The sequence below is a fragment of the Larus michahellis genome, chromosome 4 (genome assembly GCF_964199755.1).
Source record: "Larus michahellis chromosome 4, bLarMic1.1, whole genome shotgun sequence".
NCBI lineage: Eukaryota > Metazoa > Chordata > Aves > Charadriiformes > Laridae > Larus > Larus michahellis.
In genome coordinates, this window is record NC_133899.1 from 86,426,840 (window position 1) to 86,571,018 (window position 144,179).

The following is a 144,179-nucleotide window of genomic DNA, read 5'->3' on the forward strand; positions in this document are numbered from 1 at the left end:
TCAATGAAAGGCAGGTCCCCTTTACTCATACCCTAGAGGACAGAACATGAGATTAGGTAGAAAAGTGGTTTTACACCTTCCTTCTCGGGCAGATTCAAACAAACCCACTCTGACCAGTGGCAACTTATACCATGCCATTTGCACGCATTTCTGAGAGGAGAGCTCCAACTGGTTTGGCTGGATCAACTTCATATACAGTCCTATAAGCCCTTACACATACACACACAGAGCTTCAGAAGAAGTAAAGAAGAAGTAAAGAAGAGCTTGGAAGAAGTGAAAACTACCTGATGAGGTTCAGGATCAGAATCAGCCTTGGACCATTTGGGGCACTGTGCAGATTAAAAATTAAATAAATTACAGGTCCAAAGTTAGTGGCTTAGGTTCTGCCATTCTGGAGGAAAAACATTAATTAAAACGAAGGAATCGGTATGTTTTCAGACAGTAGATGAGGAATACTGTGGCTCAGCATGGTACCCCAGTTTGGGATGGAGGTACCCGGTTGGGATGGGGGTGCGTGCATGTGGAGCTGGATGTTGCAGTTCTCTCACACCGGAGGAGGAGAAACTGCAGACGTCTTCTGCAGTGATGCCTATGATGGATGTCCTTTGTCAGTGGCCCTGCATTCTCATTTGCTCCAAACCAGATCCAGCCCAACGTTTTACTTCAAAGAGTCAGCAGTTCACAGACAAGAAATTAACACAGGGGAGTGATAAAGCAGAGGTAGTTGGCACAGACTATGCTGGATACATTGTGCCTTTTCTGTTCTTTTGATAAAAGCAAAAACAAACCCAAAACACAACAGTAGGAAGAAAACCTTCTCTGGAGAAAAAGTAAAATTCTGGGTTTGCCTAGAGATATAACCAACTTTCATTAGTGGAAGTTAATTACTCTGGGCTTTCTACCCAGCTAGTTCATTATGACCACATCCAACAGAAAGCATGGGAGAAGTTATCTATTCTACCTCTCCATGTTCGGCTGCCTTGTCCCCATCTCCAAGCCTGACTCTGAACTCCGACGGGAAGCCCAAATATTTAAGCCCAGATCCAGGCATTCGGCACTTATCGTTTTGTAGGGACTTCAGGCTTCTCCAGATCTGGTCTTTAGGGGACAGCCCTGTAAATCTTACCCAAAGATTTTGTTTTGGGGCCCCAGCAGCAGAATTTATTTGAGATGTACACTGATGGTTGCTCCGTAGCTGCCTTCCACTGGGGGGGCTCGGTGGCTTCTTAAGATCCTAAGTTCATAGGATCTGGGGCATAGTCTTTGCTCCTGTGTCAGTACCAAAGCACACATAACAGCTGAGGGTGAATGGTGTCTTCGTCCAAACAGTCCCATCCGCTTCAGCATTTCATCATGACACATAAGGTCTCCAGGGACACCTTATAGCAGCCTTCCAGGACCTGAAGGAGGCCTACAGGAGAGATGGGGAGGGACTCTTTATGAGGGACTGTAGTGATAGGACAAGGAGTAACGGTTTTAAACTGAAAGAGGGGACACTTAGATTGGATATTAGGAAGAAATTCTTTACTGTGAGGGTGGTGAAGACACTGGAACAGGTTGCCAGTTGTGGCTGCCCCATCCCTGGAGGTGTTCAAGGCCAGGCTGGGTGGGGCTTTGAGCAACCTGGTCTGGTGGGAGGTGTCCCTGCTTAGGGCAGGGGGGTTGGAACTAGATGATCTTCAAGGTCCCTTCCAACCCAAAACATTCTATGATTCTATGATTTCACTTGTGCAAAACCCATCTATTTGCTTGGCCTGCTTACCCCCCGAGCAATTTCACTGAAGTCCGTTAAGCTGAGTTCACTAATGAGACAGAAGAGCCTGCTATTGCCAATCAAACACATAGACAAACTGGTGTGATGGAACAGTGTAGCTGAGATTTGGGGCCCCTTTGGTGGTGACCTGAGGAGCCTGTGCAGTTTAGGGAGTCTGCCTGGAGGTTAGGCGTCCTATACAAGTGTATTCAACCGGGTAATAACACTGATTATCTCCTTTCTTAGAGCTTGAGCTAAAACTTCCAGGAAGCAGCACAAAGATAATAAATGAATAAGATAAGTCAAAATGTAATCTCTCTAATTAATACCTGTTAAGAAGAGCAGGTTGTCAGGGGAAGGGTTGCAGCAAGATTGAATTCAGCTGGCAGGACCCAGTCTGTCTGATTGGAAACTGCCAAGGCAGTCACCTGCCAGAGCACCGCGGTGTTATAAAACAGAAGGAAAAGAGCAGCTTGGAGCTTTGATAGGGGGGGATTTTTATGCTTGTTTCAGATTTTTTTTGTGTTACAAACGTGCAATAGAAAATGAAGTGAGGAGAAAACTCATTCTCCTGAATACATCTGGATTATCAGATACTCCTGGGAAGGATGAACTAGAATGAGAAACACTGAATTTAGGAAACTTTGCTACTGGAAGTTGGTAAAATTTTATTTTCTACCTTTAAGCAAAGTATTTGCATTAATGAAATTGCTCTGTAGTCTTTATATATATATATCAGATTATGATGCTTATTTCTTCTCGATCTGGAGAACATACTATAATCCTTAGTTCCAGTTTCTTAGATGACTTAAGAGGCCTTAAGAACTGTGAATTGAATAGGATCCCAGTGGTTTCTATCAGAGAAGTTTTTAAGTTCTGATGGTTCTGGTAAGTGGCTCAAATTGGGAAATTTAGTTGGTGCTTCCTGGGACTATTTTGGTTTGTGTTTTGTTTTTGTGTGTTGTTTTTTTTTTTTTAATGGAAATCAATGTTGTCTGCTTCATGGCATTAATTCAGTAGCTAAAATTAACAATTTAAAATAGGTAGAGTTATCAATTAAAATGCAAGAACAAATAGAAGAATAGCAAGGCGAAAATTGGAGGATGATGGAAGAGAATTGCTTTTGCATCTGGTTGTAGTCTGGGGCTGTGCATGGACACTAAGTCACTGGTTACTCTGGGGAGGTTATAGTACATAGTGCTGTCACCTGTGGGGGAGATGGAGAACTGAGGGTTTTTGCAGTCTAGTTGTTAACATTTTGCGAACTACAGCCTAGAAGGACAAGTCATTTAGTGTGCCATATAGATTGAATTTGCTGGTGAGTGCATGTGAAAGGCTGCCAAAGGAAGCTGGGGGAAGAAGAGAAGAATTAGGGCAATTTTCTCACCGCTTAGTAATAGTAGGAGACCCAAGGAAACTTTTCCCATCCCCAGCTGCCCCCCTTATCTTTCCCCACCCTGGCCTACCACAGCTTATGCTGGACTTCTTCTGGTTGCTATTGTAGCTACTGTGGTAAAATACTGCCACAGTATTTCTTCTGTTTGTCTGGCGAACAGGACACAGGCGGACCTCCAGCTGCATGTTGCACCCTGGCAGTAGCGCCAGTGTGGAAGTCAGAAAGTCTCCTGTTTTGCTAAGGAACGCAGGACCCTGCTGTGAGTGGCTTTCTCAGCTCTGCGACACTGAATTTCCAAGGGAATCCTCAGGTAGAAGCTTTAAACCAAGGTTTCCTAGTGAACACTGTAAATTGCAAATGTATCTATGAAGAATTGTGTTGCTCTCTACTTAAAGAACAAACAACTGGCAAAGTATTTGGGGGGAGGAGATAGGTGAGAAGCTTTTATAAAGACCAAAAAGAAAATCAGTTTCGCTTACTTTTAAATGCTAATCTTGTACTTGAGCCTGCTATATTTCAACCTCATAGATGTGGGTAATGCATCTCTTGTCTTGGGCTCGATTCCTGAACCTGTCCAATAACGAAACACCCTCTGCTCAGGGGACTGGGGATGCAGCTGGAAGAGGGGCACCAGGAGAAGTTCATGGTCAGGTTTGCAGTAAGCTGATGCCCTCTGCTGGCTATGAGGAACTTTTAAAATGTAAAAACCCTCTCTCAGAGCAGGACAACGAGTTTCCAACAAAACCCCTACAAAGAGTGAACGGGCAGTCTAATCGCAACCGTTCAAATCTCCCTACAATATTTTTTAACATGTGCTTGGAGGAGATATGTTCATTTGAAATCTAATAATGGTGAATGAATATGGGAGTAGTTCCATTTATGGCTTCCACGTTGGTAAATATTAGATGCAACTTGTAATTAACAACCTTTAAATAAAAATATAATCATTTTAATAAACTGTTCCTCTACTATTAGTAGGATTTAAAAGCATGTATAACTTAAAAATGGAGAGGACTGTTTAGCCTGCTTAAATAAAGTTGTCATTCATATGATATCAACTGGTTAGAAATCAGTATAAAGGTGAGTAAAACGTTAAAAATGTTTGCTGAAGAATTATTGGGAAAAATTATCTGGATCATGAGGGACAAGCTACTGCACATCTGTACATCCTACACTGAGAAATCAGTTTAAAAATGCTGAAACTCTGCATTTATTGAGACACAAATGTGACCAAAACCGTGAAATGTTAATTATAGAGGAAAACAAACTGAAACTGGAAATTGTATGTTTATGCTTTGTCATGAGACTGGGAGAACTCGAAGGCTTTCATGCTGATTCCAGCAAGTTGTAGCTGTTTGTCACATAGTGAGTGACGGGTGTCCACCTGACCAGTTAACCTCTGTGCAGCTGTGTCACTGCGGGAGCTCAGGGCGAGCTCTTGTGCGCTTGTCTATCGGCCCATTCTGGCTCATACGGGTAGCACCTGTACAAAAAGGCTAAATAGAACATTAAACCTGGTCTTAAATCAGGGGGAAAAAAAAAGTTAGTTACCTTAACTCAGTTTTCTGTTTTTCCTTTAGAGGCTTTAATTCTGACTTCTAGGTTTACAAAATCACTCTTTTTGTGTAGGTTTGTCCACTTTCTGCTGTCTCTGATGTCTTGAATGGTCAGGCAAGAGGTTAAAAAGTTTAGAGTCTCCTCATGCTAGTTTCTAAGAGTTATGAACTTAATGATCAAAAGAAAAACGGTTTTCTGCACAATATGCTATTAATTTCAGAGAGTTAGAAGCGGTTTAGCTAAAAGTAAAATTACAAAATAGAAAGTTGGTTCTTTTTTACCTCAAACCGGGACACCAGGGCATGCTTTATCAGTTTGAAACTTTCACCTCGACCCCAAGTTCTCTGGTAACCCTCAGAAGGTCTTCACAGGAGAGCTCTCACTGACTTTAGAAGATGTTAAACTTGACCATGTTCTAAACTTGATGTGAATTTTGCTGTGTGTGAGAAAGAAACCAAAACAATACGTAACACTGTACTTAACAGATCACAGATCGAACCTCAAATCGATCTATGGGATGTGTGTTATTCATAAACCAGGTTCTTTTATTGTCCTTGATTTTTGTCTTTTGAATCGGCCAGTGTAGAGGACAACATTCAGCATCTCCAGGACTTAATGCAGCAAATGGAACGACCTACTGGTGGTGCCTGGCTGGATGAGTGGTTTGATTCCCTGACGGGGTGAGTGGAACACCTGATTCAAAGCACTACTGTAGAGAGATGTTTGTTCCTCTGCATTGCATGCCTCTGTAAATGACCCTGCCCTACATTCCACAAGCCCAAATGGACATCTCCAGCTTTGCCAGCCCCAGTGGCAGTGGTCTCAGCTCTCTTGAGGGGTGGAATGTGAGAAAATAATGGAGGATTGTAAACATGCTCAAGTGACTTGCAGCTGAGGTGTTGAAAAAAATGCATATATCATACTAATTTTTGGCCTTGTGTGCTGGACAAGTAGAACATCTGTGTTTAGGTAACATAGACCTGCGATAGACTTAGAGGTGCCCTGTTGAACGTGCTTGAGATTCCTGCCCTGGGAAAGATCCAAGCACAGTGGTAAACTACACCTGCGTGAATCCTCGATAAACATGTGGAAACAGCAGGTTCACTGATCCTCTAGAATGGACAGAATTCCGTGGCGCCTGTGTCCCCACTTGTGTGCCTCTGCCCGGGTGCTGCTTTGGAGATCCCCTGGTTGGCAAGGTAAGAAAAAGAAACTTATTCTTTGCGTTTCATCCATGTTTTTGTGGTTCTTCCTGCATCCTGTCTGCGCAGGCTCACACAGCAATTAATATCAAAAGGTGAGTTTTAACATGGTAATGGGGGTATATCTGCAGCTGGCTTCTCTTTAACGCATGCAGAGTTTAAAGCGGTTATTATACCTGGTTTAGGAACTTTGGCTTTTATGGAAAATAGCTATTTCCTTTGGCTATATTAAAAGAACAGACCGTTTAACAGGCGTAGTTGTAGAGTAATTCTGAAAGATGGGGAACTGCATGTGCTCTTGGGAACAATATGCAATCGCTTTTAGATGATGATAAAATAGCTTGTATTATGCTGATAGCATAAGCTTGTGTGGTGTTTATAAAAACACACAGAAAAAAAATCAGACAAATTCATAGCTGTAAGCATTTTAAACCTAGTAAGATGGTAAAGTTTGACTTGCAACAATGTCTTTTAACAGAAAAATAGGTGAGGGAGACATGGAAGTGTATAAAAGCATACTATTGAACTTAATAATGCACTACAACCTAGGCATGTTAAGGAAATGCAGCTAAATGGAAATGCCCTAAATATGTAAGCAGGACATGTGAACAACCAACAAAGTCCCATTTTACTGAAAACCCCCCTAAGTCTCCTGTAGCTTCTATAGCAATCAGCAGTACCTGGTACTTGGTGCGGGTTTTTAGTCACACAGCAGCCCTATGCATTTTGTTAGGCAACAACTTGAGTGATTGATTTGGGAAAGTACTCAGGACTAGTGAATCTGTAAAATGAGAGACTGAATACACCAACTTTTCTGAGACTTAATGGAGAAATACAGTTCTAATAATGGGATGCTCTAAGCAATTTAAGCTACTGGTAGACTTCCCTTTCCCTTCAGTGAAATCATAGAACCATAGGGTTGGAGGGGACCTCTGGAGATCATCTAGTCCAACCCCCCTGCCGGAGCAGGGTCGCCCGGAGCAGGGTCGCCCGGAGCAGGGTCGCCCGGAGCAGGGTCGCCCGGAGCAGGTTGCACAAGAACACGTCCAGGTGGGTTTTGAATGTCTCCAGAGTTGGAGGCTCCACCATGTCTCCATGGTGGAGTTACAGCATGAAATGCTGTAACAGTTACTGAATCCAAAGTCTAACTGTGGACTTAAGTGGTAAACTATATTCACCAAACAGTTGGAAGCCTGTTAAGTTTATTGACAATGGGTACTGCTGACTCTGGTGTAACTTAAAATAAAAAATACATAAAAATTACAAGATTGGACCAGCTTTTCCCCCTGTCGCTTTCATGGAGGTATCATCTATTTATTTTTTTCATGTAATTCAAAAGGTTGGTTAAGAGATGAAACAGTTACAAACATGGATCAAGCACACAAGATTTGCTGTGTCAGGACAAGCACGCTCTATAGTCAACAAAGTAAAACATATTAAAAGCCACTTGCAGGTAGGGGAGCCATGGGTATTATTTAGTTGTGGTGTTGTTATCTGGAAAAGTGTAAAGAGTGTGCTGCTTTCCCTAAATAAACTCACATGATGGTTCTTGTCATAAACGTGGCTGGAATGAAAGGCCAATGAGAGAGACCTCCATTGGCAGAACAGCCGATGCTCTGACCAAAAAGAGAAAGCCTGTTTATTTTCATAGCAGATATAATAAGGATGTCGTTGATGCTTATACTTCACTAGGACCAGCAGATGTCAGTACAACTCAAAGTGTAACTTTGGATTTTAGCGATGCACGCTTGATGACGCTTACCAGAAAAGAAAACACTCTAAACAAATAGCAAGATTACAAAAATGTATCATAGAATCAAAGAATAGTTGGGACCCTTACAGGTCAGCTAGTGCAACCTCCCCTGCAATGAGCAGGGAGATCTGGTTGCTCAGAGCCCCGTACAACCTGACCTTGAATGTTTCCAAGGATGGGGCATCTACCACCTCTCTGGGCAACCTGTGCCAGTATTTCACCACCCTCATTGTGAAAAATTTCCTCCTTATATCTAGTGTAAATCTACCCTCTTTTAGCTTAAAACCTTTGCCCTGTGTCCTACTGCTACAGGCCCTGGTAAAACTTTATCCCCATCTTTCTTATAAGCCCCTTCTAAGTACTGAAAAGCTGCAATAAGGTCTCCCTGGAGCCTTCTCTTCTCCAAGCTGAACAACCCCAACTCTCCCAGCCTGTCCTCATAGCAGAGGTGTTCCACCCCTCTGATCATTTTTGTGGCCCTCCTCTGGACCTGCTCCAACAGGTCCATGTCTTTCCTGTGTTGCGGGCTCCAGAGCTGGATGCAGTACTCCGGGTGGGAGTAGAGTAGAGTAGAGGGGCAGAATTCTTTCCCTTGACCTGCTGGCCACACTTCTTCTGATGCAGCCCAGGATACAGTTGGCCTTCTGGGCTGCAAATACATGCTGCTGGCTCATGTCCAGCTTTTCATCCACCAGTACCCCCAAGCCCCTCTCAGCAGGGCTGCTCTCCATCCCTTCATCCCCCAGCCTGTATTGATACTGGGGGTTGCCCTGACCCAGGTACAGGAGCGTGCACTTGGCCTTATTGAACCCCCTGAGGTTCACATGGGTCCACCTACTTTACCAAGTGGGTCTTCAGCAATCAACAGTTAACAGTATTCTTTAATAAATGTGACCCAATAGACATGTAGATCTTCCAAGTCTATCACAGAAATAAGAAATTTATCCAAAACGCAACAAAAATACCAAGGGTTAACATTTAATGTTACCAAGATTTCAATTATAAAAGCTCTTCCATAAATCCTGTTATATTGTAAAATTTTAATGTTGTGAGGATAGGATAATGCATCGACCAAACATAATTTCAATTCAACTGTGGTTTTTTTTGTAGCACTGTAGATATTTTTAGTTTGGGAACAGACATTCATTTCAGCTGCATGTAAACCTTTACCTTAAGAACAAATAAATAGTAAAAAAGGGGAAAGGGCTGTTGAAGTACCAGTCCAATCCAATTACAGACTGATAACAAATACAGCAGAACTATTTCAATTGTGTTATACAGAAACCAACAAAACAGTACCGTATTTAAGTACTTTAACATATTTTTTCAATGCCTTGACAGTTTAATAACACTTTAACAGTGAGGCCTGAATTCATAAGAATAACATGATCTGAAATTCCAATAACTTGGATGGGATCTCAACTCCTAAATGCCTCTGAATCCATTTAAGTGAACAGGATTGAATTTATCAGATGTAGCTGGGATAATCTACAGAAGATACAGCATTGACTAGTAACACTGGAGAGAGCATTATTAATACTGCATGTAAATTCACTGAGAACTTTTAGAGCGTTTCACATAAAACAAATTCAAAACCATGAGATCCTGAAAGAGAGAAGGAAAAATGAGGGATACATGGAGATGGTACACTCTACAAAACAGTATATGAAACAATGGTGAATGGCTCAGGGTTTGTCACATGAAAATGTAGTACCTTATACTTAAATACAGTGTAAGACTGTTCAATGAGAACTTTCTTAGATGACTAACAATACAAGGCAGACTGAAGTATGAAAAAACAGTAGTATGATTATTTCCATGAATGTAAAAGTGACCACGTGAATCATGTGGATCTCGATAAATTCAATGGTTTTTATTAAACCACTGAATGATGAACGTGCTGAGTTTAATCAAAGCATGGAATACCTACTTAGGATAAACAATGTGCATATACACTAACCAACATGTTTATTTTTAATTACTTCTCCTCCCTCTATCTCAATTTGCTCATATAGCCACTTGCGGTCACAGCGACATTCTGCTCCACACTTGTTGGAGCCACACTTGGGACAAGCATAGAAACATCCCAGGCAATCTTCATCAAGACAATCACAGAGGTCCATCCCGCTGTAAAGCAGCAGTCCCTGGCTATCGTAGACTTTACTCTTGGCTGGTATAACTTGCCTGTATAATGAAAAACAACAGTTACTTCCGTATTAAAAATCCACCTGTTTTGATGCCAAGCTGACAATGGTTGTGGACAGAAGTTTGCTTTCTTCAGGTGTTCATTTTAAGACACTGTTAATTTTAAAGATGTATATATCTTACTGTATTTGACAACATTTCTCAGTCCTAGTTGTATCTCCACTACAGTGCTTTTGAAATAATTTCAAGAATGGGAATGTTTTATTTCTTCAATAGCATGGTTATTCAGGCACTTATGAATATTCTTTGTTATAGGATGTAAAGTTCAGATTACCTTTCAGATAATGTGAAACGCTCCCTTAATTTACTCTTCTTTTCTAATGTCTAGCTGTAATTCAAAGGCGGTCATATAGAATCATTTAGGGTGTGCACATCCCAATTTAAAATTTTTTTATGCTTTTATCATTACTCATCTCTGTTAACAGTTCTGTTAAACTGCAGAATCACAGAAAAACTCTGTTTGGAAGGGACCCTTGGAAGTCACCTTGCCTGACCTTCTGTTCAAAGCCAGGTCAACTGAAATTAGGTTGCTTAGGGCTGCATCTAGTTGAGTTCTGAATAGCTCTGCTGTCAGAGATGCCACGTCACTTTTGATCCAGCGTTTTACTACATACATCATAGAAAAAGTTTTCCTAACATCTCAACAAAATTTCCCTGGTTGCAACCTGTGCCCAAACTGAGTAGAAGAAACAAATGGAGGGGGAAAAGGATGTGTAGTTTGTGAGCAGCACACTAGTGTCTGTTTCTGTCTTGTAAGGTTAAACTTAGGTGGAGAGCAGGGGAAAGGCATTAATGTGATCTTTCTCGCATGTTTTAACAAATATTGTATGACTAGTTAAAGCTGGGATTTCTATCACTCTCCTATTAGGACAAGACTGAATTGGTACAAACTTTTAGTGGAAAATGACAGGCAAAATCCTACTGCATATACCTTTCCTCTGCAGAAAGAGTGACTTTACGATCAGTCACATTAGAAGGCTGTAATTTGTTATCCAGTATTGTCCAACTTGGACACTAACTTCCTGTTTTAAAAGGAAGGCAAGGTCCTAACTTGCACACTTTTGTTTAAAAAGTGGAAATACTGAGTTTATGGAAAGATGACAACTCCAATATTTTAAGTGTAGTCTACTTGATCTTAATATATTCAAATTTAGCCTAATATTGTAACTTTAGTTTATGCATAAATTAATACCTTCATCTATGATCTGTGTAGCATTATCATGCCTTACCAAATACTTGTTTGTATTCTAATTGCCTGAAATATGGATTATATGCTAACACTTTATCTTCTGTTTTATCTCAGTAATGAGAGTACCAAAAAAGCAATCCACAAACACACAAACATCCATATAAAAAGTGCTAGTGTTACAAGGACACTGACCAGGAAAGACACTTTATTTTGAAGTGAAAGTTAAAGATAATGTAAATACAGGGAACGCCTCACCTGTCTGAATTAAATGATGCATTTTTTGTTTGCAGCCTTCTTTTTTCCCTCTTACTGGTCTCAGGAGTGAATTCAGTCTGTCGTCCTGGATTAGCAAACTGTAGAGACTTTAAAGCCTTAGCTGTACGCCCCTGAACAAAGACAGGAAAATCACATTTAATTACAAATACAAACCTAAATTCATAGAAAATGTCCAGTCAAACCAGGATATTGTAATAACTTAGGTAAACTGTTGACCTCAACTCTAAGCACTGGATTTCTCAGGAGCAACAACTCAAGTCTTAAAACTTTTATACTGGAGAATTGTACCAGTCTCAAAACCAAACTATACAAGCTTTACAGTAGTAGTTTTAATCAATGCTTTCCAGTTCTGTCCCCTACCAGTCTCCTAATCATACTGACATGTAATTGAAAAGTACAGTGGAGCAAAAGTCCCTGGGCTGAAAGGGACAACAGTGTCTAGAATGCAATTCTGCTTTGCTACATCTTGAACAATGCATCCAACATGGTACAAGCTGTATTCCAAACTCAGTGCTTACAGCATTACCCTCCCACACCAGTTTATTACTGTCTGAACAAGCACCATGGCCTTCACAGCTCAGACAGCCACAACAAGAGTACACTTAGTTCACCTCAATGCAGATTCACTTGGTAATGAACTGATACAGAAAGTGGATTTTTTTTTCTTTTTTTCCAAACAGAAGAGACTAAACCAGAAGTTTCTCAACATCCTTAGGACCAACCTTTGCTGTGTTCAGTTTTAAGCACACAAGCTTGTTTTTGGCAAGGCTTGAGTAATAGCTTAAAATACCAGCAGCAGTCTGGTATTTACATAAACTTTTGAGTTTTAAGTCACCCTAACAGACAGGGTAATTTGAATTTAAAAGGCCACAATATTAAATTAGGGAAGAGGATTTTTTTAAGGTCCTCCAAATAAAGGTTTAAATACAGTAAACTCCCACACATCTAAAAGACTACGCTCTTTCATATTTCTATCAAAAAACTTAATTTCTATATGTAGGACTTGCATGAAGCCCAGTTCCAATAGCTTGCAGAACTTGGCGGCGGGGGAGGGAAGAAGGAAAACCTGATCCATATACATACATCTGAATCAAGTTTTCTTCTTTGGCGATCTTCAGATTCAACATCCACACTTCCATTTATTATCTGCATACATTTGGGACAAAGCTTCCAACCAGGTACAAACTGTCTTCCAAATTTGGCACTTAGAAAAGTTGCATCATCTAAGTCAATTGGTCGTAAGTTTTTCTTTGATAGTTTTCTGTGTATATTAAAGGGATCACAACATGATTTTTGTAAGTCTTCAAATCTTTCAATGTAAATTTTTGCGTGGTGGAAGCAGATTGTATTGCTCTCTGAAAGGGTTATTCCAGTCCTAAGCTGAAGTAACAGTAGATCAGACGAAGACAGATCTTGCTTAGTCTTGAAGCCAGTATGACGTGTATAAAAGATCCTGTGGCATTCGTTGGTAGCTTGAAGCTGAACTCCAACTGAACAAGGATCCATTTTACTTTATCAGAACAACTTATTTCACTTAGTCTCAAATGAATTCTTTGAAGTCTTCAGTAGTTTCTATGAAGATGACCCTAGAGAAAGCATTAAAATCCATCAGATTTGTGCTGCAAACCTTTATCTACCAGCTAGACAGACTAGGTTTAAGTAATTTTAAAAACATGTAAAGAAATTATAGCCTTCTAGTCTAGATAAGACTAAAAATGCACTAAATTTAATTCTGGAATTACCATCTTAGTGAACCAGCTATACTCAGAACTAATCTTTTTTTCATTAGGTGCACAAAGTTTGTCTTTCAAACCAAGGTAACTGGAACTGTGTACAGTCTAAGCTCACTACAGCTGAGTTAACATTTTAACAACTTAGCTAATTTCAAAGAGGTCTATTATGGGCTACGCACCAAGCTTGCTTCAAGTGCAAACGTGTATTTTTCACTGATTCCTGCTGTGGAAGGTGGGGGTTATGTGTGTGGATGAGGATGCACACTAGGTCAACAGAATAGTAATGATCTGAATTTTCAAAATTTGCAGATGTATTAGAAATCAGAACTCTTGCAAGATGTTCTAATTAAAAAAATAACTTGTTTTCTATAAAACAGAAAGTAATTATTACAATGCTATCCTTGGCAGGCATCTGTTTTGACAGTGGACTATACTACCTGAAATACCCCTATGTTAAACAGAAGGAAAGTGCACATCAAGTCTTTCGCCACACTTTGTTCAAGTAACAGTATGCTGGTGATATAAGTTCTGTATCTCATCCAGAATTTGTGAGAATTCTTGGTAGAAGCTTCAGAGGAATTTCTTCCCTTGGGGGAAGACACAGCTTTTTGCCTTTGATTTCTCTTTGAAAACCAAGTACTTAAATGAAGGTTTGTATTGACACCTGTGAAATCATCAGTTAGTGTTTACCACACCAAACACAATAAACTAAAGCAGAAGACAGCGATGAAAAAGACAGGCTTGTGCAGAAATAAGCCTGCTGTAATAGCACCGATTCAGCAACAGGTTTCTAGCTCCTTGCTGCAGGAAGAAACAAAGGACGGAGGAAAATGCAGTTTTGACAGGAAAGGGAAGGGAAAGATCAGTCCTGAAATTGCCGATGTGACCCCCTGTCCGAACACGTTGCGCTGGATGCACAGCGCTGCACCACAGCCCCTCATCCAAACGGTGAGGGAGCCTAGGCCAGGGCCGCGAGTTGAGAATCGCGCGTCAGCCCAGCGGACAGCCCGGCTGCTCCTCTGCCTTTGCGGGGGACACGAACCCTGCGAGACGCAGCCGGCTGGGCGGAAAGCAGGGCGGGAGGCGAGCAGCGGGCCTGCCCGCGGCCCAGGCTGAGCTGGCCACCACCGGGAAGGGCCCTCCGCGGCCTAGGCGCGGCCCGTCGCCTCGCACCGCCCATCCCGCCGCGGGCAGGAGGCTGCCCCGGTACCTTGCTGCGGACTTTCTTCCGCCGGGACGCCGGCACCGAACTCCTGCGTTCGCCCAGCAGCAGCGGGAGCAGCCATTAACCGCCCCTCCCTCTGCCTGCCCTCCGCCTCACCATAGAGCAGCGGAACCGCCGAGCGCGTCAGAGCGGCACTTCCGGCTGGAGGCGGGGGAGAGTGGCGGGAGGGGCCGCTACGGAGCCAAACGGCGGGAGGATGAGGAGGGTCACGTGGCCAAGCACGGGCTCGCGCGCGGCCGTTGAGTGCGCGACGTGACGCGCCGCCGGGCGGGGTTCGCGCTGCGCACGCGCTGCCCCTCGCTGTGGGGCGGTGTGAGGCGGAGGCGGGGCCGGGGTCGGGGTCGGGGCCGTGAGGGGAGGAGAAGGAGAAGGAGAAGGAGAAGGAGAAGGAGAAGGAGAAGGAGAAGGAGAAGGAGAAGGAGAAGGAGAAGGAGAAGGAGAAGGGAGGGGAAGAGGGGGAGGTGCCGGCGTCCGCCGCCACCGAGGGAGAAAATCTGGGGGGGAAAATCCGGCGGGGACACAGGGGTTTGTGGGGCTGTTCAGCTCGTCAGGTGTAAATGTCCTACAGAAAAACAGCGGCGAAACGGAGGTCCGCGCCCCCAGGGCCCTCCATCCCTCCCCGGCGGCTGCAGTGGGGCGGTGGGGGCCGCAGAGGGCGCAGCATGGCGGCTGTCGTTGGGTGCTTAATGAGGGAGCCTAGCTAATTAAAATGGGGAAAGCTTTCAGTGTTACTAGATTAGGGCAATATCAGGGAGTAAGTAATTATTTTGTTTTTTCCTCCAGGATCATCGCGACACTACTCCCCCTTCTCACGCCCCGAAGTCAGTGCTACTGAAGCCGTTATTTATTTGAAATAAAACAGAAATCTTGAATATCTGTTGCTTTGTTTAGGCAGGAAAAACAAAATCCCCAACAATTTCTCCGTCATTAGAATGTCCATCAAAAGTCCTTTATGTGTGTTATGTAGTTGGGGTTTCTTGTTTGTCTGTTTTTTAATTGTATAATGTTTTCAGGATAATGGATCTTTTCAGGGAGGAGGTATGAAATTGTGACTATTATTTGTTTTCTCTAAAGCTAGGTAGTGACACCACACCCTGCTTGGGAGTTTTTGGGACAATAAATGATAAAAAACAACATAGATGTACTAATAAGTACCTTAAATTTATAATACTGATGCTTTGTTAGTGATAGCTAAAAGTAAGCCTTAAATTACCATTTAATGCCTATGCAAAGTAGTTGTTGGTTATCTCTTTCAAGTTTTAGTGCTTGGAAGAAAGAAGTGCTGGACGAGAATATTTTTCTTCTATTTCAGTCAGCTTGCTCTCTTTCCAGATTAGGTGTAACCCAGAATTTTTTAGAGGAAGTGACTGTTCTTTCCAAACCTCTTCAAAGGCAGGATAGCCTTTTGAAAACGTTGCCCTTCTCATAAATAAGATGTGACATGCAGACTTGTTAGGCGCTGGGCTGCTCTACCTGTGTTGCTCCTGTCCTGCACAATAACTGCATATTGCTGAGTTATGACACGATGAGGCAGAAAAGATCTTTGAGATCATCTGATGTATGTTTCTGCCCACTCAGAGCTATTGCCAATAGTACATCAGCGTATCACAGCCCAAATAACATCAGTAGCAAATTAAGGCCACCCAGTTAGTCACGCTAGAGGCTTAAGTCTCCCTCCCCAGTCATTTATAACTAAATAATTACTATCTGGCTTTCCAGCAGGTTTTCAGTGGGTGGTAATAGTGAGAAAGCTGAATTATAGTCAGAGCAAATACAAAAAGGCATGGCATGAATTTAAAAAAATAATTTTAATGAGCCATAGAAAGTAATATATAGTAACAGAATAGCGAGTAATACTGTCCCCGTTACTTGGGGCTTGACACAGCTGGTGGGTAGTATAACAGCTGACAGTTCTAAACAAATAAACAATTTTGGGACTGGGCTAGGGTAGTAATTAGTGTAATAGAAGCCAGTCTTGATTCACCATAGATACTTGGGTGTAGGTCTAGGTGATTAAAGTTGTGATTCAAACAGCTTTGGGGCCTCATTGGAATCATTCTTAAGCTGAAGCTATGTCAGAATCTTGGATTTGGCAAATACTAGCCAAGCCTTAAAGAAACTAAATTTGCCTTAGAGGGCAAAACAACTGGCTTAAAATATGTAGGCAACTTAAGCTAAAAAAGTTTTAAATACACAACTTTCTTGAGGCCTAGTAGTAGTTTTTTATGGCTCTGCTATGTTTTGCTTTTAGAAAAAAAAATCTGAGCATAATGAAATACTGAACGCTAGGCACAACTGTTAGAAACAGCATGTGAGATCCAAAGCAGCAAAGTGGGGGATTTTCTCTTGCAGTCTGTTATTCACAGTAGCCTTTGTCAGTACTGGTAAAGAGATCAGTGAAAGGATATTTCCAGGTAGAAATACAATTTTGAAATGGCTTGTATCCCTTTAAAATGCAAGACTGTAAATCAGGATGTCTTTTTATATAGCTTTTTGCACCAGTGTTGAAGAATTGGTGGAATAGTTGTCTGAAAATAATTAAAAGCCTGTGGAGGTGAGAAATAATTTTAGACTTGCTTCAGGAGATACCCAGGAATCTAAAGGAGAGGAATATAAAGCTTTAATTGTAATGTGACAGTAACAGCATGTAGGCTGTGCCATTTTCCATTTCTCCATCTGACCATTAAAAAAAGCCGTTACAAATTCCACATATATTACTTAAGTCATATATTGGCTCAGTGATGACAGAGAGACTGCGAAGTGCTATCGTTCAAGGAGGCTTCAATGAGGCTTCCTCTGCTGACTTGTACTGCTTAGGATGAAATGTGTGGAATTAATGAAGGTGAATAATTCATGAGAGGAGATATTTGACATACAGGTTGTGACATCGATTTGTGTTAAATAAATATAGGAGGAGCAGTGAGGTGTGTGTGTATTCACTTTTTCAGTGTTAGTGTCAATTTGTGAGGCGGATTGTATAGGACTAGATAAGAGATTTTGGGTTATTCAGTTGTTAACTTGTAACATGTCTGCCATCCATGGATTTAGACTGATTTTGGTTGATCACAATAGCTTTTATCTATGTAAACAGAATTGTTCCTTAATGAGGGAGAAGTTGGGGTTTAGAGTAAAAGGATTCTGGATATGGAAGATGGAAGGTAACAGGATGATGAGCTAGACTAGATGTGGTAAAAATATTCTCATATATTTTTGGTAATGCTGGGCTGGAATTTAAATTTGTTTCTCTGCCAGTGCAGGTTGACTGCATGTGCCGTTTTCATTCATGAGTGCATCTGAAAACTGTCAGAGCTTGTGCTGCAAAGGAATATGTATGTCAAGGTAATTTTTAATGAATTTCATGTTAAAGAGTAGTAGATGTCATACTCTCTAAATCCAGTTTTGGTCTACTTGCTAAGATTCAGTGATTAGTGTGTGCCTTAATTCACTTACATGTAAGATTGAATAAAGTAGTATTGACAGATATAATCACATAAAAATTCCTACGTCTTTCTGTCGCCCTGATTTTTCCAGAATTTGAAGCAGTAGCAGATTTGTTACTGACCTGCAAAACACAGGGATAGACTCAGAAGAAAGATGATATTAGTACCGTATTCAGTACAGTACAAATTCCAGGTAGCTCAGCTCAATTTCAAAGATAATCAAGCAGAAGTTTTTACAGGAGAGGACTACCTGAGAAAACACAGAAAGTAAATCTTTTGGTAGTTTCTCCTTTGGAAGCACTACCTTACTACCCGGGGTTTAAGTTTTTCATAACTTTACCTTGCACATGAACAGCATTGTTTTAAAAGCCTACAGCTCATCCATTTAACTACCTAATATCCAGGCAGACTGGCCTAGAAACCAGCAAAATGCTGGTATAGGTCAGAGATTTGATTTAATTGCTTCTGTAAGCTAAGCAAATTTGAGGATGCCGTTAAATTGTTTTTTTTTATTAAAGTGAAACAGATTAAGATACTACATTAGTACAGAACCTTTGTATCTCATGAAGTGTCTCTTTTAAACAAGTGTTAAATGAAAACAAAATTTGCTTATTATTATATATGGCATATTTGATAAGAAAAAAGCATCTAATTTAGTTTATCTATTTTTGTTACAACCAGAGATCCTGTTTATTTCTTTCTCAGTTTTTAGGCAAGCATCTAAATGTGTGTAGCTCCTAGCAAATGTGCGGGAACACTAAGTAGGTATAGATGTTGTCTGCTTTGAGTTTTTCTGTGAGTTTCTTATGAAGTATTGTCATGTGCTTTTTTAAAAACATAAAGTCAGAGACAAGAGTGATTGTTGCAGGAAAAGAGAAAGAAAAAAGCTGACGGCTTTGGGAGGGAGCATTTAGTCAGAAATAGAAAAAAGAAAACCTTTACTATTAAGGAATACCCCAGTAAATTCAGTGTGAAGGGGCAAAATCCTGTGTGAGGTGCAGTTCACATCCTTTGAAGGTGCATAAGGAGTAGGAAGACCCAAGGGGGCTGTATCAGTTGAAAGGATTACTGGGCTCTTGATAATAAAAAATAAAGATATGATGGGAGAAAGCAGGTGACAAATTTGGAGTAAATCCTAAATTGTGTTTGGAAGCTGCCACTCTTACACCTTGTAGATACGCTTATGCTGTTGGGATCCCCAGCTCAGGAGGCTTCTTTCTTTTGTGACTGAACTTTACACTCTGGGAGTAAGTATTAACCTGTCTAAATATTGCATGTGGAACAAAACCACTAGTTTATGGAAGGGCGAAAGAAGAGGACCTTTTAGAATTTATTATATTGCTGTTGAATTTATGTTGTCTAACTGAAGATTAATATTTAATGACACGAAATTTTAAATCTTAATGAAGATTTTTTTTTTCTTTTGTGTTCCCATTTGTTAAGTTGCCTTGTCTTTACCCTGTAAAAGAAACTACAGTTTCATTTGAATGACACCTAAATAAATACATTTTGTTACAAATAAGGGTAAATGCCCTTCATGCCTTTGCCCACACAAACTCAAATACGAGCATAAAGACTAAACCCTAAACAGAGTTGTAAATAAGTAGCCCACATTTTTCCCTTGTAAAAAATGTGATGTCAAGTGCTGCATTTTATCAGTCGTGAGCTAATGACGTGTCACGAACAGAACTGTTTCTTTCATACCAAATCTTAAAGTTGTCAAAAAGTCTGTATATCACCATAAAGAAATCTTAAACAGTATCTGAGGATACTTTGTAACATGATAATAACTTTTATTTTGTAAGATATGGATATAAAAGCATGCATACACTGTCTTAAATCACTTTCTGGCCTGGTTGTGGTTTGGTTTTATTTTAATTTGGCAATATTATAAAAATTATGAATTGTTTTCAAAATTTGCATTTAAATTTTGACCCACAGATGATGTAGATTTGGATTCATATCATGCTGCATTTTTTGATTAATATATTTCTATTCTGTCAGGCTGGAAAAAATCCTGAAATCCCCTCAACGCTTTGATTCTCACCATGTCACAATGAGAATCTTCTGGTTTCCTGGCATCTGGCTTTGGGATGTCTCTTTGGGAATCTTTTGCCCTTTCCAGGCTGATTTCTTGGTAGTCTTTATAAATTTATTGCCCAGAATGTTCTGTCTGCCTCCTCAGTGAGATCTTTCTTTTTTTTTTTTTTTTTTTTTGTGTTGAGCAGGATTTTGGCTGCTACTTCCAATCTGCTCCTCTTGTTTCAGCAACTTCACAGATGATGTAGCATCACCCTGTTGCTATACTGTGTTCTTTGCTTCGGGGCTGAAGAGAACGTGCTTAGAAACATGGATATCTGCTGTCCTTTGGAATTGGTGCAGCATCTCTCTGCCAGGTTTGTATCTCATTAGAAAGCCCCAGTAGATAGCATTTTGTTCTAACATTTGTGTCTCAAATGGTGCTGATTTTCAGAAGTTTTCCTTACCCATCTGTAAAGTTATTGAATTTATTTCTGATTCAAAAAGCAGAGACATTAGTTTTTGCTGTTATTAAAAGCAATCTCATTCAGCCACTTCCTAGCCTCTTAGAGAGCAACAAATATTTGCACAGACCTAAGACCAGTTAATGCTTACTCACTGGTAACAGGTCAGGGTGTTCAAGGAATTTAGGATTTGTCCTTTGCTAAGAAAAATGTCCTCTCCATGCTTGGTTTGGTGGAAAATGGGGTTTGTTAATCTGACAGTTGGCGAATCAAAGAGGGAAAAATACTGTTTTCACATTGGTGTATGCTCAAGCGTTTGTCTATTTATCTGTTACTTCTTCCCGATGCACTCTTACATCCAAGGAAGCAAACAGCACAGATAATGAATACGTGCCTGTGAATGGGCATTATGTCAGAATGTACGTGTGCATTTATGGGTCATACATCATTTTAGGAAGCCTTGCATGATTGTTTCCAATTAAACACTAGGCCTTGATTCATGGTTATTCTGCATTTCTTTTGTCTGCCACAGAGAGCAAGCTCTAAGGCTGTCTTAATTGAACACTAAAGTTGAGGAGAAGAAATGGACAGATCAGTTTTCAGGTCTAGGAGTATTGGTTGTATAGCTGCCATCAGCTATTGACGAGGACTGTAGTTTAAAGTCCTAGTTTTGGAAAGCCTATTCAGCGCAAATGGCTAGTGATTATTAGCCATATCCTGGAAACTCTTGTGCATGATCGTGTATATGTATAAGAAAATTTCCTGTGATATTTTTATTCAAGGAAAAGATTTACTCTGTTGACATGGTTATACTGACATAAAAGTATTTCTGATACTATGGGTAGTTGACACATAATATATTTTAAAAGGGTGTTTTCAAGGGCAAATCATGTCTATCTTAACACTCATCAGTTTGTTACCTTATTGAGAAGGCCCTAAACAATATCACTTAGAGAAGTTGAATGATGCGCTGAAATCCTGAAGCAGTTCAGTAGCAAAGCAAGAATAGCACCGAGCAAGTCTCAGTGTAGACTTATGTCCCCAAAGGCACCTGTGCAAGGTTTTATTGGTGCAGTTGTACTGGTGTTATTCATAGGGGACACATACTTTAGTATAGCCTGTTGCTTTAGTGAGGCCCTGCTGCAAGAGTACCTTTACTTACTAAGCTTGCTGTTCCTAACGCATCCATTCTACCACACTTCCTCGGTTACGCTCATGGAACAGTGAGTGCTGAAATGCTTGTGACAAGGAATGTCAGAAACTGACTCTTATGTTTGACTATATCAAGTGTGTTGCAGAATATAAAGTCTTGGTATTAAAATGGTCGGTGCAGCTAGGTGTATACGCACACCAAAAAGAAACGTATCTGTGAGCTTAGATTTTCTTTCCAGGCCTCTTCTGTTACAGGAGTTAGACTCTACCCACAATTCTGTAACTGTATTCTACAGTTCTACAGCATTCTGCTCCATGACTTACTGTTCATCATCAACTGTAGCTATGGGAATTGCCATGGTTCCTTGAAATCCTTATAGAAATGAGACAGTTATCCCATTAAATCTTAACTGAAATCAAGTTTATTTATATACTTTCTATTGTTACATTAGAGAATGATTTTACTTTTTTTTTTTACTTTGAGACATGTTACATTGCCCAGTAGTTTTATAGCATGGGAGACAGTTACATTGTGCAGTAGTTCTATAGCCTTGTGACAAATCAGTGACCTAAAAACATGCTGTGTGTTCCCTTATTTCCTGCATCGTTATGTATTTGGAGAGAAAATGGTGCATTTGTCTGCAACTGATAGGTTTTTTAGTAGGTACCATCAAATACTGCAAATAATTGGAGTCTAAACATAGCGGTTTTTAACTTCCAAAAACCAATGAAAAACCATTACGTATTGTATTAGACTGTATTATTTTAAAATGTTCAAGGAATCAGATTTTGGATGTTTTATCCTCTGCCTTTGTCATTTTGAAATGGAAAACAGGAAAGCCTCTGATAAATTATGGGAGATAATCCAAGTGTCGTCCACCCCGCCTCAAAACACACCGTATAACATGTTCCAACATAAGACCACTTTGTTGATGTACTTTAGTGTCAAAACCAAACCAATACTATTACTTATTATGCTGGAACAAACCAATTTACAAGTCAGTCAATCTACAGTGAATCAAGAGTGTTGTACAGTAGTTTATAAGTTACAGCAGCAGTTTTCTTTATAGCTTTTATTGACTCCAGTAACATACTAAAAAGAGGACATCTCAGGTAATGAATATGAGTTAATACCAGCAGCTTTACTGACAAAAGAAAGCTATTACCAAACTGAAAAGATGTAACTATCCTAAAGACGACCTAGGAAAAGTTTCTTAGTTTTGACAGTAATTATAAGCTTGTATTTTTCACATGAGAAATTTTCCTCTTATGCCTTTATTGAAAGCTGTAGACCAAGAAAGATGGTGACACCATGGAACATGCAGTTAAAATTTCTTTATGGAGGGAGGAGGGAATGACATTGTATACTTCATTGAGACTTCTTGTTTCTCTAGGTTTTTTAGTGTCATTCCAGTGCCAACATTGTAGCTGAGGGGAAGAGGAAGGTCCTGGTCATTAGGGCCTCTCAGTGAGTCACCACATGCTGTCAAAGCACTGAGGTAAGGTCCTATGTGTGTATCTAACCCCTGGTTCCCTGGATCAGCTGGAGTTGCTTTAGGCCCAGGGTGCAGGCTCAGTAGTGAGTTGCTTTGAGATTCCAGGGTTCCAGAGTCTGTTTTTTTCACTATGTCTGAACAACTTCTAAAATATCCTCAAATGGCTTGTTAAGGCAGCTCATACCATGAGCCGAGTTTACTTATTCATGTCTTGATATTCTTCTTTTTTCATTACCAACTTCCAGTGCTCTTTTTTAGTTTTTTCCCCTGGGTAAGTTGCATACTAGTTTCACAATAATGACCTGCTGTCATTTTAGCTGTAATGGTTTTCTCCTGTCTGTCTTGGAGGCAGTCACAGCATGTAAGTCTGATGGTTGATTTCTGATAAAATTCTGCTTTTCCCCAATAATATTTCTGATATAGCATTCCTTGTTTTCTAAGAAATCTTTGTCACTATCATATCTCAGAGGTTTTGTTTCTTGTGTCATAATGTGAATTTACTATACCCTATAAACACAATTACTGTGGAAAAAAAATATTCACCATTTAAGTAAATTTATATTTGCAGAGTCCACAGTTTTTCCTGAACTTTAATAGTTAGTAAATTGTTTAGAACATTCTGTGATTCTGCGGATTTTCTTCAGTTTCTTACTTTGGAACAGCTTTGTGCCATTCTCAGACAATTGAATTGCTTTGCTCCTTCTTGTTTATTCATGCTTTGATTGTTAGTACCAATTTTTTATTGTCAGTATACTGTGTTAATGTTTTACTTCTGTAGGATCGTCAGTGTTTCTGTGCGACTGAGGATAGAATATGCTCTTCTCCTAGTCATCAGCAAGATATTTAATGTATTTTTTTTGGTGGTAGGGACTTCTTTTAAATTCACTGAGATGTTTTGTAATTACTGAGACATCGAACCTCCTCCAAATCTGGTTATGTTTGGAAGTGTACGTGCTTTTGCATAGTTGATAAAAACATGCTCAGTGGTGACTGAAATCCTAAGGAAATGATGATTTCATGATGTCATGGGTTTAATTCTGCTTCTGAAATTTGCTTCATGCAGCCCTGAAGTATAAAGAATGGTTCTGATATCAGGAGTAATACCATTGCATCAAGACTCCAGCTTCTCATTTTTTAGCGTGAACAAAATTCTCTTTATCTGCTTGTCTGGCTGGTATCTACTCAGCTATACATCATTGGAGGTTTTCCATTGTAACACAATTGCTAGTTGCTTTGAACAAATCTCCTGGTACTTTCCCAGTTTTTATTTTCAAAGGAGCAGGTGCCTTTTTCTCTTATGCAGTTAATATCTGATTCTTATCTTAAGTTCTCATGTATGGCATTTTGAATAGTTCTGATGAGGCAAATCTTTTGCTAATCTTTTATTTGTTACTTAATCACATCTTTACTGTTTGGGCAGAACTGCCATGTTGTTAGAGTGCCACTGTAGAATCAGATCTTTGTTGAACATTCACTCTCAAATTATACTTCAGAACTTTTTTTTATGGGTATTGGTTCAGGGTGTTTGTTTCTCCAAGACCTCTGAAGAGCAGACTTAAGAAAGGGCCATAAATCACCTTAAGAGTTTGGTAAGCAAGATACTCTTCCCATTCCCAACACTTACATCCTCTTTTATATGTACATGGTAAACTGAATACCTGAATACCAAAGTTCACACGTTGTATGCAGATAATAGAGGGTCTTGTCCGTACTGCAGAGCAAGAATGTTCTCCGGTGTGCTTGGTATAGTCTCGGATTGTCCAAACTGAGGGACCTGCTGGAATGTGTGACAGCTCTAACCGTGTCTGGGTTTGTTTGAAAGAGAAGGATGGGATGGTGGCCACTGATGTAGTCAGGATCTGGAAGCTGGGAAGTGCTTGCAGAGCCCACGGTTGTGCTTAAAGAAATGTGGGTAGGATTGAGTTACATACATTAATTTTAGTTACAAAATATTCATATTTTGTAGTGACACTGTGAAGTATGCTAATGAAAAGACTTCTCAGGCTTATGAAGGGGGGAGTTAAAAGGCTGATTTTTCAGACATTGGAAAGGAATGTTTTTTCATTCATTGGAAACGAAAGTTTTTTCCATGAATTCTTCACGGAAAGAGTGGTTAGACACTGGAATAGGCTGCCCAGGGAGGTGGTGGAGTCACCATCCCTGGATGTGTTTAAGAGTCATTTAGATGTGGTGTTAAGGGATATGGTGTAAGGGAGAACTTTGTAGAGTGGAGGTGATGGTTGGACTCGATGATCCCAAGGGTCTTTTCCAACCTAAATGATTCTGTGATTCTATGAATATTCTCCTTTCTGTACATGCTTTATTTTGTTTTGTTTTCCTGTCTTTATTATCCTCCAGCTATAGGAGACAAACATTTGGGCCATTTGTCACCTTGAATTCATGTCATTTTGCCTTATTTATGCACTTTAATAGACTGTGACTGAAATGTTATTTTCCTTTTGTGTAATTTCCTTTTCTTTTGTGTAATCTCTACATTTATGGTGTTTTATATTGCTTTCTTTTCCTTTATTTTGAAGTTTACATATATTATGTCCATACAGCCTCTTTACGGTTGTTTTTAATCTGAATCTTCTCAAAATGCAGAGAGACTTGAAAGACCCCACTGTGCAGGCTCATCGTTTCTCAGATTAGTGGCTCCTCAAGTAAGGGACATGCAATGGAATTACAGTTTTCTGTCTCAGGAGAATATCTTCTCATAAATTCATGTTTTTTATATTTATCAGATGTCTCTGAATGTGTTTTTTCTTTTAGTAGCCACAAACTCTTAGGAGTGGTATAATGCAGTGAAGTACACAAAAGCGTCTGCTTTGTTCTGTGTTTGTTCCCATGAGGTAACTCGTACTCAACACAGTGCTACATTCTTTTGGTGGCTCTTTGCTGAAGGAGGGGAAGCTAATTTTCTGAAGTGAAATATGGTCACTGTGTACTGTGCTTGGATCAGGGTGAGTATTCTGGAGTTAGGTCAGACTTGTATTTAACGGTTTGTTTTCAGTGTGGTTTTGTGTCTTAGCACTGATTTAGTATTTTTGTCTTTAATAGTGGAAACCGTCAGAAAATAATGGCAAACATAAAAAAGTAGAAGAAAGATTTTGCGTTTGCATGGGAATAGATTATTTATGCCACCAACTAGGATGGTTATTAATTATTTTTATGTTTCTTTACTCTCCAGATAGCACCATGACTAATAGAAAAGAGGTAATGTGCTATGTTATAGTCATTTGCATAGAAAAACTGTATATACTATCCAATCCTTTTCAGGCTCTTGTCTCCCCAAGCACCAAGTGGTGTCTGAAATATCTTTTTTTAAGCAGAAGCCCAAGTAGGCTGATGCCTGTACAGGGCAACCCTGTGGGAAAACTTTCTGGGCTTTGCAAAATGTTTAGCTCAGAGAAGCTAAAGCAGATGTTAGAGCAGAAAGAATTTATGCCAGAATTTAGTAAGATGAACAGAAGGGGAAAAGATAATGTAAGAAAACATGAGAGACTAGCTGGTCTGGGACAGAATAAATGGAGGAACATTGAGGACTGACCGAGAACCTAAGTTTGATATGAACTGAGAATGCAAGATAGTAAGACTCAAGGACTGGGGAAGAAAGGGTGGAAACAGAAAGATGTAAACAGCAAAAAAGGTAGAAGCAAAATAAATGGTGGTAACAGAAGAGACCAGACCTCTGAAGTTAGTGCAAATTTTTCCCCTCTAGTTAATTTCACTTGATAAAGTCATAATGTATAAGAAATCTGGCCTTGGTCCTTCTGGCAGTCAAGGTATACTGGTTTCATAAAACAGGGAAAATAGCAGGAAAGTAATATGTTTTCACCTTAGGAAGCGAGTATGAGAAAACTCAGTACAGTGATTGCTTTCCCTTTAGTTTACGAAGTAGTCGTCATTTGTTGAGTAGGTGGTACAGAATACTCTTCTGATCACCAACTGTGCACTTTTTTCTGTGTTTTTGTGCCGTTTTATGAATACTGAGAGCCCAGAATATAGGCATGTAAGAATTAAAACATTAGATAAGACCAGTGGTTGTATCAAACTCTACAAAGACTCTTGTTAGTCAAAACAACCGCTTCAAGAAAACACAAGGCAGCAAGTGGAAAACAGTTTGGAGATAACTAGCTGTGGATTTGAGAATAATAATAATGCATGCTCGGAACTGGGGGAAGAAAAGATAAATCACGCTGTTGTTGTATTAGAGAAAACAGAGGCTGAGGCTGTGTGGCCTTTATTGATCTTTTCACAGGACTTTATGAAATTTGCAAACAGAATTGTACAATACCTTATTCATATTGAAATGATACATAATCATAAGCTAAGAAATTAAATTTCAAGTGTCTTGATCCACACAATTTTTACCCCAAACATTTTGGCTATGAACAAACTGGGGTGAGAAAACTCAAGAAGAAGGTACGTGCTGCTAAAACACGGCAATTCAAACAGAAGCGAAAATTTTCTGACTGTTCTCTGAGTGTTCATTGTACTAACAGTCTACACCTCAAATGGTTTCAAAATGTTGTGCAAATCATGCTTTTAGTTAAGTCTCCCCACAAGGATCTGTTTGCCCTTGAGTAGAACGCTTTTGTAGCTTTTTGTAGCAGTGAAAAGCAATTGTTGGCAGCAGTTTGTATAGAAGAATGATTTCTCTTTGTGCAGGAATCTTTGATAGCACTGAATTATGGTTCAATATGCCAAGCTTTACTTTATTCCCTCTCTTATGGTCTTCAGAAATGTCACTAAAGTTCACAAATGGAGAGGGCCAAGAATACAAGAGAAGCCAGCTCAAATGCTCTTGAGATGCGTTATACAAGACCCATTACAGGGATGAAAGTGACGGAAGCAGTGACTTGATTTTTTTCTTGCAGGCCTTAATGAACAAATCAGAGGTGCGTCAGCAGTCACGTGTTGATACTCCATCAGTGTGTTACTTTGTGGTCTCCCAGAGCAACATGCTTAGTCTTGGCTATAAGCTGATAAATCACCGCAGTTACCTCTTTGCTGTGCACTTCTGGCAAATCTTTTCCCATTCAGTTCTTGCTGGTGATGCTCTAAAAGTCCATGTGTGTCACATTGCAAAATCAAGGCATCAGCAGTTACATATATAGTAGATTTCTGATTTGAAGTTGAATGTTTCATTTTATACCAGGTGATGCTAGATTTTAAACTGGGTATGTTTAAAACTTGTGAAACGGTATTCGGCATTATCAGAAAATTCTGACTATCATTGCATTTTAGATATAGTGATAAATTAATTGGGACTACTTAAATCTTTATGAAATAAGTTTATTTCAGTGTTCTGTAGTAAAAAAAGAAAAACAGAAATCATGGCGTTGAAGGGGGGCATAAAAAAGAAGGATCAGGTTAAAATTGTAATTTAAAAGTCCATTACATATATGCAGCAATCAAAGCAGATAGGGGTGGATATTTATTCAATAGACAAATTAATTTATTTCTAAATTCTGAGGAAACCAAGAAAAGCCTAAAGAGGGTTATTAGAGTGAATCTGCAATCAAATATTCAGTTCAAATTACTAAAATGGGTGGGTGGGGTTTTCAAATACCAGGAACCAGACAATTTGGATTGGCCTGCAGTACTTACATGAGATTTACCACTTTTACCCTACTAATTATGTGTTGCCATACCCATATAATTATATTTTCCATTATGTTCCCAGTCACTCATTTGAACATCAATTGCAGGAGAGAGATAATATCATATAATTTATGTTGTTAAAGGGAAAGAAATGTCAGCACATCATCTTGTTTTGCTAGAATGTAATAATTTGGGCCCAGTACTCCTACTTTCTTCTGTTGCAGTTATTTACAATTACTGAAAAAAGGTTTCAAGGAGGATAAAAGCCACTGCCTGCTATCTGAAGGGTTAAGCTTGGTGGCCACTGAAAAAAAAGGACTCGACGAGTATTAGGAGTGAATGAATAGGCGGTTTGAATTTGCTAGTGATTTTTTTATTGTCTTTCACAGATATAAATAGGCTCATAGAGTCAAAGATGATAAATTCAGAAGGGATCTTTAAGGTCATTCAATTTTATTTCCTATATTTATTAAAACATAAAAAAAAATAATTCCTGATCAAACACAAAACTTCTTGTTGAGCTGGAACATGTGTTTTATAAACATGAATGAGATTATACTGTACCTGGCTGTATTTTAGCTAGCTGTAGACTTTGCTTGCTCATATATAGAACACGTTTTATTTTCTGTCGCTTTGTTACTTTTGAAGAAGTTGCATATTCTTCGGTGTAATCAAAATTAGGTTTACTTACAACTTTCTTTAGAGACAATGAAATTTTAGCATAGATTTCATCTGTATCTTTAAAGCCTCTGTAAAATAAGTGGATTTATTCATTTGTGTTGATCATATGTATTAAACTAGAGTGAGTAACCATTACTCCTCTTTGTTCCCGATTCTGTTCTTAGTGCGAATTTATGTTGTATTCCAAGTGTGTTGTCAGAGTTCTTTCTGAGTTGCTAACTGGATGATCCATGCTGAGACAGCACAGACAACAGTTTCTTTGCAAGAAAGGCTCTTGTATGCACAGTAGTTAAATTAAGGGATGTTATTGTCCTGTCTTTCCTGGGGCAACAGACTTGACCCTTCGATGCATAATTTATGGAACAGTATCGGTTTCTTTCTCTATTGGTGGCGATATCAAATGTATGATGAAGCAGAAAGGAAAAAAAATGGTTTGTGAATGAAAAGTTTTCTGCGTGACAGGCAGCATGGATAACTTCAAAGGGAATAAGTAATATCAGCCCATTTACATTTCATCTTTAGAGGTACTTTTAATCACAACATTGTATCATTGTGAAAATCATCCTTTCTATTCTTTTAAGTATAACAGTATTCTGAGCAGTAATATTTGTAGTAGTAGTGTAATGGAGACAAAACAAAAATCCCAGTCAAGAGTCTACATCTAAAATATAAATTTTTTTCTGGTTGCCATGGCCCAATTTTAAAACTTAAGAATCAAGCTATAGTGTCACAAGTGGTAATTTACAGCATGTAAAACATTGAAGATTCAAGCTCAGCCTTCTGTTGGATATAACTCTCTGGCACAGACAGTGAAAGTGTGTTTTTTGTCAGACATAAAAAGATATGGAGTAAATAGCAGACTGATGCCAGACCTTATAAGTAGAAATACATGATTTGTACTTTTTTCCACGTGAACAGCACTTTGATAATGATGCTAGCCCTAAATCCTAACCCACAGTTCATTTTTTTGATCATTGGCACCTTTCATTGGTTCTTTACAATGCAAATAAAATTAAATTTAGATTAAATCTAAAGAGGCATTTATGACTTTCTGTGCTATCAAACACACACACACACAAATCCAAACTTTTTAGAGATACGTTTTCTTTAGTTTAAGCATCTTGTGATTCATCAATTTTTAATGTTAATTTCAGTTTCTGTATCAATTTTATTAAGGACTGCTTAAGCCACTGCAGCCAAGGGCAGAATTCCAGTAGTCAAATGTAATTTGAAAAGTTTTTCAAACTTAGTTATTCTAGATTTATAGCAACATAAATGTGATGTGAATATGGTCATGAGAATTTAAGCTTGGTCCTTTGCAAAATAATTCAGATCTTCTCGTGAGACATCTAATGCATAAAATCTAATAATTTATTATGAATTTACAGAAAACATACCATATTTTATTTGAAGTGTGACAAGTGACCCTTACAGTCGCAAAGAAGAAATATTCTGAGCAGTTTTCTTCTTTAGTCCTATGTTTATTCCTCAGAAAGCAAGACCCATTGCATTTGTCCAGCCTTTTGTATCAACTTTCATTTCATCATTTTCCACTACAGTTGGGAAGAAAGATGTTAACGCACATAGTTTTCTTGGAAGCATAGCATGAGATAAGGGCTAGACTGGCGTGAGCGACTCAGGCTGGTTGCTACGTTACTACCCAAAATGGCCTCAGACCATTCTTTCCGCCCTACACACTAATTGTAGTCTTCCTGGTGGGGAATATAGTGCTGCTGTATTTAGATGTAGTTTGTCCTTTTCACAAAATTCTAATTCTTCGTAACTGATATCCCCTTAACGCCCTTCTCAGTGTTTTTTAATCCAACAAATATCTTCTGAGCAGTGAGGTCGTATTGTATGTTGCAGCTCGCGGAAATTCTGCAATCTCTTTGTTAAGATTCCCTGACCTCTGTTCAGTTCAGAAAGTCTTCAGAACTATTACTTTTTCACACTGTTGGCTTCTGTGTTATTTTTTTTTTTAACCTCAGTATTTTTTTGGTACTTGGAGAAAGCCACACTCTAAAAGTTCAACCTTTCTGTTAGAATCACCATTTCAATTGCTACGATGATAGCTTGAACTGGAAATGATGATCTGCCCCCAGTGAAGTTACTGGATCTTCTGTAACAACTGAGCAATGTAATTACACTAGTGGATGCTGCTTTTTTTTTTTTTTAAGTTTTCTTGCTGATGATTGTACAAGCCTATCTGCTGCCCTGGGAAGCATAAAAATAAAAGCATTCCCATTAGAGTAACAGGCAGGAGGGCTGGTAATCAACCAAGTGCCTTGTTAAAGAGATAACTGAAAACTCTTCCTCAGCTAAGGCTTGATCCAGAGACCATTGAAGTCAGCAGGTGGCTTTGAATTACATCTGGCCTGCAGTGCTTCAGATGAAACAATAAAGCAGACGCTGCCATGGGTATTTGTTTTAATAGATTCTCCTATCACTTGATCTCTGGGAAAGAGGTAGATTACATTAGTTAGGTTTTTTTAGTGCTTTTTTTGTTGGGGGATATGAGACTTTCATGACACTGGGAGTTTAGTGCACACTGTACTGCTGATTCCATGACTCTACGTACCATTGAGCAGGACAATGTCTAAACAAGTGACAGCTCCGATCCAAATCTATTTTATCTGGAAATAGTGCAGGAAGAATTAGAGACCTGGAATAGTTCTAGCTGCCTAGATTATCTTGCTCAGTCTATGAGATATTATAGTTCATAGGATCTTTCTCCTGCTGTGGAATTATCTCTCAGCCTCTGCATGCATCCTTCAAGACTGCTTTCTGGCAAAGCCTCTGAGAAGATACTGTCTTAATCTTGGTGTGGTACTGGCTTATCTGGAATAGGCCCCTGAAATCTCATAATGCCATGTTGCTAATGCAGAGGTAGTATGCATCATCTGCACTGAGCATAATTTAAGAGGAATTTATTTGACTCTCAGGAGAACATCAAATTGCGCTGCATTTCTTGAGCTAGCTGGATACTTTTATTAACTGCACAGAGAGGCTGAGTTGCTATTTCAGTGCTACGCTAATTTTCACTATACTTAAATGTCAGCCTGCACCCCTCATGGGCCAGTCAGCTTGAGTGAAAAACATTGCTTCAGCTAGAGAATTGTAGGAACTGAGTGAGTATCAGTGCTCAGAATGTAATTGAACTGATTCTGCAGTGACAACAAGCCTATAGCATCCTATAGATTGCTCATGTGCAGTTTTTTCTGTATAAAATATCATCTATGAAGTGACTACTCTGTGTTTTCTAAAAGGAAAAAATGTAGTTTTTACTGTTCTGTGTTTTCATTTCCTTTATATGTTTTCTCATGTTACTTTCAAGAGTAGGGATTGGGATGTCAGCTTTCTGCATGCTGGCTATTTACAGATGATTTGATAAATACCGAATCTTTCCTGAAAATAAGCGGTCAAGAGAGTGAGTGTGTGCCAGTGCCTCGTATCGCTCCACCTGGGTGTAGTGTAATGCCATCTTGTGGAGTTGTTGTTATATTACTGTAGATTAAAACGAGTAACAAATTTTGTGTGTTTGGTGAGTGCTTTCCCTTTAGCCTAGAGGGAGACCTGCACATTTGCCTTGTCATAAGAGATAGACTAAACCACCAAGCTCTAAAGCATTATCAAGAGGAGTAAATAATTCATGGCTTTAAAATAACATAAAGGTTCTTATAGACAGGTTGTCAAGGAGACAATTTAATATTCTTGATCAACATGTTAGTGTCTATTTTCATACACCACAATATTCTTCTTATTGGCATCATAGCAAAGGAGAATTTTAAGGGAAGATACAAAGGAGAACCAGAAAGTGCCTTTTGGATATGTCAACTCTTAACTTGACAGAAAGTATAGAGGTGCTTGTCTGGAAAATTAACAGCTAGATGATGGAAGCTGTCACTATAGCTTGATTGGAGGCCTCTAAATACTTGATGAGAGATGATGGGTAGGAAGGATCAATCATAAAGAGTCTGAAAGTGATGGCAAATAGCTTATGGTTAATGCAATAGAGAAGGGACAGTCATTAGAAGGTTGCAAAGAGCAAAAATATAGTTAGATTGGCAAGCAAGGCAGCAGCATTCTTCATCAATCTATTATCTATAAAAAGTCCAGAAGATTATTACTTTTCCATGCCTTTTACTATTTGATGTTAACATAATCACTGACAAATAAACATTCTTTATCTTCATTTTTTCCTTCTGTCAAATGTGTCACTGTGGCACAGTGTCACTTGGGGTAAGGCATGTTCTTGGGAAGTTCTGCAGCTAAAACATACACAATGATACACTTATGTGACATAAATGTATGCAGAAGGTATTTATAGTATAGATCAAACAGCAATGCTTACTTCTCCACGGACTTTCTGTTGCATTCTTAGTACACAATAACTGCATCACTCACTTCAGTGAAAGTAGGTAAACAGGTAAATATTGTTTCTATGAATATGAAATGCCCTCTCAGCTGAGGTGGTATGGTGTGCCTGGTATCTCTATTGTTCTGTGTATGCTTCTCTGCCCTTATTTGATGGTATCTTTATGTGGAAATTATCATACATGGGGAACTTCCTATTTATACCCATACTTAGTGGTGCCCAAAAGATTCTTTGTAAGATTCAACATTCTTCAGCGGAAAAAGAATTATGCTACTTAATTTCGGTGATCCATCACAATGGCTAAGACTGATAGGATTTCAAATATTGAGTCTTTACCACTTCCCTTGGAAATATTCTGAAACAGTCTGTGGGGTAAAATCACCAGATAAATCAGTCTAGTTTGCTTGTTAGCATTCTGTGAGCTGAGAAAGAGGTTTTTCAGTTATTAATATCCTAGCTATTCATACTGTTTGAGACACTTCTATAAGGTTATTTTCTGAATACTGTAAGGGTTGATTCAGAGAGCAGTAGGACTCCTAAAAAAGACCTGTGGGAATTAAAAGGAAAATTCCCTTCCCTCCAGAATCATGTCAACTTGCAGTCTTTCTGAGCCTTCGACAGGATGAGAAAGATCAGTGGAAGATTCCGAGGGTAAGATCCCTATCCATTGAAATAAAAAGGATCTAACTTCTTATGACTAATGCTGGGGTGCATTTTAAAGTCAGAGAATACTGTCATAGTATCCTATTCAAGGAGAATCTTGCCATCCCCACTTAAAGAGTATTTCCCTGGAAACTGAAGGGTAGTTTGCTTATAGACAGGATTTGGGTTTTTTTTGGAAATCAGACTATCAGGTACTACAGCTGTTTCAGAATGTTATAGCTATTGAAACTTTTCTTTTTGGTGGGAGTGAAAAAGGATTATGGCCAAATTTTTAAAAACAACCTTAGGCTTTGCTCTGCTCCTTGTTTTACTTGTTCAGGAAAATGGACTGTTTCAGCTTCCGTACTGTTTCTGCTTTCAAAGAGTCTTTTATAGATATTATATTTCACTTTAAAATAATTATTAAGTTAATAATTAATAAATAATCACACTACTAAAATATGATGAGATTGCTGTCTGATTGTTCAGGTTAGGCCTGTGCCTGGACCTATGTTTCCATTTTTGAAGTTTGAGATACACTTGATTTAAAAAAAAAAAAAATCAGAAATCAGAGATAGTCCTCAAAATATAATTTGGGTTTAATCCAGTATAAGAACTATGTAGAAAAGCACCATTTAAAATGTTTTTCTTCTACATTCTTTACCCCCACTTTTTTGAGTATGCTCTTTCTTGATGTTAAATAAGTGAAGAGTATGCAGTGGATTGTCACAGCTCGTGTACATGCATTGTGTTTAGGGATTTGCAGCTGAATATATGCTTTACTTTGCTCTGTTGAATGTAAAGTCAATCTTTGTTAAGTTTTTAATTATGTAGCCTTAGTTTCTGAGAAACCTTGTAATTGAAGAGGGAAACTCTCAGATTGGGCATGCTGTTTAAGTTGAAAACTTACCAGTGTTGATGGAATGAGAAAAAAAACCCTCTTCCTCTGTTTTATAGCTTGTTTTAGTCCCCTATTAATAGATCTTAGGATGAGATTTTACGTGTCTGCAACAATATATGGTTGAGTCATAATTTCATTGTCAATCACTAGAACTCAGAGATTCCCTTTCTGATGTACTGCTGCTTGGTCAGTTTTTCTAATCTTAAAATTTATCTACTTTATCTTTCTTAAGGGTTACACTTAACAGATGTATGTTTTGTGTGTCTATGTTTTGTGTTTTCCAGAAAGGACATACAATATCGCTTTTGTGGGAAGCTAGGACAACTAAAACATCTAAATAGATGCCTGTGATTGATAGAAATTTGACAGCATTTATATGACCTCGGAAAACATATACAGTCCTGCAGATGGTGCTTCAGGGTTAAATCCTCACTTATAAGTCTTGTGCTTCGTTTTCAAACATTTGAAGATATTTGGTTTTAAGGCATTCCCACATATGTGGGAATTTCATTTCTTGTCAACTTCCCTGAAAGGGACGTAGCCCAGAAATGTTTTTAAATTACACTGGAGTTGAATAGACTTCAGGATACCTGTATCATAAAGATAATGGGAAGCCACAAGACCTTTGATTTGCATGAATTCATTGCTGCTGTTAATGCTATGTAGGCAAATGAGAATGGTTCTTATGTTGAAACGCCCGTTTGTCATTTAGAGTTTGTCTCTTTCATAAAAGAACTATGTATTTAGAAAGGACTGTTCAAATGCAGGAAGTCTTACAAGCTAGGTGGAATTTCAGAACCTCACTTCAGACAACTGTTACACAGACTCATAGCTTATTCTGTTGAGCTATCTGAGGACACTCTAGTGTACTAAAGAGTAAATTAGATGTAGAAAACCTGACTTGTGGAGATTTTAATTTAGATAACTAAAGCTGCATTCCTGAAAGTATTGGCTACAATGAATTACAACATGATTTGTTTTGGAAACTTGAAGTGTTCACCGGGAAAATCTGTCTGGCCTTGGTTTCCCAATGAATTTTACTTTAGTGCAGGTGCCACATAAAGGTCATTCTCATCCAGGCAAAGAAAAACATTACTTGAAATCAAAACATTGAGCTCAATAAATGCCAGAGGCTGTCTGAGCTGAAGAGGTGAAAGGGGAAATTATCTTTTGTTCTACATTGAAAACAGACTTCGTGAGTTTCGTTACTCATGTGTGCATTTCTTCTTGTCACAATATCAATTTCATTTTTATATTTTTTATTCTTGCTCAAAGAGCAGTAGAATAGACTCAGCGTTGTGCTCAGCAGAGGTGGAAAGCCAGCTAAAGAAGCATTTAAAAATATCAGTGATAGCTTATTTATAAACTTTATGGTACCTTTTTCTGATCTGGAGGGACTTACTCATATAACATAGTTTTTTCCAAAGAGAACCAGAGTTGTAAGTCCTTCAGAAGGTTTTTATGCTGTCTTCTTCACTGCAGAATTTGAGCATTTCATAGTCATGCCGTGCACTAACTAGCTTTTGCCATATGTCCTTCAGCTGGGGACTTTTAAAAAAGACACATGCTGTTGTGCATTTGAGTCAAAGGCAGTATCGAGAACATCCGCTTAGCATCTTAAGCAGAAGATGACTAATGATGGTTCTTGGTACCTAACATCACTGACCTTTATCAGTTACTGAAAATTTGACTTTCAAACTTGTGTGTGCCATTATGTGTGCCCAAAAGTGAGAATGCATCCAGTTTGTATTAGAGCAAAACTACTGAGTAACTGGATATATGCATACTGAAACATTGAATCTGCAAACTTGAATAAGGTGAGTGTAACACTATGCACACAATTTGGAAAAGTAGTTGTGATTTTAGGTGCTTATCATGTGAAGAGTTACATCATGAGAACAAAGTTACTGACATGAAGAAGTGACTAGAATTCCTCTTCAAAAGTCTTTCTTTGGAGTAGATAAGAGTTAGCAACGTCACGATCGAAAATGTGCAAGAATGCCTCTCTGCGCTACTGTCAGTAGCCAGAAAATGTGGTAAGGAAAAGAAGAGGAAAGCAGCTGTTTCATTAAAACAAATGTAAAATACTCAAGTAGGTTTTTTTTTAATTTTATTTTTACGTAAAAGCCTTACACATCCTGAAATCCTGAGCATCAATTAAGAGACTGAAAGGGCAGTAAGATTTGTCTGTCTGGCAATCCCTGATGCATTAAATTGACGCCAAAGAAAGGCTATTCTTCTCTTGGACTTTTGCTAAACAATTAAAGCATCATGGGGTTCAAGCCTAGTGAGACCTAGAGGGAAATGACAGTTGGCTTCATGAGAGAGACTGTATACATCCCTGTGTTTAACAAACAGACGATGTCTAGCATTTTTAATTTGACTTCTGAGTAAGTGTGAACAGCATGAACTGATGTTTCATAAATACTCAGCTGTATTACTGGCTCACGTTACATGAGAGAAGCCTGTCTGCACACCCAGAAAGGAGCACAGAGAGACGATGGTGGGTGGGCGTGCCGAAGTAATGCTCTGCTCAACTACCACCAGGCCCATCACAGGAGAGCTGTCACCCCATCAAAGGCTCATCTCTGTAAGCCCAGAGGAGCACAGAAACACAAAGAGACAGCAGGAACCCAAATTAAGGACTCAGAGGAAGCAATGCCCCTGTCTGGGCCCTCCTCAGGACTGCCCCCCTCAGCCCCAGTTTCCAGGTGTGAAACACCATCAAGATGAGTCAATACTGGAGCACCTTTCAGACCGGGAGAGGTCGCCACTTAGGGATATGTGACACATTATGGGATGCAGGGGAAGAGTATTTAGGGATTGCACAGGTCTTATTATGGAATGTTTAGGGGAAGAATCAAAGGTGGGGAAAGAGATAGATTTAGGTGATTTGGGGAGCAACAAGTATGGGAAAAGGTAAGGGGATAAAAAGATCTGGTCTGGTGTAGACAGCTCACTGGTTGGTATGCTTGTCTGGCCATGCCTTGCACCTGATCAGCATGGTCTGTCCTGTCTTCCAGAGGGGCCATGTTCCTGCGTACCAGTGACTGGAGGTCCTGGAGTGAATGAAATCAAGTACCAGCCACTGGCAGGGAGCGGGGGGCTGATCTGTGTCGCCAGCCATGTATATATGTAATATAATGTATATATGTGTTCTCTATGCATATGCCTACTGGGCGTATGTTTTCAGCCTTGCTGCTGGTTGGACCTGGGGGTATGGAGCTGCAGAAGCCTTGTCTCTCTTGGGCTGTTGGATTCAGCATGATATATTTTTCAATGTCCATACCTGTTGAGTCAGAGATGCAGTAATTGTCATTGGAACCAGTCATTAAACTGCGTAACAGTTGATAAACAATGAAAAGTCTCTGTGTGAGGATATGGTCCATTTCTGTTTAATTCATCAAATTTATAGTTTCCTTTATCCCTTGTTTTCTTTTGGGAAGAAGCTTGTGCTGTACGTTGCTCTCCATCTGTATAAATCTACTGATGTGAAATTTAAGATGAGTTTGAAATACCTGTTTCTTGAATACCCCTCTTTCAGACATCTTAGGCTTTCCCTGTCGCAGGAAACCTGACAAACCAGGTTGCAAGGGAGGGAATGCTTGACTAGAGAGTATTATGCAACTAATTCCTGCTGGTAACATTTTTGATTCTGTGATTGATTTCTTGCCTCATTGTTTTGCAATGTCTGAGGGTCTTTTGTTTTGTGCCACAGTGATACTACTAAATTTGTTTTACCTGTGAAATCTCTAGTGTTTTTAGTTTCTTTATTTTCACTGACATAAATTTAGGTTGTCAAATGTTCTGCAGCGTGTCCAGGTTCACAGTAATAAGTCCTAGTCACAAACAGGCTAGCAATATTTATTGCCATGTCATTACTCACACAATAGTTGGAATGTATTGGGAAAATAGGTCCCTTACTGTCCCCCCTCACTGATATGAGGAAGAAATGTGACTAAGTCATCTTGCTTTGTAGTGTTGTTGGGTGGCATTATCCATTGCAAACAAAACAGTTATCAACATCTACTTGGAAATAATTCACAAATTGAAAGAAGAGCTAAATTGCATGGATTTCTCATTAAAAATCAGCTGATGTAAGCAGGAAATCCTTTACCTAGCACAGACATGTTCACTGCGAGAATGTAACATATTTCAAGCAGGAGAATCCAATTATGACACAAAGTTCCTGATGTGTGAAAGATCTTGTTTCAGTGCTTTTGAACAGCTGTTTGCGTAATGTTTTTGGAGCCATATAACATAACAAGGATTTATGTAGTGATGTCATACCAAGACTGAAAGGATTTCCCAGTTCAGTTCTCTGTTTTTGAAACCTGGCAGGTCTACGTGAGGCTCTTTTCATCTAGAAGTAGGGTTACGGTTTGGCACTTAGGCCTTTTTTCTTCCTTTTGTCATGGCCAGAAAGCTTTTATTTTATTTTGAGCTCAAGTATGAGGATACATTTTTAATAAACTGGTGTAGTATAGTAATATTACCAATTCTATAATGCCTCAAACTGTGTTTTTATGTAGTTTTGCTGGAGTGAGAAGTCAGGAGGTCCTGAAGTCTCCCTTATGGATTGCCATATCCTTGGGCACATCACTTTTCCTATTTTGAAGTCAAGGGGGTTGTGTATGTCAAAAGCAGAATTGCTTGTTTCTTTCAAGAAAGAGAAGATCCTTTTTTGTGCTATTAATATTACCTAGTTTGACATGTGGCAAATAACCTGAAATAATATGACAGAAATTAACGCAAGAGTGACATGAAAAGGAAATTTTCTAATTTGAGATCTGACACTATTCCAGTCTTCAAAGTGTTAGTGAATATTTAATGGATCAGACATCTACTGAAAGGACGTAGACTGAATTATTTAAGGGCATCACAAACACTTGAGTATTTAACCCCTGAAGCATTGAAATTCATAACTGAGGCTTAGTTATTCTGCTGTAATGTTGTTCATTCCCAGGCTTGTGCTCGTGCTATTTTATTTTTGATTATTAAAGCGATATTGGTTTACACAGTACAAGCAAAAATAAACAGATCTTCAGATGCTATGTCAGAATACTCTGTAATCCCACTAGCTATCCTAATAGTCTTAAAATAAATGTTCTAAAATATTATGGTGTTAAATAGGTGAAAATAAATATTCTTGGAGTGGTTCTCATGAATCTAGAAGACCACTGCAGACAATACACTTTCTATTAACTACAGTGCTTGTTCTTAGAGGTGGTGTCTGGGGCTTGTATTGAGGTAAACTGAGTCTTTGTCAAACTGCTGCACCTTCATTGTCTCCAGTGAATTTATTATCTGGATATTGGAATTTGACAAGGTAGTCTCTAAAATCTGCTTAGAGAAATGCTTAATACAGTGACAGTCTCCCATGTGTTGTACAAGCTGAATAATGAATACTAAGTAACTACAGTGTGCATAGACAGGAATAGATTTGGTTATTGTCCCTGAACAGTGTAAAGTGGTTTCAAGTTCCAGACATAATAATCCAAGTATATGAACACATCCAGATACTTGTAGATCAGGATCTACTTGTCTTGAGGCTAGCTTGCATAAACAAAGCCAGTTTGGTAAAGTTTCTATCCATTCACACTGATGGTATAAATCAGTCTCCCATCTAAAGCATTAGCTCAAATGTGATTTAGAATTGTCATGAAGATTCTAATATTTATTTGAAAGGAGAAATCATATAGGAAAGAAATTTAACTGATTATTCCAGATCCATTGCTTGGCAGAGCTGTCTTTGGTACTATTTGGAAGTGGGAGCAGAATTAATTTTAAGCTGCCTTATTATTTCTCAGTCACTGGTCTAGTTGAAGTGTGTGCGCTGCTTTTGTGTTACAGAGCTGTTGATGATTCTAAGCACCTGTTTGAAAAGGCAGGTATTACCAGGGCATAAATCTGATCCATAACCCTTTGCCTGACTGTGACATAAATTTTGACAGTGTTGTAAAAAAAAGTTTTCTTACTGACTTCTTAACGTTTTTCTTCCTTATCACATTATTTTAACTGGGAATTCCCACGGCACTCACAAAAACATTCTGACTTGCCGGTACTGTATAATGAGAGGAGGAGATAACGAAAGACAGCGTAATTTTTGAATGAAACTATAAATGTAAGCATGTGAAGCGAGAGGAAAATTGTATTCCTTAAGTTGTTCAAAGGTTTGTCTACAAGCCATTGGATAATGCTAGATTACCTTATATGTCTTGAATGTTGGTATCTTAAGAAGGACATATTTTAGGGGTTAAACTCATATTTGGACTGAATATCTCTGTCAATAGTATTATTCAATGTATATAACTAGAGCCAGATGTAATCTAAAGATACTAGATCCAGAATTTACCTTCCTTTTTCATACAGAATAATGTCATACTATACAAGTATTACATGTGACAAAACCTCCCCCCAGTATTTTTTCAGTGAATTAAGGGGTCATCAGCGTAAAGTAAGAAGACTTTGCCTCTTGCCTCTCAGAGTTGCTACATGAAAGAAAACTAATGGTTAATGACTGTGGAGCACAGCTAGTTAATTCTTTCTCTTCCCCACCTACACATAATGAAACACTGACATTTGATTTCTTGAAAGTATGTCCTTTCTGTAACCCTGCTCCTGTCTTGTTTTCTATATTTCCCAGAGACCGCAGCCTTGTGAGCTGCTGTAATGTCTATCAGTATAAGTCATGTTGAAAGACCAAGGCTTTGATAGCTAATGTTAATAACATAAATTGAAGAGAAACATGAGATGATACACAGAAAAATTTTATAGATCCCATTGCCCGAGTGGAGGGGAACCACTAATCTCAAGGCTGCCATCTCCAAATGAATTTTTCAGGTTAGCTGCTTAGCTCTCTTTTTTTGTAGGGTTTTCTTTTCGTTTGTTTGTTTGGGTTTTTTTGTTTTTGTTTTTCTTTTAGTTTCAACTAAGATGCTAGTTGTATTTTTTAATGAAAATTAAGTGTGTGGCTAAATATTGCATATTGACAAAGCAAAATGCACTTGCTGAGGTGGGAGGGTGAAGGGGAAGCATAGCATATTAATGCCACGCTCCACTGACTGTCTTCTTCCCATTCAAATAGCCCAAGTGCAGCCTCAACTTGACATGGACAAGCCAGAGTCCTGTCATACCTGTTTTCCACCTATTATTTGTAAGTACCTGTCTCAGGCTACATTTATCTGAGGATTTGTGGATGACTAATAAATTCTTATTCATTAATGGGGTTAATAGAAGGAGAGGACATTTATATTTCTTGCTTATGGTAAAAAAAATATTGTGAACCCAGTTATATGCTAAAATTACAACAGCAAGTGTAAACCTGTTTTAAGCTAGAAGGAATGGTTTACAGAACTTAGGCAGGGAATAATAGCTGAGCATTGACAACAGTGGGGTGATGCTAATATGTTGATACTTTATTAATGGCTTCAAGGTGAGGAATTTGTATTTCTTCACCTGTCTGTAAAATCAGGGTGTGCTTTCTACCTAAAAAGGCAGATGGGATTAAACGGTCATTTCAATTAGTAGGACTATGAATACTACTCCTGCACTTCGTGTTCCCATCTTGATGTCTGAACAGCTTCCAGTACTACTGGCACAGACACTCATAAGATCAAGGTCAAACTGTCTGCATAATAAATGACAGAAAGTATTAGTTCACCCACAGATGTGGCAGCAGAGATGAATAATCTTCATGCAGTTTATCTATACATCTGAGTATTTGAAAAACTTAATTACGACACGGTGAATCTGCATTAAGTGTCCCTCTCAAAGGTCTTTAAGGGACAGTTCAACACTGTGTATTGTGTTCATGCTGTATGCCTTCACCAGGGGATTATAAATTAATTTTCCAGGTTTGCTGCTTTCAGGATAATGCAAGACGAGAAAATTTTACTTAACTGGGAGTAAATAAATAGACAGTTCAGTCCATTTTAGTTTTTACTGCCTCTAAAGTTAGTCTGTAGGCTGGTGGGTAAAGTCTGGCATCATGTAAGGTCTTTTTGCAGACTCTGCCTTTAAAAATAGAATTAATACGCGGTTTTGGAAAAGTTCACTGTTGGCAGAATAGTTCTATTGAAGTTGAAAAGCATTTTACCTATTGATTTCAATGGAAAGAGTTAGGCCCATGGTAGGAATTTTTGAAAATCTACTTCTGACCCTATTAGGAATGTTTCTAAAAGCTTACCCGCCAATTCAGTATTTAGAGTAGCATGTCATACTGAGACTTTCACCTTTTGACAGAGTTCCCATTCATTCATCATGATAGAGCTAGGCAAAGCGCATACATATTACTACTTCACTATTTTTCTTCAGTAATAATTCGAAGCAGATTTGGACCTCAGACCACACTCGTGGCCTGCATGTACCTTCACTAAGCTTTTGAAAGAATGTTGATGTAAAAGTAAGTTTAATGACATGATTATTTGGCATTGAAGGGAAAGTGAACTTTGAGAAGATAAAGTCAAAGTCTGTCTTACAAAATCACAGAATCACAGAAACTTCAGAGTTGGAAGGGACCTCTAGAGATCATCTAGTCCAACTCCCCTGCTAAAGCAGGATTGCCCAGAGCACATCACTCAGGACTGCATCCAGGCGGGTCTTGAAAGTCTCCAGAGAAGGGGACTCTACCACCTCCCTGGGCAGCCTGTTCCAGTGCTCTGTCACCCTCACTGTAAAGAAGTTTTTCCGTGTATTTGAATGGAACTTCCTATGTTCTAACTTGTGCCCCTTGCCCCTCGTCCTGTCACTGGGAACCAATGAAAAGAGTCTGGCAAAATATCAAAGGTATTCCAAGATATCTTCAAGAGAGGCCAGCTATCTGTAAGAATTTCTGAATTTCTGTCAGTGAAACTACTGACACTGAAATATTTGCCATCAGTCTGTAGAACAAGTAATTGTTGTCATGATTTGGAACAGATTTCTACTTCAGAACAGAATACCAGCGCTAGTTTCATATAAATGGAGGCATGCATTCAAAACTCACTGATTTTAACAGCAAGACTTCATGTGGGACTTAGATGTTTCCTGAGCCTTTTATGTGATCACTTATGATTAGAAAAAGAAGATAAATTTGATAAATTATTTGTTTGCTGTTCCCCATTGATCTTTGGAAAAGCAGAAAGCTTTTGATGTATGATATACCCATTTTTCAAAAGGCCAGCTTTAGGGAAGAGATTTGGGTAGAACTCATATCTAGGTGCTGGACAGGGGTTAAGACGGTGTTCGAAAGAGGTATTCCCAAAGGCTACAATTTCCTTGGCAGGGGTTAGTGCTTGTATGGAGGGCACGTTTTTCTTTGCATCTTTGGTATTTGTCACAGGGTTTGTACCTAAGATGTGTGAAAGTCTGGAAGCTTGTAGTGATGCGTGATCAGTACTTTTTTTGCTAGCATTCTGATATTAACTTCAACAATCTTTTGACTACATTAGTTACTTGTTTAGATTTGAGATTCTGAAGAGATTTGTTTGCAAAATGAAAACGAGTGATGCATTTGTCTGACGGATGAAATGAGAGCTGTATGATTTTTGTTTTCACATGCAAGCTAATTTGTGACAGAGATGTGGACGCAGCTCTGGAGAGGTTCTAATCCCTACAGTTTAAATAAAATATTAATGATAAACTTTCTTCTCATCCACGGTTCTTTTGTGTTACAACTATGTTTAATCATCGCGTTACTGGATCAAGCTGAAATATACCAGTCTTTTGTTTGATGTGATTTGGCCATATAATGCAAATATGGCTCAGGTGGGTGTATTAGTTACATGAAAAAGATTATGGGGGGGAAGAAAACATTTGATGTGAAGTGGGCAGGTGGACTCTCAAGTTTTTTAGTCGGCATGTCAAGACATACATAACAGAAGTGCAACAAAGTTATTTTTATTATTCCAAAATGCACAAGAAACAATACAGGTGTTTACAGATCTATTTTGAAAACGTAACTTTTCCCATACTTTTTTACCGCAAGGTACTCTGTTTTGCAATTTTAATTCAAAATTCTCTCATCCAGAATGGAACAATTCCTTATACGAATAATATCCTTAGTTTTAACAGAAGGCAACTTGTGTTTAAAACAGAAATGTGTGAGAGGCAATTTGATTTACTTATTACTTTACCACTTTCGAAACTCCACTAGATGAAAGAAAATGTCCGTGTGGACTAATCTTATAAATAAAATTAAGTTAAGAGAACTAATATCTTTCAGTACAAAAGCTAAAAATAAAATAAGTTAAAATATCTATTGTCTATTATAAGAGAGATCCAGAGTAACAGACAAATTCCCTTCAAATAAACATATCTGTAAGTGTCTCCAAAGCAGACATGCCACACAACCTCAAGAGGTCACCCACTTCAGTCCCTTGACTCATGGCAAATTAACTTTCTCTCTCCCTTTTCTAACAGGTTCAATGTGTTCTTGAAGACCTGTAGCGGTCTCTGCTCCACAGAACCCACTCCCTCCCTCCCTTCCTTCCTTCCTTCCTTCCCTAACCCCTTGACAATTTGTTTCAGTGTCTAGCTGTCTCTACCTTTCAGAAGATTTAGACTACTCTGAATCTTTCATTAATTGTTCTGTTCATTATGAACATGGAGAACTGACTGTTCCTTTTCTCTTTGTAACAGTCTTCAAGCATGTAAAAGGTTCCACTAATTTCCCTCCCTAAGTGTTACCTCCCATGAGCAAAACAACCGCATTTATTTAAATCTTTTTCTCCTAGGATGTTTTTTAGGCATCACTCCATTCTTATTACTCTTCTGTTGATTTTCTCCAGTTTTTCAACACCTTGAAGTTCTGTGTCCAAAGCTGGAAATAACAACTCAACTGAGGCCCTCATCGTGTTGAACTGAGTGGTGGAAGTAGGTTGTGTCTTGTAGGCTCTACTCCTTACATTCCCACTTTTCTGCAGCAGTGACAGCATTGAGTCATACCTAGCTTGTGTAACCTCCAAGTCTTTGGTGCCGAACTGCTGCTGAACCAGTTGCTCTCCGTTCTGTGTTTGTGTAGGTGATATTGTTTCTGATGAAGAATAGTATCTTTTCATTTTCCTGATAGGAGTTCATTCTGTAGGTTTCAGATCATTTTCCCCATAATGTGAAATAATTTTCCATTCTGATTCGGTCAGTCCTCCAGCTTGCTCCCAGACCATCCCAACTTCATATTGGCCATTGCAGAATTAGGTTGCTGCAGAACTTTATGAACTTCCATTCTCAGAAATGACTACTTTCAAGGCATGTTTGCACTACTGAGATCAGGTGCCTCTGGACTCATCCCTAAATAATTTTTGAGACTCCTGTGTTAAATAGTGTTAAAAAAATTCTCATTCTGTTGCATAATGAGAGGAAATCCAGTGTTGCTGATAGGTGGCAACATTTTCAGAATTGTTTAACTTAGGATATGTTTACTCAGGTGAAAGTAGACAGCTGATGATTCATTTTTCAAGTTATCCAGGTATGAGCTAGAGTTCATGTTATTTGTGTTACTGTGGCACAGAGCCTGATCTAACAAGCCTTACTGAAAAAGCATAAGGGTTCGGGTGACATTCAACATTTGAACAAAGATTTTGGCTCTTAATTAAACATGCTGTTATTATTTACAGAGCATAATGGCTATATGAAGTATTTCGCCAAAAAGAAGTCAGGGTCTCATCTGAGAGAGATTTACAGCCCAACTAATAGTAAGTGAGGGCACAGATTTTCATTGTAAGAAGACCAGTGCGGCAAGGCTTTTTAAATAAGTGCATTCTGAGGAGAGATGGAAAGCAAGGGATAATAAAGACTTGGAACTTGGGAACTTTTTGAAAGCATAGGATAGCATAGAATAAGCTAAATGAACTAGGCAGTGGAAATACAGGAATATAAAGAATGAAGGTATAATAGAGAAGAGGAGGAGGCAAGGGCAGAAAGAATTGGAAGCAGCGTTCTATAGACCTATGAAAATGATTTTAAGGAAACTGATGGGATAAGTAGGGAAGGCCCGAAGAGAAGTTAAGTCGGTAGCTCTCCATTTTGGCCTTAAAAAAAAAAAAATCTTTGTTTCAATCTTGTCAGTTTATAAATAGCCTTGCCTGTTATCTTCCACTTAAGCCCGATCAGTACCTTTATTTAGAAGTGAACATTTAAAGCTGAACTGCCATCTCAAGTAGCCCTCATTGGTTACTTCCATTCTGACTGAAGGAACAGTAGGATGGCCCCAGTCCCCTCACAGTGCAGTCAGTGCTGTCAGTGTCGCAGGTCTCACAATGGCACTCCGTAGCTACCGGGTATGAATAAAAAGATTCGGGATGATTACCACAGCCAGGGAGCTTCACCGTTTCATACACAACCTCCTTGAAGGTACATGTTTGCTGAACGGATGATACTGGTGGATATTTATATACTGGATCCTGAAAATTACAAGAAAGAAATACCTATTTTGAAATTTGTTATGGGGTAGAATTCCAAATTTTTATGAAATAAAGGACCTGCTGTGAGAATTAATTAAACCAGTGGGAAAATCCCACTGAGATCAAAAGAATTTGGATCAGACTCTTCTGATTTCACCTAGAGCTTTAGATTTCTCATTTCAGGAGGACCAATATGGCAAATTTGTGTCATATCATCACCAATCTTGCAGGTCAATTGCTTGATTCTTCAAATCAGTTGGAAAAGTAGAGGAGTCTACATAGTAATGACTGCTTTATTGTATCTGTTTGCAACCACAAATTGAACACAAGGCAGAAATCCAGATTGTAATACTTTCAAGTCTGTTTATACATTATAAACATAATGCGTGCAGCCAGTTAAAGATCTGAATTTTACTAGCATCTTTTCACTCTTCCCTTTGTGGTTCAGATTGGCTGTGTATCTACTTTCCTGTCAAATAGCCCAGCAGTTACTCAGCCTGTTCTTTCACAAGCCTCATCCTGCTTAGGTGTTCGTTATGGACTGGAGAAATGGGTTATTTATACATCACTTGGAATATTTAATTCCGGTGCCTGAAATTAAATTTAAGATTCTCACCCTTGTGAAGCAGTATCCTGAGCACCACGTGGCGTTCACTGTAATACAGAATTCACATTCTTCTCTTTCCACTGCTATAGTAATATTGGTGAGCTGACAGCTATTGCAACAAATTGCTTTCCAGCAAAATAAAAGCACGTAACAATTAACTGTCTTCATCCTGTGTATAAAGCAAAAAAAATACATCTATCCTGAAGAAACGGGTATAGTTATTTTCAACAGGAAATAATTACAGAAACAGGGAGAAACTGAGTCTTCACATTATCCTCAAGTGGTTCTATAATAGCAAGCTTTCAGAAACATCAGTGAGAACACAGGATAAAGCCATTACATAGATCTATCCATATGTTTATTGTTAAAGGAGTTTGATTTTCCTAAGTGGCTGAAATGGCATGTCAGCAATCTTTGCAGAATAATGATAGTGGAGCACAATACTGCTTTCAATGAAATATTTTTATCTAAGTTTCTGTACAAAAAATTTGTCCTGTCTTTAAGGAGAAAGAAAAAGAAGCAAGAGAGAGAAGCAAAGGATAATCTATTTTTCAGAATCAAGTCATTACATACAGTGTTTGCAATTTGAAAAAAGATTTCTAGATCAGGATCTGATGAAAACTTACCTGTATTCTACTTGCCTTCCTGGTAACAGCTGCAGTGAAAAGAAAGCCCTATGCTTACCTTTTATACTAAATCGTGTGTAATTTATACCTTGAGGATTTACAGTGTATTAATGCAGCAAGCATTAGTTTGGTACTTGGTGAAAGCGGATTAATTTTCAGCCAGACAGTGAGATCAAGCCTTGTTAAGAGGAAAAAAGAAAACCAAAACACACTTAGGAAGTGATGGTGAAGGTTACTGTCACAATGTTTTTTTAGAAGTTTCACTGGATTTGATTCAGTGGCATTTAGAAATAGCTGAGCCATTCCACAATTCAAAAGAAGGTTGAGAAGCCTATTTTTTGAAAAAGAAAAGTTCAGGTGTTTTAATTGTGTTTTATGTCAGCCCTCAAACCTGATAGGCTTGGGATGCAAGCTGGTCCTCTGGTAATTCATAGCAGAGACATTGCTAGAATGTTTCTTGGCTAATGAACACGTTCCTGAGTTTTTCGGGGTATCAATCTTAATTGCTTTTCTCTGAATTGGGTCTTATCCAGTGAGCAGTATATGTACTTGTTTATTGATCTGTGGGCCAAGAAAGCTAGTAGTGTGACTTTTGTTAAACTGTGAGTAACTCCACTTTTCTTTACCATTTAAAATACCACTGTGGTTATTAAAAATTCAGATTTCTATCCCAGTATATGCAGTCCTGGTTCCTGTCTGTCACATGGTCATGGTTTTTTTAACTTATGTAAGGGATGTCTGTATTCTGGCACGGGACTATAAAGATGTCATAATGAAGCTCCAGATCTGTGTTTTCAGTAATCTCAGATCAAGTATTGTCATGTTACAGGGAAAATGCTAATATTTTTAACAGGCAACCATGCAAACTCAACTTGAATGCATTCCTTAGTTTGTCACGATAATAAAAGATTCTACGAATAGTGTTCCCCTGCTCACTGCTCACTTCCCGAGTTCCCAAGTTAGTTATTTGTGCCTCTTCACCAGAATAATGACAGAGAAATAACTTTGTTGAGCTTCACATATCACTTCTGGGGAAAATGACTCACACTAGCACTGTATTTACGAGCATCTGCCCAGAACAGCCAGTCTTGCTTTGTTATGACTGTTCTATTATGGTCAGTCTGACTTTTACGGAAATCTATCCACAAAAGAAAACTAGGCAAGGACATAGAGTTAAAAGCATTTTATCATGAAAAGAAATTCTCACTGGCTTATTAGTTGTCCTGCAGACGGGATACTTTTCAAAATGGCTTTTACAAATGAGCCCCTTAAGTGTCTCATACCTTCCTGTGGTCCTGCAGACTGGCCATCTGTTCCAGTTTCCATCCAGTCCACAATACCTTAATTTGTTAATGAATTTGCTATCACACCAAAGTTAGAAAGTGATCCACAAATTTTTCCTGGACATCCCCTGAATAATAACTTTGATTGATTGAATGACAATGCAGCTCAATTAGATTTATAAAGAAGCCAAGAAAGCAGACATCCTCATTACTCATATAAACTCTGATTGTTTGATAATGGTCTTTTGTGTCACTTAGTGTCAACAGAGTCTGCCTACTCAGAGAAGAGTCTTACTTGCTGTAAATCACTAATTCCAAAGATGCCAGACAAAAGCTGATTACAATTTATTATATCCCTACTGAGGATCTGTCCTTTTCTAAGTACTAATTTATGCAAATTAAAGAAAACTAAATTAACTTCATTGGCAAAGGGCGATACAGAAAAAATCTAATCTTTCAGTTGCAATGATCTGTTTCATGGTTTGAGGAAGTCATATACACTCACTAAACCCATTGTTTCACAAGCAGAGAGTGCAAATTTAGCACCCGCCATGCTGTTTCTTCCCTCCCCTAGTTCCTTGTTCTGGCCCACTCAGCTCCCTCACCACATTCTGATTAAAAGGAAAAAAAAACAACCCAATTGTTGTTAATCTATGTCAATTTTTTCCACAATGAAATGAACACCTGTAGCAGGGTAATCGATGGGATTGATTGGGGAGCGGGAATGAGGGGAGAGGTTAACAGGGAATGCATCACATAGTGTTCTCACTGAAGAGTTCATGAAGCCACATTGTAAACACAATACAACCTTTTTAACAGGAAGATTTCCTCCTGCACTGACTTCAAGGGCAGTTGTTTCTGTAATCATCAGTTCTAGGTTGGTTCTCCAGCTACCAGCTCTGCTAAATTCATTGTGTGGATACATGAATATGCATTTGCATGGTAACAGAAAGCTACAAATTGAAATCAATTAATCACCAGTCTATCATCTGAGGAGTGGTAATTTGATGAGTTGTTACTTGGTTGACTTTAATTCTGTTGTAACCTTTCATCAGAAAGATACGCTGAAGGAATTATTTCTCATGATGGGCAAGAAGCTGTGTAAGTATGTGGTTTTTTGAAGATTATCAGTTCATACCTCTGGGAAATGTTTATATGCTAACTATGTCATACGTTCAAGTTTATATTCCGTTAGATTAAAAAAAAAAGGTTATGGTAGTTGTGAAGGGAATAACAAATGTTATTTATCCAGAAAGCTGTAATTTTCACATATATGTGAATGTTATATGTAGGTGTTACTGTGTTTGGTATCTATTTGAGAAATAGAAATGCTTTCCATTTTAAATAGTTTACATTTCAATTTAGAGAATAATGTAATTGCATTATGACTGGGAAGAGCTGGATTGGAATAGCTAGCCCTTAATTGCCAAGACCTCTGTCAATGGAGATTGCTGTATTCCTATTGAAGTGAGTGGGGGAATCTGGCAAATGCTATAACGGAAGATCTGGTCTTCAACGTGAACAGGGAGTTGGTTCATGAGGGTATAGGTAGTCTGTAGATGAAGACTCTCCAACCTTTGAGCGTCAGATTCACGTGGCTGTGTTAATGCCTTAGTGGCATCTTGGGGAACAAAAGGCTTCTCTATATTGTTATTTTTTTGTATTCTATGGCTATTTCCCTTGGACTGTTTACTGTTGTAACCTAGCAAGCCATTGTTACCACTGCTGCCACAAGAGAGCACTTGCTTTGCCCTTTCTAATCCCTTGGACTAGAACTGCTGTGACACATTCTGTTGTTGTTTCCCTTCTAAACAGTAAATGTTTTTTTTCTTCTGTGGTTTAGTGAGTTTTTTGTTGGTGGTTTGTTTTTTTCTTTTTTTTTTTTTCCTTTTTCAATAGCATCTAATACAGGACTGAAAGCTATGGTTTCTTATATGTCCTAAAGTAATGAAATGTCTTTCTTCAAGAGGAGTGGTGGTAAGACTAGCAATTGTGTTACTGCAAGTTGTAAATCTGCCTTGCTTAAAAGGAAGTACTTTAGATTTTTCAGAGAAATTCAGCATCTGTCAAAGCGCGTATGGAAAACTTGGTTATATGTGTGCAACATACACCATGAGTAATAAATCTGACTCTGTCCTAATAGAAGATGTATTGAACCTTTTAATGGAAAAAACACGGCTGATATAAAAGACAGGTTTTATCTGTAAATTATTCCAGTTGCGGACTATCTTTAGCTTCTGATATATTCTTTTTAAAGTGTCAAGGGATGTGGTTTTAGGTTTGTTAGATTCATGGTTGTGGTTACATGTTTAAGGCCGTGTTATATGTTTCTAAGGATAATAGTTTCTGCATCTGAAAGCTGTTTTTCATTGAAAGTATGTCTCAAGGCACATTTAAGGTGCTTAAATCTATGGCTTAATTAAATTTCTGTGGATTAGAACAGAATGAAGAGTTTTTGGTCCAAAGTTTGGAGTTGTTCACTTCATTGCCATCATACTGAATGTAACACGTGCTTGTGTCAAGTTTCTTCTGCACAGAGCCTGTCTTGACTGAGTACCCTTCCTCTCCTCTTTTTTGTGTTTTCCCAAATGTTTTTCTGCACAGGTCCAAATTTAACCTGAGGTATTTAAAGCAAAATACCTTATTGCTGCTACCCAGTGACTGACTAAATTGATATCCTTGAAGTATACAGATTGCAAATTGCTTCTGCGCTTCAGGACTCCCTATGCGAGGTTGCTATTTCACAGCACCGCAGCACAGGCCTGTGTTAAGTAAATTGACTGGAATGTTGTTTTTCTCTTTTGTTGTTTTTGTTTCTTACTATTGGTGGGAGATTATTTCTGTCATTGCATTAGCCGTCTATATGCCTTTGGGGTCATTGGAGAGACCCTCATTGGCTCTAGTGGTAACTGCATTGGGTAGTTGGTCACTGTCGTTCAATACAATTTTTACTGATACTGTTTTAATTTCCTAGCACTGTTGATGCAGAATTGTGAAGGAGCTTGGGCCTGTCGAGTGCATAGCTGGATAGTTGAAACTAATTAGTGCTGGCTAAAGAGTTAATCATTACTGAAGAATTCATATATCCACTCATATGCGAGCAGACTACTTCACCCTCAGGAGAATAAAGAAAACACCAGAATGCATTGACTGTGTATTTAGTAGCATAGAATTTTAGAAAGCTTCTGAGATACGAGGTTCCATTACTTGGAGCAAAGGTTATACATCCCATGTTTCCAAAAACCTACACAAGCTGTTAGTCTTTCTAAGTCTTGTGAAAATCTTGCTTGCAGTCAACAGCAGCAGAAACTAATCCTTCTGAAAAGTGTTTACTAAACACAGAACAGTGCAAAGAACAATACAGATGCTTATGTTACTGTCATCCCGTTATTTTTCCTGTAGTTTTTGTCTCACATGATATAAATTCATTCATGGCTGATTTTTATACCATGTTTCTGAATATACAAGCCAGCTGCATTTTCTTACCCTTTTTAGTGATGGGATTTTTACAGCCTCCAGCTGTTTGCTCTTGTAAAACCACGGTGTGATCTTGGCTTCTTATGTAAGATCACTTGATAACTCCAGTGGTATCTGTTAGGAAGTGTATGTTAAGATTCTGCTCAAGACCAAATGAAGTTTAAAAATTATATGTTTGTTTGGATTTTTTTTTCCTTTCTTCTTTATCATTCTTTCATTTTACCACCTCACTTTGTTCCTAAGTATTTTATTCTTCCAATGAAAATTTTTTTTCTAGGAATAGGTTCTCTGTGTATGAATAGGTAGCAGTTTTGATCCTGTGACTGTCCTGAAGCGCTACGGTTTTATTTAGGTTTTCTGGGTACAACTGGTGTTTTTCAACAAGGACAAGAAAGCATCTTAATGGTCTTAACAAAATAGATTAGTCATATTAGAAAAGAGTTGACAAAGCACGGGAGAGACCTGATGGACAATATATTTATAATATATAACCAGCAGCTGGGTTTTCCTTTTTCTTATGTGGGCAGTTCTTGGGTCTGTATAGGACTGCCATTATGTTGTTGATAGCAAAAGTGCAGAAATACTTTTATGAGGATATGAGTTAAAGAAACTAGAAACAGGGGCATGAGGCTGCATCTGATATGATTCATTATGGTTTGGTTTTGCTGGTCTTGCACAGAGTACAGAGACATGCCCAGATCTGTTCCACTCTAATTCAAGCGGTGCCTGTGTGTGCCTGTAAAGAAGGAACCATACTAAGTGTTGTCATCTTCCTCACTGAGCCGTGTGTGTGCCTGTAAAGAAGGAACCATACTAAGTGTTGTCATCTTCCTCACTGAGCCATGTGTGTGCCTGTAAAGAAGGAACCATACTAAGTGTTGTCATCTTCCTCACTGAGCCATAGCGGAGAGCTCTCTGGATTTGCTTGTGACTCGCGGGTTGTTAAGTAGCAGAAGAATTCAGTGTGAATGGAAGCAAAACTATCCATGAGAGGAAGACCAGTTTGTTTTTTAAAATTTCATTTCATTCTTAAAAAAGAAACCCCAAAAGTTTGAAATTCCCTGTAGAAGGAAAGCCTTTTTATTGTTGAGTTGCTTAAGGTTGCTGTCTTTCTGTCTCAAGTTATGTCTGTTGAAGCCAGAGCATGCACGTGGACTGCCTAGGCAGCTGCAAATACTGGAAGCACTGGATTCCCCAGCCTTGGAAATGTAGTATGGATCAGCATACTACATATCCTCAGCAACCCAGCTTGATAGGCTTCTGAGCAGTCACATGAGAAAGCTGGCAGGAAACCCGGGTTTTGGTGAACTTCATTGAAATCATCTTAGGAGAGGGAGAGCAAGTTTTCAACAAATTTGAAATTTGTCATTTGCCATTACCATAGAAATGGTAAATTTTTGGAAAAAATCTGTCGGGTTTTTTTTAGACTTATGTTTTGGAGGACAGTGATCTTAGATTCCTAAAGACCCTTATCACCACATTACTCTCTTAAGCCATATTAATCAGGAGATGACTGAATTTTGAAATCCAAACCGAAATGAAAAACAAATAAACATATCTGAGTATTCATTTGAAAAGCCGAATCAAATTTGACTGCATTTGAGTGCTTTGGTACTGCATATGCTTCCTAAAAGTAAGTGCTTGAGAGAAAGATGAGATACTTAGCTTCATTGACACAACTTGCTAGTGGCAAACCTGGCAATTTCTGAGCTAGGAGGCCTTCTGGTTTTCTTTCATGTCAATGTTTACAACAAATTTACACAGATTTTTATCAATAACAACTTTTTTTTTTAATTTTATGTAAATAGTACTTCAAGACAGAAATATTAAAGAATGACTTGAGTCCAAAGGACAAAGGCTGCCATTAGTAGTTTGTGTATGCAATAATTGCATTATTTTCTAGGTAGCTTGTTTCACTGATCTGTCACATTCATATTTTCTTTACCATAGAAATAAAAAAGACAATGTTTCAGACCCTTTAAAAATTCATCAGTTCTATTATGTTCTGTAACCATGCAAAGAAGCAGGGCAAACATGTCTATGGTGGATTTTATGAATGGCTTCTGAAAAAATGTGCATTTCTTCTAAAATAGTAAGTTTGGCAGGACTGTGCCTTATTCACACATAGGCAACAGCACCTGCTAATTATTTTCAAACTACTGCTATCATAGGTAACATAAGGCTTGTTTGAATCTTGCTGACAGTGTGCATTGATAACATGATGAAGTTGATGCAGAGCAGTTCAGCGCACTTGGATAATGGATGAAAAGCCCATCTTATTTGGGTTACTAAATAAAGTCTTAGGCTGGAGATGTCTGACCCATATTCTTTTTGCAAGTGCAGTAATTTTTAGGTCAAATTGCTTAAGAAAAAGTAGGTTGAAAAGAATGCGTACAGCCATAGCCACCTCCAGCTGTGATTTTAACGTTTTTCTGAGCAGCTGTATCTACAATATTCGCTGCTTTTAGGGATTCTAAATATTTTTTTTTTAAGGATTTTTTCTCAGCGGTCCTATGGAATCTTTATTTTAGGGCATGGAGCTGTTATTACACAGAATATAGGGTATTGGAGTTGCTCTGTGAGCTGTAGGAGTTTGATTGTGATCAGATTGCAAATTTGCAAAGAAACTTCATGAAACTACTGCAGGAATCAGTATTGCAGAGCTTTAATGAGGAAACAGAGCTGAAGTTTAAAGAAAAAGCTTTACAGGTATCGGCCCAGTATAGCTCAGTAAGAAAACCAAACCTTATTTGTTAGGTTATATTAACAGAATGATGAAATAAAAAAACCCCAACTATTGTATTTGGCTAAATTTCTGATGAAAGTGTATTTTTCCAGACAATTATAATAAAACCCAGAGGCTTTATTTTAAATAAAGTAGGTATGAATTTGGTAGGTTCAGGCTTGAGCTGAAGTCTTAACTTGTGGTTACTTTGTATAGAATTATACGCTGTTCAACTAAATCAGTGGTTAGTAGGATCTATGGTTACTATTCTCAATGAAGGGCGTAGCTTTTTCCTTTCCCTCCCTTTCTGCCTTTTTTGTTCATATGATACTCTCTCCTCATTAACCGTGCTGTAGGAATGCCACTGTTCTCAGGCAGAATGAGTCCCAGGCACAAGTAAAGCAGGCTGTGGCAGAGAAGCAGACTTCCAGGGAGGGGAGAAGAACCATGGCCTTGTTGCCCCTTTTGCCTGCGGCAGAGCTTGAAGTGTGTGTGAGACCAAGAGCTTAGGGTTATTCCTCTTGTGGAAGAAACAATTGTTTATCTCATCCCTCCAGATGTTTTCCTGGCATTAGCCAGACTGAGACACTGAGATTTCTCTGTTTTTTCTGGTAGCAGCTCTTGGACTCCAGCATCCCGGTTCTGAGTACCAACAATTCAGTTTTGCTCATGTTTCTAGAGGATTTGACCTGACACTGCCATGTGGTCATTTTACTACAGAAAAAAATCCATAATTGATAAGAGATATTGAAAAATAAATATCTGAGCATCTTAATGTCACTGACTTTTAAAAAAACTACAATGTGACAGCAGTCAGAAAATCACTTTCATTTAATTTAGGGTATTGAGAGTCTTTTGTCTGCTGAGGGCTGAGCACATTTTGGGAACACGTTTTGCGCAGGTAGCATATTTATTCAGACAAATAGAGGTTTAGAAAGCTTATTTGGAGGTGTGTTATTTTAGGTATTGTGTTAATGGCTTCTGTATTTGATGATGTTTCCTTGGTGATCGTTGGAGGTAGAGAAGTGCACAAAGCAGTTTATGATGCCATGACATAATATCATCCTTTCATGCCCTCTCCAATCCACAGGGAAAACCTAGAAATCTTGTTCTTGATAGGAAGCGGGAAGGTGAAACACCATTATAGCTCAGTGAATTATAGTGATCAGAAGCACTCTATTATTTAAGGGCATTAAAAAAATAGCTGGGAGGGCCTAATAGACAGGAGGAGCCTTCCATGTCGTGTGACTGAGAGCGTGCACTGCACCAGACTGTGCTATGGTGGGATGCATTGGCTGCTTAGCCTTTGGGGTAAATACTCCTGTATCTGCCATGATGTCAGAAGATGGAAAGCCTTCTTATGGCAGAAAAGTAAAACTACTTGATGGCTGGAACCTCCAGCCAGAGTCTTGGCCTGACTGACATCAGAAAATACTGCTCATTGTTCCCTTGAGGATCCTGGAGTCCTTCTTATCTTGCCAAGGTCCCTAGAAACTAATTTTCTCTCTCTCTCATTAGGGGCTTGGGATCCTCCTCTCCTACCTCCATGCAGGTGAAGGCAGTGAAGGTCCACCTGGCTGGCAGCTCTGTGCAGGAATGGGGAGTGTGGGATGCCAGGCAGGGAACTGGGGTAGGCAGGGGAGTTGAATGGTGCTGTGGGAGGAAAGAACAGGGCAGGCGTCACGCAAGACAAGTGGAATGAGCCAGCCTGTGAAATAAGAGTTTCTAAATGTGATTAAAATTACCTTGGAATTGGATACCTGTGGTCACTGATCACCTTTTAAAATATTGATCTATGTTGTGTCTGTTTCAGCATGGTATGAAACAGCTGTTTGAAATGGATCAGTCTAAACACTGGCTGCTCAGCTTTATAGGAATAGAAAAGTCACTGAGCAGAAATCCATTTGTAATCTCTGTATTACTGCCTGAAAAAGAAACAATCCTGCTCAATTGCTTTATTAATTATATAAATGAGCAAGATCATAGTTGCTGATAATGGAACAGGTGTTGTGACTTCTTGTGGTGCCATCTCGTGGTTCCTGAGTAAAAGTTCACGTGTTGAAAGTTACTTCACAGCTAAAGCAGATTTTACAGCATTGCGGCAGGCAAAACTAAATGCTAGAGTTTAGAACTGAAACAGCACTTTAAGCCTCCTGGCTATTGGCCAGATTCCTGCCGTGCTCAGTCCCTTCTAGATCTAGTAAAGCCTTTGGGGCAAAAAGAAGTTTCAGAATTCTTACTGTAAGAGTGGTGATAATACAGCAGTGATTAAATGCAGTGACATTAATTACTTCAGGCCATTTTGCTTGTCCCTGTGTATGAGAGGCATGGAGAATTGTGCTCAAGAAAACATGCCTTCTCTTTTCTTTCTCTTGAAACTGTGAAGCATTAAGCATAATCATTCCTGCTGGTGTCTTAAGCGTAGAATTGCTCTGAAAGTGGATAGGAGGAGTGCAGTCCTGCTTCTAATGCACTTTGTTTGGGATAAGGAAAGAAGATTTATAGAAAAATGTATATATAGCGGTCCTTTCCATCTCATTTCCACCTACTCATTGCAGAGCTTGCAGGCTGAGGGGCATTCCTCCTAACATCAGGCGGTCTTTCTATGTCCTGTTCAGGGAACCTCACTCATCTTACTAGTCTCTAAACCTTGGAAAAGAGTAACGTTTACTTGAAGTTGTACTGCATGTGTCCCGATGTAATGTTGTCAAGCAGATTGTTAATGAAAGTCTGATTTTTATTAGACTTTAATTTTGCTTTCAATCCTTAAAATCTAGGAAACTTTCAATAGCATTAAAATGGTTTGCAGCCTCCTATTTTGTTGGTGTTGTCCACTGTTATCCGTTCTGTTTTGCTATCACATTTTATCACTTTTTATTGCATCCTGAAGATTAATGGGCAATTTCAGAAAAATGTTCGTCATATGTGTCTCGTCTTGAATTCTGATTTCTCTTTGAATGACTTTTACATAACGATACTTCTGAAAGAAACTGTCAATATATTCATTGATCTGATAAAAATTTCTGCGTGCCTGTAAATACTACAAATCCCACAGTTGCCAGCCACATATGATTTAGTAGCTCCAAACAGAGGTTTTTGCTTCACATCTCAGTTTCCATAGGTAGTGGACATAAAATCTTCACAAGAGAGCTGAGCAGGTGGGGCACTGAAAGAGAAAATTACTTCTGCTATAGAATATGCCCTTTCCTAAATAGCCTGGAAATGTATCATGTGGTAGTGCCGTAGATGCAGTCTTTGAAGAAGACATGAGAACTGGTGTCTTCATTGCAGCCCATGGAATCCTGATGGGTAATTTAATAGGCTGTGGTTTTGGTAGACTTGTGTCGTGGTTTAGGCTGGGCTGGCTGCTAAACAAATGACAGATGCTCTCTTTTAATCTCTCTCTCCCTTTCCGGAAAAGAAGGGAGAGAAAATAAGGGACTTACAGGTTGAAATGTAAACTAAAACTACTTTAATGAAATACTATTAATAAAAAGAAAAGAAATTAATATTAATAAGAAAATATTGAGATATATACAAACATATATGAAACCAGTATCGAACTCCCAGGGTGATGATCCCATCACCGGCAGGCACTGGGAAAGTCCCAGATTGGACTCAGCGATGGACAGGAACTGGATTCCAGAACTGGATTCAGGAATGCACAGATTAGGCTCAAAGGCAGAGGAACAGACAGAGTCCTCCTCGGATGGTGGCCATTGAAGAAAGAGGCTGATCCCTTTGATCCCTCAGCTTTTATACTGAGTATGACGCAGATGGGATGGAATACCCCACTGCTCGGTTCTGGGTCACCTGTCCTGTCTCCTTCTCCCTGCAGGTGTGATCCTTCTATGCCTTTCCGCTTCTGACCCTCCAACGGGGCAAACAACGAAGTTAGCTGACCTTGGTTGTTATAGGAGAGCCTCTCTGCATACCATTCCTTGGTATTCACTGTAAACATCAGACATTATCTTCTAGAAGCAGACACTGTCTGAAAAATATGCCATTAATTTCAGTGAGTTAGAAGAGGCTTAACTGAAAAGTAAAATTACTGAAAAGAAAATTGGCTCTGTTTTATCTCAAACCAGGACAACTGGTAAAATGCTTAAGGCAGGTCTCTTGCTGGCTGAGAACCCTAAGATCTGTGCTGATGTCTGAGGGTACAGGAAAGGTGAGGAGGTGGGCTTCAGGCCTCAGTTAGGTTTGAACACTTTACAAAAAACTAGAAGGCTCAGTAGGTACTTTTGGGATCAGCAAAGGAAAGTTTTATCGTATGTCCACACCATACTCCCATTATAGACAACTTTTTATGGCTTCAGATATGATCACAGGGACTGTGCTACCATACTTCTGTAAGTAGAGCAAAGTTGCTAATGAAATCAACTGATTAGTTACCTTCTGCAGAACATAAGAGAGGAAGCTGTCTAACTGAAGTGACCGTGATTCATTAGCCAATACTGGCTAATGCAGAAGTGAGATCAGAGAACTGGTTGTTGCCACAGTGAGAGGACTAGTCTACCTTCAGTACTATTTAAGGGATTCTAAGCAGTATTTAAGTGAAATGCAGGTATTTTAAGGATATGGAGCTGTTCTGCATATTCTTATACATATTTTTGCCTTCATACATTTGATAATGTATTTAAGGTTTACCCCATAGAGCATCACGTGGGCCAGAGACAATCCAGTGTTCATGACACCTATAAACTCTGCAAAAAATGTCAGCATTCTCTATTCTTAATTTCTGTTCCCGACTACCAATGTCATCACCTGCTCCTGGATACTGGAGAGTGTTGTAAGACTTGAATGACCTATTTAGCTGTTCTGAATTTTGAATGATGTTTTTTTTCCTCCCTTATCTGCTGAATTTCTTCCCTCCCACACCTTTTTAGAATAAAACAGAAATTCTGGAGGATTATGACATAGTTTTGTAAGACACTGATCCCTATATAATCTAGGAACCCTTTATAAGGAGACTGAAGAAAAATTTATCATGGGTACTATAAGATTGGGGAAAGGAGGAATCGTTGCTTTTAAGCCTTATAAACAATAATGTCTACCAGATATTCTCAAGTCTCAATCCACTATCCCATGGGGACGGAAACAACTTTTAGAAGGAAATTATACATTCCCAACAAGCAGCAGTTAAGACTCACAAAATTTCAAAAGCATACCCACACTTTTACATGCAAATGACATAGTATACCTGTTTTCCAGTGTGCATGCTCAGGTCAGAATTTTGTTTAACTGGAAGGGATCCAGACTCAAATAGTTGAATGTTCTTTTTTGTCACCATTAACAAAAAAGAATTCTTGATGTTTTCAGGAAATAGCATCAATTATTTCTTCCACATTTAATTCCTGGAAGATGACTCTTATCTCAGACCTGGGTAGACTGAGTGTCAGGGAAAGTTTTACAGCATTGTACTAGACTCAAAGTACGTCTCAAAGTATGTATGTTGAGTATAACCACTTTCAAGGTACGTTACAAAGTTCTTTCATAAAACTTTTTTCCCCAAAGGCAGTCATAGTAAAGTTGTCATTTATGGAAATGGGAGATCTTTTTGGTCAATTGTTGAGATATTGCTTTGTTAGCTGAGAGATTATCCTTAATTTTGTATTGCACAGCAACATGGTAAGTTTATGGGAGAAGTTTCTGAAGCACAGGAAAGATTTCCATTTTTTTCTCATACATATCAGATATTCAGATATCAGATATGCAGTTCATTGCAGAGCAAAGGCTATAATAAACTTTTTCACCTAAAACTTGCAGTCATTTTTCTCACATAATTTATTTCCTTATGATATAAAGCTGTAATTTGTTTGAAAAGCAAAATCCAATTATTCCCTAATTAAGACAATCCATGTCCTTTGCTTAAATCTCAACAATTGACCAAAAAGATCTCCCATTCACATAAATTACAATTTTACTATGACTGCCTTTGGGGAAAAAAAGTTTTATGAAAGAACTTTGTAACGTACCTTGAAAGTCGTTATACTCAACATACTTAGACTTCAGTCTGAAACAGTGGAAAAACTGGCATGTGAAATTACTACTAGCAAGGATCTTGTACTTAGTCTGTTAAAACTGGAGTGGTATACAAAAATACTGTACATCTATATTTAAAAAAACCCCACGAACAACCCAGCCTAAAAACATGTGGACAACTGTAATACCCATGAGTCTGAATTAACAGTATGCAAGGATTGTGAACTTATCAACCAAAAAAGTAAGCAAAAACATAAAGGAAAATAATAACGAAACAACAACAAGCTAATTAAGATGGAACCTTGTTCATTTTGACTCTTTTATAAGCAAGGAGACTACAGCAGATATTACTTATAAGGTCTCCAGGAACGTATTTGGTATTTTGCCATATAAAGTGTTGTTTAGCTGGAAAAGGTGGCATGTAGCAGATGAATTGTGAAGTGATGAAAAATTCAATGCAATAATGAAAATTTTAATGAGATAAGAATTAGTGGTCTGAAAGAGAGAGTCCAGAATAGTGGAAGCATCAATCTTACGCATTTTTTTTTTTTTCATTTTTACCCTGTTCTAAATATTAGGCAAATTCATTGATGTCTTAAAACTGGAAAACATAATTTGATTCAAAGATGAGATGAAACTGGCTGAGTGAATTTGAAGTGAACTAATAGAAACAGGATGAAATACCGTATTAAATTGCAAGGTCATGCAGTTAGGGACTAATTGCAAGAATTTCTGCTATCAGCCAGAGCTTCATCAGCGTGTAATGACTGACAAGAAGCAACACATGAGTATACTGATCAGCTGCAAGATAATTATGTTTCAGCAGTGATAGGGCAGGGAAAATGGCAAACACGATGCTCAGGTTTATAGAACAGGAGACATTAGTGATGCTGTTGTACTGGTAAGACCTCCTCAGGTACACTGTGTGTATGGTACAGGTCAGCTAAATCAGATGAAGTTAAGCTGGAGCATGTGCATTGCTTGGATGAGTATGGGAAATGGAGAACTTTGCCTGTAATTCATTAGCATGGGCAGTGTAGGATGCTCACAGAGATTATGGTTGTAGGACTAGAGCTGGCTTGTGCATTGCTAGCCTGGAACAGGGCCATATAATGTGACAGTGTAGACATTGGCCAAGAAACCTGCTTTGGTAAGCCAAGCAAAATAAAGCTGAAAGAGATGTGTCTTCTCTCTATAAATGCAGTGGGAGGCATGTGAAAGGATGGCTAAATGCTTGAACTAAGGCACTGTCGGCTGAGGGATAAATGATTCTGAACCTGCTAATGAATAAATTTAGCCTGGAAATAACATTGGGCTTTAGGAGGCAGCATGACATATTTATTAGTAGGAACATATTGTAGCAGACTCTTGTCTGCTTGTTTCTAGTCTTTGAGTTAGGTTTTTACAGGTGGCTTTCAGACAGAAGGAAGAATAATTTCTGTAGCTGGGAGACTTTCACAGCAGTGCTCACAGTCCCTTCAGTTTCATACCATTGATTGCAGCTGTAAAGTGGCAGAAGAAGAGTGGCAGTCTCCCAATCAGACTAATTTTACTATTCTGTAGTTTGTTTTTACTATAATTCTAACAGTGAAGTAATTTTTTTTTGCCTTAAGAAGGAAGGGTTTGGGCAGATTGTTTTTCTAATGGGATATTTCCTCTGCGATATTCCTCTGACTAAAGAACAAGTAACTTGTGAATATCCATCACTTTTCTTTATCATGTGGGAAGACCAATATTTAAGGAATGTTATAAATTTGGTGTTTGCATTTCTTGCTATAGTTCTATTACCTTCCATTCTGTAATGTAGTTTATGCATTACAGTGTTTAGGTCAGAAATGTTTCTTGTGTAAGAAATTTCAGTGAAGACCCTTTCACTGTGGCTGCATCCATGAGAATATAAAGACATAGGTCTTTCAGTTGTTACTTGTATCTTATGCTTCTAATGTATTTCTAATGATCTTCCTGCACAGATTTACTGTTTCTGATTTCCAACAGTACCATCTTGTGCTATTCCCTGAATTCCTCTGTGCTAAGTCTGCAGACCACCACTCGTCACTTTCATTTATTTTTTTCCATTGTCTTCAGCTTCCTCTCCTCGTCCTTTCATCATTATGTCACCTAAACTTAGTTCTATTTTGAGATTTTTGGTGCGGGATCTGCCTTTGCTGTCACAGTTTTCCTCTGAAGAAATTTTGATCAGCCCTTTAGTGATGAACATAGCTATAAACCATGCAATAGCTACATTTTTTCTTTCCTTCTAAAGGAAGGTATTTGGTTCATGTTACCTCATTTTTAGGAGAAAAAAAAAATTGAGACAAGGAAAGGGAAGGGAACATATGTCTTTGATATCAGAAAAGCATTTTCCCTGATACAGATATATTGGATTCCTGTATTAAAGCTTGTTTTGAGCATATAGTGGGCATGGATATGAAGTTAGCTCAAACCTGTCTTATTAGGAATGACTTGCTTCTCTTTCAATTAGAGTTAAATACTGCACTTGTTATTTTCTACAATTACTGTCCTGATCTATGTGCAACTTTGATACCCCATGAAACCTGCCTTAGCTCAGAGGAAAAATTAGTAATTTATTTTCTAGAAATTCTTCAAGGTAAGTTGTGCATGTTTAGATGTCATTGCAGCAGTATTTTTGTTTAGCACAAGAACATTTTGCTTTTGTGGGTAGTGTACCACTTGCACTCTTACAGTAATTAATAGTAATCCACTAGGGTTTCTTTTCAATTTAGAAGGTTGAATTCAAAGGACTGCAAGTGCACAATATGATTTAGCAAGCTTGGAGACAACAATATTAGTTTCTCCCTTTTCTAATGCTTGAGCCGAGTGTTTCTCAGCCTCCATATTTTCTAAGCTGTGGAGTGGTATCATCAACTGGGGTAGCCAGCATACCAGTGTTGAGGTTGCGAATTGTTGACTGACAGTAGCTGAACGTTTGCCCCTGAGAGTTTAACCTTGATTTCCATGCTTGCTTAAAGGGAAAAAGAAGAATGGGCAGTTACTTTATGCTTGTGGTGGCTTATAGCAATCTACTTCAGTTTCCAGAGTTTGTATGCTCCTACTTGAATTCTGCCTGAACTGAGGCGTCACTGTCCTTTGCCAAGGTATCTTTAACCATGTTCTTAGTGAGAAGCAAACAAATAAAAAAGCTAAAAAGGCCTTGCTCTATTATGATTCTTTCTTTATGGCATTATTTAAGATTACTACAACAATTGTTTGAGTCTCTCTACCGGAAAAGACTGAAAAAGTGGAGTTACTTCATAGCTATATTTGGTTTTCATTACAAACAAATCTGATGAAAATTTGAATGGATTTTGGGTCTAGTTTTCACATTTTAAAAAATCAAACATGGCCTAAGAATGAAAACACTTGAATTTGTTCCTCCTCTAGTTTTGGTTTAGTTGTAAAAGAAGTTATTGGAAGTGGTCAACATGGATTTACCAAGGGTAAATCATGCTTGACCAATCTCATAGCCTTCTATGGTGCTATAACTGGTTGGTTAGATGAGGGCAGAGCAGCAGATGTCATCTACCTTGACTTCAGCAAGGCTTTTGAACTGTCTCTCATAACATCCTCCTTAGAAAACTGAGGAAGTGTGGACTAGACAAGGGGACAGTGAGGTGGATTGAGAGCTGGCTGTGTGACAGGACTCTGAGGGTTGTGATTAATGGAGCAGGGTCGAGTTGGAGGCCTGTAACCAGTGGTGCCCTCCAGGGTTCAATACTTGGACCAGTATTGTTTAACGTATTCATCAATGACCTGGACGAGGGGACAGAGCGTGTGCTCAGCAAGTTCGCTGATGATACCAAACTGGGTGGGGTGGCTGACACCCCAGAGGGCCGTGCTGCCATCCAGCGTGACCTAGACAGGCTGGAGAGCGGGGCAGAGAAGAACCTAATGAGGTTCAACAAGGACAAGTGCACCCCTAACCTCTACTGGTGCCTGACATTCTTCCTCCCCAGGTGCAGGGGAGGAAGAATGTCAGGCACCAGTAGAGGTTAGGGGTGGACCTGCTGGAAAGCTGCTCTGAAGAAAAGGGTCTGGGGGTCTTGGTAGACAGTAAATTATCCATGATCCGGCAATGTGCCCTTGTTGACAAGAAGGCCAATGGAATTCTGGGCTGCACAGGGAAGAGTGTGGCCAGTAGGTCAAAGGAGGTCATTCTCCCCCTCTACTCTGCACTGGTGAGGCCACAACTGGAATACTGTGTCCAGCTCTGGGCTCCCCAGTTCAAGAGGGACAGGGAACTACTGGAGAGAGTCCAGCATAGGGCAACAAAGATGATTGAGGGATTGGAGCATCTCCCTTATGAGGAAAGGCTGAGAGAGCTGGGGCTCTTTAGCCTGGAGAAGAGAAGGCTGAGTGGAGACCTTATTAATGTTTACAAGTATCTAAAGGGTGGGTTGAAGGAGGATGGTGCCAGACTCTTTTCAGTGGTTCCCAGTAACAGGACGAGGGGTAATGGACACAAGCTGGAACACAGGAAGTTCCGATCAAATATGAGAAAAAACTTCATGGTGACAGAGCACTGGAACAGGCTGCCCAGGGAGGTTGTGAAGTCCCCTTCTCTGGAGACCTTCAAGACCCGCCTGGATGGAGTCCTGAGTAATGTGCTCTGGGCAATCCTGCTTTAGCAGGGGAGTTGGACTAGATGATCTCTAGGGGTCCCTTTCAACTCTGAGAAATTCTATGATTCCATAACGTTCATGGAAAGCTGGACACTTTAATTCAAAATTCTCAAAAGCTGAAGGAAAATCTTGTTTTATGAATAGAAAAAAAGGAGCTTTTGATAGGTCTTTCCCATTCCTGATGCCATAAAGTAACTAATATAAACTAGGCGACATAATTAGGCTTTCTTTTGTTTCTTTAAAATTGCTATTGGGTCTGTAGGAGCCACAGTGTATTGTTTTGAATTCCAATGTACTCCTAAAAGGGAAGGCTGTCTGTATTGCCCTGAATTGGTGAACAATGGCAGAGGAGCATTGGGTGGAGCCATCTGCCATGAGAAGGATCCCCTGCTGATGCCTGTGACCTCTGTGGAGATTTCCTGACTTCCTGCAGAACTGGCACCTTACAAATATGCAAGCCATTACATGCAGAATTCTATGGCTAATTGAATGTGCAGTTATCTCGATGACACGCACAAATAAAGTCAATGGTTTATACCCAGGGAGAAGCTGTCCTCAGTCAGTGACTTGAGAAAACACCAGAACATTGAGAATTTTTACAGGGACCAGAATGGAAAAGGATTAATTCCCCCAAAGAGCTTTGCAGTTCCCGTTATCTTGAAGATTCATGTGTTCTTGCATTTGTCAACCCTGTGCTTGCTCCTCTGCTGGCTCACATCTTATTATCTCACAGAGCCTACAGAGACGTATCAAAATGATCCATTGTCCTTCCCTTATCAAGGATAGAAATTCACCAGTTTCACAGGGGTTGGGCTGCAGTAACTAGGAAAAGAGTGGAAAGGGTATGGGGTGATAAACCAAGACATGCTGTTTCTTCATTCTCAGTCTGTTCATGTTTGATGAGAACAAAGTAGATTCATTTTCATTATAGTAAAATGTAACGGAAAATGCATGAAATGGAAATGAACTTTAGCTGTAGAATCTAATTTTAAACTAGAAAACTTTTCTTTTACTTCTTTATTAATGCAGTGTATTTTCTTTGTCTTTTCCTCAAAACAGCATTAGAACTTTACAGTATGTCCTCAAATGACACTAGAAATGCGGGTTGCCCATGGTTTATGGTTTTGAAATTAAAATAAATTACCAAGCATTGACAAGGGCCATTTCAAAGTGCTGCTGCAACCTCTTAATTATTTAATAGTTGCTAAAGAACCAGGCTTTTATCACAGCTCTGACACTTTAAAACTTTGATTCAATTTTACCTGCAGGCTCAAGGATGCTTTTCTGTCACTAAAACAAGTACAAAATATTAATGGAGAAAGAATTCATAAACTCTAACAATTTGGCCAGGGGAATGTAAGTGCATTGAATTTCTAAGCATGTAAATAGTAAAACAGCAGCACAGTATCCAATGATGGCAAAGCTTACATCTGCCTCCGAGATGCTCTGCTGCTCCAGAAGTAACTGTGCTTGTGAGATGTTCTTTACAATGTAATGGAAAAAGGAATGTACCCAGAATGGATGCTTTGAGATAATCCCTCTCTGATAACGAATTGAAAATGTTTGTGAAAGTTCCCTTCAGAAGACCATCTGTTTACTATTTGTCGAACAGTTTCTGTCTTTTTGTCTTGTTAATTACTGGGGCATTATTTAAGCCAAGGCTCTGCCAGGGTCCTGCCTTTGGTTCCAAAAGATATATTTAAAGATATATTTTCTTTCTTCCCAGCTACTGGTGTTGTCGTATGAGTAGGAATAGCAATACTAGGTTGGGGAATGTGTAATGGGAAAACTGAAAGTAGTTTAACTACTTTAAGTTAAGGTAGTTAAAGACTACCTAGTCTTTAGTTGTGATCTGTCACTCAAACTAAATCATAAGTTGCTGTCCCCCTTTTCTTTTTTATTTTTTAAAAAGCCCATAACTTTAAAAATTATTCATAAAATATAAACATGATTGTGCAAAATATTTAGAAATATCAGTAGGTAAGAATGTAAAATTGAATGCAACGTAATCTTTCCCATTTATAGGCATTGCCACTTATTGTGTTTGCAGTCTGAGCAAGTACAAATTTTGCATTTATCAACAGACAAACAAGAATTTCAATACCTAAGAAGTTACTACGAAAATGGAACAAGGTTCTGAACTGAGGCCTGTAGTGGTGGAAGAATGAGACGGTGCTTATAGGTGGAAACAGGGAGTGGCTTGGATTAGGTATATGGAAAAAAAATCATTATGGGATAATTAATCATTGGAACAGGTTTCCCAGATGGGTTGTGGAGTCTGTGTTCTTGGAGATTTTCAAGACCCATCTGGACGAAGCCCCAGGCAATCTGGCCTGGTCTTACTTAGCTTTGGGCAGGAGGCTGGACTACATGAACTCTTTAGATTCCTTCCAATCTAATGATTCTATGATTAATAAAACCTCCTGTGTAACAGGAAATGCACAAAACAACACTGCACTTAATCACTTCTTGTATTAGTATATTTTGCAAGAACTACATTAAATATTGAGAAACCAAAATGAGCGATCAAATTAATTGTAAGGTAGGAATGCAATTTTCACTGTAATGGTTTACCCTAATTCTTCTTCGAGTTACAGAATATAAAATCAGACCAAAGCTTGTAAGTGCAGAACATGGTTCTATATATGGGTGTAAAATATTTCGTTTAAGAAAAAAATCAAATTTTTCATTTTTAAGGTTTTCAGCCTGCCTGTCTGATTTGATAGTTTTGAAGAATGAAATAATTTTTTTCCGTCAGTAGGACAAAGAATAAAAACAATCTTCTTTCTGTGAGTCCGCTTTTTCTAGTGAATTTTCCAGGGAACATGAGGATGAATACCTTACTGAATTTCATTGTGGGAAACAAAACGGTAGAGTTGCTTTTCAAAAGTGCTTTCTTTAGTCAAAGTTCCCCAAAAGACTGTTTCTGATTGACTTTCTGAGACAGTTTATTCTGGTGAAGTGCATCTTTTGTTTCCATTAGTTCAAATTACGCTGTGAGTTAAAGAGGAGGCCTTCTAGACAGCTCAGTGTAAAGTCTCCAGTAGTGATCTAGAAGACTGTTGCCTTTGATGGGTGTTATACTCATGGTATGTCCCTCCATAATAGGGTCATATTTGACTGCTGCTGTACAGTATCTATGGGTAATTCTGTGTAATTCACTGTAATGAGTATTTCCTTTCCTTTCCTTGCTATGAGAGGAGTAACTCTACTTGGGTTATTTAATTATTATTTGAGCCAAGAATCACTCCAAAACTTCAGTCTTCACTGTTACACTAGATACCTATCTAGATACTGCCATAACTTGTCCAAGAGTCTTGGTTAGCTATTAACTTTGATTGCATTCTCTTTGAGGAAAAAGTTAACTTTGGGATTTGCCATTTCCAAATTATGCCAAGGAAAATTAAACAGGTTATCTTTTACATAATAGAATCTATATACTTAAAATATTTTGGCATTCTGAGTCTGAGGTTTGCATCCAGAATTATATTCACAGAATTCTTCATAAACATCCAAAAATAGCAATAAATATCAAAAGAATGCTGAGATGTGTTTTGTTATTAGTGGTCAGAAAGAGCTGGATTTTTTTTTTCTCTCTGAATAAAATTATGTATTATATCTGAAAAGTGGTCCATTCTTGTGTTTTACATAGCCTCCCACAGTTAATGAAATTGTGTCTAGCGTGATTGCTGAATCTAGGATCCATTACAGCATAATCTTTGATTATCTGATTTCATATTTTGCATTGTTTAATAGTCCACTGATTGTGTATCTTCCATACCACTTGTGAAGCTTTAGACCATAATTTTACACAGTGTGAAACTGTGTTATTTTTTTATATTCATAGCAAGAAGAAATGATTAGACCTGACCCATATATCTCTCCAATATTGGGTACAGATTATTATTGGGGAACTTTCAACACCAAAGGCCAGTTTTCCAGTGCTTATTCTTTAGGAAAAAACAAAAAATTAGTTCTATTTGGTATTGCTTTCTGCATTGTGTTCTCTTTCTAGAGGTATTTTGGCCATGAGTTCTAATATTGCCAGATATTAGGGATTTCTATTGAAGCATCTGCTGTCAGCAGCATCAGAATTTGGCTCTGTAAACACGCAATTCCAGAGCACTCTTAACTTGACGTTGTTGGACTGTAGCTAAAATGACTACATCAATTAGCACATAATCCTAAATACCCATGTATTTGACAGAGTTTAATGGAACACCAAGAAACAGATTTACTTTTCCTGCATCAGAGGTCATTACATGGGAGATATGCTGCATTGTAATGGGGATGTAGATTGTTTTTTCAAGGCTTTCTTGCTTAAAAATTGTGAGAAAATAGGCTCTTTTGACAGGTTTTCCAATTAATCAGTATAAGCAAGCCTAGGTATGCAAATGTTGAAGACTGGTATGAGCCTTTATTCAGATCAGGAATACAAAATACACGGTTTTCTGTGTTTAAGTAAACATTTAATGGTGTATTTAAAAAATTCAAGATTATATAGTAAAATATGAATGTAAACGAATAAATTTTGAGTCAGACGATATGAGTAAGATTCTAGATTCTAGCACACCCATCTGCTTTCATGATGAATATTCATTAAAACTGGACAAAAATGGACACATAAAAAAGTGTCAGTTTTGGAAAACTATCACAGTAATTAAAAATATTTTTTATCACTAAATTGTCCACTATTTCTTTAAAAAAAAAAAAACACTTTAGTCCAAAGATCTGGGAAAGAAAATGATATGATGATGAACTGCAAGGTCAAGAGTAAGTTAAACACAAAAATGCCTGTGGTCTATGTACTTCCCATTCATGTTAACTGACCAAGTGTGCTGGTTTCAACTGGGATAGATGCAGGTCAGGTGTAGATCATCCTCACAGTGCGTAGGAAGAGTTTTGATTGGAGTATCTGCTTATGTGTAAGCCTGTAACATTTTTATTGGTGTTCAGTCCATGTAAACATGAAAGTATGTAAACAAAAAGAGTCCGAACCTGAGAAAAGCCTTGGACCTTTACTTCTTTGCAAAGTAGACACACCTGCTATGTGAAGTATGTCTGCAAGTAAGCAAGTATGGGGGGGGAAAGTAAGCATCTGGCTTGCTGCAAGAATGACATAATTTGTTAAAAATATAGTCTGCTTTAAACCTATGGCTCTGCCAGAAAGTGGAAAAGAGGGAAAGACTTCTATCTAAGTCATGCCCGATCCCTCCCTGAGCTCCTCCTAGGGCAGTGCACATCACACGCAGCACGCTTCACTTGTGTCTGTATGCGTAAAGACACAGCCAGCCCTGCGGTTACGTACGGAATGTTGTGTAAGATAAAAGGCTTAGGACTGTTACAAAAAGATGGCAGGCTGGAGGCCTGAAGCACAGAATGAATATGGTACAGCCAGACAAATCTTCATTTCATTTAATATAATTCAATTCTGACTATATTGGCAAGCTTTTTGAGCTTGACGTTGCAAAAAACCCTCACTTTTGGTTAACTTTTCGGTATAGTTGAAGGAAAAGATATTGTTAAAAAATGTTTGCGTGATTTTTTTTTCCAATTTTCTTAAAAAGAAATTTTGTTTACTTAACACTAATATATACGATGGGACTACTCACATGAGTGAATTTATTTGGAAGTATCAGTTTTCACAGTGTGCGGTCTTCTGAAATCAACTGACTATCTGAATTGAAGGTCATTGGGAGGTGTATTGTTTTCTTCTCTGATTTATGCATTGATTCTATTCTGGCTTTTCTGTGAAGACACTGAACAAAATGAAACTAGAGCTTTCAGACTTAAGCTTTATGTGTCCTTTTTGAAGGTAGCTGTGGAAATTTAAAACCTTCACTCTTTCTTCCTTACTTTTTTCCTCTTCATTTTGATTAGCAGTCTGAACACGCAATCATAAATTATCAATTTAATCTGAAGTTCAACTCATCTCTTTACATGAAGTAAATGATTCTCCAAAGACAATGGTTCCATTATCTTCCAAGAAATTAATTCTCATTAGTAAAAAAAAAAGTTCTTTTTTTTGTTGTTGTTGTTAGACAGATGGGATCTACAGTTGCAAAACCACTGTTCCAGAGTGCTAGAAACTTTTTAAAAATTATTTTTGTGCACAGTTAAGACCCATTCTTAGATAAGCCCTTTAAATTATATTTTTATGCACAAACTAAATATCATAACTAACATGCCTGTTTAACTCTCTGAACCCATGAATCATCTATCAGGACTTATTTCTGATGGCAATTAGTAATTTTGATAAACTATTACTGAAAGCAAACCAGCTCACTGTAGCATGGGAGGAGAAAAGAACATTAATGGCTCCTTATGGCTTTCCAATATTGGTGTTGTATTTGCATCATTTTTGTGAACTCTTTTCCTCATTGTGGTGCTTTTTATTTTTTCCACTGTCATACCACACAACAATTATTAGTGACATCTTAGTGATATCCTCTGCACCTTTTCAAAATGTACAACAAATTCCAAGCCAGGTAATACTTTGGCATCGGTCAGAAATGATCGGTCAGTGTGTTGATGATCTCAGTCCTACAACAAGGAGCGATCATTCCCCTTTCACAAAACCGCAATTCTGATGCATTTTGCACATGGTCTCATAAAGTTTGAAGAGTAAGCAGGAATGAAGACTCTTTAATAGGTTAGATAGCTGAGGCTGTTGCTTAAAACGTGTCCTGTCATCACCTGCCATGTGTAACGTATCTCTAATTGCAACAATATGTATAAGAGGAACACAATCAATTATATTTACAACTATAATCTGTGGAACTCAGTACCAAACTGGAATATTTGAGTTAGTAATGATACTATGAAACCTCCCCACATAATTAACTTAAATTTTCAGCAGGCATTGACTCATTTTGGAACCCCCCTACAAATAAATACGTGTAATCGGTTGAACAATATTTTTTAACATTTTCATCAGCTTCAAAGTAATAGAGGAGAACAAAATGGAGTTTGATTACAAGTAGCAGAAAAATATTTCGAAGTGGTAATATATGTGAGTCTGAAGTTTGATTACAGAATGTATTTATATCTTTCTGACAATGATCAAAATTTTCCTAGATGGTTTTCTTTAAATGGATATACTCTTAATCTTTATAAATGATGATAACCTCTGTAAGATGCATCATTCTGAAAAATGCAGGAATTCTGAAGAAGTTGTCTAATTACCAGAACATATAGGATCAAAACACTTAATTAAAAAATAATGCCATCATCTTTTCCTCTGAAGGAAAACTTTCCATTACTTCTGATAGGCACTAGGTACGCCTGTGTCTCTGAAGATTAAAACTTGGTTTCAAAACTCCAAGCATCAAATCTTGATTTATAAATAAAAAATGACAAAGTGGGAACATTAGATGTATTTACTAATACTTCTTGGTTTACCACAAAAAAAGAATAGGGATGGGAGGGTAGAGGAAGCTTTTATTAATGGCATGAACCCATGAGATGAATTTATTATGCTGTTACTGAGTGGTACTATTCAATTGCTACGTGTTCCACATAGTGGTGTATAATTTGGGTACGAGAAAACAGTACTGCAAAACTTAAGTGGGAGAAGAAAAAGATGCACATCTCAAAAAGATCCATTGTATTACATAATTTCAGAAGTTCCAGTAAGTAACCAGAGGAGTAAATCACGAATTTTGCCAATCCAGTAGCTATTGAGGCAAAGCAATTATGGGGGAAGTAGTATGGTTTTCCTTTCCAAGAGCCACAAGATTTCCTAGTTTTTTAAACTCAAAGTTTTTTGTCTGTCATTGCATATATATCAGAGAAAAGGAAGTGTAAGTCAAGTGAATGGATAAAGGTGGAACTAAAAAAGACCTGTAAATACTTTGGAATTCCAAATCCGCATCATGGCCATTCAGCACAAATGGAATTTGAAAATCCTGAGAGGTTAGCGTTCACAGTGGCTGTTTCAGAATCCATCAAATCAGCAGGATTATAATAAACTCTCAGTGCAGCACTTGTTACTTCTTTTCTACATTTAGTTCAGGAACAATCTAAGAATAAATCAGATGAGTATAAAATGCTTTGTTGTGTGGTTAGAGTTCAAAGAGAAAGTAGCCCGAGCATAAATGATCAAACTGAATATAAACAGACACCCCAAAATCTTGTTGAATTTTTTTTGTTTAGAATATCTACGTTAAAGGTACTATTACTGAAATCCATGCAAGTTTTACCACTGAAGTAGAAAAGGGCTTGATAGACAGAACCTAGCTTAAAAATTGATCACTTCACACACAGCCTGAAGAATTCAGTCCATTTTGAGGATAGATTAGGAATGTTTTAATTTTTAGATGCTACTGGTTTTTTATATATTGTTTACTTCCAAGATTTGGAGTCCTTTATCTTTAAGATTTTTTTTTTCTTTTTTTTTTCAGTTTCATCTTCAGTTATCTTTTAGGTGGTCCTTCACCTAAAAATGAAATGTAGGACAAAAATAGTATTACCTTACATAAGAGATTGTCCTTACATGGGCAATAGCAGACTTTAGGAGCTATGTAGGCCTTGTGCTGACATTGATTTTTGGGGTAAATTTCATAATATGCAAGTGATCTTCTAACTCTGATTAGTTTACAGTTGCTCAACTAAGTATAGGAGATACAATTTCTATTGTAATGTATTTATGTGAACAAATGCAAAATTCAATACCTGCAATTACACGCCCACATGATTTTGAAATTCAGTCTTCTTGAAGATTCGTGTCAGTAAAACTTAACTGCATGAATCTTTGTAGAGAGAAAATCAAAAATGAATTTGTGTATGTGTCTCCAGAAAACTTCAGTGGAAATCAAGAGTGGATATACATGGTTCTCTCTTAGCATTTCCTTATAACTTCTTGTGGTTTTTTCCCAACTTTAAAAACACTCAACCACTGTGATGAAAAAAAAAAAAGCATACTTGTGGGGCTCTACAGTCATGTGATATATATATTCTGACCATATATACATTCTGGCTATCTATCAAAACATAAAAACCCCCAGACAGTAGTTTTCTGAGCTTAAAGAATATATGCGACATCTGGCAGGCTGACTTTAAAGGATTAAGGTGTAGAGAAACAAAGGTAGCATGAGAGAGACATCTTTGATTTATTCATTGCTTTGTAATGCAACAATACAAGCAAAGTAAGCAAGCAATTTTTATATAAGTAATAAGTAAACATTTTCTATTTAAAAAGAAGATTAAATGCTGTTTTTTACTAAGGATTTGTGCCTGCTACCTACCTCTCCACTGAAATTTTTAATCTTTTTTACATTGGCTTTCCTGTGGAAACTAATCAATCTTAAGTTCATCTCAGGAGACAGATTCAAAAGCTTGAATTCTGTGCCTGTTTTTGATGTGGTGAGTGGTAATCCAGTTAGATTTCTGTTTCTACTTGCTGAATTTAAGCCTTATCAATGTTATGACTGCTGAATAAACATCTTGACATCTTTACCAGTTAGTCTGACGATTTTTACCTGTTAGTTCTCAAATAGTTCTGTTTATATGAGGGAGTTCAAATAGAACATTTCAGTCAATCCTTTGGAAAAAGCCTTGACTCACCGCAGCTCACTTTGTTATTGGTTTTCAGGTTTATTGAAATGGTCCTACGTTTTCCTGAGCATACCATGCTGTTATCTGTGTCGTTACAGGGTCACATCTTCAGCTTCATTCATTGGCAACGTAGACAACATTACTTTCCAATTTCTGAAGATGATGGAGTTCCTGCATGTTATAAAAAGCTTCTCAAGTTTGTGTCACAAACCTTCTGAAAAAGGGACTGGAGCTCGATAGTAAGCTGTAATTGTAAACATAAATAAGTAGTTTCTGTAATATTTAACCTTGTGGTACCCTTATTAATGTGATATATAAATCAGGTTTTACCTTGATTGAATTGCTGGGGATACATAATGATCCCACCTTGAAAATAATCTAAATTGGTATTCTGCTCATGGAATAAAGTAGTATACTTTTTAATTATAATCTAAACCTGTATCTCTCACATTTAATTCCTTTTGTACCTTTTAATGAAGCATGCTCTATCACAAAAAATACTATCTAACACTGATGAAAGAGTAATTAATCTATAGCTAGAAAACACAACAAAATTAACTTGTAAACACTAGGTAAATTGTATTTCTTTCATGATATGGATATGAAAGTGAATTCAGCATCACTGTAATGATAACGTGTAATGAAGTCAATTTTTTAACAAAATAATATATTACTTAGACGTCAGCATTAGAAATGCGGATTTATGGAACTCCATTCAATATGTCAGCTTTAACAAATATTTTGGCACACCTGCAGCCACTGTACAGTTTTCCAAATTAATCTGTAATATATGGCTTTTCGGCAGTGGCTACAACAAAAGGGCCTGTTGCTGCCTTTTGTAACATGCTAAAAAGGTCAACAACTACATAAACAGCTGAAAGAAAATAGCATTTAATATACTTTATTAAAACTTACTATTCTCAGGCTAACAGGGAAAATCTGATAATGACTGGGCAGCTTGTATACTCTAATGTTTCTTAATTAATTGCTGGCTTATTGTTATCTGGTATGTCCCTTTTCTCTTCCAGATCTGTTCCATCCACACGGCATTGTTTTTGCAATTATATTGCCCTTGTGAGCCCTTTGTGGCATGATCCATCATTTTTCATTTCACTTTCAGTGCCTGATGGTTAGAGCTGGCTTTGAGATGCTCCTGTAATAGAAAATACTTTCTTATTGTTCTTATTGCATGAAAAATTCTGAAAACTCCTTATTTGTATAAAACTCACGTGTTCTATCACGTCAATTCATGTATGTTGCAGTGGGCCTGGAGGGGGATTCAGTTGGACACTGGGGTTAACCTAGAAACAAATATATCGTAAAAAACCCAGTCCTACCTGAGATTTACAGGGTCTGCTGGGCTATATGGAAACTGGACTATCACAAGATGGAAGGAAAAGTGGGGAAATATACATGAGAGGGAGAGAGTGAGTTGTTTTATTGGAGAAGGTAACACTTTCCCACAGCAGAAAAGTTCACGTAAAGTTTATGTATGTATGGAAACGTTTCTTTCTCAAAGAACAATCTAGCATATTTTTACTCTCTTAGGACCCATATCTAGAGTGTTAGGGAATATGTGAGCACATGTTCCTCTTTCATGTGAGGGTAGAGTTCCCTCTGAATCCAAAAGGTTTCTTTGTTTCTTTTACTCTGAATGCAGTGAAGAGTCATGGGAATTTTGCTATGAATCTGTTTTACAGCTATTGACGGACAAACAGTTCTTTTGTTATCTTTCCACTGAGGGTCTGATTCTTTGTTGCACCAGCAGAAATTAGGGCTGATGCATTATTCTTGCATGCACGCTTTCCTCCTCACTGTAACTGGTTAAATCACATACCATCTGCTTGCCTGCCAGGTCTGATCCGTGTGGTACACATGGAGGACTGGGATTCAGACCACCAGCCTTCACATCCTCTTCTCAGAGAGAGAGAGAGAAAATATGGCTCCTTATATGTTTTTAGTACAGATTCTGTTCTTCCATTCCTGTCTGTAAGGGACTGATTAGAAGACCAGAGAAAGTAATTTTGAAAGGCTGCCAGCTTCTCTTCAGAGGTGAATAAACGTTTGAGTGGTGCAATGGTCTCAGAAAATCACTGCAGTCTGCTCACTCTGTACCACAGGTGGTTTCTCCATGTTTTTTTCTTTGGGGGGAAAAAGGGAGGATATTATCTTTTAAATAGTTTGTGCTACATTGGATTCTGCTGTATGGGGCACATTATAGATACACAAAAATGGCTAGACCTACAGTCCTTGAAAGCCAAAACCCAGAGGCTGGAGAGGCTGAAGTAATTTCCTGGATTTGTCATTTTATTTAAGCTGTAAACACCTTCACAGCTCTGCTTTTTATTTCACAGAAACTTTTCAGTGTATTCAGAATTTAGCAGCTTGGTTTTCCAAGGTTAGAAACTAAGGAGAATTGTTAATCTCAGTTTGCTCTATGTCCTCACAGTCATAAACTAGGACTGGGTTGGAGTCTGAGTCCTGGTCATGTTCCCATTGTACTTCATGTTTTATGCTCCCCGTGATCAGTAACTAAACCAGGTGAGTGGCTGCATGGCTGGGGTACTGCCATACTACGTGAAAGATAAACTTTCTGACTGAGACATAGGTCTGTGTTGTTACAGCTTCCTATGACTGCAGAAAGCCACTTAGCTTCCCTGTAAGTGAATTCCCTCACTATAAGATGAGGTTCAATAGGACATCTTAACCTCAGAGGAATATTGTAAAGACAACTACTTGCAGATTTTTGAGGTGATATTACAGCAACAAATGCCATGTAAGTAACTAAGAATCACCCTATGAATGCTGTACCATCAAAGTCTTTTGATGCCTACAGTTTTTCTTGTATTCAAAGTAATGATCTTTTCATTCTGGGAAACCCATTAAGCTTCATTATCTCAAGTCATAGAATCATAGAAAATGTTGTGTTAGAAGGGACCTTTAAAGGTCATCTAGTCCAACCCCCCTGCAGTAAGCAGGGACATCTTTAAGTAGATCAGGTTGCTCAGAGCCTCATCCAGCCTGGCCTTGAATGCCTCCAGGGATGGGGCCTCCACCACCTCTCTGGCCAACGTGTGCCAGTGTCTCACCACCCTCATTGTAAAGAACTTCATCCTAATGTCTAATCTAAACCTGCCCTGCTCTAGTTTAAAACCATTGCCCCTCGTCCTATCGCTACATGCCCTCGCAAACAGCCCCTCCCCAGCTTTCTTATAGGCCCCCTTTAGGTACTGGAAGGGGCTATAAGGTCTCCCTGGAGCCTTCTCTTCTCCAGGCTGAACAATCCCAGCTCTCTCAGCCTGTCTTCATAGGATAGGTGCTCCAGCCCTCGGATCATCTTCATGGCCCTCCTCTGGACCCGCTCCAACAGGTCCATGTCCTTCTTGTGCTGAGGGCTCCAGAGCCGGACACAGCACTCCAGGTGGGGTCTCACGAGAGCAGAGTAGAGGGGCAGAATCCCCTCTCTGGATCTGCTGGCCATGCTTCTTTTGATGCAGCCCAGGATGTGATTGGCCTTCTGGGCTGCAAGCCCACATTGTTGGCTCATGTCCAGCTTTTCACCCACGAGTACCCCAAGTCCTTTTCCACAGGGCTGCTCTCTATCACATCATCCCCCAGCCTGTATTAATAACAAGGATTGTCCCAACAGGTGTCCTACTGTAGGTGCTTGCCTTGTGAGTGTCCTGTGAGAGGTAATGAATGGTTTTGTATTTTGTGAGCAAAACTACACGCCCACTTATATACAAAGTTTGAATGTCCTCCAGAACTTCAGTTCAGCTGCGAGGAGTGGCTTCATCAAGCAAACCATGCAAATTGAGGAGGAAGAAAGTGGATAAGAGAAATAAGAATGAGGGGCTATATATGTAGCACAAGAACACAACTGAAAGCCCACAATGAATACAGTTTCATTAAGATGCTAAAGCAAACTTCCAGCCAAATCAACTAAAATAAACAGGTATCAGTATGATACATGACTATGTTTTGAAAAATGAGCTCTTAACAAAAATCAGTAGGAAGCCTTTACGGTGAAAAGATAATTTGATCATGAAAAATGCCTCTAGTAACTGTTTCATGGAAAGGCCGTTTTGTTAGTCTGACTTCTTGTCTAGCAGCTGAGGATACTTAAGTAAACCACTTTAATTTGTCAAAGTTATGTTCTTCCAAACTTTGTGGGTTTATATGCTGCTCTGCCAAATATCTGGATGGACTTAAATTTTTTTTTTTTTTTTTTGCATTATAGCACAGTATTCTAGGTAATCAGAAAAAGTAGTGAAGGAGGATTTCTATATTAATCACTTTACAGAACACTTTTCTTTTTAAAACTACTTAGTCTGTTTTGGTCTGAGCATTTGTGATTTGCTAAAAATCCTTCAACCACAGTGGGAGTTTTGGTGATGCAAAGACTGCAGAACTGGAATGTCATTTTTTTCAGTGGCTTTGTAAAATGTAAAATTGGAATGAGAGTCTGGATGAAAATAATATCCCTGGTCCTTCTGTCATTACATGAGGAAGCTACAGTCTTTCAAATGTGTTTCTGTCCATAGTATGCTGCCTAAGGTCTTGTCTTTTAAAGACTAAAATAAACAAGAATTTTGGAGATACCACTATTAATATTGCTGCAACAGTTATCCTTGAATGGGTTGGTTTGAAGTAAGATGTGCTTCTTGTAGCCCTAGCGAACTCATAAGGCAACAGCCTTATGATTGTGCTTATGTTGATTATAATTGGATTGCCAATTGCTGCCAGGTCATACTAACTGCATCACTAAAAACCAGATTTCTGTTAGTTTACTCTTGTACTTGGATCAGACTCAAAGTTTCTGAGGATTTCTTCTTTTCTCCAATCATACTTAGCCCACACAGGGTTTCTCATGTAATGCATACGGAGTTGTCCATAATGACTTCCTTCCTCTCTGTTGAATTTCTGAATACATCATCTTTGGAGTCACTGCTCTCTCTCCTTTTTGTACCAGTTCATTCTCCACAGTCAATCTGTATTTTCATTCCTTGCGTTCATGACCACAGCCGGAATTTATTTCTGTGACATCTTGATCCACGATTTCTTTTAAAAGGTTCACCACATCATTGCTCTGCTTCTCTCTGCTTGCTTCTGTACATCAGTAAATGCTGTGGGATCATGTGACGTTTCCTTCAAGACTTTCTATTATACGGCATCTTGTTCTTCTAAAACTGTACAAGAAATGGTCTCCCAGGGAACCTTTTTTTTTGGCCCTTATTTTACTCTCTGGGTTGTATCTCGGCACATATGTCTTTTTATGATCTCTGTGTATCTGTGAATTAGACAGTGTCATAAATAGGAAGTGAACTAGAAGAGGATAACATAGCCACAAGCTAGAAGAGGAAAACAAAACACCAAAGCAATGAAGTATCATTGTGGATACTCTGTGATAGGGGATGAAATGGAAAAACATCAACTCCAATGCACAAAAATGCTTTTTGTACATTAAAGTTTGCAGGCACAATTAGTGTATTTTATTAGACTGGGAAATGGTTGGGAAAATAGACAGAGGCACATAAACTCTTTCACAGGCATATTTTTTAAAAAAAAACTTCCCATTTTCTTTTAGATATGGTACAATTATTTTATCTAATACTACCTCACCATTCTAAATCTTGCTTTACTGAGATCCTTAGGCTACCATACAAATGCTGTAGCAGGCAACACTATAACAGAATACTGTTGGCGTGTGAGAAATCTTTAATATTTTGAATCATAAATCAATTTCAGCCAAGAGATATGGAGAGAGAATCAAATCCTGGGTTAAAAAAAGAGGTGGTAGACTGTAGGCACTTGACAGACTGGACTGGGGAGGAGTCACCCTTTGTACATTTTGCCAACAAAATTGGCACTTGTGTCTTCACTAGGAAAAGAGCTGTGCCCTCAGTTTGTGTAAATTTGCAAGTTAATGTAACACAAAAGCCAACTGTGCTGTGCCCTAGAAGTTCTGCCACCTGCTCTGTATCAGATGCAATACAGGTCCTATAAATGCTGTGTGGTTTTATGGTTGGCAGTTTCTGTCGAGGGCAGAATAAGCACGTGGGAGCTTCTGTGAATGAACTGTGCTATGAAGCTAAGGCAGTTTATTTTTAAGGGAGTCAGCAAGTCAAACATACTAAAACCTATCTGTCGAAAGCGCTATCTTTGAGCAACTTTGTAGCCAAGGAGGACAAATCTGTGAGTCCTTTCAGAAATGAAGCCCTAGGAATGCCAGTCTTCAAATATTTGTAAGAGTGCTAGTAGCTGTGATACCCGAGTCGTTCATTGCTCAAGGCGAAGCCAAAAAGTGAATCACAGAGGACAGGCTCACAATGTTGAATGCAAGAGCAAAACAAAATATTTCTTTAATACAGGAATTATGCTGATGCTTACTATGAATACTTAAAAGTATTCCTTTTATTTCTTCTTGTTTTTTTGTTTTTTTTTTTTTTGTTCTGAAAATCCTAATCCCAAGCACAACTGCAGACAGAAACTGCCTTGCTACAGGTAGGCCAGACTTCTGTTTCTGCGTTTTTTTCATGCAGGAGTGACTTCCACTGGTCCAGTCAGAGTTTATAATAAAGCAGCCCTGGTGCAGCTTAATGTGCCTCACTTAAAGTGTATCTGTTCCTTAACTGCGTGAAAATAATATCCGTCCTGTAAAAAAGAATATGCAGTTGTCATTCCTAGTAGTCCTCCTTACTGCGCATTAGGACCCATCCACTTCTTACAAATCTATTGTGAATGTGGTAACTTATAGTACGTCCACAGGGTCTCTTAGCCTTGGGTTGTTTCTAATTTTGATACCACTTCTCTTTTTCATGAGTGGGTTTCAAAGACAGCTGATATTGTCACTAATACTCTCGCTTCCCATGTAAGCAATATATGTTGTATTTTAAAATACGTTCACACCAAGAGGAGAAATCTACAGTTTCATGAAGGTAGCTTCTCATTTTCTGTTTTCATAGCCTATTTTCTGGATAGCTGTATTGCCAGTTCTGTTACCCTGCTGTGCTGGTTTCAAAGAGCTATAGCACAATTTCTTGGGAAAAGTCTTGAAGCCTTGCTATATTTTCACTGTGGCATTTCAGTCTTTTTGGTTTAGTCTGTACAGCTGTATTTTTCTTCTCATGATTTGCTGTTTGGTGCAGTAAAAGTATTCTTTTGCAGATATAACGGATCTCAAGAGTATCCTTTGGGTGAGGATGAACTTTATCAGATAAAGGTTTCAACTGTCTTCATCTGCTTTTGTTAGTATGGAGATAGCTATTTGTAGTTATTTTTTGTTGAGGTCCATTGAAATGTCAAAGGTGTGTAAAACATCCTCTTATGACTTATAAGCTCACCATGAACAGTTGAAAAAAATTGAAAATTGAATCGGTATTATTCTTTGCTTGAATGTGATACTTGACTATTGTACTGCTGAGTTAAGCTACTTAAAAACAGAGAGTAATAGCATCCTTGATGACTAAATAAAACAGTTAAATGTTATCTGTCCTTGTCATGATGTGTCAATTCCCTTCAAAAATAATGCTATCGAAGAGGCTGTAGAAGTAAAACTTGAGATTTCCAGTGTCGCCAACGCATTAAATGAAGCATTAGTAGAACTGTGGCTGTGGGTAATACGAAATGAAGATTTAGCATTAAAAAAAGTTTTATTAGGAGGCTAACCTAAAGGGAAGAAGACTTGCTGTAACCGAGGAAGAATCTGAGGATAAGAGGTAAGGGTGGAAAGAGCCCAATCATTACATGATTTATATCCCTAGGGAATTACATTTTGCCAGAGAGATGAAAAGGGAGTTTAATTATGGAAAACAAGCAGTAGACAGAATAGGTTTAAGTGCTGGTCATTTTAGGAAAGCAGAAAAAAAAGTGCTTACTAAAAGAACTGTATACTTTTGCAAAACAGGAACTTCTTTGATTACTGGCAAGGAGAAAAGTTTGGCACACATATTATGTTTTTCTAAGGTAGGGTTTCTTCCCAGGATTTTCTGATACGTGCTGTCAGAAAAACAGGGCACTTTTGTTCATATTTGGAAGATGTTGTTTCTAAATCCTGCCTTTCAGACTGTGTTTGGCATTGTTTTACCATGAGGTTCACAGAAATAATGAATGTATTTTTACAGACTTTTCAGTGAGTAGGCTCCAGCCTGGTAAATACCTCTCAGTTCTGCCAGAATAGTCAGGGGCAGAGAATTGCACGTGAGAATTGTTTGGAATTTTTGCTAATGTAAAGCCTGAGAATCAGTTTGTATCTTTTACTAATTTTTTTTCTGTTAATGTAGGATATATTATGTTTTATGTATTTTTTTTCATTATGCTGCCCCAGAAAAACATGGAAAGAAAGGTGGCAAAGATCCAATGAGTAATTCCTTGAAAATGAGGAAAATTGCTGAAAGTCAGGAAAATGTCTTTTCAAAAGAAGTGACAAAGTTTGTAGTTTAATGACAATGGCAAAGATTTAATAAATATTAGTTTCTTAGCAAAAGCTGCAGAAGACAGAAAATTGCAGGTGACTGATGACATATTTTGATGCTAAATATAAAATAGAAAGTAGGTATCTTTGTCCTGTCATCCTTCTGATTTTTTCAAAGCAAGTAATCTTTTATTTTTTTAAAGGATTAACATTTTTCTCATCATCATTAAAACATAGCAAGGTGAAGTAAGAGGCAGAACTTTGGATTTAATACAAGACTGGAACAAACAATCCTGCTGGAACAAAAACCTACCGAATGCCAGTTTGTATATCAGGGCCCAGTGGAAACTGGACTGCTTTGGCTATGCCTGGGCAAATAACCTAACTGTGAGAGGAAGTGGAAATGCATGGTAAGAATGATTTAAGTTACACAGAGTCGCATAAAAACAGCTATAGCCAAATTCCCATTATGTGAGAGAGAACGGAAAAAAGATACTAAGATCCATATATGTTAAGAGTTAGTTACAGCACAGTTCAGCAAGGAGCATCAGGATCTGCTGGTCCACAAAAGGCAATGGAAGTCATCACTTCCTTTCAGTAAGAGACACGTTTATTTACCTTGTTGAACCAGAGTCTCAGTGCACTGTGTAGAAAGTACTGAAACGCCACAAACAAATTGTGTAAATCTCAGCAGAGTGAATTAAGGGATGGCACAAAAATCTTTTAAAGGTGCACTTTCTTGCCACCTGTAAACAAAAATCAGCCTATTTATGTGTATAGAGGGTCTTTAGTTTGTCAGCATCTTGATTGCTATAGTCAGAATATAACTGCTACTCTGTGAACTTTGCAATTATCTACTTTGTTCATTTGGGTATTTTAAGAAGGAAAGCTGATATGAAAACCAATTATGATTTCCCTAGATAACGGACCATTTTATACCAGTGTGTTTTTTTTTTTTTCTAATAGTTTTGACAGATTGTGTTGTTAATATAAAGAAAGTTCCAGAATTGCATAAAAAACCTGATCTGTCAGGCATTTACTCAAATGTAAAATAACATTAATTTAGAACTCCCACTCTGCTGAACCAAGACTTTATAAATTACCCCATGAAGCTGGTAGTTACTCATTTATCTGTCTTCCTAGCTAAAGATAGGTAATGGACTCTTACATATGCAAGCAGTGAGAAAAGCTCTTTATTTGTGGATAAAACAGGGGATTTGTTTTGACTGTATTCAGAGAAAGCTATTATCAGGATCTACTCGCTTTTTGATCATTAAAATGGTAATTTTTACCTTTAGATATTCCAGATTTATACTGGGCTTTATACTTTAGCTACCTTTCGATTGATTTTTCAGCTAACCCTTGTTTTTCCCTTTGCCACTGCCAACAAGATCAATATGCAAATTAAGAATTTAAGATATGTTTCACAGAAAGGATTTGTATTGTTGTTTAAATCAATGTTGGAATTCGTGCCATATGTGTAAAGGAAAGTGAAGATTATTTAAGGCACGATGCTGTATTTTCCTGAGTAATGTTTTTCTTCCCACAGGTGATTCACACACCATGCTCTGTCATTTAATAACTCCACGGATGCACAAAAGAAACCCTCAGAGAACAGTGAGTTGGGTGCCATATGCAGGGGCATATGGGTGTCCACATACCTGTACATACACACGCACTGCAAATGGATCACTTCCACTTTGCAGAAAAGAGGGAGGAGTACTAGACGCTTCTTGAAACAGTTAAACTTTTTGTATGTAAATAACTGTACTAAAGAGGTCCGAGTACAGAATTCAGCTCCGGGTATAATGCACACACACTTATGTCACTCAGATGCCTTTTCTTAGGCTGCATTGTTTAATGCAATCCAACCACTTTGTCAGGACAACCACTGTAGGGCTTTCTTAACACCTTCCATTTGAAAATTCTTGGTGGGGGTTAAATTGGTAAGTTTCATTGTTTTGACAAATACTTGTATTGATAAATAAAGCGTATCTGTACATTTGAATTATGAAGAATTATGAAGAGACCCCGAAGATAAAGCCAAACTTTATGTTAGTGAGATTTATCAGATTAGGACAATGGCATGACAACACAGCCAACAGACCATGATTTTTTTTTTGTTTGTTTCGGGAATAGCTTTGGTCTGGCTTGAAGTTACTATTTTTACTTGTGCATAGAAACTGCTATATTGTTAGTCTGGTGGCTGTGTACAATATTCGTCAACTAATCCATTTCAGAGTATGTTGAGAGGGTGGTGCAGAGGCATAGGGTGAATGTTCACAGCACTGTTAGTGCAGAGGATGTCTTCACAACTGACACATCAACAATCCCTTGTGTGAAGCACTACTGTGTTCCTATGGGGAGTGTTGTTAAACACTGAGAGTCAAGTAAGGGGATCTAAGAGCCTAGGTAGATTAAGCCTTTTCAGTTAGTACAGAGGGCTAGTTAGCTCACCTTCAGCTCAGAAACCTCACCAAATTCTTCAGCGTTAGACCTTTCTAGTCAATGGGTTCGGAGAATTACGGTGACAATTTGATTCCTAGTGGATTCAGATGGGAGCTGGATGTTTAATAGCTTTATGTGCTGTTTATACAGATCCACATGGGGAATATGATAAGCTGTTCCTAAATAAATTATACACTTAGCTTTGTATCCCACAGAGCAAGTTATCCGCTAGTTACTAAAGGTTCCAGTTCCAACTAATTAGCTATGCAGGTCTAATCCTGAACAATGTGGTGAAGCTTTTGACTTCAATATAGAAAAGAAATTAATCTGTGCTGGACTGAAAAGTTCTGAAGTCCCTGGACCCTGAGATCCACATACTTAACGCTGAGTTTAGCAACGCATTCAGTCAGAGTTTCAACCCAAGGTTTCCATGCTGAGGTTAACATTTGGGCTGGGATTTCTGCATTCTATTTCTGACACAGAATTTTGACACAGGTATAGTGCCAAATTTTTAAAAGAGCTAAGTTTAATTCAGTTTTCAGGATCTCATATGAATGGTAATTGTGTTCATAAACAACTAGTTTAGTTTTTGTTCTCCGTATGAAAACTGCTCCTGTTTTTGTTCAACAACAGTGAAGCAATGCCCAGAGACACTTAATAACACAATGAGAGTTCCCAAACTTATACACAGGTATGAGGAAATTTGCTATAGTAAACTGCAGCTGAGAACCACAAGATTTCTCTAAAATTAAGGGTTGATAAGGAGGGTTTTTGACTGTCCTGGGATAGGAGTAGGGTAGAAATGAGCTAATTTTAACTAGGGATTTTTCAGGAATTAACTCTGTCCCCAGTGTACAAAAGAATATCAAGTCTCTAGAGGTTATATCTGATCTCTGTGTGGAAACTATTTAGTTGGGCTGCAGGGATGAGGTGCCACTTTTGGGAACTCTGTGTTGGGCTGTACTAACGAGGCTATGCCAGTTACATCTTACAGCTTTACCTGCCCAGATGCATAAACACAGAAAGGGTGCTTCTGGCTGCAGCTCCTTCCCTCACCTGCTTGTGACAGCTCTGCCCGAACATGAGGAGAAACACTGGTAGGGCAGCATGTGATTTCCAGGATACTATTTCCTGTTTTCTCTGAAGAAAAGACAACAGGCTGGATGATTCATTCAACAGGTTAGATCTGACATAAGGAGTATATTATTTTATTGTGTTAATTGTACCTCAGCTTTCCCAAACATCACTGTAAATGATCCTTAATGTCCTGAAATGCAGGTCTCTTCAAGGGAGTAATTTCCAAACTACTTCTAGTATCTCCATATATACAACAGTATTAGAGCAATTTTTATATTGCCTTTCCGATACCTATTTTAATTTCTCAATTCCTAGCTAGTCTCTGGTCCCCAAACTAATTTCTTTTTCAGTGGCAACCCTCGAAAAAGGGCATTTCCATTCTGGAAAAGTTTTCCTCAGTAAATACACTGACAACAACAAAACTATATGTTTACCTCACACCAAAGTAAAGGCTACCATAAGATTCTTTCTAAACTGCTTGCTAGTTCAAAATTAGCCTCAAGAATATTTATTTCATCTGATAATCTCAAGAATTTATTTTTCTCCAAACTTGTATAGTAATAACTGTTGTTACACTCTGCCAAGGTTGGTTAATTCTCTGTGTTTATTCAAGCTGTGAACATTTTTTTTCTATGTTAACTTCATGCTTAGTACACCCCTGAGATCATACAACAATATCTCTGAAATAAAGAGGTTTAATGAACTTTTATGAGGATATAATTTATTTAGGAACAGTTTGTTTTATAATCTTTCCCATGTGGATCAGTACATGTGGCATGTAAAACTTCTAGGCATCTAGAACCCATGTGAATCTCATCTTGAAGCCACTAGGAATAAGGCTGAACAGATTCTCATTTTTGTCAACATAGTCATCATTGTTAAAGTTGCTTACATTTTCTCTGATATGCAAGGCTATCAACGTTGGTTAAAAAAAACCCCATACATTCTTCCAGGGTTTGTGTTTGTGTGCATGTGGAAAAGAGTGGAATCAAAATTTTTGCGTCATATCTGAATACTCTGACATACTTCTGATACGTCATGAACTTGGATCTGTCAGAATCAGTCTCCTCTTAAAAGATGGAGCAATTTTCTGTATCTTTATCATGGCAGGAGGAAAATGATCCTCTAGTGCAATGGTGGCATGAAAGCATTCCCTCGCACACACCTCTAAAGGCCAAAAGAAAATGGCTGTGCTCTTTGCCCTGTTGACCTACCTAATGGGAAGGGTATGAAGTCTGATTGCTGCTTCTCTCTTCACCAGTCTCATCTGGTGTCTGTCCTGGTTCTTCTCTATTTGTCAGTAGGGTGACAAGATGATGCCAGAGCTGATTTTGACCCAAAGGTTCCTCTGGAGGCCATATATGATTACTGTCAAATTATGGACCAAGACAGTTAGCTGTGAAACATGTAACTCTTATAGATAAGAATCTTTAGTAGGAATTGTTCTAGTCTAGTAAATTTAGGTTTCTCACCTAATTTAAGCGTAATAATAAGTGTAAGTGGAGCCTTCTAGTGCGATTTGGAGCTTTACAGATACAATGGTGTATCCACTATTTTTAGTTTGATCCTGCAGTTCCTTCATGCACATGTCCCTTCGTGCTACTTTCATAAATAAGAGTTATAAAAATATATTTGCTAGAACTTGAGCAACATCTATCTACTAAAAATCTTGAGTTCATAGAAATACCCTTTTTTTTTTTTTACCTAAAAAGCTGTATGTGAGGTATGTTTGATGCCATACTTGAACATCTAAAATTCCTTTCTTTACATGCTTCTTCATGCTACTGCATGTTCCTGAAGCAGAAGATACTTGAATTTCTAGCTAATAAGTCTTCATGATTTTAACAGTAATTTGAGCTGTTGTCCTACAGATGTTCCTTCCAGTTGTTCTGCAAGGCCTGGTTAACTTAATAGTGCAAAGCTATGTTAAATATTAGCCCACTACCTAATTTTCCTCCAGAGTATTCCTGGTAACCTCCCAGTGAGAAATTAACCTGCCATGCCCTCATAATGTTATGTGACCTAGACAAAAACATATGCAAGCCAGAATTTAGCACCTGATATTTCCAGGTTTTATAATTATTGCATTTACTGTTAGCATAGTTTGAAAATGGCATATTCAGAATAATACACTGATTCTTGAATACATAAATGGAACAAATCCAGTGACACAGTAATTTTAGTAATTCTGTGAATCTAACTCATTTCCTTCATGAGTTAATTACAGTAACAGTATCCGAACTGGAAATCCACACTGCTCACTACTACTTGGCGTATCTGTAAGAAGGGGCATTGACTGATCCAAGTTCTTATGTTCTAAATAAAAACAAGTTGTTAGGGGAAGGAAAGAAAAAGGTGGAAGATTATCCTTAATATGCTGGAAAAGGGAGCTCAGCATTACGAGTAATGTGGCCATGGGTATCTTGGAAACCTGGAGTAGGACCAAGAATATAAGTAAGGTCTCTCCATTCTCAAGCAGTTCCTTATTTAGATGCTTGCTCTCCATACTATCCTTTTTTTTTTTTTTTTTTTTTTTTTTGCTATTGTTGATTTCCAGAATATCCCTGATATGAGTCTGCCCAGAATGCATGGAGAAATACTCAAGCCGCAAAGTAAACCATACATGGTATTTTTATCCTAGTTTCTGAGTGGGTCCATACTCTGGTACAAGAACTTAGTCTTCAAACATAAATATCATCAGTATTTTTACTGCTATTCATCCTAAATTCAGTGGTAAATGGCAGTGGTTTTGCGTACTTTCCTAAGAAAGTACAAAAGGCCTGCTGTTCTCTGGAGTGTCAACTTCCTTGGATTAGCCTGTTGCAGTACCAGTAATGAACAGATGTGCTATTCATATATGTTGTGTATAAGAACAAACTGAGAATAGGCTCTATTTTATTCTGCTAAGTACCTCGTTAAGTAGTGCCAGTCATATTCAAAAGAACAGTACTCGAGCCAGATTCTTTGACAGGGGCGTCTTACTGAGCCTGGTTAGTAAAATATGAATAAAATATGAACTCCCTAAAGCGATATAAAGCCTGGGAGAGAAAACCTAGTTGTGGAGACAAGAATTCATTGCTACTTTGGTACCTAAGGATCTCCAGCACTGTAATCAACTAAGAACAGTGGGGAAAAATAATAAAAAAACCAAACCATGTTTTGAACCATATTTCGTCACATCTGAAATGATATAGCAACCGTAGACTTTTCACTTGATTATCCTGAGCGCCCACTGCTGCAACATTTTACTTGTTTTGAAAGGAGTTCCTGATCTTCTGGGAAGTTGGCTGAGTTGCGTTGAGAGGCTAATAGAAATTATAGTGAAGCAAGCATAGGAAGGAACAGAAGAGTAAAAAAAGACGACTAAAAGAGAAATACAATAATTCATAGTTTAGAAGAGCAGTTAAGTACTGAGCTGTAGTGCAGCCTTATTTGCTGCCCAGAGCTCTTGATTACAGCGGGAAGATTAGTGTTGGACTGAGGCCAGACTCTGCCGGTGTGAATTGCAGCAATTGGGGGGTAGCAGAAATTAATATTGGGCATAGCAACATAAATTAGGCTTTTTACATCTCATGTTCCCTTTGCATGAAAATGCGTTAAATTGTTGTGTATTTTTTCTGGCACTGTATGCAAAGAGAAGCAATAGCAATGCTTATTTCTCCTCCACATTACTGTAAAACGGAACAAATCTATGTGATAGCATACCTTACAGAACCTTTGCTATGCTATAATATTCTTAATACAGTACTAGCAAAGATAATGACATGTACGTATTCTCTTTGTTCTACCAATAATAGTATCCCATATAAATATGAAGGAGCAGAGGGAATGTAATATCTTTTAAAAAAAAATTGCTCTTTGAATACTATGAAAATACAAATCTGAATGAAATGAGTCACGGTATTCATCTGTAAATACTTAAAGCTTGTTTTTTGCTTTTAAATCAGTTAAAAATTGGATCAAATAAGACCTCTGATTTAGATTGAATTGCATGTAGTTACGTGATCCCTATCACATTAGAATGGATTTAAAAAAAGGTACAAAAAAGCTATTTGGCTTCTCCCGTTAACAGTGTTATGTGTGTATCCCATCATACATCACAGTTTATTTATCCTTCCTCAAGAATATGCTTTAGCTATTAAACTGAAAATAATAATGATGATCAAAAAAGGCATACTAACATGATTGGTCTGTTTCAACTTGTCTTTCTTTATACTCAGATATCCACTGAATTTTCAGTTTAGTGGTCACATGAGACAATGACCAGAAAATGCATCTGAAACTTTGGAAGAAAGGTAAAAGCAAGATAAGCAATTTTTTTTGGTCTTAAGCCCTTGAAACATCTCAAAAAGGAATAAAAAAGTGTTCAGGTCCTACTGATAAAAAGCAACACAACACTTCATAGAGAACGAAGTGACTGAATGCTGGAAAATGCCGCTCGAATTAATTTTTACCGAAGGAGCAATAAGTCTAGGTGTTTCTAATAATTTAAAAAGCATACCTATGATATCTCTTCTGTTTTTATGGCATCGTACATGTCCTTGTGACTGAACGATAATAGGGTTTGATCTCTGTCTTTGGTATGTTCTTGTGCCAAGTTGCAGAAGAATCTGGGTTTTGGTACGGGAAGTGAATTTCTAGAATGTTTTTAAATTCCATCCAGGAGCATCAAAATTTTGGACTGCTCTTGTGATGACACCACTTTGTATTTTAATGGAGTTTGGGGTGACATTAGGAATTTCGATATGTCTTTCACTTTATATTGACTATAGAACTTGAAGGATTGTGATTGTTGAAAAATTGGTTAGATCCAGCTGCCGTTTTGTACATTTCACAGTACTTTTGACAAGATGTTTATGAACTGATTTGATGCCTGACATTTTGTATGTTTATTTGGTTGGTCCTTTGCTCTCGCTTATATAGTCATATGTCACCTACTGAAATGAATGGGATTAAGAGTAGGAGCAGGTCGGCAGTAGAGACAGAGAGGTAACATGGATAACCTGGGTTGTGCTGCTAGGGATCTGAAGGGAAATGGTCTTCAGGCTCTCTCTGTTATGCTGGACTGGAGAGAACGACTTGACCTAAGCAATGAAAAAATGCCTAACTCGCTGCATGTGTTGAATTTGCCTCCGTTTGCAAACACCTTGAGGCAAACTGTCTGGAGCGAGTGCGCTCTTGATTTATCTTGATTTATCTTGATTTATCCTATCCTATCTTGATTTATCCTATCCTTGATATATCCTTGCTATAGGGCTCTAAAGCACCAAAATCCTTTTTGTTTTCCACGTTAAGTAGGAATGCCTACACTTAGTTTTATTGAGATGGTAGAATTGTGGCTGTGATGTTAAATGTAGCCAAGCTGCATTTTCATGGTGCTCGCTTACAGAGAGTGGAATCAGTCACAGTTTGGATTTTCTAGGCGCAGAAGGAATAGCCAGTTTATACACTGCTTGTGTTACAGACAGCGGGAACAAAGATGTCACATTTTTGGCAGAGGTGTTAGAACCCTAGCAAATCCACAACGGTACCCTATTCATGAACCAGGACCTACTTTTCTGTGTAGGAACAGAATTAGGAGTAAAAGTTAATTTGGCTCCATTGCATGATGGGCGCAGCTGGCCCGGGTGTGTTGGGCAGGAGCAGAAGGAATCGTTTTCTGCTTTGCTTGTACCATTGGAGGGTTTGGGGCGAGCGAAGCAGCAGGGCGGAGGTGAGGGGGGCAGCTTTTTCCTCTTTCCGGGAAGCTTGGTCTGCACTTAGTTTTGAAATTCCCTCACCCACCTCAACAATGTCATTTTCTTCTTTAAAAGAACCCCCACCACCCCCCCCAAAACCAGAAGCCAGGGCTTTGTAAGCGTTGCTTTGAGCACAAGGTTACCCAGCCTGGGCGTTATCCGGCATTGGAATACTGCTTTCAGTCGTTCACAGGAGACGCGGGGGGCGGCGGGAGCGGCGGCGGGGCGCAGTGCGGGGCGGCGGCCGGCAGGGGCCGCCGGTGAGCCGGAGCCGGTGGCGGGGCGGTGCGGCGGGGCGGCCGCGGCCCCGGCGGCGCGGAGGGCGGGGAGGGCGGGCGGCGGCTCCGCCGAGCAACAGGGCGGGCTGCGGGAGCACCCCCGCCGCTCCGGCACGCAGCGACTGCGGCCGCCGGCCACAGCTTTAAAAAAAACAAACCAAAACAACAGGCAAGAAAAGCTTTCTAGTAGAGAGCTGCTTTCTCCTCTTGGTGGTTTTTTTTTAATTAATTTGTTTTTGATTTTTTTTTTTTTTTTAATTTTTTGGTAAGCATTACCAAAACCCGGCACAACAAGTGGATGATGCGGGCGGGTGCTGGCTGAGCCCCTGCCGTCTGGACGTGTTTGGGGGAGAAACTGCAAGAAGCGGCACCCTGTGCTCCCATCAGTGGAAACAGGCTTAGTACGCGGATTATTTAGCGTTGATTTACAAATCTACTGCAAAAGCTGGCCTTGGAGAGACCAGTGGTCGCGCTTATCCATTCATTCTGTCTCACACACACACAAACACGCCGCCTTTGTTTTTGGTTTGTTTTTTTTTTTTTTTTTTTTTTTTTTTTCCTTTTGGAGCAAGACTCTTGCTTGTTGCCTTTCTGCAAATGCCTGGGCGAGAGGCAGCGTCTGTGGCTGTGCAGAGTGCCCCCAGCTTAAGCTGCCTCACTGGCTCGCTCTTGGCGCTCTTGATGCATCCAGCAAGAAGGGAGAAAAATAACTCGTCAACCTGTGGTGCTGACTGACCATACACACCTGCAAATGTGCATCAGTTGGCATAGCCCCCTCCTCAGGACTGCTCTCACCAGGTCCTTACACTAGCAAGGACAGCATTGCTATTTCTCTGCCTAGGAACAGTAAGTATAATAGCGTTTTTAAGATCCTTTTCTGCATGACACATAGGTCGATTTTAAAAATAGCGTCACTTAATAGTTCATATTCACCTTCTATCACGTATTAATAGATATAGCTATAAATGAGGCTTCTGTTTCAAGGGGAGGGGTGTGTGTATTTTGGTGTGTGCTTGCATGTAGATGTTGCTTCAGTGCACCTGCAGTTGTGTTTTCTTGACATATCATATCACAGTATTTTCACTTGAGTGAGCATTGTATGTGCCTGTTTCCGAATTAAATTCAGTGAGATGTTCATTACGATTGAAACACAAATCAGTTATAGGTGAAAATGTAGCATTCGTGCATCCTGTGTGTTTCTACAAATATAACAAAAGCTCTTTATGTAGATACATTTATTCTGTAATATTTCATAGAGATATATGTAGGTGTATCTATTACGTATGTACTCAAAGACCTGAATGCACTGTGTATTGCAGCATTTTTATTAGTGTTTATATGTGTTGGTGAAGCATGCATGTGTTTGTGTATGGATGCAAGTGCTTATATGGGTGGGGATTTTGTATCTCTGTCTATATATATATGACATACCCACCCACATCCTTACCCACGGAGTCGTTCAAAATCTCTGTGCATGTGATGTGGGTGTGTGTGTAATGTAGAAGTGTGAATAGTGTGGGTAGGGGAAGATTTGAATAGCGTGGTAATAGATGACACAGTTTCATTTGATCAGTGTGACCTTTTAGGAAAACAATCCAATCTTTTCCCTTTTTGTTTTGTTTATTTTTGTGTGTTTGTGCATGTGCCTCAGGTTAAGTGCTGCTTCTGCATGACCATAACCAAAGGGTGACCCATCCACTCCCTTATGTCCTATGGGGACCTCAGAGCCAGTTTCTCAGTCTTCATCTCCTCCTCCTCCTCCTCCTCCTCCTCTTACCACTGCTGCTGACGCCCTGGGTGCTGCTCCCAGGTTTGAGACATTGTTGACAGGCTGAAGAAAGGATTTGCAAAGACCTCCTCACTGTGTAGATGAAGTGATGGCTGGAATTAACTTCAACTCCCCGAGTAATGATTTTAAACAATAAGATTGCTAGGCCAAAGCGTTACCAGGAACAAATTATGAGGAATTTGTTTGCATTTGCATTTGGTTGCAATGATGAACTAAAACCATTTGTGGAGAGCAGGTACCCTTTGATTTGCATATTTTTTTCCTCCTGAATGCAGTGTTTGTAGCCTGCAAGGTAGTCATGATTCTGATCAGATCTGCGTCAGCCACGGGAGATAAATGAAAATAAAGGGGCTTGGTGGATGAAAGAACGAGGCCTCAGCTGTTCCTTGGTTAAGTTTCATCTTTTCTTATTGGCAAAACAGTATTTTGTGTCAGATGTTCTGGACAATAAGAAAATGCAGATCTGTGGTTGTCCAAAACATAGATTCCGTGTAACAAGTATGTTGCTCTGCTCTATGTCTAAGGGACTGTCCTCCAAATGCAAATGGCTTTGAACTTTCTCTAGTGAAAGTAAAGGTTATACTATATATAAAAGAAAACCTTTTTGCATTAAGCTATCAAAAAAAAAAAAACCAGTTGCAAAATGGAGGTTGCAATGGTGAGTGCGGATAGCTCTGGGTGCAACAGCCACATGCCCTATGGATACGCAGTCCAAGCTCGGGCCCGAGAGAGAGAGCGGCTGGCACAGTCGAGAGCCGCAGCCGCCGCAGCCGTAGCAGCAGCAACAGCAGCAGTAGAAGGTGGGGCGACAGGTGGAGGTGGACCATATCACCACTACCATCAGGAACAGAGTCGAGGTGCATCCTCCTCTTATGGTGGGAACGCGTCACGCAGCAGCATGCCCCACCGCCAGAGTGGTAAGAGGCGGAAGAAAGGGAAAAAGAGGAGCCACCGCCTGGGCAGCAGGGACTGTGGGGCCTCCTTCCCCTGTTCTGAGCTGCTGCCCCTCAGTGGTTCTGAAGAGAGAATACTGAAGGACTTGAGTGAGGAGGAAGAGGAGGATGAAGACGAGGATGAAGACGATGAGGAAGAAGGAAAGCTCTACTACAGTGATGACTATGGGGAGGATGAGTTTTCATACTCGGACCAGCCACCTGATGATGGTGGAGGCCCTGGGGGTTACAGCTCTGTTCGCTACAGTGAGTACGAGTGTTGTGAGCGTGTGGTAATCAACGTGTCGGGACTGCGGTTTGAGACCCAACTGAAGACATTAGCTCAGTTCCCGGAGACATTGTTGGGTGATCCAGCGAAGCGAGGGAGATACTTTGACCCTCTCAGGAATGAATACTTCTTTGATAGGAACCGGCCCAGCTTTGATGCCATCCTGTACTACTACCAGAGTGGTGGTCGGCTGAAGAGGCCAGTCAATGTACCCTTTGACATCTTCACTGAGGAGGTGAAATTCTACCAACTTGGGGAGGAGGCCATGCTCAAGTTTAGGGAGGACGAAGGGTTTGTCAAAGAGGAAGAGGACAAAGCTTTGCCGGAGAATGAGTTTAAGAGGCAGGTTTGGCTGCTGTTTGAGTACCCAGAGAGCTCCAGTCCAGCCAGAGGCATTGCCATTGTCTCTGTCTTGGTCATCTTGATCTCCATCGTCATCTTTTGTCTGGAGACTTTGCCAGAGTTCAGAGATGACAAAGAATTCATCATGTCCCTGAGCTCAGGGAAGGGGCTTTCCAATGAGTCACTTCACCTGGATGCTGGGGAGCACACCATCTTCAATGACCCTTTTTTCATTGTAGAGACAGTATGCATCATTTGGTTCTCCTTTGAGTTTACAGTGCGCTGCTTTGCATGTCCAAGCAAAGCACACTTCTTCAAGAACATCATGAACATCATAGACATTGTCTCCATCTTGCCTTACTTCATTACTCTGGGCACAGACTTGGCGCAGGAGCAGGGCAGTAACGGTCAACAGGCCATGTCTTTTGCCATCCTGAGGATCATCCGTCTGGTCAGGGTGTTTCGCATCTTCAAGCTCTCCAGGCACTCCAAGGGTTTGCAGATCCTGGGTCACACGCTCAGGGCCAGCATGAGGGAACTGGGCCTCCTCATCTTTTTTCTTTTTATTGGAGTCATTTTGTTTTCCAGTGCTGTTTACTTCGCAGAAGCTGATGAGCCTGCCACCCATTTTCAAAGCATCCCAGATGCCTTTTGGTGGGCTGTAGTGACCATGACTACAGTTGGTTATGGGGATATGAAACCCATAACTGTGGGTGGGAAAATAGTTGGGTCCCTGTGTGCCATTGCGGGAGTGTTAACCATTGCTTTACCAGTGCCAGTGATTGTCTCCAATTTTAACTATTTCTACCACAGAGAGACTGAGAATGAAGAACAAACGCAGCTGATGCAAAATGCAGTCAGTTGCCCTTACCTCCCAGCAAATTTACTGAAGAAATTTAGAAGCTCGTCATCTTCATCCACAGAGGATAAATCAGAATATTTGGAGATGGAAGAAGGAGTTAAAGAATCTCTTTGTGTAAAGGAGAAAAAAAGTCAGGACACGGGGAATAGCAGTGAGTCAGAGAAGAAAAACTGTGTAAATTCAAATTCTGTGGAAACTGATGTGTAATGTTGAACGTTTCCAAATACATTTATGCATTAAAGAGTGCAGTGAAAATAATGAAATATGCAAACAAGAGTCCACAGCATACAGTAGTATGCCATTTAATGGTTAAATACAAATAAAAAGCATTGCTAAACTTGGATTACATATCAAGTAAGTGGTATAACTTGAGGAAGGGATTGCTAGATCTGATATAATTTCAGACTTTATATTTTTATTAGAATGCAAGTGTTTTGCACATGAGGCTGAAAAATTTATTAAAACCAAGTCAGTTTTACAGTGGGTGCATGAACTGTCGACATCACTAGTAACAGCTCTGTGGTAAAAGTTGGCATTCAGAGGTATTTACTATGTAAGAAGCAATGAAGTTTGGTAGTCATTTATCTATTTATCAGTGCTTTAATAGCAGCTACCATAAATCATTGGATACCATAGTCATTGTTTTTCAAATGGTAAATTTATTGTAAAAAGATATTCTACAGAAGATAGATCTAAATTTTTTTTCTTGAAATCTATTATGCTTGTTTTTAACTGGAAACTTACTTTGAAAAGGCTGCTGACCCTCCAGAAATTGTTTATTTTTATAACTCTCTTTGGAGGCATTTGCAGCATTTGTTGTCTAATAATGAAAGAAATGAGGTAAGAGAATCATTCAACCTGGTCTGACTGCAAAGGCAAAAGGACTGGAATGCTTTTTTGCACTACTTTATATGCTGGAGATATATCGAAAGAGACTTCATACTGTGAATGTTTACTAATGTAATAGTTCAATGACAATCATTGGAAGAGTGAATTCTGCATCATATTTTATTGTTTCTTTTTTCTTTATGTGATGCTGATGGCGAAACATTACATCGACTCCATACTCTTTTTAATTATGAACATCTGTGATCTGGAAAAGGATTGTGAAGTAAAATTTTATAATCAAAATTATTTGAAATCAGTGTTTTCTACTGATGCCCTCCAGAAATACCATCCCGATTCATATCTTTTTCCTGGTTAATTTAACATTCGTAGTCTATGATTAGTACGTGCACTTTGTCAGTATTGAAGAAATTCAATGTATGGGAGGAGAAGGTAGAAGTAATAAGATATTCAGTTGTTACAGTACTGACAATTGAGAATTGCTAACTTTTAACATGCAATTATTGGTACTGGATTTTCCCTTAATTACAGCTTTCACCCATGTGTATTTGAAGCAACATTTAAGATCCAAAATAGGCTTTCTGGGATTCAAAATGAACATGCTGGGTCCCATGCAGTCCTTGAGAAAACATTCTGTAATTTCTTTTCACTGATTCTTAGACCAGCTGTATTTTACTCTGTGTCAAAAACTTCCATTGCCCTTCCTAGGACATTAAGGTAGGTAAAGATGGTCTGGCCTGCAGTACATTCCAGACTCCAGATTGAAGTAGGTAAGATGTTGCTGCGTACAACATAAATAATAGAGTCAGAACAGGCATTTTTTTCAGACTTATAATTACCTAGGGAAGGCACAATTAAACTGGAACTGTTTTTGAAGAGGCACTGTGGAACATTCCAGATTATGAAACTTGAACCAAATTGGCATATGCACTTTAAGGGCTGGGACAGGCCATTATGAGAGAAAAAGGGGCTTACCAACACTACGGAATTACAGTAGTTTTGCAATATTAATTTGAAGCCGGGTAGAGGATTTTTGCAGGGGGAGAACTAGTTAGTGACTGACTAGTCAGTGAGCTGAAAAGCAACAATAAAAGCAGTCCAAATCGGGCGCCTACAACATGATGCATAATCTATCAGATAAGCATTGTTTGCTGCGTGCCGCAGCCCGTGGTACCGAACAGAGCCATAGACATGGGGTTTTCTGTAATGGTTGATTTTTGCCTTCGTGGATTTTCTGTGAATTTCCTCTTCGAAGTTTCTCTGCTTGTCCTCTTTTGCATTGCAGAAGAACTAATAAAACCCAAGACACACACAAAAGACTGCGTTGTGCTGAGCCCCGGTTCAAAACTTATGTGTAAATGTCTTGATTCCTAATTTAAAATCATAGGGCAGGCTTCACTGTATTTTTGATGTGAAGCGTTAAACAAAGCTGCTTTTTAGTGTGATGATATTAATTCCAACTATGTTTTGAATGAAACAACTCAGTAATTTTATACATAGGTATTTGCCAAAATTGAACATTGCATTTTGTTCTAGCTCGTATGAGTTAAACATACTAAATACTTTTTTCCACAGGGGCAGTATCAACAGTGAGGATGAGCGTGCTGTAAAATCTGGCAAAAATCCATAATTGAAAGTGTTTCTTTAACAGCTAGTAGTTTATGATGTAAGGAGCACAAGGGTTCTGTTGTAAGCTAGCTTGCTAGTAGTTCTGTGTAATACCAGAGACCATTTAATACCAGGGCTCATGGCAAGAATGTAGGCGTAGAAGAAATACTAACTAGGTAAATAAAGAACTGAGCGAAAAGAAGTAGTAGGTCTTTGCAGTATTGCCTGGTTGAAAGGGAAGGTGTTTTATAAAAGGTGTCATTTTAGATGTCTAATGGAAAGAAGGAAGAAAACTTTGAGTAACTCTTAGAATATGTTCACACTGTGGATGCGGAGCTCAGCACGAAGTAACTGCTTAAGTAGTAGCTTCTCCAGCAAGTCGTTCAGCTGTTCTGCTATCAGAACGCAACTTCTTAGTTTCAAACAAGCGCGATGATGTCTATGTTATGCTGTGGTCATATAGCGGTACCTTACTCTCTGAAGGAAAAGGTCTCACTGTAGGGCCTCGTAGCAGCTGGCAGAGCAGCATTCTGGGCGTGTTGGCACTACGTACTGCAGCACTGGGGAGACCTGTCCCACGGTAACAGCGGAGCCTGCCCTGCCTCCTGCAACGTGTAAACCTACGTAATGTGTTGTTATAAATAACAACTGCTGCAGCTTAACGATGGATTGTGCGATCACTTTGGCAGACCATTCTGAACCACAGAAAGAATTGTGCATTCCAGAATGGACGCAAATACCTTTACTTGGGCTGGTTTATAACCTGATTATTCGACTACCCGTCAGTCCAGTCAGTTACAACACAGCTTGAAAATGCCAGAGTCCTGCCCCTAACATGCTGAAACCCAAAGATCCCAAGTGCTTAACAAGAAACAGAAATTTCCATTAAGTATTACTTCGGTTGAAATTGTGTGCCAGGGAAACGCTGTATTTGAGCTGTTATGGCTCCAAATTACTACTGCTGCTTCTGTCAGAGCTTTCCCAGTGTTACTGGATACTGACAACTCTCAGAAAAATACTTTCATCGTCACTTGAGCATTTTACATTTTAAATTATGGTGGTGAAATGCATTCTTAATGTAACTGACGTGAATGGAGTTACACTAGGGATCATTTTAGTTCTACTAATGTAGTTCAAATGATTTCACATTGACATACATTTCAGCTAAAAATAATGCAAAATGAGATATTTTGATACTTCAGGTTCACTTGCAGTGGTGAAAAAATTTGGAGGAGTTCCATTAGAATTCATGGGATCACAGCAGCATCAAATCAGATTTTGAATATAGGCTGATACTTAACTGCGTGCTGGCACTTATTTAAAGAAATTCGTAAGTCTTTTTATAGTAATCTTAAGTGCCAAGGCCAGACTCAGAAGGAGAGAGTTTTGCCAGCTGAAGTATTGGAGTTAATGCCTGACTTCAGAGATCTATATATTTTTTTTTTCTTTATTAAAGTCATGGAGTTCTATGATGTTCCATTGATTCCTTGAAAATTTCAGCCTGGATGCTGAAACTTATATAAAGGAAGTGTTGTGTCTCGCTGTCAAGGGAGTTCTTGGTGAAGTTTTTTAGTGTTCAGTTCAGCTTTCTCAGAATGATACTACAAGAGGCCAATTCCACTTGATGGAAAGTGTAATTTTTTTATTTGTATTTGAAGGAAGTTTTTTTTGTTGCGGGGTCTATTTCTGTGATGACCGTGTAATGCGGAATAAATTTGGAAGCTCAAGGGAGTTAAAAAACCCCACTGCTATCATGGTTACGTCTAAGTCATGACAACAGCGTTCTTGGTGTTTGGGGATGCTAATAGGCATTATGGATTTCTTGTGGTCAATAAAAATGGGGTTTGAATGTGTTTTAAGTCAGCAAAACTATTCAAATAGCTTTGGAATGCAAAAATGATTTTGCATCATACTGGTGTGCAAAGAGTTTGGGATCAGGCCATAACCTTGAATAAAGGATCATTATCGTGTAACTCCTGACATGGAAAATTCCTGTCAAGTATGCTTTCAGGTGTTGACAGTCATTTGACTTGGGATATGAAAAATCAGTGCTAAGCTACCCAAGAATACGAAATACTTCCTGTTCATATTAGGATAAATGCGCTATGGAAAACCAGCAAAGTATCAGAAAGTCTATTCCATGTGTAACTAGTTTGTGGAAAGTCTTTCCTGCACAGCATTGAAGAATGAACTGTGTTTTTCTGGTGATCCCAGACTTGCAAAACTAATTCCGAGTATAAATGAGTTTTTAGCATAAGCTTTACACTTTATTGGTAGTCCTCAAATGAAATATGAACTATTCATGGTGCTTTAGACTATGTCATTAGCTTCCTCTATTTCTTACTGGTTCCTTATTACTTTTACTGTCATTGTGTCCAGTTATAAATACAGGCCTAGATTTTTTTTAAAAAATATTAATTGACATGAGACAGTAACAAATAAAAGCACAGATTTAAAAAAAAAAAAAATTTACAATATCCAGTATATAAGTTACATATTTTTCTTCTTATTAAATAAACCTAAATAACAGTCTGTAACATCTGGAGACATGGGACAGGGTACGCATTTTCCTGTTGTTATGACTGAATGATTAAATGCTTCTGATTTTGCAGTGAGTAAGATCTAGTTTATAGATTTACTGTACTTGTGCACCTCTGAAACAAATGCTTGTAGAAAAATTGGCAATTTTTAGAAAAAATGAACATTCCTTCATTTCCACAGAGATTATCTAATGTGGAAAAAACGATTGACAAATTAATTCTGGGTTAAAGTGCATAAATGTTTTTTACCTGGCAACCAGGTACAAACATGAAACTTTATATATTGCTTCCATGCTTTCTGTGTATTCAGAACTCCGATGGCATTAATTCTGAAGGAAAAACTCATTAAAGCATTATCTACTGAGATGGTTGAATTAATTGTTATTTTTAATCCTTTTCTGTATAATTATAATGTACCTCGAGACCTTTTTCTGCAACAGGTCCTTTGGAAAATAAATACATAAGTATATAAGAAGGGAAGAAGAGAAATCTTAAATTACATGTCAAAATTTGATAAAAGATTCCAATTGAGGGAAAGTAGGTAAGTAAAAACTTTTTTCCTTCACTTGTGCGTTTGTGGTACTGCCACTGAAAGCAAATTGGGGGCAAATGGGTTGAAAAGATCTACAAGTGCAAGAGAGGTACGTCATGCCTGTGTCTGTTCCAGATACTCTGGGGTCTCAGGAGCAGCAGGAGCTGCGTCTTGGGTCAGCTGCTGCTCCTGCATGGTGCGACTGGGGAGATACTCGTTACGCCAGGCGGCAGCAAGAGGGGTGGGAGAGGGTACGGTGACATTTTTAGCTTGTCTGGTAAATCCATGCTCCTACCGCAACTATCCTATCTGAGTGCAAACCAGTTTTTAAATTATTTGCTCTGAAATACCATGGAACCCTTTTAGACGGGGAGGAGCCTGCTAGTTCCTAAGCTACAGAGGGGCTCAGGTCCACACTCACAAAATGTACTTTTAGACACCTGACTTCCATTCATTTCATTAGGAATTAGGCTGCAAAATGCTTCCTGAATCTGGGACCAAGTGTTAGGGTCAAAAGGAGGACCGTCGTGGAGCGGGTTTCCCAAGTGGTACAGTATTCCCAAAGGAGCGTAGGAAGTCGACAGCACATATTCAAGATAGATTTAGGTCTCTCTGTTTTCAATCTCTTGTTCGAATGTTCCTGGGGCATTTGTGTTCAGAGTAGGGAGGATGATAGAGAGATTCACTGAGGTATGTCAAAGGTGTCTTTAATTTTGGATAGATACTTTTTTCTGTTCTTAGCAGTCAGGATAAGATAAGGGGTTTTTTTTAAATTTATTTAGTCCTAATGCTTCTTATACAAGCCATTTCAGTGAGAGAACATACACTGATGCTGAAATTATCATCTTGGACATGAACGGTAGCTTTCAATCAGAAAATCAAATGAGACTTGTTCATTATTACTCTTGTACTTTTAATTTATTTTAAGTATGCTGGCTTTGAGTCCAATGCTCTTGCATGGAAGTAAGCTAAAATTTCTTGTGTCACTAGTGGCCTGTGCTCTACCTAGCATTGCAGTATATGACAACCGAGACGACAATTGCTTTTCCATGTTCCTTGTTTATATGGATATGATTATGACGCAGACTTGCGATGTGGAGGAGGGATGCTCCAGAGTGCTTCGCTAAATGTTTATCTGCATTGCTAGGTGAGCAACGCCCCACGATATGCTTTGGAAAGAAATGCAACCACATGCACAGAGAGGTGACGTTCCCTTTTCGCCTCTGCCTTGTCCAAGCGAAGGACAAAGCCTGTTGGATGCACTGTGGTATACGCTTCCCCCGCACTGTAGATTCAGCCGCGTTTCTCACTTCTGTTCTGTTTAGATCAGTGAAGGTGTGTTTTCAGTCAGAGCCCATGATCCCTGTCCTTGATGCGGTTCATCCGCTATGTGAATGAACTTTAATTTCTGCCTTTGTTGTCTCCCTGTCGGTACAGCTTTGTAATGAATTCAGGGTGTCATTCAGTGACAGTTTCTTCTTGCACAGTGGAGCCTGAGTAGCACAGGGAGCCTGCACACAGAAAACTGCAAAGGACTGTTGATATGAAAGTAAGGTAACTTTTGCTTTTCTGTCCAAATACAATAAGATATATTTGTATTACAACAAATTATACCTTCCACAGACCGTACGTTTTGGGGTAAACAAGTTCTGTTTCATTAATGCGCTTATACTTTCAAGGTGCCCTCAATTTGCCCTGAATTACTCAGGAATTTAAGACACTGAATATTTTTAATGTCTCAAGTGTGAAGGAAGATGATCCCTCTTTGCATTCAAAATGGCAAGGCATTATTATAAAGCAGAAATCTTGCATATTTTTAGGTTAAAGGAGGCTAAGGAATAGTAGCTTTTCTGTTAAAGTCTTCCTTAAATATTAGCGGCAGATACACGTACTGAGAAAAATGTGGTTTCATCACAGGAAAAGAGTAGAAAAGATTTTTGATTGCATGTTTAAAGGGAATCTTCATATTTAACTGTGTGCCAAATGACAAACTCAGATAAATTCTAGCAAGAAGCAAGAAGAGAGTAGAGTAGAGGTATCGTATAGCAATTTATACTTCAGGATTTACTTATGTATTCATTTATTTCTATTAGTTACTTATAAGCACTGTTATTATTCAGGACTTATGGATCACAAAAATAAGGACAAAAATGCTATAAGGATTTTGGTAAGAGAGAGGAACAGCAAGATTTAACGCGTCTGAGTATCTTGTAGAAGAAGTTATTTTGGTGCTATTTAATTTGCGAACACCTGATCTAATAAGTAATATGATAGGTTGGAAGGCAAAAATGTTTTCTCTAGCTAGTAAAATATTTTTTGTTACTCATAGCTTAATGGAGGATTAGAATTTTTCCTAGCTTTAAAATACGTAGAAAATGTGAAAAGACACTAGTGAAAAGGAATAGTACTAATTTGTTGCTCTTCAACCTGTCTTACAAGAAAATACTTCTAGAATCGATTGACTGTAAGGAGATTTACTTTTGAATTGATGCAGAAAAAGTGCATTTTAAATTGTCTCATTTTTGGGCACCCAGAAATTAAGACGTTCAGACCACTAGAAATTTTGGAAAATGTCTGCCCTGCTGGCTGTACTGATTTTGTTTCTTTGTGAGGAAAGAACTAGCTATATTTCAGCCTTTTTGATTTCTGTGGCTTTCTGTAGTTTTGAACTACACCTAATAGAGGTGACCAGAGAATCCACAATGTTTTCAAGGATAGTCTTGGTTGTACTGGCATTTGAAAAAAAGCTATGTGATTTAAAAGGGTTGCTTAATAGTCAGACATCTTAGATGGTAGCATTTTCTAATGAAATACTCCTCATACTTTTGGCTTGATTCTATGCCTGAAAAGCTTCTCTTGATGTCAGACTAACATTGAAAACACACATAACTTGAATGGCAATTTGAGTTGGTTAAAAAACCCCCACAAAATGTGTTAGGGAGCAGGAAGGGCTGGCTCCTTCCTGGGGGCCGGGGAGCCAGGAGCTGAGGGCGATCACACAGCCGTCAGGGCTGGGACCTCGCCAGCCAGGGTCTGTCCCACCGCCCTGAACGAGGGAGCAGGACAGGATGGCGGGGACACCAAGGGCAGCCCACAGCTCAGTCCTGCAGCGTAGCTCAGGCGGAGGCTGAAGGCACAGGACGAGGTTTAAATGGGTCTCCTGGACCCATAGGCAGGGGGTGTGGGTGGGGGCACCAGGTGAGGCTATTGAGGACCGTTAAGACTTACTAGAGCACTCTGGGCCCTGACAAAAACCTTGCATTTGCTGGTAACCATATTTATTAGGTCTAGGTCTGTTCTACTAAGATGCAGTCGTGGCTCAAGGTTTGTCTTGCTCCAGCCGAAATTGAAAACGTAAATTTTTCAGAGCCTTAAACACTGAGCAATAGTTGAGCTTTTCGCTACTCTTGATTTTTGGCTCTTAAGCATCCCCAGGTCTTATTTCTTCAACGTTATATTGCTGGCTTTGCTGATGCCGTTACATCTACGATTATTCTCCTAAACTGTGTTGCCGCTTGCTTTTTATAGACAGCTTACTTGTGCTGATAGGCCAGAATGTCTTCAAAGGCAAAGCTGTTTTTCAGCTGTTGAATGGATGGGTCCCAAAGATGCTATCATTTGTTTCTGGGAAGCTGGGAAATAATTAACGATGTTCTGATTTGGACTGACATCTAGAAAGGTGTTAAAGAGGCACGTGCAGTACTTTTTAAACTTTTGACTGAGACAATTAGGTTTTTTGCTGTGCTTTCAATAAATAGCTAGTGTCACTGTTGGAACTCTTGCAGATGTTGGTTTTTGGTAAACGTGCTCAGCCATAGGAAATACCTAGAAATTTGCCATGTATATATTAGAAGATATCAGCTCTGTTACTATCATATTATGATAATGGTTGAAATATTTAAGAAGGTGTCTAAAAAATTACTAATTTTTACCCCAAATCCTGTTTTCCTTTATGTTTTATAAATAGAAGGGGGGGAAATAACCCTCTAGCCTCATGTGAACTTAACGTAGTAAAAAAATGCTGGGATGATGTTCTCCACTTACTCTATTTGCCAAAGGTGGGAGGTGATTTATGGGCTTGTACATAAGTTCTGAATACGACTAGTTGTTGAAAAGGAGATTGGACCCAGAATGTCATAGTTTCAAACAAAGCCAGACTGGTTTTTCCCATATTTATGCGCACAGATGGGAAACTGCACATATTTGAGAAGCAGAGTTTTCTGACAGAGTAGTTTTCGTGGGACCATCCACTCCTGCAGACTCAAAAGTGCTGGAGAATTCCAGAGTCCCTGTCAGACCAAACAACGAGGTTTGTTAAGGTCTGAGGATCACAAGGCAAAACTCCACCTCTTTTCCTAAGGCATGCTTCTTCACAGAGCCTTCAACCACCGTCATCACCTCTCCAGCCCACTGGCACTCCCAGGGGAGGGACAGTCATAAGCTATGAAAATACAAAGCAGGGAAGGAGAACTCCCCTGTTCCCCATCCGTTCCAAATTGTGTGGATTAAAAACCTGAAATAAAAGATGCAGTCAGTATATAGCAATGCCTTCCATCCTCTTCCTCTTCCCCTTGGCAAGGGGCTCCTTGAGCATCTGCAGGCCATCTGCAACCTCTCGGCTTTCTCTGAACACCCAGTGTTTGGTGCAGTGCTGTGAGCATTCTCTGGGTCCTTCTTCTGTGATGAACACGTAGTTCACGTGGCTTTCCAGGATAAAAGAGTCTAGAATGACAGAAAACTTCATTAATTCAACATACTGTGAGCAAACACAAGAGTTTTTTGTTACTGTTTTTCAGTAACTACCGTTAAAAATGTTAATTAAAGAGGCTCACAGCTGCCTTCAGAGCTAGGTCCGTTGTTATATCCTTTCCAGTCTTTGAATTGTTATATCTTGAACCTTCCCATTTTGGATGACTGGTGTTTTATATTGTAAAGGATTAAAGACTTTTTCCCATTTGTAACTGGTTTTTTATAAGTAGGCGGTTGACGTCCTGTGACTGGCTGCTGTTGAGGCAGGGCTGCAGTGGTTTGTATGTCAGTGGTACACAGTCCTTAGAGGAAGGACGGGCTACAGCAGAAGTCCCACTTTTAGTGAATTGGAAGAGCTGCCGGGGGGTGCCGTTTGCACCTTTGCTGCTACAGCAGAAGCAACTGCTCCGGTCCGACAGGCAAAGGTTCTGTTGCATTGCTCCAAGTCTCTATGCTGTCTGCTCACCTGCTGCAAGAAAAAATGCCGAGGGCAGATTACTGAAGCTGATACGGCTAGTATCAGAGACTGTATTTTTTCACATTGATAATGAGTTTCACGCGCTTGGGGAAAGTGCGTTTAAATGCCAGGATTAAGGAGAACTTGACAGGAATTACTCTACTTCTGCAGTAACCCATCGTGTTTCAGATTGTGGAGAAGTTTTGCTTTGTTCTTTTGAAAGTGCGGACACCTCTCTCTTTTCCTGATAGATTTACAGATAGTGGTCTTGCCCGAAATCACTTAAGGTCGATCATGTTTCTGTTTTACTAGATGTTATTACCCAAATAAATACTTATGACAGAAACATGTTCAAAATTGTGTTGTCTCCAACCCATACGGACAAGCAGGAGCTCCATGAGAAAAAAAAATCTAAAAAAAATTATTTAACTGTATAAATTGCCTTGTAAATCTAAATACAGAAATAGACATCAAGCAGGACACGACATTCTGCAGGATTGAGATCCCTGTTTATGAAGATATGGAAATCTGCTGCATTTTGCAGAACCTGATCTTGAAAAGTTAGAACCAGAGTTGTGTAGGAATCTAAGGTTTGGAGCTTGGCCACATCTCTGTTCACACCACTGGCTTCAATATTGGGCCATATAAAAGTAGCCTGTGTTTTTGGGAGAGGTAGGAGGTCAGTAATGCAGAAGATGTAAGTGGAATTATGCGGATGTTAATGTGACACAGCTCATACAGGACAGCTCAGGTATTTGAGACAGTTCCAAACAATTTTGCTGAGGACCTGGAGCAGCCTGGCCTGGAATACAAGGGAGGGATGTTTGTGTTGATCACTATGAAGTGTATCTCTACTATTTCCTGGCCTAAGATGACACAGACCCTTTCGAATGCCACTGCAGTGCTGCAGGGATATTTTTTCTACACCTGTTCATCAGCTATTGTAAAATAACCTGACGTTTGTGGAATGTTTTCTTGAAGTGATTTTTATTTTTCTTAAACGGAAAACCAAACCAGAAAAGGGCATTTTCTTGCTCTGCATTCCTCTTGTTTTAATACAAGCAAAGAACAGTGCCCCCTCCCACTTTAGATTAATTTTAATTTGGATTCACTTTTTTTTTTTTTCCGTACTGTTGAGACTGTTGTAGACAGCAAGGTTTGGTACTCTAATACAATGACGCTGAGAAGACAACAGAGGAGAAGGAGTTATAACTTTATTACTGTTTGCTCTACAGACTTTATTCTTAGGAATAATGTGTACAGTACATCTCACAAGGAGATTTATTAGGACTATGCATATATATAAAATGCCCCTAAGCAATGAAGGCTGTAGGCTGTTAGGTCAGATCTTTAAATGATAAATTGATTTACTTAACAGCAAACATCTGGATGCATTTGACGTTACCTGAGTTTTATATTTACTATAGACACAAGGAGCTAAAGGACATCATTGAATTTTACGGATCTTGGGGAATTGTGTGTGATTGCATACCTACTTATTTTCTGTTCTGCAGATCTGATATAGTGATATTTTAGGATGACTGGATTTTATTGATGTGAGGCTATTTATTATGAAAAGGACAGAACAGTCCTTTTCCACTGGCACATTTTCTTTTATGAAAATATTTCTGTATCTTTCATATCAGGTGTGATATTTTTTCCCCACCAGATGTCACGAAAACAAGCCATAATTATGCAGGCAGGTATTCAGTGTACGAGAGTGCAGGGAACCTGCTCAATGGCTGACTAATATTGCCAAGTGCCTCCTGAATGCTTTATTGTATAAATACAGCATTTACTTGTTCCAAACCACCTACAGTTATTTCAGTTTTGAGATTTATATACACAGTAATATTTTATATCTTCAGCCTATACAAAGAAGGTTTTGTATTAAATGAAGAAAATGCTGTAGTTAAATTTACCGCAGAATTTCTCATCTTACTTGCTAATTCTCTCTGCTCTTGCTAAGTTCATGGGGATTTTTTCCATTTATTTTGTAAACGCAGAGTTTGTTTTAAAGCTTTATTCCCTAGAAGCAAGTGATTTGATCATATACAGCCTTAGTTCTGAGACTTCAATATTTATCACTGCTTTGTGTGGTGTGGTTCACTGGAAACCTCTTGCTGGACTGGCTGTCATTGACATAAAATATTATATGGTACTGTACATCAAATTGTGAGAAAACAATTAGTGATTTGATTATAATCTACCATGATAATATCCAGGAGGTTCCATTCATAATCTCTCTCTCTCTCTTGTTATTACGTAAAGAGTAGTGTATATTATGTCCACTCATTGAAGAGGCCAGGGAGCTACTTTCAAATTTAACGAACCCAAAGTAGTAATGAGTGATAAAGTGACCCACTCGGAAATGATGTGTTTCTGCAAAGGCTGTGGTGCTCCTTGCAGGCCAGCACACCACCAGTACTATCTATTGGCAGGGTTTCTCCATGACTACAGGGGCCCTGAAGGGAGGACTCTCTGAGGAGACGCAGAGATCATGAACCTACTTGGGCACGCTCTACCTATTGCTCCCGAGTCCACTCCATCTTTCCTGTTTTCTTCTGCAGAGACTCTGGAATAGAAGAGACAGTGCTGGAAGAGTAGGCAATCCCCACTTACATGTGACTTTAAAGAATAATGGGTTTTGTTTGTTTGTCACTTAACAGCCAACTCTTCCAGATATGTGAGAGTAACAGGATTTGTCCTAAAAGGACTTGAGTATGTAACTGCCAGGGATTTTCCTCAAAGGGACGAAAGGAAGTTCAGACTCCACAAATGACAGTCCAGATGAGGAGTCCTCCGTTTTCCTTTAGCTAGAACTTTCTCTTCTTAATCCAAACTGATGTGCTGTTACAACCAGCCCTGTTTCTTGAGGGTTGCTTCCTTTTTGGTCTGTATCTGCAAGCATTTTTAACCGAATTGCCCTTGGGTAGCTAAGAGGTGACTGTTGGACAGGCATTTCTATATGTTAGGGGTTTTTTTTCTTATACAAAGCCTTAAACAGGGAGAGGTAATGTTCCGTTGTCAGTAAAACGAAGTAGTGGGATATCAGTGTTCTTAAATATATATGACCTAATAAGAAAACTCAGTAACTAACCATGGAAGTGTAATTTTAGCAGAGAACAAATTACATTGGGTATGTTCAGTTTCTTTTACAGTAAACCAGTGAGAATAGCATTACTAATTATTTTCAGGTGTCTTTTACTTAACTATAAGAACGAGTAGTCAAAGAATATAAATAGATTCAAGAGCAATTGTAAAATGCTATCTAAAGTGAATAGCTGAAATCTGATTTGGAAAATGATGGCTGTTGCCGTAAGAATGAATTCAGTATCTTGACAAAGGTTTCTAGCTAGAGAAACTCTTTCTACTTTTGTTTCTAGTCAGTCTTTTGTACTGGTTCTCTTGCTATGATGCCGTTCTTGTGAGGACTGCAGAGAAATGCAGATACACAAGAAAAATGACTTTCATGAGAAATAAGGAAAAGAAATCCTGCAGGGTTTTAGGAATTTGGTTGTTATAATATTTTTAATTTTCTGTCTTAAATACTTGGCCTAAAATGACTGACAAAATCATTCTAATTATGAAAAGCAATATCAAGCCTTAGTGCATTCTGATTAGCGCTATCATTCACTAATGTGTTCTGCTTGGGATGCAAGATGGCTTAAATATGTAGTTCATTGTTATTGTGAACAGTTTCTAAATTTACTGAATTACTTTGCCCGGTGCTGCAAACTGTGAAATTCTAAACAGAATAATACAGTGTTTTATACTGATGTTTATCTACTTAAAAGAATTTGAATCTTGAAATAAGTTGCAAAAGAAAAGAATTGCTCTTTTTAAATAAAAAGCGAATACAAATAATAGGTGTTAATGCTGGTTGCTATTACATACTTTAAAACATCCTTAAATTTATCCTTAAAATGTAAAGACAAACTAGTCGATGGTGAAAAAGCACTGAGTGTTCCTGTGGTTGAGATAATTCTGACTTTTTTTTTTTTCTGGCTACAAAAAAAGCTTATTGTACTACCTTCTCTCAGTCTGTACTGGGTAGAAAATTCTGATTAATTTTTGGTGATGATCAAGTGTTAAATACTGATTAGAAATGTCTGTAGTCCCTGCCTAGATTAAAAGTAGCCTTTCCGTTGTTTTAAACTTTCCGTGTACACCACAAACATGCATCCTGATAGAGGCATCCTAACCTCTCTCTAACTCGGGCATAGGCATTCGTCCTCGCGTGTCTTAAACATGTACTGCTGGTGCAGTTTTGCTAATGCACAGTTGAGAAGTGTCATGGGCACAGATTATGGTGTCTGATTCTTCTAGCCAGAAAGTTTTAATACACTTGAACCGACTTCTGGGTGAAAGGCAGCCCATTGGCATGTCTCTGTTACCAATGGAAATGTAATGCAAGTATAGTTTCTTTGTGTTTGATGCCACTAAATGGGAGAAGCCACTGGTCATCCTGAGTTAGCATTTGCCATTACGTTATTTAAAATTAGAGATTGCATTTTATGGCTTAGATACTGATTTTTCTATGAATAGAGATTCACAAAGTATATATTCTGGAATGAGGCTTAGTTACAGAAAACATAAATAGTGTAAATGCAACTTGTGATTAAAGATTGTTAATTAAGGATAGGTATTCCAAAAAAAATTCTGGGTTGACTGAAGAAAATCTCTGCGCTCCATTTTTTTTACTGGAAATAGTCTTGTAGTAATCAAGCTCTAGCTTATGCATGCAGTTTTTATTCTGACTTAGTACCTGAAGTATTTTTTTATTACCAGATCATAATTATTAGAATAAGGACAGATAGATAGATACAATGACAACTGGTTTACCGTTAGTAACTTCTCAGTCATAACTGTGGCTTCTTCTTTGCCTCTGGTAGCTTTGTTCATTTAATGGAAGTAATGCTGCAGTACTTCATGCTAGAGGTTGGATTAGTTTGTATGTGTAAACTATATAACCTTTTAAAAATGTTTTTCTATGATATTTGTGTATTTCCACGCATCGCGTCGATTACGTGTTGTAGTCTCTTTCGACCATAACCTACACTTCAGAATATTTTTTGTTAAAAAACCCCACCCAACTCTATGCATTAATTCTTGGATGTTAGGAAGCATGGGCTATAGTTTGTCTTCATCACTTTTTTTTATGCCGCATCTCTTTATCCAGATACTTAATGCAATAGGGATCAATAGGCTTTATTTTTTGCCCACTTGTAGACTAGCAAATACTGATGACTATCTGTTTGGTAAAGTGCATCGTCTGAGGATGGCAGCACTTTGTTACATGGTTTGCTGGGCCACGCTCAGTTGTTCGTTACGCTGCTGTAAGGCTGTAGAAAACCCGTTCGCACTGAGCTCTTCAGTCATTCAGCAAAAGCATGGGGAAGTAGGTGGTAGAAGCTGGAAGTGTGAGGAAGAGTGACCCCAGAAGCAGGAAAGTCAGAAACTGTTGTGAATTTACTGCAAAGTGCTATTTGTGTAGTATTGTGGAAGAAATATGCATGCGTGATGGGTAGAAGAGCAATTCACTGTGGTCAGCCACAGATGTAATCTTTACTCTGACGTATGTGAATGGAAGAGTTAGAGAGGATGACATACAAGACAGTTCAAAATCATACTAGTCTAATGGCTCCTGATTCTTCTTGATTGGCTTCAGAACTACTTTCATAAGTTTGTTTTGAGGAGGAAGGCGATGCAGCTACTTTAAGTTATTGGTGGGTCTGGTTTAGGCAGTACAAACTAAATGGAACGAAATACGATTTCTTAAATTAGACTGTCTTATCTTTTGGCAGTAGGTTTAAATATGATACTCTCTGCACTTACAGTAAGAAACGTTTCATAAACTGAAGCTGATGGACTGTACTATGAAACATTTTTTCACTGAAAGGGTTATTAAACATTGGAACAGGCTGCCCAGGGAGGTGGTGGATTCACCATCCCTGGAGGTGTTTAAAAAAAGGGTGGATGGGGCACTGAGGGACATGGTTTAGAAGTGGCTTTTGTCAGGGTAGGTTAAAGGTTGGACTCGATGATCTTAAAGGTCCCTTCCAACCTCAGCAATTCTATGATTCTATGTTAAAATTTCTAACACTGTTGAGCTCTATCAGTCATTTCCCAGAGTGAGAAGTTAATGCTGAGATCTCATCCATGTGGGGCTGGATGTTGCCAGGAAATTGTGGAGTCTTACTGCTTCCTTTTTTCTGCACCTTTTAACGGCATTTGGGGAGTTGTTTTTCCCAAACTAAGCCAGAGCAGTGCTTTTTTTTTTTCTGCTTGTTGGAGTTCCAGTGCTGGCATACTCCAGCCAGTTGGTGAAACAGTCGTTCTTCTTTAGGTCTTTGTGTTTGAATAACCGCTAATTGGCAAGTTTATCACTGTCATCATTTTACTGAGTAATCAGGCTAATTATGGCTTTTTAGGGATCCTGGCAGCTAGTGTCTGGGCAGCATCCAGTGCTGTCAATAGTGCTGTGGGTTATTTAAAATGACAATTTGCCCTGTCTGTATTTGATATTTGAAAATGTCATGCTGAGGGCTGCTTTGCAGTGCTGGAGGCTGTGCGAGGAGGCCCACCTGTGGCTTCAAGCCCTCTACTTCAGCATCGCGTCAAGGTGGCTTATAAGCCCTCGAGGTGCCTATGGCACTTGCTGTGTCAGCCGGTGAAGGCAGTCATCGTTGCAGCATAAAGGACAGATTAAATTTTAAGTTTCCTCTAGTTTTGAAGATCAAAGGTGTTTTGAAAGGAATCCTCGTGATTCAGCAAAACCTCTCAAATTCACAGGAATGTTTTGAGGCTCACATCTGTGGACTATAACACTGCAGAGTGTTCGTCTTGCATTGTCATTCTTAAGAGACTCTAAAAGTGAATCAGAATTTTTCTTGCTAACTCGGTAAAAGTTGAGGCAAGCTCAGTTTTGTGTGCTTTCGGCTCACATTCAAGGCAGTAAAAAACAGTATGTTGAAGAGTTCCAAAGATCAACTTTAATTTAGACAAAAAGTGGAGTATACTCAGGAAATTCTTCGTTAGAAGACTAGTGAAGTAGTAGAATGAATGAAAGAATGAATGAATGTTTGCAATGCTAATTTACAAGAGAAAGATGGATTTTAAAAATTAATTTTACGAGCTCCCTGAGCGCCTTTAAAATTGATCAACAAAGATTCCAGTAATTGAAGAGCTAAGAGCAGTGCTGAAAGAGTGATTTGAGAATAAAGAAAAAGGTTTGCAGTATTGAAGAATGAACAAGAGAAAAATACAGAAAAAAAAACTTTTGGAGAACTGCTGACTATAGAGCCAAACACAGGAGAATTGTAGCACATATATATAGCATATATATGTTATATATATATCATATATAGCATATTAAACAGATGGAGCTGGAAGACATGAAGTGCTTTGCTCTGGCTTTCCAGTTCTACAGGATATGCTTGTAAATCGTTTGTTGCTTTAACTTGAACTCCCTCCTGCAGTTTATTCCTCTCTCTTGCCTCTGATTCTTCCTCTTCTATGTCTTTCTTTTTGTGTTCCAGTGTTTTTTGGGAGATTGATGCCGATTCCTTCATACTCTGGCAGAAATCTGATTGTACCTTATGGGATGAATTTTCTCATCTATTCCTTACAAACACCTTGCAGTTTCTGCCTAAACTTGGGAATGTCTCAACAGTGTGACTAGAGTTAGGGAAAAATGCCGCCGAAAAATGCCACCAAAAAATGCTACCAATATTTATTTACCCGAATCTTTAATCAGTCTGTGACGGTATTTGTCCCCTTGATTTTCCTTAAAAAGCTGACGCTGGGTTTTCAACTACCCTTTTTTCTTTGACTTGATTGTTTTTAAGAAGTGGCATGATTTTTTATGCTGTGGAAACACAGTTACCTGGGTATAGCTGAGAACAGAACTGGGTGCCGTTAGATTATGTCTCTGCCTCTGAGGCCCTTTCCTACTTTGGCACGGTATGTTCCCTTGGGGACAAATTCTCCGCTTCACAGTGGCTGTACGTGTGTAACTGAAAGCAGAGTTTTTCCATTTGTGTCAAGTTTATTCAGATTTTATAAACACCAGCTTCAGCAGTTATTCTAGTTGCTTTGGAAGAAACTGCTATGCATTTGCTTTTGAAAAAGCTGTCAGACTTTCACACTGTCCAGAAAACTCTAACAATTTTTTAGTCTCTGTTTGATTGTTGTCAATGTTTGTAGCCAGCTATCGATAAATATTTTTGGGTTTGAAAGCAACTTCAGCCCAGTATTAAATCATATCATAACTGATGCTACCCACTGAATGTTATTTATTATTGCCTACCGGTTCCAATAACTATTTTTCTTGGGCTGTCTGCGGTACTGGCGCAGCATGGGGAGCTGTAAAATGGCTAAAAAATTGGTTGGCTTTTTTGGGTGTAGTAGTTATTAATTTCCATTCATAGTGGGTCTGTGCCAGTTTGCTAGAATGAGTGAGAACATGCTGTTCTCATATTTCTGTATGTCATACAGAGATCTCCAAAGGATGCACGCTTGGCTCCGTGCCTGTGTTCTGTGTAGTTTACCACGTTGAGGTTTTGCAGTGTTTTGCTGTCAGTATTGTGGAGCTGAGTTCTCATACCTGCTGTGGATCTCTCTGTGCTCGGTCTGCCTTCATGGGGAGAATTACAACCCTCGTGTACTTAAAAGCATTATTCTGCCAAGCTAAAATGTTGTGCTAGATAGCGTAGCATTTGATTTTATTAAGCAAAATAAATTGATATTTAGAAGTGCCCTTTTAATAAAGGACCACGGTCCTGAACTATCAGCTGGCATAAATTGGCGGTACTCCATTTAACTGAGTGGAGTTAAATGAACTCATACCAGCCTACCTGGGGTAAGAATCAAGCAGACTGAGTATTTCATCACGAGCCAAAGACAAATGAACCTGAAAGCCCTGATTTCTAATGTTTGCATCTTTACAAGGGACTAACGTAATGGCTTGTTGACTCAGTTTCTGGTTATTGAAAATTAAACATATAAAAATACTGCTTTCAATATCCTTGCAGATGTGATGCATTAGTCCCACATTGCACCTCTTTTATGACACCCCCCAGGCTGCCTTGATGATTTGGAATCTCTTTTAAAGGACCAAGAGATTAATTTTAAAAGTATCACAAGATTTCCCCTTCCTCTGAGGCGCGCGTTTTACGTTCAGACCTTTGCTGAAGAACGAACCAAGTAAGAGCACTAGCTCAGCGCTGTCACCCTGGCAAACGTTTCGGCTGCAGCCATTGAATAACGGTGCCTTCTGGAGCGAGCTCACTTAGGCACGTACGCCTCCTCCACGCCGCCTCCACCTGCGGGACGGGGATGCAGCACGTGCCATCCCCCTGGCCAGACAGCTCTCGGGTGTCTGCAGTCTTTACCATCCGAAGGCCGGGGGACTGCAAGCGTGTTTTGCCTTTGAACGTGTGTGTGTGGGAGCGGGAGAAGTAGTGAGAGTTGTAAAGGTAAGTCCTTTGCACAAGGAAAGCATTAAGCCACAGGGAGACTGCTAACTTGATTTTTATTCTTTTTTTCAATAAGGTTTCCTGCTTTCAAATATTTTCATTTTGATGTCAGACTAATTTTCCTAATGCTGTTGGTTGCCCACAATGATTCCTGACACAAGTGCTTCAGAAGGCACGGCAGTGCTGGACTCTGATGCCTTCGGTACCAGCAGCTTCAACACTGTTGAAGTCTATTTGCTTTACTAAAGCTGCTCCAGCATGAGCTCCTGTACCGCTCTCTCCTACCTCACGTGCCTTGGTTATGTGAAACTTTTAGATGCCTGATTTTTACTGAGGGAATGTGCTTGTGGAAAAGCTTGTACAGACTTTTGGACCTAATAAATCCGTGTAAATACTGCAGCTAGCTAAGGAGAAACTGTGATTCTACGAGAGGGCTGACATAACAGTATTATCTCACAATATGCGTTCTAGCGTTATGTGCAGTAAAAAACAAATAAAAAAGCCCCATAAGCAGCAGCAGTTTTTTTTCAGTCTGGCACAGAAACATGGTCATTGACGCTTACTTTTCCTTTTTTCCTCATAGGAGATGCAGTAATTGTTCCCTGAGAATTTGGTAGTGGAGGGGGATTTCTTGCAGTTTCTTTTAATAATATTGCTCTGTAGCACCAGTAGGTAATGGGTAGTGCCTCCAGTGCAAGTTAATAATTTTCCAGCTATGTTATATCTTCTCATTCTTCAGTTCACGCTTAAGTGAGCCTGTTTTACTTCATAATTGGGATAAGCTTGGACTGTACATTCGATAAGTTATAAAAGGTCATCTCACAGGTACGATAGGTAAACTGCTGTATCCCGATTTTGCTATGTCATATGCTGATTCTCTAATTGTGAGCTGCATTAGTGCATATCAGGAGCAATTCTGTTAAAGGCAGTGGAGTTGTAAATATGATTAAATGTGACGTTAACTGTGATGCTAAATGGAGAATAAGGTCCATTCAAACTGTGAATAAGTGGTTTTTCTGTAAGACGGAGAAATGCTTTCCAAGTAAGCCTTTCTGAATTGGCATATGTGTGAAAGAAATATAAACTAACATGCAATGTGTTGTTGATTCTTTCACAGCTGTCTGAAACAAATGCTTAAATGTGCAGAGCTTTCAGCTAGCTGGAAACACCAGGAATTGGAACAGTGTTCTGTGTTTGAACAGCCATCTTTGGGAATTGGCTGTATTTGAGTGGCTTTAGCCCAGCACCTTTAGTGTCTGGGAAAGTCTGAGAGCACGAAGTTAACGCCTGCATCGAGTAATGTACATATTTCACAACTCCAGCTGTATCAACATCATTGACACAATCCCTCATTTCCCTGTAGAACACTGTGTATATATACTCATGGTTTCGCTTCTTGCAGTGCCTGTCAAAATTACTGTGTAGCTAGTAATAGTACTGTTATTAGGGAGGTTTCATGGAAATGTTACAAGTTGATGTTGGCATAGAGCAACCCCTTCGCCCTTAATGTCAGCCCGACAGATTGCTTTAATGAAGAGACATTCTCACGGTTTAGCAGGCTGCAAGGGAGCACTGTGCTGTGCGTTTTCTGCATGGTGCGTGCAGCGTTTTAGACTGCTCCAGCTTTTTCATGGGAAAAGATCCCCCCTAGGTGGGTCTTGGAAATACCTACCTGTGTGTGAAATCAGTGAGAGCACTGCATGAAGCCTAGGGGGTGGTAAAAATGCCCTTTTTCCAATGCTGAGGAAGATCTTAAAAAAATTCTGCCGCAGAGGAGCTGGCCTGCCACCTCTAAAAGCGGTAAGGTGTGTGAGCGAGCACATCATCATTTCATGAAGGAGGGTGGAGGCGATTAGCATCATAGCATGGGTTAGTAAAACAGACTTTTTTTGTAATTCAGGCTGTAAATGGATAGGTCCTTAATGATTGTGGTGCGGCCTGAAGAGAGCTGTGCAGCGAGTTCAGGCATGGCTGGTCATACAACGCTCAGCAAAATCTGGAAGGCAGGAAGCCACTTTCAGGGTGTGAAACTAAACTAACATTCAAAAATAAATGTGACTGTCTTTTCAAGGTCAGCTTTTTTAAACTTCACAGCCTGGAATGCCAAGCTCTCAGTACAAACTGAAAGGAAAAGAATGGATGCTGAAGAACACATGTAAGAGAGCCTCTTGCATTAAAAGCAATACGTTTTAATTGTCAGCTGTGCTTCCTCTTCCTACTAATTTACAAGTGTGGTATGTGAGCTTAATTGTAAACTGTACTAGCATACAGCTCCTGTCCTACTAATTCTATCTCGTTTCTTTTAGGAGACAGTATTTTTTAACATACTAGCTATCTGGCTGCAGTTGCTACGGTAAAATAAGCAAGCTGTGCACTACAATATATAGTACAGTATGGCTACCACAGTACAAAGCAGAATTGCCGTATCCACCAAGTAAACTCTTCTGCTATAAAGAAAATAGCAGCTATGGTGGAAAAAGGACTTAAAAGCTGTGCTTTGAACTTTGGCTCACCAGTCAGAAAGAAACAAAACAGCCATGGTTGATAGAAAGAAGAAGAAATGCTGTATCTGTGTGCAACAAGGGGGAGAGTATTCTTTCTTCTTACGTGTATTTGTCTTAAAAAAAAGAGGATATTTAGTTCTTATCACTGAATCTTTGGCAATTTGCAGATACATTTTTATTCTGGCCAAAACAACATATACAGCTCTTCTTCAGACAGCACTGACTCTGATGGTGCAGCACGGTGCCTGTTACCTACTGGGGCTTGCTACGGAACAGCTTGGAACAGTGGCACTGGAAAGTGAGATATGTCCTCAGTTGTCTTAGGGTGATGTAACCATCAAAGACAAATTAGGTCAGCATATTTAACGGCTTTAACAATGAACAAATATGCCAAGAACTTTCAACAGTCCAGTTGTCCATGAGAAGTGCCTGTATTTTCTAGCAGCATAGACAACACATAGACAATTTAGACCAGATTTTGCTTTTATTTACATTGGAGAATAGCTCAGTGGAATTTGATTGAGTAACTCAGAACATACTCCTATCTAAATGTGTACTAGATTGTATTTAGCTTTATGCAAATAGATGCTGGAGGCGGATATCTGAAAGCTTTTGCCTTTCTGTCCCTGAGCCAGGTTCATGTACAGACTCTGTCCTTGTAGTCAGGAGGAGAGCGATGACTGCTCCGGGCTAGTGACTGCACAGCGTTACCCTACTACGTAACACCCAGCATCATTACATGGAATTTTGTGTGGAGGTTATTATGCAGCCCTGACCATGACAGCTTTTAAAGCACCGGGTTTTGAACTGTGGATTGCACATGTAAAAATTCCTATCAATGAAACTAAATCAATAATACATTTCAGTGCATCTTGCTTTGTAACTTCGATTGGACAATCTTTACACTAAACATTTTTTTTTTTAAATTTCGTATTTCATAGAATCATAGAATCATAGGATTGTAAGGGACCTCTAGAGATCATCTAGTCCAACCCCCTGCCAGAGCAGGGTCACCTAGAGCAAGTGGCACAGGAACGCATCCAGGTGGGTTTTCAGTGTCTCCAGAGGAGACTCCACCACCTCCCTGGGCAGCCTGTGCCAGGGCTCTGCCACCCTCAAAGGAAAGAAGTTCCTCCTCATGTTGAGGTGGAACTTCCTATGCTCAAGTTTGTGCCCATTACCTCTTGTCCTGTCCCCGGGCACCACTGAAAAGAGCCTGGCCCCATCCTCCTGACACCCACCCTTTCAGTATTTATAAGTGTTGATAAGGTACCCCCTCAGCCATCTTTTTTCCAGACTGAAGAGACCCAAATCCCTCAGCCTTTCTTCATAAGAGAGGTGTTCCAGTCCCCTAATCATCTTGGTAGCCCTTTGCTGCACCCTCCCCAGCAGTTCCCTGGCCTTCTTGAGCCGGGGAGCCCAGAACTGGACACAGTACTCCAGGGGCGGCCTCACCAAGGCAGAGTAGAGGGGGAGGATGACCTCCCTCCACCTGCTGGCCACACTCTTCTTGATGCATCCCAGGATGCCACTGGCCTTCTTGGCCACAAGGGCACATTGCTGGCTCATGGTCATCCTGTTGTCCACCAGGACTCCCAGGTCTCTTTCAGCTGAGCTGCTCTCCAGCAGGTCAGCCCCCAACCTGTCCTGGTGCATGGGGTTACTCCTCCCCAGGTGCAGCACCCTACACTTGCCCTTGTTGAACTTCATAAGGTTCCTCTTTGCCCAGCTCTCCAGCCTGTCCAGGTCTCTCTGTATGGCGGCACAGCCTTCTGGTGTGTCAGCCACCCCCCACCAGCTTTGTGTCATCAGCGAACTTGCTGAGGGTGCACTCTATCCCCTCATCCAGGTCATTGATGAATATGTTGAAGAGGACTGGACCCAGTACTGACCCCTGGGGAACACCACTCGTCACTGAACCCCAACTAGACTCTGTGCCCCTAATCACTACCCTCTGAGCTCTGTCTTTCAACCAGTTCTCTATCCACCTTACTGTCCATTCATCAAGATCGCTCTTCCTAAGCTTCCTAAGTATTTGTATGATGTCTGCGTGGAACTTCTTGATATTGCTTCCATACATAAGACTAATAATTAATTTAAGCTGCCCTGGCTAATTAAAAGAAAATGGAACAAAACTTTAATCAAATCAGTTCAGTTGGAGGCATACATTAAGGAAGCCCATGGATTTCATTGAGTGGAAAATGTTCTTTTCTGTCTATAACTGCCACTTTCAGAAGCGTTCTATTTCTCAGCAGCTCAGTGGTCTGGAATGACTTGGTGAAAGAAGCCAGTTCTAAAGATCAGGATTAAGTTAATCAAATAGTGGACTGAACATAATCCTGTACTCAAATTTAAATTCAGTTGTGCCTCAGGATTCTGTTTGCTTGAGGGATCTTATCAACTTTGGATCCGTTGGCAGGAATGAAATAAACTGTGCAACTGCTATTTCAGTGGACCAACATTAATTCAGTTTCCTGAACAATGTTTTGTTGTTTTTGTTAATAAGTCTTCTAAATAAAATAATTTTTCTGTTAAAATCCTAGTAGTCATTAGTGTTAATAGTTTATTAATGCTGAAATTCAGCATCGCCTTTACTGCCGTGCCTGGCCATGGTCATGAACATAATTCCTATGCATTTTACTCATTGTATGCTAGAAGGCTAGAGGTAAGTTTTTTGAAGCTTCAGGGAGTTGGTCTCCGCGGTTGAATTTAGGATGACGGTTTTTACCGACTCATGCTTGTGTGAATAAAAGGGATTTATGTAGCCTTGATATTCAGCCTTCTATTGAAGTGAAAGTTTCATCGCAAGACAAGCTGCCTGGGATCTATTCGGAGCGGCTTGCCAGCAGATTCTTATTTGCTTCTTTTGCCATGTTGGGAGGCAATATCTTTCTGACATGCCCCGAACGTTTAAGATATCTAGTTCTTCGCTTAAGTAAACAGCAGGTTAATTCATTACGAGAGAAAACAGGTCTCCTGGTAAAAGTTGAAGCCTGAGGAGATTCAGGCTCTGCTTTGAAGGAATCTATCCATCTATCAGATCACAAGACTCATAGGTGGCTTTAAAGGGAAGAATATTTTTGTTGTTATTCTTGGTATAATGACAAGGATGTCAGTATATATCAGAAAGTAACCACTAGTGCCAAGAAACTATAGCGAAGAACATCACTCAAATCTGAAAGGATTCTTTTCTCGTTCCTGGTCTTAGTTTTTTTCTTTATTTTATCTCAGTATTTTAGTTTTAATAAATGGCTGTAATTTATTCAGCCTGTATTGCAAAATCATAAACAAATATCAGAGTTTTAACACAGCTTTGGAAATAAAATTAACGCAAGGGAAATCCTTACCCTAACCAAAGGTAGCGATATCTGAGCTTTAGGCACTTCCTTTCTGCTGCTAAGTTTTTCTTGTAAAGTTACTTTCTGTGCCCTTGAACAAAAAATTGTTTACTCGTTTGTTTTATTGAAAATTGTCCATGTGTCCATATGGTTTTAATTATGGGGTTTTGACTGGAGCATTGTTCAAGATATGCATTACTTACTGATGGGTTTATCTGAACTAAAGAACTAAAATTATTTAACATGATATGAAGTTCATATCAAAAATTCTAGTAGGGTTGTTTCTGGAGCCATTCTGCGTGGGGATGGGAAAAAGAAAACTTGTTACACCAAAAGCCCACCAGTGATTTCGTATAACCAGAGTTTCGGGGCTGTGGGAGGGAGAATGATCTGGTAGCTCTGTGTGATTTTGCACCTTGTAAGCTTAAAACTTGGGCAGAGTGTTGAAACCACTGTGCATGCCAGCTGACCCTCTACGAAGTGGGATGGCTACACTGCAGACGATGGGACAGTGGTAGGGATGGGGCTGTCTAAGTAATTTAGATACAGGGTCAGGGTGTCTCTGCAGACACGTCTCTGCTCAGTGTTGCTTTATTTTTAATACTGATATTTGCAGTGTTGGGCATTTTAATTAATATATTCAGAGACAATTTAAGGCTATTTGTGATGAAATTCATTATTCTTGATTCACAGATTAATAACTGGAAAATATCTTTGTTCTTTGGATTAAGATTCTTCTCTTTGTTTTACCAGTGCAGTCCTACTAACTGAGGCAGGACTTATATAAAAGTAGAACAATGCTGATAACCCACATAGAGATATTTAATTAAAAATGTTCTAACTTGCAGCTGAGAGTCTTGAAACAGAATGAAGACAGAAAGCAGGATTAATCAAAAATGCACGCACATATTCACATGCATAAAGAGTAGTAAGATGGAGAAGGGAAGAAAGTAATGGAAGAATTCAGCTGGTCAGCACAATTACACATATGTGCATGTGTGTCTACAAAGCACATTTTACCGGCAGGATGTGGATCCTTTAATATCACTACTCTTGTTCTGTCTAGCTTACACAATTCCTATGGCTCTCTGCTAATTTGCTGGTTTCTCTTCTACTGTGTTCCAGCTGTTGATCTGTTCTGTCTTTTGTAGCCTACGCTCCCCTTAGACATTGCGTTTTCGGTCACTGCCGTGCGAGCACAGAGGATTGTCAGCCATCCCTCCCTCACACGTGCAGTTCTCAGACCACTGCTGAGGGGTGGCATCACACAGTCACAGCTCCTGCACAGCCTTTGGGTGAAGGGGAAGTCAAATTCAGAGGTGACAACTCTTCTGAGCTTGTATTTCTGTTCACAATGTCAGTCCTTTGATCCTGGTTTTATTCAAACTACGATTTGGCGAATGACGTTCAGTGTTGCTGAAGACAATAAGAACTGTGGGGAGCCCCCAGTCCAGGCCCGCGGACTCCTTTGATTGCTCAGTCTCTGTGCAGCCTGCCTGGAATGAAGCCTTTGCTCCTGTCCTAAACCTCTGTACCAGGCCTCTGCAGATAGTGCTGTTCATAAAATGTTCCTTCAACTACATGAATACACACCTGTTCCCTCCAACTTTCAGTTCTACATAACATGAAGATAATACCACCCTGGGCACGTGCAGTGCTACACTTCCTTCAGTATCTAATGTTAAAAGGTAATAACCTTCATGTTCTTTTTTTTTTTTCCTATTTCCTGTGTGTATGTTCTCTTTCGCCTCAGTAGGGAGGTAAAATTTTTACTTTTAATTTGTCTGCTACTGATTATTAGATCTGCTGAGGAAAACTCTATTTAAACAGAAAAAGTTAATGATTTGCAAAAGGTATAGGCTTCATAAGGTGAAGACTGTGGAATATTCTTAATTGAATAACTAGTTCTAATTATTTCTAATTCTAGTGGAAGCAACATTTTTCATTGAGCAATTTGTCATATACTTGAGGAAATATTAATTGATGTGCAAAGCAATTGATTGCTTTGATTGTGCTGCTTCTGCCATTATTCCGTAATGCTACTGGGTTCTTCATGTAAGCATGTAACAGTATGAACATTATATTTTACAATTTAAATATTTTTTTTCTGCTTAAGTAAAGGACAATTCTTTATATAGTAGTGCTACAGTCCAGAAAAATTCTGTTATTTTCTTGCCTGTGGATTAGCATTCCTTCATTTTCATTTCCTGTGGCCTGCCAACACTGAGCCATGTCTGTTTAGGTCGTGGTTATGCACTGGGATTTTCTAATACTTCTAACATTAAAATATTCCTCTAAGTCATGAGTAAGTGATTAACCCACAGATTCTGTGCAGGTAGGGAACTCTGCCCCATTAAATTTTGCTCAGTCACCACTGGCGAGTGTGCTGTGTTACACAATCCGAGTCGTTGTTTGTAAGCGTTTTGTACCACTACCTCATCTTCTTTTTTGGCTCTAAAGTGACTTGGCACTTTTTTAGTTAATAGAAAATGAGTGAATAGAATCTAGATGCTGAAAAAACGAAAACTTCTCTGCTAGCACTATGTGAACCTTCCTGATGGGTGTAATATTAAAGAAGGAGAATCTCTATTGTCCAAGATTAAGAAAAATGTGTTTTCAGATCCATGCACGTATGCAAAAGGTAGGAATATAGGAACAAATTTTGTTTTTTACAGTGCTGGCAGATTAACACTTACATCAGCCTTACTGTGGCTGTACAGTAATTCTGTCAACAGCTGAGTACGTGACGTGGTGTTAACTCCAGTTTATGCTCTGTGGATGCCCCATCATTGCAACAGGCTTGACTCCCTCAGTGTATCAACCGTCTTTCATAGTATAGGATTGTTTTGTTCTCAAGTATGTATTCTACTCATTCTTTGCACTTAGCTCCATTTGTGCTAGATACTCAACTGGTTCGTGTCAATTTACTACTCTGCTTTCTTGTTTTCTTAGTCTTAATATTTTTAGAGAGACTTTTGGTAGACTTTTCACAGCGATAGTAAATGGAATTTCTCCGGATTTCTGTCTGTGTTACAGAAATCAGGATTCAACCTACAGCATTCCCTGTGACGTGCTTCATAATTACATTTTTCAGAAAAAGAATTGGCAGTATTCTGCAGTGACAGAGACAAGAGAAGCACACTCCTCCTACTACTCTTATCCAGGTGGTCTGGGGTACATATTTCAGGGATCTTCAAGGATCCTGGCTTATTGAGAAACATAATTTTTTCATATTCATTCCGAGAAAATATATAGGTTTCTATTTTAATCACACTAGTACTGCTTTGATGCTGCATGGGGGAATTACACAACACATTCTCCTCTGCTGGTTGTTATCCTTGGCTAGTGTCTTATGTTTACAAATTATCCAGAGCCTTTGGTCCTGGATGTGATTCTTGGTTATGCTTCTGCGGTATTACTGGAGACATGGGCATTTTAAAGGTGTGACTGAGTTAAGGATCTGGTCAGCCGAGCAAAAACCCTGGAATTTTTCCCTCTGCATTCCTGAGCAGAAATAATTATGCAGCGCATGCTAACAGGCTGTTTTCTTTGCCCTCAAATTTCATTCAGTTTTTCTTTATAAGTTTTAGCTACCGTGGCTGAAGGTGGGTATATAACTCTTTGTTGGAAAAAATCCAAACCAACCAGGTTGGGGCTGTCTGTTACATTTTGTGAGACACCTTTGCACATTCAGCACAGCTGAAATCTAGTTTCTGAAAGTCTTAGGACTTCTACAAGCCTTGAGGTTCTTATACGCAAGGCAGCGGCCAAAATTCTGCCCTCATTCCTTTCCATCTGATTCCAGAGTTACTTCTGGGATTAAACCTGAGTAGCTGCAGACAAACATTAAGTTCTTGGGTTTTATTGTTTGTTTCAAATGTGTATTCTCTGAGTTTTGCGTGTATTTGTCCTTTTTCCCCCATCTCTTTCTAGCAGGAGGAAGTTTTTGTCACCCTTGATCTGCGTGCTCTAACAGCTGAAGGATTTTCAGCAGGTACAAAACTATGGGTAAATTTGAGTCAGCCTAGGGCTGGCTGGGGGAATGCAGTGCTGGCGGAACGCCGTGCTAGAAGCACTATACAGCATACGGATGAAGTACTTTACAAAAGAAACACAGGACTGAAGTCTTTAGTCCCTCCTGAAGCTGTGCTGCAGCTGTGCTGGGAGTGTGCTTTACAAAGCAGACTGTGTACAGTCAGGATCGGCGGCAGTTTTGTTTAACAGGTATTTTTAATGAGAACAAGTTTTCTTTCAATTAAAAAATGTTTTAGAAACCAGTTTCCAATTCAGTGGATAATTTACTGTGTTTTTTTTAAAGCAACATTTCTTGGCTTTGGTATTAAGTTTTAAAAAATAAAGAAAAATGGTTGTAGTAAATCTTAAATTACAGGAACAATTGCTGGAAAATTAATTGACAATTACTCACTCTCTTTAGTCACAAACTGTCAGGTGATCGGACTTAGCTCTTCTCTATAAAATGGGCTCAGAGATAACATCACTGCAATGTTTGTTTTTTTTTTTTTTCACTTCCTTATATCTCAAAAATATCAGAAGGGAATATAACTGAACTTTCCGGCGTGCCCCTGCTTTAAAGAAAGAGATCTCAACAATGAAAGAACATCTATATAATATGTTGAGCAAGTCAATAAAAAAAAATAAAAAATTAAAGTCAATGGCAATCTTAATATACTTTTTGTTACTGTAATGTTAGCAGAATTTCCTCTCTGAATCGTGCAGTAAAATGGTGAAGATTAAGTATTTAATTCATGAACGTATAGTAGTAAATTTTAGTATTCCAAAATCATGGGAGAAGCAGGAGGCAGATCACAGACGGTATACAGTAAATATCTTGAGGTCAGACCATAATTTTAAAAACACTGATCATTATGGTAGTGAGAAACTTAATTTTTTGCAAATTAATTGAGACAAATCAAACAACTATGAAAAGTCTGGGTTTTTTTTCTTCTCAAACTAAAAGGAACGAACTGTCATCTTTGACCGTGATAATTTTTCTTTCTAAGTATCAGGAGGAGCTCTGTATTTAAATAATTTTCTTGCTGAGAATGGATATGAAGTATTTAAAATATAGTCTGAAGTACTTCAGAGGTGGTTTGCCTGGTAGATGTGGGAATAGGCTCGCAGTATATTAATTAAAGGTATATAAGGGCCTCTAAATAGACAGATGTCTTGTTTAGTTTTTAGAAACAAGTTAACTAAATATTTTTAGAATGCTCTCTATTTTGGAATAAAGCCTCCTGAGCAAAGCCAAGGTTAAAGTTTTAGAAGAACTGGTATTATATGATCCATTTCTGAAAAAGAGAATAAGCAAAATGTGTCAAAATACACGTATTTTTTTATTCATTTACTTACCTGAAACTCAACCTTGGGAAAGGGCTCCTCTTTTAAACAAATAATTGAGAAGCAGATGCATTGCAAAAAATGCCACCACAAAAAGGCATGACACATCCTACATGTCTTTTTTTCCTTTTTCTCTTGTTTTTGTTTTTCTCCTGCCAATCATTCTACCTAAAATCAGGCAGTTCGGCATTTCCTATCCCACGGCCATTTTCTGGCTGTTGATCCAGGTCTTGAACTTCTCTGATAAGACCTGTCAGCCTAGCACAACATTTTACAAAATTAATTGCATTCTTAAGAATAACAGGCAATTTGACTCGCGTAGCATCATGCTGTCACCACTTCGTGTCAATAATCTGCCACTTACCTTCCTATTCCAGCAATACTTATATTTTAGCCACCAAATGTATTTGCCTTAGACTGTTCCCAACTCCTTTTCTTCATTTTTCTCTGCTGTAAGATTTTTTTTTTCCCCCAATACCCCAGCCCTTTTTTTGACAACCTAATTTCATATATGCTTAGAAAATTGCGGTAATGTTGATAATTTGGGGATTTTTGTATTATTGATGGTTGCTATAGGCACAAGTTCTCGAGCTGCTCCCTTACTGGTGTCTGTAAAAATCCTACAGCTATTGAGCGCAACCCGGCTTGATATGCTCTACAGTATTTTCTTCTGAACGGATGAATAATTTATATGACTATGAAATCTTTTTAGTGGTTTTATACCCTTAGGAGAACAGCTGAATATTTACAATTTCATTTTGAACGTTGTGATAATTTTCTGTAGTGCAGGCATGTTTTGGAAAATGTACTAAACCAAACAAAAAGAACAACTCCCAGGTTATTATGTGAAAGGTTTTATTTTTTCAGAGAAGAAAAGCTTTGCATCTGATAGCGTGCTGGTAAAATGTAGGTTGCCTAACTGGGAGCTAGATAAAATTCTTATTGTGCTAGAGTAATAGTGAGGGAGGAGGGATAAGAATGGAAGGAAGCAGGCCTAGGTCTGTCTGTTTTGATTGATGTGTTAGTGTCCGTCTTTTACTAGATACCAGTCAGGGTAGAAGACAAGAAGGCTCAAGGTGATGCGATATGTGTTAGGCAAATACAGCGACAGCTCTGTGTAGGCAGAGAAGGGGATTAAGTAACAGGGGAGTCGGTCAAGTTTTGCAGATTCTGGAGCATGTCAGGGCTATCTCTGAGATTTTTATGAAGCCTGAAGTGGATCACCGGGGGACGTGTCCTCTTTGTTTCATTCTGTAGACTACTTAACTGCATTAGGGATGAGCTACCATGGGGTAGTCTACAGGAAACATATTGAGAAGATTAATTTTCAGTCTCTTTCAGTCATTTTTGGGGTGGAAGATTACCTCTGTAAACATACGGGACAGATTCAAGCTCGAAGTAACAAAACTCCCCATCATGTCACCGGAGGCTGCAATAAGAATCCAACAAAATCAGCTTGTTGCATAATTTGTGACCATGCAAAAAAGTAAATTGTGCAAGCTATTAATTTACAATACAACTATTTTACTAAAAAGTGACATTACACACCACATTTATCAAATATTTCAAAACTTTATCTGAAAGATCAGACAAAATATTTTAGTGCCATGGAAATGTCATAAATCAAACACAACAGAGATATAGGAACTTAGAAAAATTACGTAGCACGCAACCGATGTGGGCTTCTGTCCCTTGGTTTCTGAATGCCAGAAGAGGCAGAGGCATAGGTGGCTTCAGTGACGACTTGGCCTGTTACAGTGAATCTGGAGCCACATACAAGTTCTATGTAGTGTGCTCTTTATGCTTCTTTCAGTTCTGTGTCTTTTTCAGGAGATGATGTTGTATTGAAGTCATGTGTCCTGCTTCCATTGTAAGGTGTCCTAGGGGATCGGGTAGTAGCTTTTGCTCTTAGGAAGGATTCTGGGCTTCACTTGATGCTCTGCACCAGTAGAAGAGGAAACATTCAGGTTTTAGTTTTGCTGTTCATGAGGAAACATTCAGATTTCATTTTTACTCTTCAGCATATGCAGAATGCTTGCTTTTACTTTTGTCCCTACTTGGGTAGAAGGGGAGTTGAGCTAATATCTAGAGAAGTGTCTGACGAAGGAGAAGAGCTGGTACTACACTGAAACCTGTAACTGTTGCATGCATGCAATAAATTATGAGAAATAATATATAGTATAAAAAGGGGATCTTTAGAATCACTAAAACATTAAGCCTGTAACAGAGTTTCCTGCAAAAGAGTTTCCTATAGTAAAACAGGCAGTTAAACTTCTTAACATGACTACTGTGGAAACAGAATGGCTTAACTAACATTTATTGATAGCAATATGCTGCTTAATATAAAATTTGAGCACTTCAACTGAACCACAAAAACCTCCTCTTGTATCTTGAGATTACCCTTCAAACCATCCTACCGCTAAATGCCAACACTGCAGAGAGAAACAACTGTTGCTATACAACGTACTTCTATGCACACCTACCATCGCCTTGTGATGACAATGAAATGGTAATGTATTATTATACTTGTACAGATCATGTGTGATTTTCTTGAGCAGATAATGACACATACTCCTACTGTTTCAAATTATGAGGAGGAGTCAACATGGAGAGGTACATGAAAGTAAACCTTATGTTTGCTCCCCTTACAAAGTGAGTCTACAGAAAATCTGCTGCTACAATAAGGATTTTTAAGTACTGGCTTTCATAAGCAGCAGTTTTTACAGATTTTATGTTAGTAATGAAACACTGCACTAGCTTCTTATTCCCTTTCAAGTGCAACCCAGAGTATTGATAAATATATTCAAAGCCTTACATGATTTCAGCCCAGGAGGTTTTGTGTTTTTTCCCCCTCCTATCCTATTGTGAAAGCTAAAACGGTGTTACAGGTTTTGGGGTAGAAAACTGAGGAGGAAGACCATACTGATATACTTGTTTTTCTTCTTACTTCAGCAGAAAGCAGAATTGTAGAGGCCACAGTTGCTACAAAGCTAGTGCTATTACACATTATTCTTTTTTCAAGTTTATTTGTAATCATACAGATCTTCCAAGGACATTTTACAGATTATACACAACACCACCTTATGCACCAACACACCATGTAGAAATATATCTGTTATGTGACATTACACCTCTCATTATATTATGTCTTCCATAGGAGAGAGACATCACTGAATTAAGGTTGTCTCAAAACCAGATAATAATAGTAATACCCATAGTGTTGAATGTAGGTTGACTCGTGAGCAAAGGACAGTAATATTTATAGGTTTGAAGTCTGAAATTCCTGTGATAAATTCCAGACGTTCAGGACAGATGGCATCTACCCATGCAGCAGGTCCCGTACAGTAAGCAGTTGCTCAAGTAGCTTCACCTCACTCTTTCTTCCCTTATCTCAAAAAGAAGCGTCTCATTACATGCATACTGAAACATGCTAACTCGCATTTGAGCTTGAACCATATGTTATTGGAAAAATACACCTATGTAAGTTGAAAGACTGCAGAGACTGGGAATCTGGCAGGGCTCTTGACAAATTGTAGTGGATAGTTACAGTTTTGGTTACAAACGGACACCTTACCGAATTCCCCCAGGGCCAGTATTGATACTGACCTTTTCCACTTGGCTGGAAATGCATTAAATCACATGGATGATGTAAATGATAATATTGATAAAAAAATCTAATATTATTGTGGTGAGGCTCACGATGCAGTGCTTTATAGGCATGTTTCGAGCTCTACCTTATTGTCACCATTTTTAAAGCAAAACAGAATATTGTTAAGCTTTCGATCTTAAAATAATTTCTTTGAATTATATAAAAGTTTTTGAGATAATTATCTTCAGTCTATATATTCTTTCCTGTGGCTCATTTACTGTTTCAGAGTAATTTCTTACCTCTGTAAAACTGCTCAAAACTATGACATCTCTCATATTGGTACAGAACTTACTTAAAATATCTGAAGTGCATCTCCGGTAGCACTCCGTAATACATGGAATAATATACATGTAAAATCTAAGTTTTTACTGTTCTCTACTTAATTTTACTTCTCTATACTGTGATAAATTCTATTATTTTCTGGTTTTGCCATAATAGATATAAAATGTTTGCAACAGCCCCAAAGTGTGTGATTAAACTAAATATTAATAAGCAAGTGCATAGCTCCATAGCTGAATTGATAAAAATGAATAAATAGTATTGTGCATTATTTTTTATTGAAGTTAATGGAGCAAAACTGAAGTTATTGCTGTCAGTGAGACTGTTAACTTTATAAGACCTGGCTCAAGACGGGTACTTTTTGATTCAACTGGCTTTTTTTTTTGATTTGGAAGACAGTCATGTTTTAGTGATGGTGTTAGCTGAGGTGCAATAATAACCGTGCTTGTCGAAACACTTTTTCAGCTTCCAGCATTTAGTCTGCTGTCATGTTTTGGAATGAATAAAGAGTGGATTACAAACTGTCTTAAGGCTCAGTACTTAGAACATGTTCCAGTTGTTTCCAGGTAATTTGTTGAGCTCATGCTTAAATACAAGTGATTCCTGGCAAGATCCCCAGCTCATAGTTTACTTAATTCTTCATCCCTGTGTTTACTGAACCATTTACTTTAAAGTTTCCTCAAATCCAAAGACGTTACAATACAGCCTTGTTAACTCTGATCATCTTTGTCAACTTCAATTACTTCATCATCCAACATCTAAATCTCTAATGTTTATCTTTTCTTTTAGGTTTACATGATATCCTTATCGTCATCATTATCTTCTCCTAAATTCTTAATGCACAATTTCAGACTCTGTTAATTCACAGCATTCCCCTGCAATACATAATTGCAGTTCTCGAATGGCTGAAATTTACTTGATTGTACATGAAAAAGCTTTGGCAATAGTGAATACATCATATTTTCAACTTTTTCATGGTTTCGTTATTCCAAGAGTTTAAAATAATAAATGAGGGTTTTGACAGCAGCTCTATGTATAGTATTTATATTGAAGAAACATGTGACAGGTGTGCATTTAGTCTCGAATTTTCAGACTGCCCAAGTGATGGATGGATACACACAGGAAATGCACGAGCTCCTGCTATAGATTGGTTTATTACGCTGCAGATTTGTGTTACTAATAGTTTAGATTCCTGTAGAAATTTGTCCTTTAGGCAGAATGAAAAAAATTATGACAGGAGCGATAGCTGCCAGAATTCATAGAGGACAGCTCTTTGTAGGATAAATGGAAAAATAGATTTCTTTGCCTTTGTGATTGCAGGAATTCTGAAAAGTATAGAAGAAAATTGCTTGTAAAAGATGCCTGTTATTTGCCATTCTCAGTCTTGCAAAACTTGTAGGGGACTTGCAAGAGTATAGTGTGCTGGCAAGAGAATGAGATTTTATAGAACAGGTTAAAGTGTGAATGGATTTTTTTTATGGTTTGTGCAGAAACTTCATCACAAGCTTTGTATGGAGAAGAGAGTATATATAAAAAGTGCTCTTAAGATTCTCTTGTTGTGGCCGATATGTCAGGGATTTCAAGGGATTTCAGGGATTTATGTAGGACTTTTGCATGCACTGAAAAAACATACATTCTCTGCTTTAAAGGTCTTAAAAACCTAAGTAAAAACAGATGAAGTATGGCAATCTGTAAAAGTTAGGTAAAGTTTTCCACGTTATAGAAGGGAGAGTTGGATTACTTCAAGTGCAAGAAAACTTGAAAAAGGAGAGAGGAGATTTCTGCGATAGAGAGGGATGGACACAGGAGACTGAAAGAAAGATTCAAAGCTGAAATGAGACAGGAAACAGGGCAGACTTTAAAAAGGCTGAAGCAGATAGGCTGGATTTGCTGTGCTGTGGAACATGAAGCTATAAAAATGACTTAAGGCATAAATTGACGTAACTTTTGCACAAATGATGTTCAGGCCAAGTGCAGATAGTGAGAGATGCGAGATGTGGACAAATGCAAATATAAAAGTAGTGTGACTAATCGAGTTTCCTTCAAACGCAGTAGTCTTAGTTCATCTTTAGTGATGTTGTCATCTTTTATACTACTGATTCTCTTTGTTGGTTTATGAGATTCTAAAGTGCTGATTTTGCTTTTGCAGCACTGTTTTAAAAACCTTTGCCTTAATCATTAAACTTTCCCCTGCAGAAAAAAAATCGTGGTTTAGACATATTGGAGTTTTTGGAGAGGAAAGAGAACGTAAGAAACTAAAACGAGATCGCTGAAATAAAAGACGACTTGAATCAAATCCTGTATAGGAACAAAAGTATGCTTTTAATTGCATGTTTAATTTTAATGTTGAGATATGTTACCTACTATAGATTTAGAGAGCAAGCGTGTTGTTCATAATCTGTCCTTCATTTAATTGTAATGCCTAAAGGCCTCGGAGTGAGATGTGGTCTTCCTTGTGGAAAGCATTCTTTCAAAAAACAGGCTCCAAAGGCTTTAATGATCATGGATTAAAAGTTATATATATATTATGCTATAAAGGTTTTTGGTACCTATTCCTGCCTTCTTGGACTCATTGAATTTTACCTTTTTTTTCCACTGCCGGGGTGGAATGATACCGTCTCCCTACTGTTAGACTGAGGTTGAGACTCCACATACCTGTCAAACTTCCCTACAAGTAGAAACCAAATTTAGCATCTGCAGTCATCACTTTTAGATTCTGTGGACAGATGAAAGAAATGCATCCTTTTCCCATTCCATTTTCCCAGTTTTTACCCATGTATTCTGTCTTCAGAGTAAGCTGCAATATATTTGTCACATAGAAGCAGGGAAAGTGCTAGTGAAAATATCAAACAGCGCCGGGCAGAGGAGAGACTCATTTAAGACCCCAGTCCAAAGGCTTTTCTTTCTGTTAGTGAGCCAGAGGGAACCACACTCTCAGTGGGCTTTTACACCTGTACACAGGTGCATTGTTTCCTTTTTTTTTTTCCTTCCAGTTCCTTTTGAGTAGTTTATCTGATAACTTGTTGTAGTATTTCTACAGCAACTGAAATGTTAATGGCTGGCTGATAACCCCTAAATTTCTTCTACACTTCCTTTTTCCTCCTCGTTTTAAAATATACAACCTATTGCTTTTTCCAGACTTCTTTACTGTGAAACACTGCTCTTCTCAGGCAATCTACCTAAACACTTCAACAGCCAAATTTTTCATCTGGAGAATCCTTTATCCATAAAAGTACATTTGTTTATCATCCTTTGACTAGACTGCTAGAGCACTTTAAGCGTGGGTGCTGCACAGGCTTAGGTAGCTTGGTAGAATGTGTGGCAAGAGCCTTTCTTCATCAAAGTAATGTTTCTTTTTAACACTAGAAACAAAGCTTTCAGTGAGGAAAAAAAGACTTGGAATAATCATTTCGCAAGCAGGTCTACAAACCTACCTAACCATAAATCTTACCACAGATAGATGACATCTTTGGCAGGTGAAGCTTTTTTAACAATCTCATTAGGATTCTATATCTGAATCTAATTCCCAGAAAGATCTAGTGCTTCTCTTTCTTGGAAAGTATCCAATTTTAAATCTGTACTTCAAGTCTTTGGGATCTTCTGTCTTGAGGCTCTTTGCACAAAACCAGTTTTACGGGTTGACTATAAATAAGCGTTCTGAGTTTGTTCCTCGACGATACTGTGTATGGAGATGCCTGTCTTGAAGCGGTCATTTTCTTCCCGCCTGCTTAGGGAAGTGATCGTGCCTCTGTACTGGGCACTGGTGAGGCCTCACCTCGAGTGCTGTGTTCAGTTCTGGGCCCCTCTGTACGAGAGGGACATTGAGGTGCTGGAGCGTGTCCAGAGGAGAGCTACCAGGCTGGTGAGGGGTCTGGAGACCAGGTCATATGAGGAGAGGCTGAGGGAGCTGGGCATGTTTAGCTTGGAGAAGAGGAGGCTGAGGGGAGACCTCATTGCCCTCTACAACTCCCTGAAAGGAGGCTGTAGAGAGGTGGGTGTTGGCCTCTTCTCCCAGGTGAATAATGACAGGAGCAGAGGAAATGGTGTGACGTTGCAGCAGGGGAGGTTTAGATTAGATATTAGGAAGAATTACTTTACTGAAAGAGTGGTCAGGCACTGGAACAGCCTGCCCAGGGACGGGGTTGAGTCACCATCCCTAGAGGTGTTTAAGAAACGTCTAGATGTGGCACTTCAGGGCATGCTCTGAAGGGCAGAGATTGTAGGTTGTTTGGTTGGACTCGATGACCTTAAAGGTCCTTTCCAACCATGAAGATTCTATGATTCTATGCTTCTCCAGACAGAACCTCACTGAATTTATTCAGACATTCATCTTCCCTATAGTAGGTCAACATGAAGTATTAATACGTTATTACAAGGCAGCTTCAAATCCATCACAACAAGAGAGAGAATGTGTAGGCATATAAAGAGAAGAATGGAAAAACTGCATGACGTTCTCAAGGTCATAATGTAGGCTGCAGCGGAGCAGGAGATAGAAACTGGGTGCTCTGGGTTGCAGGTGGTATGATCTGGCCATGTTTCTTACCAAACATACTTGCAGAAACTTAAACAACCAAACCCAAATGAAGGTAAGGCGTAATCCTGCTTAAAATTTGATTGAAATTGTTAATACTTTTTTAAAAAAAATCTTCTATTATGGCTGATGTTCAATATGTTAAATAACTGGATTTGTAGCTCCTATTTTCCTTGAGAACTTTTCAAGTGGAAAAATATAAGTAATGAGTTATTAAGGCTTATTCTTCTCTTATGCACTTCTCAATTAAATTTCATAACCACTGTTTTGAATGATCCTGAAGAGGTAGAAAAATGTTAAGCTGAAGAACAAGTTTACAAAATAAATTGATACACCACAATAATAAAATTAACGTTAATAAAATGCCAGACATAAGATGAAAGCAATAAATGATCTATGGTGTAATGCCAGTTGTAGAGTAAATACTTCAGTTATCCTTTAGTGATGAAATTAGAAATCTGGTCATGATAAAACGGAAAATAACCGTGAGACCAAACCTTCAGGATGGATAATGAGGTTCCATCATCATTAACAGAGTGTAAAATCCTGCTGGGCAAATGTCACATGACTTTTGGTATTGACTCCATTAGGAAAAGACAGACTTTTTATCTAGTGGATTTAATAAAGATTTGGACTGAAAGTGCAAATAAGATGTTTGAAACATCCTGAATTGGAATACGCCAAATACAGAATGTTGTATCTCAGATTATAATGTGGGTCATCCCTGTTCTGGGTAGTTCAGATCATTTTGCCTGCTAATCTGTAAGTATAACATTTTTCACCAGTGCTAATGCTCTGGTGTTACTGTATATACTGTTCTCCACATTATGTATATTTATTAACCAAAAAAAAGAGGAAAGGCAGCTTAATTACATTTTTTGGCCCAAGGAATGTGAATGACAAACTGGCTAAAGTGAAAAAGAGCAGTATAGTCATTCCTTTGTTCTGGTAGCTCTATTTCTAAGGAATGCAGTGCACAGCCTTTTCCCATTATAGTTTTTCCCCTCCTGGAATTGTTCCCTGTAATTCTAAAAAAAAAAGCATCATTCTTAAACTCTGGAAGATGGTACAAAGAGTCTTCTGCACAGGTTTCTATTTTCTTGTACAAATCAACAGTATGAAATGCAGAACAGTAGTTTGAACTGAAACGCAGGGTGCTATCATTATAATTTCCTTGCAGAATGCTGAGAAGCTTGATTTTTCTCTGTTGCATGTAGTCATAGTAAAGTGACAAGAAAATCTCTTGTAGTACAGATAGCCTAGATTTGTCATAATTCCCAGTGTGTCTCAGTGGCACAGTGGCATATAGTTTATTCACTTTTCTTTGTGCAAAGGGAAAGTAAAAAGCACAACTAAAAGTAGGTAGCAGAAAAAAAAAAAAAGTATCAACCTCAGAATTTTTCGAAGCTATCATTTTAGAGCTGTACATGAACAGGTAGAAGAAAAATGATGAAATAATTTAAATGAAAGGTACATTCATAGGGAAGTCGTTCAGAGCTGAACTTTGAGGAACCCATTCTTGTGAGTCGTCAGGTGAGCAGACAGAAGAGGGAGAATTATGTCCTAGATCTTCATCATAAGAATTACCTATGATAACAGCAGTCACCTTTAGAGAACGTAGGACTTCCACTGCAGGGCACAGTAGAACCTGAAATAGAGATCCAGAAATATGCAGGGCTATAACCATGCCCCCACCCACTGCAGTACATTTAATCATTTATATGCTTATAGTACGTTATGGATTTGCACTCACACTGGGCTGCTACAAGAGGACTTTGTAGGGAAGAATCAGACAAATCAGCTTCTTTTTCCAAAGTACAGTCCCATTCTCTCCTCCATAGTGACGTCCCAAATTAACTATCCGTTTTTAAGCTGTACAAATATTCCCCCCCAACCCATTCTTAATTTTTCTTATAGAAAAATCTCTTTATGCTGCACTCTTCAGATTGTTTCCTCACAGCATTCTCTACTGTATTGCAGCCGTCCTCAGCTCTGACTTTTCCTACCATTGTGTGATTGAAACACTGAATAACCACATTTCTCTCTCCTCCTGATGCATGCATACTTGGGGTGGCAAATACAGCCAACACTCGTGTTCGCAGGTGGCAGGCGAGGTCATGTGTAAGAGAAGTCACAGAGACTTCTGCAAATAGCGCAAAGAGTTTGTAGTCGAACTCCCTGTTGGCTTTTGTTGGTAGTCTAGATATGTAATGGTAAATCGAGTCCTAAATCACCGAGGACTTTATGTCAGTACAATACGAGGAGTTCAGTGCTTTCACTACTGCTTAGGTGACTGAGATGCTGGTTTTAGAGATGCACGTGGGAGTAACCAAGGAAGAATGATGTTTCTGTAAGCAAGAATCTTCCATTTCAAGTGAAAGAGTCTAATGGTGCCTTTTGTTAACGATAGCCCATCTTAACGCGCTTTAGCACAGTTGGTTATATATTCTCATTAGCATTTGATGGAATGGGAAAGTGCATGAGTGAATGTTAAATGTATCCCCACCCCCAAATGTTGCCATTTAAAAATCTTTCCCTAATTATTTATTCTGTATTTATGAGATCCTTACTTCTAAGAATTTTAGCCGCTAAAATGCAGATTTATGGGTATACATCAAGATTTTTTTTTAATCTGTAGAATAATTAAGAGGTAAATTCTTGTCAAACGCAAGTAACCGGTTAATCCTTGAGAGCCTATGTTATATGAAGATGATCAGCATTTAGATGCATAAATTGATTTCTCTACCATGACTAGATACATTATAGAAGACTATTCAACTCAAGAATTATTACAAAGTTATTTTGATTGTTAGTGATTATAGCGAGAATTTTTGCAAGTCAGAAGAACTGCTGTTTGCTCTCTGTTCTGTATGGCAGATCAGTCTTGGGACTATACTGCGTGCCTGCACCGTGCAAATACGCAGCTGTGCCTGCGTCTATGAAAATCATGAAACATTAAGGCTCAGAGGGTTACTCTAGCACGTCAAATTGAGCAGTTGTTTAAGAAACTGATTCAAGGAGGGTCATGTATACACGTTACCATTTGTGTTTTCATTAGTGTCCTGATTTCAGCTGGGACAGAGTTAATTTTCTCCCTAGTGGTTGCTGTGTTCCACGTGTGGTGTGAAAGCAATGCCAATAATACATATTGTTTTAGTTGTTGCCAGGTGTTGTTTATATTTTTCAAGGACTTTTTTCAGCTTCCCATAGAAGTTGAGAAGGAGCCTAGAAAGAACGATGGAGTGGCCAATGGAATATTCTGTGCCACAGGTGTCATGCTCGGTATAGAAATGGGGTTAGCCAGGGGTGGGTACTCGCGATCGCTGCTCAGGAAGGTACCAATTCATCAAGTGGTGAGAGTGACTCATCATTATTATTACAATTATTGTATTTTCTTTTTTTTGTTATTGTTCTATTAAACCATCTTTATCTCAATCCACAAGTATTTTTCCTTTCCCCTCCTTTCTCCCTCTTCTCCTTGCCCTTCTGGGGAAAGGGGGAGAACTGTACGAGTGGCTGCGTGGTCTTAGCTGTGGGCTGGGGTTAAAACACATCAATTAGTATGTTCCTATTACTGTTCCATTTTTCTTTCAATCTAATTTTACACTGCCCAGTATTTTAGATCTCATTCCATCTTTGCTCTTTTTACAGCATAATTCAAACTCGGTAAAGATGAAGCAAGCCACACTTGAAGGGCAAGTCTTTCTAAACCCTACACATTCATCTCCGTTTAATCTGGCTTCCTGCAGTAGGTAGAGTGCCCTTTTATATAAAAGTGATAACTAAAATCCATCCAGCATTGCAATAATACTAAAGTGCCAGAAACCCAATGATGCCACCCTCATTCAAAACCTATTGAAATAAATGGAAATCTCCTACTAATTTCAGTGAGTTTTGGATTAAACCTTTCAAGCCAGTGTGTATATATGTGCCTCTTCGGATATGATAAAAGCACTCCATTGTCTGGGCTGGCACTGCAGAACAACCAAAAATAATTGCTATATTTTCAGAAGATGGAACAGCTAATATGCCCTTGATATTTGCAATAAGGGTGAGCAGATCTTATGACTATCTGACATCTCAAGACACTTTTATCTTCAGAAGGTTTGCAAAAATAGTTCTGGTTTGCAAAGCTTTATCCATGTTTTAATTTATTATCTTTCCAGAAGTGATTATACATGAAAACAATACGTAAAAAGTACTTTGCTTGTTAAAAGGACCCATGATCTACACAGTCCATTAGGAACAGAGGTGCATACAAAACCTCGCAGCTAATGACCTAGATGCACTGTTCTGCATCTTTTTTTCCTGAACTAGATTGCATCTTTCCCCCCATCTCTTGCGTTTTTGTTTTTTTTTTTCCTAATAGCCTTCTCGTTTTTTTTCACTTCGATGGCTATTTTTTCCCTGCTTGTGTTCATTGAGTAGCTTATACTTCTTTTTAATCTGAATTGCTGAAGCTAAAATATTTCAAATGAGCAAAAAGAATTGGGAGGTATCTTGTTTAGATATAATCTTAAATGATGATTCATTAATTATAGCTAGACTGTATAAAGGTACCAGAGAATAATAAGGGATAATATCTGGTGTTAGAAAAGACGAGGAGGAAAGGAAAAAGGATTTTTGTAACTTTTTTTACATTAAAGGAACAACCAAGCTATTTGGCTGTTCATCATCCCATATCATTGTGGCTGCTATCTCAACATGTTAGTACTTAGTGTGGTGTCCCTCTGCTGTGTTCGTGTGAATCCCTGTCTTTATTAGTAGGATTTAACCATATTACATATGATTTATATTCCAGTCACTCCTGCAGGCTCCAAAAGGTCAGAAAATATTCTCAAACCTTTCTAAATAGGTGAGATCAGCACAAGTACTGATTTTAGAATATCTTACTAATGAGAATGAGTGATGCAGAGAGCATAAGTGAAATTTGGGGAAGAGGGAATGACTTCTGTTCTCTTAGGTCATAGATTAGAAGCTGTAAAACCGAGCCAATTCTCAGATATAAAATACAATACCATAATCCTATAATCACATTAAGAGAATAATAGATTTTTATACCAGAGGAAACCATTAGGACTGTTAAGTTGGATCTCCTGTGCAGCACAGGGCTACGCTTTTCTCTGAACTGGGCTATGTCTTCTGATTTCCAGACTTCAGAAATAATACTTTAATTTGTAATTTAGTTGAGGCAAATTCAACTTTAATAGCTCAGACATTCCACATGAGTTGAAAGTAAAGTTTTTATTTCCTGTACATGAGTTGATCAAATTATCATGAATGTAGGTAATAAGATGACTTTCCTAATCTCCTCAGGGCAACAAAAAGCAATTAGCCACTGTGCTATATATAAACAAAAGAACCGTGAAATCTCCTAAGTTATAATCACATAAATAATGAGGAGCTTCCTTATAAACTGAAGTAAAATAGAATACCAAATTCTTTGTAGAAATATCTAAGAAGCCATTGACATTAGGATCACATTAGGACCAAAATGGTGACTGATGTGTAGGCTCCATTATGGTCCCTAATCGGAGGGTGGACAGATGAATAAATTACTGCCTTGTGTCTCAGAAGAGATTAATTTCAATGGCTTGTGATAGTTATGGCACTTACATATAAATGCATATCTAAATTGCCCTTTAAAAAAAGATTTACTAAGATATTTAAAATCACAGTAATCAATGAGGTACTTTAGAAAATCTTAAGTGAATTGAAAGGACAGCATGGGTCAGAGCAGTGTCTCTGCTTTCCCTACTTACAATACCAAGGGTAGTGGGACAATTTACACGGAACT

The 144,179-nt window shown here is 38.8% G+C and overlaps 3 protein-coding genes and 1 long non-coding RNA gene across 6 annotated transcripts; 2 read left to right on the forward strand and 2 right to left on the reverse strand.

The window, feature by feature from the left end:
- Nucleotides 1-8,623: 8,623 nt before the first annotated feature.
- ARL14EP (ARF like GTPase 14 effector protein) lies at nt 8,624-14,551 on the reverse strand. 2 transcript variants are annotated; one of them, XM_074586246.1, is made up of 4 exons: nt 14,275-14,551; nt 12,415-12,917; nt 11,311-11,441; nt 8,624-9,845 (listed from the first exon to the last, which is right to left on the reverse strand). In XM_074586246.1, the coding sequence occupies exons 2-4, from the start codon at nt 12,835-12,837 to the stop codon at nt 9,617-9,619; spliced, it is 783 nt and encodes a 260-aa protein (XP_074442347.1). In that variant the 5' UTR covers nt 12,838-12,917; nt 14,275-14,551; the 3' UTR covers nt 8,624-9,616. The 2 variants fall into 2 exon arrangements, with proteins under 2 accessions (XP_074442347.1, XP_074442348.1); XM_074586247.1 differs by having other exon boundaries at nt 14,107-14,394.
- A 224-nt stretch (nt 14,552-14,775) lies between these two features.
- LOC141742846 (uncharacterized) lies at nt 14,776-83,825 on the forward strand. Of its 2 annotated transcripts, XR_012586896.1 has the most exons (5): nt 14,776-17,628; nt 19,958-20,125; nt 22,759-22,863; nt 76,443-76,583; nt 77,373-83,825. It is a non-coding gene; the product is annotated as an uncharacterized LOC141742846 (long non-coding RNA). The 2 variants fall into 2 exon arrangements; XR_012586895.1 differs by lacking the exon at nt 77,373-83,825 and having other exon boundaries at nt 76,443-76,773.
- On the reverse strand, nt 47,210-48,221 carry FSHB (follicle stimulating hormone subunit beta). The gene is made up of 2 exons (XM_074582466.1): nt 48,063-48,221; nt 47,210-47,446 (listed from the first exon to the last, which is right to left on the reverse strand). The coding sequence occupies exons 1-2, from the start codon at nt 48,219-48,221 to the stop codon at nt 47,210-47,212; spliced, it is 396 nt and encodes a 131-aa protein (XP_074438567.1).
- A 10,393-nt stretch (nt 83,826-94,218) lies between the features above and the next one.
- On the forward strand, nt 94,219-100,698 carry KCNA4 (potassium voltage-gated channel subfamily A member 4). The gene is made up of 2 exons (XM_074586245.1): nt 94,219-95,144; nt 95,950-100,698. The coding sequence occupies exon 2, from the start codon at nt 96,731-96,733 to the stop codon at nt 98,717-98,719; it is 1,989 nt and encodes a 662-aa protein (XP_074442346.1). The 5' UTR covers nt 94,219-95,144; nt 95,950-96,730; the 3' UTR covers nt 98,720-100,698.
- Nucleotides 100,699-144,179: the final 43,481 nt, after the last annotated feature.

What these genes read in the sequence shown, in the direction of transcription:
- ARL14EP (XM_074586246.1), bottom strand. Translation starts at nt 12,837, where the DNA reads ATGGATCCTTGTTCAGTTGGAGTTCAGCTTCAAGCTACCAACGAATGC. An exon ending in GAAGAAAACTTGATTCAGAT is followed by an intron (nt 11,442 to 12,414) that starts GTATGTATATGG and finishes GTCTTTGTTCAG; the next exon opens with GGGCGTACAGCTAAGGCTTT. An exon ending in GCATCATTTAATTCAGACAG is followed by an intron (nt 9,846 to 11,310) that starts GTGAGGCGTTCC and finishes TTCATTATACAG; the next exon opens with GCAAGTTATACCAGCCAAGA.
- FSHB (XM_074582466.1), bottom strand. Translation starts at nt 48,221, where the DNA reads ATGAAGACAGTTAATTGTTACGTGCTTTTATTTTGCTGGAAAGCAATT. An exon ending in CAGGATACTGCTTCACAAGG is followed by an intron (nt 47,447 to 48,062) that starts GTGAGAATCTTA and finishes TGTAATTTTCAG; the next exon opens with GATCCAGTATATAAATATCC.
- KCNA4 (XM_074586245.1), top strand. Translation starts at nt 96,731, where the DNA reads ATGGAGGTTGCAATGGTGAGTGCGGATAGCTCTGGGTGCAACAGCCAC.